The sequence below is a fragment of the Carassius gibelio genome, chromosome A17 (assembly GCF_023724105.1).
Source record: "Carassius gibelio isolate Cgi1373 ecotype wild population from Czech Republic chromosome A17, carGib1.2-hapl.c, whole genome shotgun sequence".
Classification (NCBI taxonomy): Eukaryota; Metazoa; Chordata; class Actinopteri; order Cypriniformes; family Cyprinidae; genus Carassius; species Carassius gibelio.
In genome coordinates, this window is record NC_068387.1 from 9,042,884 (window position 1) to 9,187,062 (window position 144,179).

The window sequence follows — 144,179 nt, forward strand, 5'->3', positions numbered from 1 at the left end:
GAGGAGAGTAAGAGAAATGCTGGTGCATGTGGTAAATCACTTTTACAATGGGTTGCAGTCATGAGGACTAATGCATGTGCGACCCCTTCCCCATCCAAACTAATCTGAAACACTGCTTGAACAGGCTGGCAATAAATGCAATTTACTACTTTGTATACTGGGCCAAGTTGATGAACCAATATCACTTTAAATTCACAATAAGACTTGTCAACAGTCAACTGCCTAATTTAATTGGACCGACAAAACCCGCTCTTTCCAGAGACAGTATACAGGAACGAGTATATTATTGTAATAATGCTTGCTTATCTACAGCGTGCTCCTCTGTATGCTCGTGATAAGAGTTTTTATTGAGAGGGCATCAATAACGTCTTGTGTTCGGCTTTCAAAGAACAGCAAATAACCGACTTTATCTATTTATTAAAGCATTTAAGATGCTCAATAACAGACCGTTTTTGCATTCGGCTGCTGAGAAAGCACACACCAGGAAAAGTTTGGTGGATCCGCTTGGTGTTGAAGGATCTGTTGTTCAAAAATAATGGCAGGTTTTGAAACAAGCCTTTTAAAATTGCCACTGAGCTACAAGACATTTTATTTTGTAAATAAATAAATAATTAATTAATAAATAAATGTTACTGTTCCAAAAGTTTATTGAAAAGAAAACCAATAAGGGCAATCATACTTTAAGATGGCAGTTGTCATTTTAAAGCTAGATCATGTACAGGAGTTTGTTTCTTTAATCGGAACAGATAAAAAACAATAGCGCTACATCACTTGCTCCTGGTTCTTTTGCAGTGAATGGGTGCCATCAGAATGACAGTCAAAACAGCTGATGAAATCATCACAATACTTCTCAAGTAATCCACATGACTCCATACCATCAAATAATGTATTGTGAAGCAAAAAGCTGCCTGTTAGAAACAAATTAATCATTAGGACGTCTTAACTTTAAAGTAGCTTCTGGCCCTAATACCTATGGAAGTTCTAAGCGGCCATGCATTATAATTTTTTTTCCTTTTTGTTTTCTCGTTATAACGACTTAATTTTCTCATTATTTCGACATAATGAAAGTCGTTTTCTTGTTATAACGACTTAATTTTTCTCTAAGAAGTTACAAAACTGCGCCAGCAGGTGGCACTATAGACCTGAATATAACTGATGGGGTGTCGTACACTTTACTGTGCGCGCGGACCTTGCTTGTGATCGTTATAATTTGTGCAGTCTTGTTCATTACTGACATTTAATTAATTTATAAATGTTAAATGCTTGAATCAATATGATTATTTTGTGTATAAAGTTCTTGCTAGATGCATGAGTTTCACCAACGCGTTCTGTGTCATTAAAATAACTGCTTATCAAAACCAAGGTTGACGTCACTGTGTTCTGTTTGCACCTATATCTTTATTTATGCTTCTTTTAGCCACATGATTAGGCAGTTCATAAGCAGGGATGTTCTGTTTATCTACAGTAGGACGAGATTTAACAGTGTAGGCTATTTGTGATGTGCTTCTTTTCCTTATTATGAATATTTATTGTTAAACATATTGATGAGAAATATGATGTGTAGTGCATTGGCTAATTTAATTCAGTTTTGTTCTATAATGTTGAGCGCTCTTTTCAAACAGAAGCTTGTAACGCACATGATGACTACTAAAAATTACAAATTATATATAATTTTATTTCAAATAAAGGGAAAATTAAAAGTGAGTTTAATCCAAGCAGCTCTAAAAGATCTTAGAATAGTTGTGCATCATGAAGTGTTCGCAGTGTTGCCGTTTAAACAAGTTAATTACAAAAACAAAACATTTGGTGTACTGTCTCTGGAAAAATCAACAGTGATTGATCAGTCTTTATTTATGTACAGTATTGTAGACGTTATTACCTAGGCAAAGCAAAATTTGCTGCAATATAGGCTACTGTAAGAGTGCCTGGATGGTAGTCCATCAGATGCGTGTCAAAGTTGAGTTCGTTATGATAGCAACAGTAAAACTGTCATGTCGTTATAATGAGAAAATAAACTTTTGTTATGTCGAGTTAACAAGAAAATTAAGTTGTTACAACAAGAAAACAAACTTTCGTTATGTCGAGAAAATGAGAAAATTCAGTTGTTATAACGAGAAAACAAAAAGGAAAAAAAAAAAAAAAAAAACTAAACAACGCATGGCCGCTTAGAACTTCCATAAGTACCTGTCCATAATCCATAATAATGCTTCCTCCAGTGAAGTCCATCATCAATTCAAAATCACATCACATCGAAATCCACCGACATATCTGTTTAGAACTGGTTTCACTCACTCACTGTAAAAAATTATTGTGGGTCTTGTCATTTTCATTAAAGAAATTAAATTGATAATTAAAAATAATGTTATAAGTTTCCATTGCACAGTGCAATCGTTACCATTGTGCAGAAGAGTAGAGCTTGTGGTTATGGAAACTACTGCTCAAAGGCATTAAGCCTTGTTTAATGAGCAGTACTTTTTCTAGTGCTAGTGCAGTACTTTCCAGCATTTCTCAAGTAGTTTGCTACTTGAGCTGATTGGCTTTATAGAGTCTTGTATTGATGGACTGGAGTCTTGCTTGATCACTTGGATTATCAGCCTTTAAACTATTATCCCTTGAGCTGCCCCACCAAGAATTTTATTTATTTTTATTTTTTTTTACTTAACATACTTAAAACATTATCTCAGTATATTCATGAAAAAATAACAATAGCTGTGTCATATTCATAGATATATGAATGACCAGAAGTTAAAGGGGGGGGGGGGGGGGGGTGGGGGTGAAATGCTCGCTTTCACTCAATATCCTGTTAATCTTGAGTACATATAGAGTAGTACTGCATCCTTCATAAATCCAAAAAGTCTTTAGTTTTATTATATTCATAAGAGAAAGATAGTCTGTACCGATTTTTCCCAGAAAAACACGACCGGCTGGAGGCGTGACGTGTGGGAGGAGCTAAAGAATCACGCTTTTGCCTTGAGAGCGTTTGGAAGCTGTGACATTACCATGAGGGACAACCCATCATCCAAAACAAACCATGGCTTACAGTCAGATTCAGCCGTTTATTTATGATCCAGAATCAGATCCCGAGGCTGAAACTGAACGAGAGCAGCAGCAGCAACGACTCGCTCCGAGCGGGGCTCGAACCCGGGTCTCCGATGGGAGGGTGCGCACTAACAAGGAGGCAGAGATATTTGAAGCAGTTTTACTCACCGCCTGCGGTTCCAACACACGATCGTGACCCTTTTTCATTGGGACTGCATCATCCTTAAGAAATAAACAATACGCAAATCCTTCGTCAAACTGGGCCTTGTGAACAAGCATCTTCGAAATGCAGGGAACAAACAAAAACACTTGCACAACTCCGTTGATGCTCTGTAAAAATAAACTCCATCCACTGGTCCCTTAATGCTGTTTTTTTTTTTTTTTTGGTAATCTGTGCAGGGTTGTCTTGCCCTGGCAACCAAAAACACACTTCTTTTGTGACTTTTCGCGACGCGCTCTGATCAGTGAATCGCTCTGATCAGTGAAATGTCTGTGCTGCTCAGCCTCTCTATACAGGAGCGCGCTCTCTTCCGGCAGAAGTGCCTTAGGACCCATATAAGGAAATTCCGCTCCATCTAACGTCACACAGAGCCATACTTGAAAAAAAACTTTCCGAAACTTGTGACAAACCGGAAGGAGTATTTTGGGAACAAAAATACTCCTTCAAACATACAAGTTAATTTTTGAAACTTTGTCCATATTTAGCATGGGAATCCAACTCTTTAACAGTGTAAAAACTCAGTATGCATGAAATAGCATTTCACCCCCCCTTTAAATTTCTTAGCAAACAGTCCATTCTGACTGCATAAATGGATGATCTGAAAACAATAGATTATGTTTTCTACGTTTATCATGAAGTGACAAATCAACCTTTTTGGTTGAACACATTTTTTAAAAAAAATATTAAAAACATACTGAAGTTTTTTATGGCACCAAGTAACAATTTTATAAAATAAAGTTTCTTACAGTGAGAAAAAACAAACAAATAAATAAATAAATAAAAATGCTCACCCTGCAAATTTCACAAAGAAAAGTTCACATGGCAGGAGTAATTTCTTTGTTTCTGACATCCATGTTAGAAGAAGGGTTGTGACAAGTGCTGTTGATTGACACTCTGACAACTGGTGGATGTTTTATAACATACAGTACCTCGACCAAATGATAGAGATGGCTCAATCAGCTTGAGTTCAGTTAGGTAATTTTCACGAACCCAGCGCTGGGTTGTTTTAACCCAACCAGTTGGGTTGCCTTTTTTATGGTTTAAAATGACTATATTGCAGGGTTTAAAAAAACAGAGCGGGTGTTTTTTTTTATCACTGTATTTCAGAAGGAAAACTACTGTATTTAGAAAATGTTCGATATCATTTCGCATGTGCTTGATAAGGCAGCGTTTGTGAGCTCAGTACCGCTCTGCAGCCGTTACCGGAGAAACCTACCTCTCCCGCTCTTAGCCCCTCCTGCTGGCAGAAAATGAACTTGCGGAGTGCAGCCATGTGGGGAAACAATGCATTTCTACGTTAAAATTAACCCAAATTGAGCTAAATATTTAAACCTACAAATGTTGTTCATTTTAAATATCACTTTTACAAACAAATAATAATTACCAAAAGGAAAATATTTATTAAAAACAAGAGAAAAGTAAAAAAGTAACATGTTAGAAGAAATGCAGAAAAGGATGGCATTAACAGCTACAGAGTTCATAAACAAAGCATTGAACATTTGATGAATATAACTTAAGATCAAATTGGACTTTGTTCAATTGTATATATTGTATAAAAATATACAAAAACACATACAATAAATTTACAATTAGTTAGGTTTTTTTCCAACTATTCTGGCATGACAGTATACCAGCAGGAGACAACAGAAAAATTTATTTTCTAAAAATAACTTACATAAAATCTCAAAGGAATGATGCTCTCCCATGTCTCTTGCTTTTAACATCTACAAAAACATAAAACAAACATTATTTTACTCTTAGTAAAAAAACAACAACTGATAACATGAAATTATGAAGTTTACTTGCCTTATACGATCTTTCCCTCTCTTCAGAAGAAGCTGAGAAAACCACCTCCTCACACAAGCAGACTTGTGTGTCCTTAACTCCAGTTAGTTTGAGTTCTGCAAAGAAGGGGCATCAATGGTTTCAATAAAATATTAACATATACATACATACATATATAAAATCACACTGTTTTTGCATCAAAATGTGAAGTTAACAGGCAGGACACAACAGAAACATTAATTTTCTAAAAAAAAAAGTAATAATAATTTAACTTACATCAGTCTCAAAAGAATGAAGTTATCTTGTCTCTGGATTTCAACATCTAAAAAAAAAACACACACATTATTTTATTCTTAGTAAAAATAAAGATAACTTGATGTTATTCTGAAGTTTACTCTCCTTAAACCGTCTGTCCCTCTCTTCAGAAGAACACCTCCTCCTCATCCTCCTCCTCCTCACACAGTCTGTGACTCCTCACACAAACAGCTTCTGTGTCTTTAACTCTCAGCGCGAGGACAATGAAGACAGGAGCTGGACAAGTCTGAAATATTACATGTAAAACATACTTTTAACAGTTACCACTTCAACAGCCTCAAAATAATTATGCTAGTCTTTACTACACAATGCCGTTACCTTTAGGAGACAAACACACATTCAGTTTAACCGCGAAAAAAAAGACAAATTCACATGAGCGTAACCGTGACCATAACCGTCTGTTAACGCCTCAAAGAGAACAGATAATGTAAAATCTTATGTAAATATGACAAAATACATTCACAGACGTTATATTAAAAGTACATCCTCCGTTCAGTAACGTTACATGAGGCAGTTAAGACCTCCGTGTCCGAGGCGAAAACCGCGTCCGTTTTTTTTATATATATATATATAACGTTAAGCTCCTTTGTTTCCGCCTTTCATACAACCGGGTAAACAATAAAAGATAACTTTACATTTTGAATATTTAACGTTACTTACCATAGTCTTTCACTCGCTTCTCGCTTCTATCACGCTGAGAAAATGGCGGCTGCTCGCACTGGAGAGACGTACGATTTTGACGTGACGTGCATGCTCTCCTTCACGTCCGCGTCCTCAACCCACCCCGCTGGGTTAAAAAAGAGAGTTATTTTCAACCCAAACTTGGGTTAAAACATCCCAAAGTCCTATCCAACGGCCTCAACCCAGCAGTTGGGTTGAAAAAACAACCCAGCGTTTTTTAGAGTGTAGTGACTCAAAATGTGCTCAACCATTTTGTTCAGCAGGCCATTAAAATGATTTATTCTGATGGCACCCATTCACTGCAGAGGATCCATCGATGAGCAAGTGATGTAATGCCACATTTCTACAAATCTGTTCAGATGTGGAGATGGCCTGAGTGTGAGTAAATTTTTTCAGCAAATTTACATTTTGGGGTGAGCTATTCCTTTAAACAGTTGAACTATAGCTCTGACAAGTGGCTCATAAAAAAAAAAAAAAAAAAAAAAAAAAAACACAATCAGGCTATCTTATTTAAGCACCCTTAACTGCACTGAATGATGCACACCCGTCACAGCACAATTCAATTCAAGTTTATTTGTATAGCGCTTTTTACAATACAAATCGTTACAAAGCAACTTTACAGAAATGTACGTTTCTACAGTTTTAGTAGTAGCTTAGAATAAAAAATAATGCAAGACGTAGTCAGCCAGACGATGAACATTATTAACAGCAATTATTATATGATGCAGTCAAACTTAGCAACATTTGTTTGTTATGTTTGTTGATTCAGGGTTAGCATCATCTGAGGTCCTTTCTTTAAAAGTGTCAGAGTTTCCAAAAGAGCACTCTTGATTTCTGCAAGTTCTGCAAGTATCTGAACATTAAATTCACTGTCATTGTTTCTAGATGTTACTGCCTCCCTGTTTGATTCCTAGAAAGATAAAATAGTTGTTAGAACAATTTGTATGCAGTTATTAAAGGGGTAATTCACTGAAAAATGAAAATGTGATGAAAATGTACTCACCCTCAGGCCATCAAAGATTGATTGAGTTTTTAACAGATTTGGAGAAATTTAGCATTACATCACTTCGATTCTTGTATTATTCTTACCAACATACATACAGCTTTACACTTTACAAGACATTAATTGATGGCCTGGAATTGGTGGATTATTTGTGAATGTGATGTTTTTATCAGCTGTTTGGACTCTCCTTCTGACGGAACCCATTTACTACATAGAATCGGTGAGAATTGGTGAGCAAGTCATGTAATGCTAAATTTCCCCCAAACTGTTCTGATAAAGAAACAATCTCATGTACATCTTGGATGGCCTGAGGGTGAGTACAATTTCAGGAAATGTTCATTTTTGGGTGTAATATTCAATAAAAAATAAATGAAATGTTAATCCTTGCTTTTAATAAATATAAAACAATTAAAGAGTTAATTCTAGCAGAATTCCAGACAAAACAATACATTTAAATTTCAAAATACAGTTACAATTACAATTGCAATACAATTAGAGGGGGTAACAATACCGGCACACAAAAAATTGATGGCTCAGTCCATACCTCGATTTTGAAGTCATGCTTCGGTAGAGCAGGAGAAGAAAACTAAACAGAATTGCTTCTCTTTTTTAACAGTAGTTTACTGAACAAATTGTGTCTCTGTCTTTAAATTAATTCATATGTAGATCCAATGGGCCAGGGCTAGGCTGGGCAAGTTCGGTACGCCACGAGAGTCTCGTGGTTCATACCGTTGGTGGTGTATCATAGTTTTTCAGTTTGGTTTGAATATTATTACACCCCTAGTAACAATATACAGTTTACCATAGGCCTAATGCACATTTTAATTATAAGTATCTACAATTTGAAGCAAGAGATAAAGACTAAAAACATCACATATATGTCACTTTGTAGAAATAATCTTACTTTTTCTTGATTATACTGCTGTAGAAAAGATCTGGCTCTTATCCTGTTTATGTTCTTTGCAGCAACCTGTTTGTTGACAGACTGTAGAGAATTATAAAATTACAAATATAATCTTCAAATTATCTGCAAGTAGCAATCATCTGGGTAATGTACTGTATAGGGATGCATCGATACGATACTCAGGATCCATATCGGCTCCGATACTGGCATTTTCTGACAAAATCACTGCTATACAAATATATAGTCTAATCTGTTTGTTTTGCATGTTTCTCTGTGAATGAGCAGCATTGTCATGTACTAAATACACAAGTATGCGCCAGCGTGGCTAAAAGTGCCAGGTTTAACAGTGCCTGCTGTCTCACTATCTGAGGACGTGAACACAAACACTGAGAGCCTCACTGAGAGAACAATTAATAATAATTTCAGACTTTTATTTGAGAAACCCCTGTCAAAAACAAATACACTGACACTCAAAGCTCTTCAATACAACCCATCCAAATAAAAGTTTGCTTTTTAACTTGAAGAAATTGACAGAAATTACGATTGTACTATAATGTAGCCTACTTCTTAAATAATTATAAGAATAATTTACATAAACATTAAGGAATATAATTTTTGTCCCTCAATTTAATTTTGTAAATCTCTGTTTTGCAGCCCTTTGCAAAAAAATAAAAGAATACAGGTCTTTAAACATCAATTAGATTGTTTAATTTGTATGCATTTTCATTACCACCATTTTTTATAGTATATTTATATTAAGTAATATAAGTACAGAATCCAGAAAAATTAAGTCAAACCAGAATTTATGAATTTGTATGAATTATTAATGATAAATATAAGTTATTAAACTAATAAATAATCAATGGTAAATTTGTATTGTTTTTGAGTAATGACATTTTAATAAACACATGCTTTCAAACATTTGCTCATCCCCCCATCCAAAAACAAAATGTTTTAAATGTTTAATACGTATACTGTGAAACCGTATAACCATGGTATTTTCTCAGACGGTTATCATACTATGAAAATCTCATTCCATTACAAACCTTGTCTGAAATTACCACCACATACAAAAAATCCTAAATTACCTCATATTCCTCACTGCTGGAGCTCTCCGACAGTATTCGGCGGGATTTTTTGCGCTGCCCTCTCCCCAATTGTTCTCCATTTCCTTCAGGCCCCGTCCTGTTGATGACCGTATTTAGCTGCTTCAGCATTGCAGATCTAGTTCCTTAAATTATAAATAGTAATAATTATCAAAGTTTGCATCAATTTTTTCACAGAACTTATATATTAATACAAACACATAAAATTACTTACCAATGTTTAAAATTTTTGCAGGGCTTGACTCATCTTCGTATGAAACGTCACATATACAACCAATTTCACAGTGGCCATGTATCATTTTATTGGTTGGAAGCACATCCCATTTTGGGGGATCTTCGATCCATTGTATCAGCATGAACCTGATACATATATGTATGTATAAACTCTCACCCTCTTTATATAAACATGGAGAAAAAAATCCAATCAATTGAGGCATATTGGTGCCATCTGGTGAAAAGAAAATCATCTAAATAACAAGAAGCCTACTTATTTATTTGTTTATTTATTTGTTTAGAAATGTTCATATGCAGTGTCAGTTTTTACATCATGATTACAGTTAAAACATTTTGTAATAATTATAACATCAAAATTCAAAATGTAACAAAAATGAACAGGAATGCTTGATCAGAACTTGATTTATGTGGCTGATGATCTGATTTCTGAACCCACTGAGTCAGAGCCAGTTGCATTTAGTCAGTGTGTTTACAGTCGGTGTTTAAAATCTATGTGTATGTATTTAAAAATGCTTAAGTCAAAGGAAACTTTTAGTGTGTTGAGTTAAATCTTAGAATGTTTCAGCAAATGTTTTCCTAGTTTAAGTTGAGTGTTCCGGGTCAATTTAGAGTAAACAGTCTTAATCCTTTGCACACTTGATGTTTCAGAGTTCAGCCCCTTTAATAGCGGTGTGATTTTTCCCAAATGGATGATTCTGATACTTTAGGAAGTGCCACAAAAGTTACCAAACTGTGTACCAATTTGATGAAGTAAAAAGTGTAAAACTTTCTAAAACACAAAAATAACTAAACAGCTTCAGAGGGTTAAAGAAATGTTATGACTTTACCATATTACTTGAAAGCACTGTCACATGTTAAAATAGAACTTGATTACATTACTAGGTTTTTGGATCCAGAATCGAGTTGTCCTCTTCCAAAGACAAGTCGATGGCGAAGAAACAACACTCCTCATCACAGCTGGGAAGATGTTACCCATCAGAATGACTCCCTTGCAGACAGTGAGGAAAACGAGGAATTTTATGATTCTGTTGATGAAATGGACCATGTCGAATATGAGTGGAATGACACTCAGGGAGAAGTAGAATCTGCTATGGATGACACTGCTGACACAAACTGTGATTCTAATTCACAATTTGAAAAATTTGGGACACCTCTTTACACAGGATCAGAGATAACAATTGAACAGGCTGTACTTCTAATTTTGTCCTTTTCACTGAGGCACAGTTTAACAGCAAGTACTGTGGAAGACCTTTTAAAGCTCTTAAATGTCTTTCTCCCGAGTAGCAACACATTGCCACAGTCTCTCCACCTCTTCCGAAAACTATTCCATGATCCATCTGAGTCTCTAAATGTTCACCTTTTCTGCAAAGTTTGCCGGTCACATCTTTCAAAGAACAACATGCACTGTCCAGAGTGCAATGAGATAAATGACCAACAAAAGAATCTTGCAGAAGGCAATTTTTATATAAGTCTCTCTATTGAGGACCAGCTAAGAGACATTCTTCAAAAAGAAGAGTGTGTATTTCAGCCAGAAGAAAATGGAACAAATGATGTGAGAAAGGGTGAAATGTATCAAACGCTCCCTAATTTCACAGCTAATGACATATCACTACTATGGAACTGTGATGGCATTCCAATGTTTAAGTCTTCACCTTTCTCATTGTGGCCAATCAGATGTGTAATCAATGAACTCAACCCAAATGTTCGTTTCAAAAACATAATACTCGCAGGTGTCTGGTTTGGGAGTGGTAAACCTGAAATGTCCACCTATCTTAAGCAATTTGTGGATGACATTCTAAAAGTTAATTCACAAGGTCTGGAATGGAAGCACCCACATACGGAAAAAAATTGTGGTGTCTAAGGTTTTTCCTATCATATGCTCATGTGATGCAGTAGCCCGATGTGTTCTTCAAGGTATACATCAGTTCAATGGTGCATATGGATGTGGCCATTGTTTAAATGAAGGAAAAACAGTGCCAAAGGGAAAAGGATATGCCAGAGTCTATCCACCTACTGAGACACAAAAAAGAACCCATGCCCATGTTAATGAATGTGGGCAGATGGCCACTGAGAATGATGTTGACCATGTTTATGGTGTGAAGACAGTATCACCATTAGTCCTCCTGAATCCCTCGACTGGTTTTGACATTGTGGACAGCTTTCCAACTGACTACATGCACTGTGTTCTCTTGGGAGTGACCAAGCAATTCTTGGACTTGTGGTTCAATAGCAAGTACCATGACAGCCCTTGGTACATTGGTACATCACATAAGCATGTGGATCAAAGGCTGCTTACCATCAAACCTCCATCTGATATACCAAGAGTACCACGGACTGTGAAAGTAGCACAAAGGTGGAAGGCTGCAGAATGCCGAAGCTATTGTTCTACAGTGGACCTGTTCTGTACAAGATTCTTCCAACCAAATTTTTGAAACATTGGCTACTTCTAGTCTCTGCTATTTTTTGCTTTCTTAAAGACACAATCACAGAAAGTGACTTGGCAGCCGGAACATCCAAGATAACAAAGTTTGTGCAGGAGATACCAATGACATATGGCTTGTGCCAAATGTCCTTCAATGTCCATCAACTCACACACTTGCCCTTCTCTGTGAAGATGTTTGGACCTCTTTGGTGTACATCTGCATTTTCATTTGAGGGCCACAACCAAAAACTGAAGAGGTTGTGTCATGGAACAAATTACATTCCATCTCAAATTGCACGCCAGTTTAACATACTTCAGTCAATTCCTCAAATACTGAAACAAACTATGACTAACGCTGATGTCTCAAGTAGAGTGGACAAACTTGTCAATGACTGGCTAGGTGTTTATCCTCTTGTTGCTAAGGCACAGAAGCTGGAAGGTCTCGTTTTGTTGGGATGTTCTCGACAAAAAGTCCTAAATCACAAGGACAAGTTCTTAATGCTCCCAGTCTGTGATCTATCTGACAAAGATGAGTACTCGGCAGAGATATATAACAGAGCCATTGTAAATGGACAACTGTTAACTACAGAGAAATATGGAAAGGAGTACAAACACAACAGTTTTACTGTTCAACTAAGAAATGGTTGCATTGGAAAGATTGAATCAATTGTAAATATTATACATGATCACAAAAACAATCCACTGATCCAAGTTCAGCTTTTACAAACTGCACCTGCTGGTTTTGTGCCTGAAGGATCTCCTTCCCATATAAAAGAAGTGGTGCCAACTGCAACAGTCATGATTGTGAAACCTCTGGAAGTTGTCCGCAAGGTTGTGCACATAAGCTTAAAAAAAACATGCTATGTTGCATTACAACCAAACAACATAGAGCTTGACTGATATACAGTATAGGCCTAGCAAAGAGCTCAGCTGATGTTTGGATATTTTTATGTTACCTTAACTGCATAGTGTAACTGCAACTGCAAATTTCTTTTAAATTGCAGTTATATTCTATATGGATCTGTATAAATGTATATAATTTCTAAAGTGAGATGATTAAAAGAGCTAAGCTGATGTTTGGATATTTTTATGTTACCTTAACTGCATAGTGTTACTGCAACTGCAAATTTCTTTTAAATTGTATTTATATTCTATATGGATCTGTATAAATGTATATAATTTCTAAAGTGAGATGATTAAAATTATAATAATGTAAAAATGGTTACTTTATTGCAATTTATTGTTACCTAGAAAAACACCACAACTTATGCAAACATTTTATTGTCAGCATAGCATATCCCAGCTTTAGATAAAAAAAATAAACTGTGTCACGATGTGGTGTGAGAGAGAAGCACAAGGAAGAAGATAAATAGCAAGTCTTTAATAATCCACATCGAGGTAATTCACAACAAGAAGGTAGAAACACACTTATACATCAACGAGACTTGACAACGAAACACTAAACAGAATTTAATTTATAATACGAACGTTAATGAACATAATGACACAATTAACAGGAGACAGAAACTAGATCACACAAGGAACATGGGGAACAAAAACAGTTCTAGGGTGTGGCAGTATGATCAATTGTGTTAAATTTTACAATACAGATTTAGATGTTTACAGCATGATCTCTCTGTGCCTCTCTCTCTCTTTCTCTCTCTCTCTATCTCTCACACACACACACACACACACACACACACACACACACACACACACACACACACACACACACACACACACACAATGTTACTCTAAAAAGGTTACTCTAAAAAGTAATTCACTAAATAATTAATATAATTAAAAAAATATCACAGGACAAAGTAGAATTAAATTTTTTTAATTCACAATGTTTAGAAAGAATCCAGTAAGATGCTACAGGATAAAGTGAAAATCCATTAAAATAAATCTGAATATCCAATAGGATTCTAAGAATCCAGTAAGATCCTACAGGACAAAGTGAAAATCCATTAAAATAAATCTGAATATCCAATAGGATTCTAAGAATCCAATAAGATCCTACAGGATAAACTGAAATTCCAATAGGATTTTTTGACAAGGGCATGTCCTTGAATACCTGTATAGTTTTATAATCTATCTATGAATATGTTGTGATCTATGTTGTCGACCGCAGCACTAAGATCAAGTAAAACTAGCAATGAGATGCAGCCTGGATCCGACGCAAGAAGCAAGTCATTTGTAATTTTAAGTGCAGTTTCTGTGCTATGGTGGAGCCTGAAACCTGTCTGAAATTCTTCATACAGATCATTTTTTTTTACAGGAAGGAGCTCAGTTGAGCAGACACAACTTTTTCTAAAATTTTAGACATAAATGGAAGATTTAAAATAGGCCACACCTGATGAATTGCAGCGAGCAGCGCACACCGGATAAGCATCAACCGCGAGAGGGACTACACTAGCCACGAGAATGTGTGTGTGTGTGTGTGTGTGTGTGTGTGTGTGTGTGTGTGTGAGAGAGAGAGAGAGAGAGAGAGAGAGAGAGAGAGAGAGAGAGAGAGAGAGAGAGGTGGAGCTGTTCAAAGTAGTCTCCTCAACAGGCTCGTGTGAGTTCACTCCTAGACCTGCAGTGTAGACTAGACAAGGCGTGGACAGCTTATCCCGCAAGGATGTATGCTAGGAGCGCATGGATCACTTATGGATTGTATGGGGTTCTTGTGTGCTTTCACGAGTGCCAACATTTGGATGTATGATTTTATCCGCGGCAAATAATTTGGAACAGAAACCGGACGATCTAAATGAGTCAACAGTTGGATGTACCTAAGAGGAAACCTCTGGATAAAACCACGACACTGCTTTGGAATTAGAGAGAACCATCTGTACATGGCTCGGAACTCCAGAGTGCTGCGATGACTTCTGCATGTTTACTGTAAGCTGGGCGAGGAAATACATCCACAGCGGCACAATGGATTTACAAAACTCTAACGGGTCATCTGGGTCGGACAATCAGAAGCCCAGTCTGATTGACTTGGGGACGTTTTTCGTGGATGCTGACATCGTTTTTGGATTTACTAGCCATCTATTAAAGCGAAAAGCCAAGGTAAGCATTTGAGAACATACTAAAGACTACACAAGTTGACCAATTTAAAACTCATTAGACTCAACTTGGGTTGTTTCGCTTCCAAAAAAAAAAAAAAAAAAAAAAAAAAAAAAAAGGCTATGGTATTTTTGGGGTCAGCATATATGAATCCTAACATTTCATTGGTTATAACGTGTAGCGGTTTGTTCATTTCAGCACCACGAACAGCTCTCAATCATCAGTTGCGCTTTTAGCAACTTCCCTAAAAAAAACATCCAAAATACATTAAAGTAAAATACAGTTAAGTATATCAGATAAAAACTTTCATTTTGTACAACATTTTTCATCTGATAGTGAACTTTGTGCTCGATTAAAAGTTTTTCAGTGATCATAAGATTTCAGTAATTAAAAATGCACTACAATTTGAGGTTTTCCGATTAAAGCATGAAAATAAGAAAATAACACATCAGTCTGATGTTTTAACAAACCACTATTAAGAGGTTCACAAAAACAGACAATAATGTTCATTCGCCCAAGTTAAACTGTCCGTTACTGATGGTTATTATTAACAGTTACAGTTTTTATTTTCTTTTTTCTTTTTATTTATGTATGTATATATATATATATCCACCAACACAAACACAAACTATTTAGAGATGAGTAATTATTATTTTTTTAACATTCCCACAATTTATTGCAAACCGAGAGGTGAGTAGATGCAGTTAAGTTAAAAACCAGAGGGTGGCGCTAGAGTATTAAAGCAAAAGACTCCAACAGACCCGTAATCTCACAGTCGACACAAGTGAACTGTAACATAAAAGATGACGTAATTTATATCGGAAGGATTATTTATTTATTTATTTATTTATCAATTTATTTTCAGACATACATATTTGTAAGTTGAGTGTACGGGATGTTACCTACAATAATACAAATTAATAATAATAATAATAATAATAATAATAATAATAATAATAATAAACAACAACAACAACAACAACAAAAACATTACGAACAGTTGTATATCAGACATGCAGTCATGAAGTTAAACAATTTGAAAGTTTTATTAGTTCACGAGTTTGTTTTTTAAGGCACACCCCTTAGGAAACACAGAATTAAGCATTGAATTCGTTGAATTAATTGAAATCAACTTTATTTTCACTTTCTGTTTGTGCAAAAGCAGTCAAATCTCTCTGAAACAGCATAACAGTGTCTGAACAGCTACTGAATGCTCAGCTCCACCCATTCAACCAAGTGACTGAGAAGCGCACATTGACAGCAGTCAAACACTCCCGCGTACGCGCGTCGTCATGGAACTAAAGCAAAGCAAAACTTCACGGGAATTGACTTATGCTTTTACCTTTGCGCTTCCACTGACTGTCCATGAACTGTGTTCCTAATTAATGCCTGTATACAAATATAAACGCAATAAACTGCGCTAGATGTCCGCGTTTTGATTATTTATACCGAGATGATGGATTTAACACAGGGGAATGCGCAAGGAGAGTTCAAGATCAGCCGGTCAAATGTAAGTCCTTTAATAAACATCTGACGCTGAGAAGTTACAGTCTATTGGAATTCCCAAGCTGGCTGTTTGTGCAGTGTTGTTGAGTAATTTGCAACACGTTTAGCAAGTTTAATCACACTTTAAAAAACTAAAGTTGCACAATTGTTATTAATATAATAAACAATTAGTAATATGCAGTTGACTGTAATCTGTATGTTCTACATTCGTAATTAGCCATTTTTGACAGATGTTGAATATATGGCGTCTTTCTGCATCTTGATTTTGTTGCCTTTCATAAAGGTGGAAGGCTGTTCGAGTGGAGAGTCCTTAACCTCTCTTGAGCTGAGCCCGAGGAAGAGATTGTCAGCGGAGGAGGAAAGGTGTGCCAGCAGACCCCCACCTGAAGGCGCAGGAGCTGTGAGCGTCTCTGAATCCGACTGGGATGAGACTAAGCCAGATCTGTGCAAGCAATGTCAAATGACTATAGCTGAACTGAGGAGACAAGCCCTCTCTCTGTCTGACCCTGCTTCCTTTAAGGTCAGTGAGTGAGAAACATCATTTCAGTGCCTTGCAAAACAAACAATCACATTCAAGACAGGGGAGATCAGTTGACTTGCTGTTTGTAGCATTTTTATTACTTATATAGACTTATAATTATATCTTTCAAGGAACTGTTTGATTCATGCAGCATTTGCATGACTAAGAACCTTTTGTTAGTTTCAAGAAGCACTTGACTTTCACTTGAGCCTCAAAGCTCTAGAAGTTCACCTTGTTTCATTCTGTCACTTTGTTGTTTTTAAAGCATTGTGAATGCTTCACATAAATCAGATGTATTGCATTGGATGCCTCTTAAAGGCCATATTGTGTTAAAATCTCATTATTTGATGAAATGTTGACTCAAACAAGCAAGGTTTATGACTCCCTTATCAGAAAACTGATATCCTATCCGATATTCCTAATCGTTTTTACTATATCAGCACAAAGAGCAAATATTTCAATTACCTCTTTTTCAAACAATTGGCTTTGTTGCACTTTAGAATGATCAGTAATGCATTGAAATCATATTAAGTCTGAAATGCACATAGGCTTGGATAAAATTGTGAGCATGGCTTCAGCAAAAATGCTGTTTGAAATGCTCATTGCTGGATGTTTGATGTGTGGTCAAAAAATGTATGAAACCTCATCATGCCTTGAGTGGGATGGTTGGAGTGAGATATGAGCTCAGCTGTGTGGCACAATGTTCTCCTATGCTTGCCAGTGCAGAAAGTGCCTGGTTATGATGTACAGATAGCAATCTTGATGAAAAACGAACTATTAAATTAGCACCAAATTTATTAAAACAAAGTCTTACCTGAAACAGAAATTAATATGGAATTCTTATCAACAGTGAGGTTACATTTCTAGTGTAGATTTTTACTTTTATAATAAAAGTGTTGATGTTATTACTCATAAATAGTGTCACTTAATTTTGAATTGAATTGCTTGAATGAACGATTCAATGGCTCACTCATACAATCAGCCGTTTTTGTATTTCTTAATTAGATAGATAGATGATAGATAGATAGATAGATAGATAGATAGACAGACAGATAGATAGATAGATAGATAGATAGATAGATAGATAGACAGACAGACAGACAGACAGACAGACAGACAGACAGACAGACAGACAGACAGACAGACAGATAGATAGATAGATAGATAGATAGATAGATAGATAGATAGATAGATAGATAGATAGATAGATAGATAGAACCTTAATACCAGTATTCAAAAGTCTGGCTCTGCAGTTCTACTTGAGTGGCACAAAAAATATTGAAACCATTCAGATCGCCAACCGTTTTGATGAATGCTGGTAAACTGAAGCTACAAAACCACTTGCCATTGTTTGTTTGGAGTGTTGAAAATCTATCTGCTCATTCCTAAAGCCAATCATTTTTTTCCCTTCCGTTTCTACAGTTATCAACAGTTTTTCTTACTTTCACACACTGTATTTACTCAGTACACGAGAGTTTGTGGACAAGAGAGAAGGCTATTGGAAGTGGCCCATTGTTTTGGGAAACAATGCTTATCTCCCCCCTTGTTCATCGACATTGGGGGGAGAAAACAGTTCAGCTGACTCTCTGCGCAGTCTGTTGTGGAAGTGCAGACCCAGTTGACCTTCATCATGCATTCAAAGTGTTCCTGTATACTCCTCACCAAATTCCCACCACATTTAAATATAGGCTGTCGACTTTTTATTGTTGTCTGACTTGCTGCTTGGGTTAGCCTCAGGTTTTCCCCCTCCCTTCGCCCTCTTTTGTGGATGTGTTTCAAGAGATATCTCATGCTTAGGTAGGATTACAAGCCCTCCGGTTTGCTTTGAACCCCCACCCCAAGTTCTCTTCTCTCCAGGTTACCTCAGGGAATAAAGAGAGGGTTTTATGTGTTGGTGTGCATTGATGATAGTGGATGCGTATGACCTCTTCCACCCTAAGATGTGTTATTTAGTTTGTACTTCCAGAGCTTGCTAATGTACTCACTCATTCTCATCAGCGATGGTTATCTGAACTCATGGCAAGTTTGGCTGCCTCGCTCACTCTGTCTGTTTGGCCTGTGTGGTCTGCTCCATGTGTCAGGGATAAAGCCATGGGGTCAAGTCAGGGAGGTTACGCCTCTATCGGCCCCTTTGCTGATGACTCTGGAAGCATTTGCCATGGGAGTCCTGGTTTCCCTGCAGTTGGGAAAATAAAATATGCTTTGTCCAGCTAGAGATGTGTGGTAGATACCTGACCTGAACTTAGAGTCTCAAGCGATATGATTCTAGATGAGAAGCTACAGAGAGTTACTGCTTCTACTAAAGTATGGGTGGCCTGTAGGATTAAATTGGCCGGGTTTTCATTATTCTTGATTTTCAAATGAGATTCACACCTTCTTTCAGTTTGCTGGTAAATCTGGGAACTGCAGCACTCAATAAGTTTCAGATATCAGGCTGCCCTAATGGCCCAGCTGCACTTCACTGGTTCATACTAGAGCTCATTTATCCTCACCAGCTTGTGTTAGCAATGAGCACTGGCCCCTTAGTCAATTATTTATGTGTAATTGCCCATGGTGGTGGTAGGGTTATGGTATGGGCAGGTGTATGTTATGGACAATGAACACAGGTGCATTTTATTGATGCTATTTTTAATGCACAGAGATAATGTGGCCTTTTATTGTGGCCAGCCTAAGGCACACCTGTGCAATAATCATGCTGTCTAATCAGCATCTTGATATGCCACACCTGTGAGGTGGATGGATTATCTCGGCAAAGGAGAAGTGCTTACTAACACAGATTTAGACAGATTTGTGAACAATATTTGAGAGAAATAGGCCTTTTGTGTACATAGAAAAACAAAATTGATCTTTGAGTTCAGCTCATGAAAAATAGGGGCATAAAACAAAAGTGTTGCATTTATAATTTTGTTCACTGTAGATAAAACCTATTTAATAATTCCAAAACATCAAATTGATTTGATGGCACAAGCTTCCTCGATTTTGGGAAATCAAATTAATATTTTATCATTGAAAGTGCTCAGTCCAGCAACATGTACCTTCCAAAGGGTGTTCTGTGAAAGGTTTAGGTTAATATGCAAATTTTGGGTCGATATGTGAAATGTATAAATAACAATTTAATCTAAATTTGATATGTATGTAACATCAAGAGTGATGCAATTAATTATAATGTGATTTTAATTAGGGCTGCACGATGTGTCGTTTAAGCGTCTCAGCTGCGTGGCGTGTCTGTTTTTAATTCGGCTCCCATGTTAACAGGTTAGAGCTTGTAAGACTGCCTGCGTGAGACGCTATTCCTCATTGGAATGTTCTAAAATCTTAACATTTGTTTAGAACTGGGTTTCTTCCAGGAAATGTGCGGTCAGTATCACAGCCCAGCGTTAGACAGGACGTTTCTTTGCAGTTTTCTGCCAATCACATGCTCGCAGGTGGCAATTAGTCTTTCTTCATGCCCCACAGCTTTAATGGCTTCACTCTTTTTCACCAGGTTTGCTTTCAGCCTGCACCATCCTTTGTTTTATTATTTATTACCAGTGATTCCCTCGGCTGATATCAGTGAGCAATGGTCTCTTCTCTTCAAACAATAAAGAAGCTCTCCCCTCAGTAGTTCATTCACTTCAATGTCAGGGCACTTAACACCTGAACAATGCCTGAGGATGGAATGCCTGGATGCCAAACACGGGACATTGGACAGAGACTTTCATTGCCTACAGTGACTGGCATTTAACTAGTCTCAAAGCTCCATCACATATTAACAATTTTAAAATGGCCAGCATTAACCCTAAATCTTATGATAAGTATGAATCTGTGATGTCTAACGTCAACCTCTTTCACTCCACCGGCTGTCTGCTTCAATTGCAAGACCACTCAACAAAATTTTAGGCCATTTGCACCTGGTTTAATACAATCAAGTGGTTTGGACAGTAGCATTCCTAATCCCATTATTGTGATGAAGGACTACACAGCCTATGGTATCACATTTAATAAGACGAATATGCGCTTGGGGGCGGCCGTTATTTCATCTCCATTGTCCAAAGAGAGGCACTGAAATGGCTGTCATCAATTATAATAGCCACTACAGTTCTAAGGTTCTATAAGCTCTCTGTTGTGACGTAAGAAGTTTAAAAGTCCATTCACTGGGCAGGTTGAAAACACCTGCATCCCCCAATCCATCAAACGCTGGGTGAAACTTTAGATGATGGTTGAAATGAGAATACGTAGCTCTCCTTTGCTGTCAGTCATTTCCCTGAACTCTCTTGTGACCAGACCACCTGAAAACCCATGGATAATCTAAAGCAGGATCATCTTAAGCAAAGCTAGATGGATTTGCAGTTTGCCATTTTCATTTTAAGCACTTAACCCCTGCAGCCATTGTGAAAGGTCATTGAGGTAGGCTGCTATGGGATAGGAATCATAACCAAGGATGAGAATGGGTGGACCTCGCCTGATTGGACTAAAGTACATTGTCTTGGTCAATATAGATGGCAATTATTCGGTGGCCGATTGCTTCATTCAATTGATAGTTGCATAAGCCACTTAGGTGTTATTTTGTGGGCCAGGGCTCAAAAGAAGTATTACGAAAAAAGGTTTAGACATGCTTGAAAGGATGCAACATTTTAAAACTATTAAAGTTTAAAAATAAACATTCCAAAAGGGGGTTTTCATAGAAATGGCCTAGAAGAACCATTTTGGGTTCCTCAAAGAATCTTTCAGTGAACAGTTCTTAAAAGAAGAAGAAGAAGAAAAAAAAAAACATTTTCTCTTAGTGTGGAGAACATTTGAATAATCTTGAGAAGCTTTTTCCACTATAAAGAACCTTTTGAGCAGTGGAAAGGTTCTGTGGATGTTAAAGAGTTTTCAATGGTACCATAGATGCCAAAACATTCATGTAACTTCTCTTTTGAGTCAAATGCATTATGCTGTTATGAGCAGTTTTTAAAAGGACCTTTTTTTCTTAGATTGAAGAACATTTTTTAGTATTTTTCAATTTTTTTCTTTTTAAATGTACTCACTTCATTGAGTAAAGTGCATCAATAAGTCTCATGCTGTCATTTGCAGTTCCTAAATAATAATTTATTCTCAGATCATTTTAATAATCTGAAGAACCTTTTGTGCATTGGCAAGGTTTCATGGACGTTAAGTGTTCTTCATGGAATCATCAATTGGAAAGAATGTTTATTTTAAAGAATGTATCGTCTCTTTACAGAGAGATATGCCTCTGTATGCCTCACACTGTTGTGAGCTCATCTGAATTTTCAGGTTACTTTAAATGTGACTGCATGCCCAAAGGCACTGTTCAGATGTTTATTCTGAGGACAATTATTTCCTCACACCCCTATTAGAGAAAACTCACGAGTTCTCACGAGAAGCAAGGCTGGTTGAAGTGGAGTTGAAGGCCTACTGGAAGTCCTGGTTCAACTTGCTTGCTCCATTTGTTCACTCTCAACCCCTGCAGGGGAGGTTTGCCTAGCACATGCCACAGCAGTTACCATAAATCACTCAAGATTTATTTGAGTGATTCACCTTTAATAGTTTCTCATTCACTTCTGCTCCTGTGTCCTTTTCTTGTACTTTCGCATGCTTAGAGTTTACAAGAAATCCAAAGCCATTGATCAAAACATAGCAACAGGAGAATTGTGACGAAACATGGGGGCGGATGGCATTTGTCGAACATTTTTACGTCAACTCACCTGATTCCTTGAATTGTCTGCATTTCAGTAAACGTTAAATATTTTAATTCATTGAAATTGTAAACTTTTATAATGTTTTAATAAAACGAAAGTTGCATTGGATGTAAATAAGCTTTTTAATTATGTATACATGTATATATCACATAGTAATTCTTACAAATATTATAAATTCATAATTCATAAATGGTGTCATTTGCTATTTCCTGCATGCTTCTGCGATGACTATGGTCACACCGGTTAACATGGCAGACTTTCCCCCCAATATATAATAAGCAGTGAAACAGTTTTATTGAAATAAACATTTAGTAAGAATTTAAATTTTTTTTTTTTTATAGCCTAAAAATATAGAGGATAATGATATAATTCAAAACATTTACCCCATCCAGAAATACCTTGATAGCATGATTTTGTTAACCAGTAGCCTTTTAATTCCAAACGTCAAGTGTGAATAATATTTAACAGTGTGTGCCCGGAAGCGGCTGCCCTGGGTTCACTCACCTCACAGAGGTTCAGATCTCCAAATTGGGAGACTGACATTTTATGCATGCTGCTTTTGTTTTCCTCTTAACCTTTTAACCCGACCATTGCCATATGAGAACCAGAATATAAACCAAATGAGATGATGGGTTGAGAAAGCCAAGTACTGCATTGTGTTATTGATGTTTCCTCCGGTGATCCCTGCTATCTGATTCTCAATCAGTGAGTGTTTAAACTCATTGTTTGCTTCCAGGCTGTTTCACTGTTACGCTATGTGCTCAGCTGATATGACTATGATAAGATCTTCCTAAATTGTTTTATTCTCACTCTCAGGCTTTTGATGTTGAAACAAAGCATTTGTTTTGCATTTGTCTTTCTAAAGGGCTTGTATTGATGCTTGCTGATATACATAGACGTCGTGAAGTATTTTTAAAGAACTTGCATATTGAGACTTTGAACTATTTACTGTTTTATGTAGATATAACATAGTTCAGTAGTAAATAAACTTGTCCAAAAAATGTCCATTTGCTTTATAGATGAACCTTTCTTTCTTTCTTTCTTCTTTCTTTTTTTTAGCTGATATTAGTTGTTTTACCTTTTGACCATCAAATCAGTTTCTCAAATGCATCTATTGACTTTTATGTTCTATAGGAGGTTAAATAAATGGATTTTGAATTTGAAACAGTAGAGAGTAATATAGCTACAGTGGCCCAAAACACAAACTTAAACACACACTTAAAAAAAAAATACAATTATGCATATTTAAAGCAATTTACAGTACTAACATTGTTTAGCCATTTTTACAAAGATGTCTAGCAAAATAGTATTTTTTAGATTTTATTTTATTTTTTTTATTTTAGTTTTTTTAAACTTTTATTAGACGTTTATTTTTTATGTTTTTTTTTTATAATTACCTTTTTATTATTTATAAACTTTAACCTGTTAACTGTCACTCACATTTTTGAAGATAGAGATGAATGTGCATGATACAAAACCTACATTTTTATAATTCATGACTGAAAACATTTTGTAACATGATTTTGATGCACCATTTACATGGTAATGTAATGTCTGATTTTAAAATGGGTTTTGAAGGATGAATTTTGAGATTTTATGTTTTCAAGTGATATATAACTTCTGATGATTTCTAAAATGTGATCGAGAAAAAGGCAACGAGGAAGTCTTTTTTTTTAAACAAAGGTCAAAGCTCCTTTTGTAATGTAGATTTCTGAGGGTGCACTCTTGTCATAAATTCATCTATTACTTTTCCTGCATAATTTTTAACAAAAAATATTGGTAAAATATATATTTGGGAGTCTTAGACCTTTCCAACGATATATAGTTTGTCAAGATTAGATTAGACTTGATTGTAATATAGTATAGTCAACGTAGGCGTCCCGTATACAGGACGGGGTGACATTTAACAGGTTAATGTAAAATATTTAGCTTGAAATGCTTGCTATTTTAAAAATAAATAAATACCACTTGGTTTGATATTTGCATATTACAATTTATATATTCAAATAAATATATATATATAAGGTTCTGATTCTTAAGTCCATTTTAGCTAGATCCCAGTTATCACAAAAAACAAAACAAAAAGTTGATGAGTACCTACAGTAATTTAGCATTTATTAGCATTATATGATAAATGGAGGCTTCTTGCAAGGATCTTCTAATCACTTTTTCGTGGGCTTGTAAAATCATGGCATCTGGCTTCTTCTCACATTTTGCACAAACAGACCTTTCTGACAAAGAGCAGATAAGAATCACTTCTGTTTTCTGGATGTGGTATCTGTTCTTTTATCTAAAGTGAGTTTCTTTTATGTGATGGACATGTAAAACTGATCATTTGTAAGATAATTTGTCACATGGTTGAAGATCACAGTTTATCGTAATGCCTTATTATGAATAATGGCCTAATGTTCTTTGAAGTTTGATTAGAGCAGATGACGGTAGGAGAAATGAACCACTCACAAATCTTTGAGTGCTGTCAGAGTGCCAGAACTTTGACTTTATTTGGTTTTTCCCCTAGGAGGCAAGGGTTGTTCACAGTTCATAGACCGGCAAAGAGTTTCCTTAATCAGTTCCTGCTATTTATATATATATATATATATATATTTTTATATTCTGAAAATATCTAGATTTAACGATGTAGTCAAGAATCTTTAACTTGGACTTTAATTTGGTTTAAGTATCATTTACCATAAAACATGCCAGTCAACACATAATTAAAAAGGGCTAAACTGGAGTTGAGACACTGTTTATAAAGTACTCATATTACTAGCAAACAGTAGCTATCTTGCAATTTTCCATCACAAAACACTAAGAATCACAATCAGGGTAGTATTAAACTTGAATAGACACAAAATACAACTTAAAAAAACTAACAGAACACCCTCATTTATATGTGTAGTATATTGCGCTATAAAAAGACCTAAAATGTTGAATAATATTAAATTAAATACTTCATTTACATAAACTGTCTGAATAAGGGCTGCACGATATTGGAAAAAAAACTCACATGGCAATATTTATTTTTTTCTGTGATATGAAAAAAAAAAAAAATCACCAGATTACTCGAATAGCTATATTTGATAATAATAATAATAATAATAATAATAATAATAATAATAATAATGATGACCAACAAATAACAAGCAAAGATAAATATAAAAATGATAACAATGAAATAAATAGTGCTTTTTATTTTTCAGGTAAGTCTGACAGTATTCACTATTCTGATCAGAAATTGAATAATCCAATGTAAAACAACACTGCATATTCTTCAATGTATAAATTAAATCGAATAAATCATTGTTAAAGCTACAAAGGTGATTTTTTGTTGTTGTTGTTGTTTGATTTACACTCATGACATTTAAAGAAACAGAAACATTAAAATGTTGTGAACCAATATACTGTTACACACTGGTTTTCTTTCTCAATTTAATGTGATGAAAGTCGAGTCGAAGTCGACTAGTCGCTGATGATGTCATTAATGAACAAATAAATCATGGAGCTGTGACAGCACATTAGATTAGAATGATGATTAACTTACCTACCTGTACAATAAGCTGTTTAAAATGCACATTCACACTTTCAATTTCAAGCATCCAGTAATATAATCTCACATGTCTGGTGGATCTCTTTTAAAGCATGCAATTATTTGTCATTTTGTCAAGTGTTTGGAAACGGAGCGCAAATATAGAAGTCCTTCAAAGATTTCTTATCCTGTTGTGCCCTATATATCATGCAGCCATAGTCTGAATGATTCGATTCAGACTATGGCTGTGAGTCAGAAGCGTCAGACCGTCCTTGCAAAGTTGGAACTGCCCCACTGTAGAAACAGACACCTGCTACTCTCACAGGAAACAGTCCTCATCCTCTGCAAAATGATCTGGACACATTTGAATATTTGGCTTGAACTGTTCTGGAACAGTGTTGAACCACTGATTTCTAGTTGTTTCCTCTTTTGGAAGGCCAAACGTCTCAGGTTACGAATGTAACCATGGTTCCCTGAGAGGGAACGAGACACTGCGTCCTCTGAAGGGACACTATGGGGAACACCTCGTCGTGACCCGTGTCTGAAGCATACTTTGAAAAACGCCAACGTGTTGGCCAGCGACAGCCTCTGACGTCGCTACCCGGCGCGACTATAAATACGCGCCTGTAGGACCCGTCACTTATCTTCTTCGTGGCAGGGAGCTAGAGGACGCAGTGTCTCAGGGAACCATGGTTACATTCGTAACCTGAGACGTTCCCTGTCAAGGGAACTTCGAACTGCGTCCTCTGAAGGGACACTATGGGGAACAGTATACTCACACCGCCATGCTGAGGGGAGTGCAGGCCAGAATCATGGCAAATGCTAAGTACCAACTCTACCATTTCACCGGGAGTCGCCCCTGGGACGGTTCAACGGCTGTCCATGACATTATCCCTTATGGCCAAAAGCCTAAGCTACATACCCAACTTACCTGAAGGGCCTCGGCCCGGGGTAGAGCTGAAGGCTTGGAATCACGAAAGATTCCTTTAAAGGGATACGGCTAAGAACCTAGCACTGTTTATTACCAAGTCCTGCCTGTCACAAAGGAGGGGCTCTCGTGCACTCTGATAGAGCAGCTCGTTGATGGAATGGCCCGGGAGCAGAGCAATTGGAGGACGGAACGTACAGATGAAGCCTCGGCCACGCCTGTACCATGGCGTCCAGCCCCAATGGAGCTGGATGAGTCAGAGGAAGCCAGAGGGGATAGTGCGACGCTCTCTTGAGCCGCAAAACCGATCCACCCAGGTCTGGCCAACCTCTCTAACTCTGCTCCAACACCTTGGTGCGAAGGTGCCATTCCCCGAGTCTCAGCCCCTGCCTCAGCAGGATGTCTGCTCTCACAGTGCGTCTCAAAACAGTATGTAGTACTGGAGCGCTCTGATGAAAAAAAAAAAACGAGAATTCAGTCTCCCATGAGAGGAGCCTTCTGTCTTCGATCCTCAGATCGAGATGGGCCAGGACCCCTTTGTTGTTCGGGCTCTGTTGCTGCGTATGATTTACCATTTAAGCGGGATGTATCCTGGAAGGGCTTAGATGGCAAAGAGGGAGATTTTAGGGAGGATGTTCCCCCCTGAGAGATAGCTAGCCAGCATCTCTTCTACAGGGGGCACCCTCTCATAGCCGTTCTCGTGCATGCCATCGATATCAGCATAACTCGTATGCTGAAACCGATGGATGCGAGAGAAAAACGGCTTCTTCCATTCCTTTCCGACTTCTGCATGTAAGTCAGGCAAGAATGGGAGGCTCACCTGGGCTGGCGGGCTATGGTCATATAAATAACGCTCATCGAGGCTACCTCGCGACGTTGCCTTTCTTGCACGCTTCCATGGCAAGTTTATTTTTATTTATTTATTTATTTTTGCCGCGTTTATTTATATAACCTTTAACAGCTCCCCATACGCAGAGCAGGAGAAATGAGCGGCTCAGCCTCAGCTTCTTCGCCACTCTCAAATATCTCCTGCTCTTTCTGGGTAGAACCCAGCAGAGCACTAACTTCAGTGTCAGAAAGGGTTAATGACAACGCATCTTCCTCCCGAAGTTCGCTCTCGTTTGCTGCCGGACAGTGTGAGAGGAAAAGTCCCTCTCTACACTTCTCAGCGAGATCCACCTGTGATCCCCATGAGCTCATTCTCCTCCGTGCCTTGGCAACGGCGGGTCCTGAGCCGCGAGATCCAGATGACAAACGAGAGCGGAGCTTTTTCACAGAAAAACGCTCACAGTGCGCGCAGATTGCCCCCTCAAGGACATCGCACGCGTGCTCTTCGCCCAAACAAGAGACACAAAGACTGTGTGTGTCATCAGGTGTCAAATAACACTGACATGGATGCACACACTGTTTAAACGCCTTGCTAGTGGATGCCATGATAACAATAATAGATCGCTCTTACCGTTTCTCAGATGCACGCTTCAAACAAAACAGTCAATGAAGACGAAGAAGATAAGTGACGGGTCCTACGGGCGCGTATTTATAGTCGCGCCGGTAGCGACGTCAGAGGCTGTCGCTGGCCAACACGTTGGCGTTTTTCAAAGTATGCTTCAGACATGGGTCACGACGAGGTGTTCCCCATAGTGTCCCTTCAGAGAACGCAGTTTGAAGTTCCCTTGACAAGTCCTTCAAAGATTTCTTATCCTGTTGTGCCCTATATATCATGCAGCCATAGTCCAATTGATTCAATTCACTGTCTAATTGAACTGTTTCAGGAGAGCATGTTTGATTAATCAGCTAACTAAAAAAAAAAAAAAAAGATGTAACATTTTGATACGCTTAACCACTGCTTGTTAGAAAAAATATAGCTTGTTATATGAAAACTTGGAAGAAATTTAATTTTTTTATGATGTCAGTGCCATATTATACCGCTGGCTGGCCTGTAATTGCCTCTCTCTAGTGTTCTGTATAACCCAGTCTGTTACCATGGCCTTGCTAATGATGTTTCAACAAAAGCAGCTCTGTATTAGCCCATCTGTTACCATAGCACTGTTTATGTTGTCAAAATGGTAGCGTCCTTCTCCTAGCCTGAAGGCTTTTATGATGTCAGATTGGAGAGCTTGTGTTTTATCCTTACAGTGTCAGCTATTTTACCTCACACCTCCCTTTATGAGCCCTGCTGCTGTCTTTCCCACAGACATCAACTCCTCGACAGATCTCTGTGTAAAATTTTGTCACTTTTGGACACCTAAACAGCACAGTCGGGAGTTTCACACAGGACAGTGAAGTCGCAGCCTTAAAGCAGTAACATTTATAAAGTTGTGTGTTATCCCTGTGGTCCTTCCATTAAAGTAAGAGTTCAACTATCATTGACGCAGTACTTTCCCACACTTTCTGAGCCAGCAACTGTTGATAGAGTTGTTTGTCTTTCACTCTTTCATGTTCCTTGGAAGTGCAATTAGTCAACTTTTTTTATTTTTATTAAAGAGTTTTTAGAATAAGAGTAGATAATGTGTTGGCTATAAGAGTGTGAAATTTATGGTTGTGCACTATTCAGAATTGATATTGAATTTCATTTAGAATTTAAATTCAGGCAACAAAAAGGAAGTATAATTACTGTAAAGTCAACTGAAATTCATATAACTGTATTTATTTATTTAAAACGCAGTGTTCAAGATATACTTTAAAAATTGACTTGACTTAAAGCTTTGTTTAAAAGTCTTTTCAGAGCCTTTAAGTTTAAATTATGGACAAAGAGGATACTAGACAGACAAACAGAAAGACGGACAGGGGACGGATGTACAGACAGACAGACAGAAAGATACAATACAATACAATTTTATTGATATAGCACACACAGTTTAAATACAACTGGAGTTGACCAAAGTGAAGTGAAGTGACATTCAGCCAAGTATGGTGACTCATACTCAGAATTCATGCTCAGCATTTAACCCACACACACACACAGAGAGAGCATGGGGCAGCCATTTATGCTGTGGCGCCCAGGAAGCAATTGGGGGTTAGATGCCTTGCTCAAGGGCACCTAAGTCGTGGTATTGCCAGCCCAAGATTCAAACCCATAACCCTAGGTTTAGGAGTCAAACTCTCTAACCACTAGGCCACAACTTCCCCTGCTTTACAACACTTTACGAACAATAGAAAAATAAAACAGTTGTAAAACAAAATAACACATTAAATATACATAGAATATACACAAGCTGTAGAAATGTGTGGCGTTCCAGAGAACAAAGTCAAAGACAGGTTGTCATGGAATATCTAACACCAATGAAAATAAATAGGTCTTTAGAGTGGATTTAGAAATAGACAAAGTAGAGGCAGTTCTGATGTGAGAGGGGAGACTATTCCAAAATTTTGTGCTGACAAGAGAAAAGGCATGGTCACTTCTCATTTTTAGCCTTGTCTTAGGAACATGCAACAAGTCAGAATACATAGATCTGAGCGATCTCGGCAAAGTATGAGGCTGTAACAACTTGGTTAAGAACAATGGGGCCAGATTGTGAAGACATTTAAAACAAGCGTAAATATAAAAATAAAAAAGTACAATTTTAAAATCAATTCTGTACTTTACTGCAAGCTTATGAAGTAATATTAAAACTGGTGTAAAAGTTATATATTTGCACTTTCCAGTAAGAAGTCAAGCTGCTGCATTCAGGACTAACTGCAGACGATAAACTACAGGACTGAGGAACACCAGCATACAGAGAATTACAGTAGTCAAGCCTGGGTGTAACAAATGTGTGTATTGCTATTTAAAGCTTCTTTAATGAAATAAATGACTTCCCTTTGGAGAGAAGCCGGATATAATAAAAACAGGACTTAACAACTGTACTCATCTGCTTGTCAAATTTAATGTTGTCAAACCAAACACTCAAGTTTCTAACACAGGTAGTACTGTATGGTGACAGAGATGCAGTTTCAAAGTCGTGTACACTTTGATCATTGGTAACAAACACAAATTAATTCAGTATTGCTCTCATTGAGGCACAAAAAATTAGTTACAAGCCAAACTCCCAGATCCTTCAGACAATCCTAAATTGGCTTAATGGCATGCTTGTTACCACGCTTTAAGGGGATGTAAATTTGGGTGTCATCTGGATATAGATGGAAAGAGAACCCATGCTTTCCCTAAAGGAGCATATAAAGTAAGAACAGTACCGGACCAAGAATCCAAGAAGATAGATGGATGGATGGATGGATTGATGTACAGAACAATTGATGGATTGGTAGATAGAACGATGGATGGACGGATGGATGGATGGATGTACAGAAAAACTGATGGATTGGTGGATAGAACGATGAATGGATGGATGTACAGAATAACCAGTGGTGGACGAAGTACACAAATCAAGTACTTGAGTAAAAGTACAGATACATATGGTAAAATATTACTCCAGTAAAAGTAAAAGTACTCCTTTTTCAATTTTACTCAAGTGAAAGTACAAAAGTACTCAATTTTTTATGTACTTAAGTAAAAAAGTACTGCAAGATAGATGTTTGTAATTTTACATAGGCTACTTAATTTAATTTTATATTAGCACATTTTTTTATAATCCTACTGCTCAAAATACCTGGGATTTTTTCCAAAATAACCACTATATGGAGTCAAAATATATTTTTGTTGTTGATATGGACTACGCTGATGAGAGTCATGCTCACTGTGAAGCTTACACTGTGATGTACCTGAGAGAAAACAGAGATGACCATTTTCACCAGTAAGAAAAAAGTATTTTAAAGTTAGTTGTTTTACAGAACATCAAAGTTACAGTACAGACCAAAAGTTTGGAAAACTCATACAAAGAGTTTTCTTTATTTTCATGAATATGAAAATTGTAGAGTCACACTGAAGGCATCAAGGGCTATCTGACCAAGAAGGAGAGTGTTGGGGTGCTGCGCCAGATGACCTGGCCTCCACAGTCACCGGACCTGAACCCAATCGAGATGGTTTAGGGGTGAGCTGGACCACAGACAGAAGGCAAAAGAACCAACAAGTGCTACGCATCTCTCGGGGAACTCCTTCAAGACTGTTGGAAGACCATTTCAGGTGACTACCTCTTGAAGCTCATCAAGAGAATGCCAAGAGTGTGCAAAGCAGTAATCAAAGCAAAAGGTGGCTACCTTGAAGAACCTAGAATATGACATATTTTCAGTTGTTTCACACTTTTTTGTTATGTATATAATTCCATATATAATTCCACATGTGTTAATTCATAGTTTTGATGCCTTCAGTGTGAATCTACAATTTTAATAGTCATGAAAATAAAGAAAACTCTTTGAATGAGAAGGTGTGTCCAAACTCTTGGTCTGTACTGTATATATGACATGATAATAAGGCCTGAAGTTAGGAAGAACATTTTAAGGAAAAAAAAAAAAAAAAAATCATAATGATTTTTTCCTTCTCAAATCTTGTCAGTGGTTTAAAAACACCCCTGGCCAAACGGGGTGCATCTCTTCCCACTTTGATAATTACTGTAGTTACCATGTTCTGAACACCACATCCTTTCTTTTCTAACCAGATGTAATCTATCTATCTATCTATCTAATATAGATATATATATATATAGATAGATAGATAGATAGATAGATAGATAGATAGATTACATCTGGTTAGAAAAGAAAGGATGTGATGTGATGTGATATATATGTATGTATGTATGTATTATATATATATATATATATATATATATATATATATATATATATATATATATATATATATATATATATATATATATATATATATATATATATATATATTAGTGCTGTCAATCGATTAAAAAAAATTAACTAATTAATCGCACAATTTTTTAAAATTAAAAGACTGAAACTTTTTGGATATGTAAATGTAAAATGTAAATAATTAATGTAAACTCAAGACAAAGAAACTATTTAAATTCAAAATATGATTGTTTATTGGAATTTTTGTTTAACTTGTAACACAGATTTTCTCATGTACCTACAACATACCTGCAATAAACCATCAATATCCTCCAAATTAACTGTTGGCTTGAAAGCCATATTTATTACAGAAATAAAAACACAGGCATGTAAGTATCATTTGAATTTCAAAACAATCAATGCCAATAAAAAACAAAAATGATTTCCATGTTGAATTCTAAGTGGACTGCAAAAAAATTCCAAAGTATAGTCATTGCCAGTGCTTTAAGTGGGCCAGTATGCACAGGTACTCAGTACTGCCACTTCCAAATATAGCTCTTGAGCGTACCGCCACCTCTCTTTGCGCCCAGAACGTGCTTGTAGCGTACCGGTACGCTCATTTGGACATCTGTTTTAATAGAGGTTTTAATCTTTTACCTGCACTGCCGATTTTCAGAGCGCCCTTCACAATGCAAGCTTCCTAATTCATCCCACCCAGAGCAGAAACTACATTACCCATTCACCCTTAAGTTATACAAGTGAATAGCGCATGTGTCGCTTTTCCCACTGTTAAGTGTCAACAACTCAACGTGGCCGGAGAAGGTGTGTGAAACTCGTTGTGAGTTATACTAAAGCAAAATCTTGAGTATTTATTGTCTGATAAACATTACAAACTGTCTGCGGAGGTTGAGTCGTCCTGCAGCCCCCGCTGGCTGCTCATTGGCTGCAGCATCTTTTTTCTAAGTTCTAAAAAAATACCGTAGACGGAAAGGCACAAATTTAGATATTCATTTATCTAATTAATCTATAGCCTATGCGCAAGTTGCTGCAGCTGAGGAGGACAGTGATGCACGCGTACAGGAGTGATTGACAGTTCGGGGCACTGTGTACAAAAAATACTCCGCTACACAATTATTTCGTTATTTTCGCTTAAGCTTATTAACGTTAGCGTTACAGAAAGGTCTGATTTACGCACTGTTACAGTCATTGTTTTTTTTTTTTTTTTAAACAATGATATTTGAGTTCATGATTTTAATGTTGCTGTTTCTTGTGGCAGACTAAATGAAGAGTAATGTTTCTTGTGGCAGACTGAAGAGTAATCCGGCAGAGTTTTATACTGAAACTTTCCGTCTAAAAGTCCTTCCTTGATCTTATCCATATTTCTTTGCACGTTGAACACACATAGGCCACAACTGGAAATAAAAAAAACTGCAACCGCGTTAATTGCGTTATTTTTTTTTTAACGCGTTAAATATTTCAAATTAATCGAATGCGTTAACGCGCTAATTTTGACAGCACTAATATATATATATATATGTGTGTGTGTGTGTGTGTGTATGTGTATATATATATATATATATATATATATATATATTTATATATATATATATATATATATATATATATATGGCTGAATAAAAATATTTGGACATTTATAAAAATTACATAAACTTAGCACCAACAAGCTTGTTAGCTAGACAGTTAGCATCAGCTAACAATATTTACTTATTTACTTATTTTCAGTACGATGAACATTCATGTCTATCTACTCGTCTAGTTAATCCAAACAATAGCTATACATATGTATAACGTTACTGTCGATAAACAATATAAAAACAGACGTTACATAGGACATTTTAATAAAACTGTTAACATTACGGCAGCGGTGAATAAATATGATTTTCAGTTACAATAATTAATCCAAAATTTTGACATAACTTACTTTTAGCAACATCAGACGCACGCGCGCTCACAAGATCTCCCGGTTCTTACTTCTGTAGACTCGCACTAAACGGTTGATTTGAATCAGTGAGTGGTCGACTCCAGAACAGCTGCAATCGGATCATTCTAATTCGTAAACGAATCGTTTGGTGCGATTCGCGATCCGATTTAAAAGTTTCTTTTGAAAAGACTCAGTTCGTTCATGATGAATCAGACACCGCTTCTGAGTGTTGGAGCAGGTGATATAGGGAGTAACGATATGTTTTATGAAATGTAGTGAAGTAAAAAGTACGATTTTATGCTTTGGAATGTAGTGAAGTAAAAGTAAAAGTTGCTCAAAATAAAACTACTCCAGTAAAGTACAGATACTTGAAAAATGTACTTAAGTACAGTAACGAAGTAAAGCTACTCCGTTACTGTCCACCACTGAGAATAACTGATGGATTTGGTGAATAGATTTAGTAGTACTTATAAAGGACATTTCAATGCCTTATTCCCCAATACCATGTGTTACATCTATTAATCCTATCCCATACCTAAACTTAAAAAGGGGTCAGATGGTGTTGCTAAAAATAACATTATTTGGTGTATTTGGTGTAATGCAATGTGTTTACACAGTTTAAAGTAAAGGAAAAACATAATTTTCCACATAATGTGCAATATTGTTGCTCCTCTATGTCCCGCCTTTCTGAAATGCATAGATTTTTACAAAGCTCATCGTTTCTGAAAAGCGAGGTGTATGCTGATTGGCCAGCTATCCAATGCGTTGTGATTGGCCAAATGCCTCAAGCATGTGACGGAAATGTTAAGCCCCTTAACATTGTGATGCCATGTGTCCCGGTACTACAAGACAAAACCAGTAAAACCCATTACAAATGAGGCATTTGTTGCTTCCAGTAGGGACATAATTACTGATAATAATGAATTATACTGTCTTTACGCGCTGTTGCGTATCACGCTGCATAAACATAAAACCATGTCTGAATTTGTGATCGGGGGAAACGACAAACAACAAGCGCTATTCTACACTTTTAAAACTAACGTTTGAATCATCAGTGACAAATTATTTAAATATGAAAACGTACTTACAGACTGTGAGTCAGAAGGGCCAGACCGTCCTTGCAAAGTTGGAACTGCCCCACTGTAGAAACAGACACCTGCTACTCTCACAGGAAAGAGTCCTCATCCTCTGCAAAATGCTCTGCACACATCTGAATATTTGGCTTGAACTGTTCAGGAATAGAGTTGAACCACTGATTGCTAGTTGTTTCCTCTTTTGGAGGCCAAACAAAATAGTTTTGCTTTCACAATGAAACACACAGCATCTCCACAACATGGGCGCGACAGCAACGACAATACTACAGTGAAAAAAGTTTTTGTGGGGTGTATGAGAGAGTGTATGTATGAACTGCCGTGCTGCATGATTCTTAATTAACTCTTGAACAATGGACCAGTGAAGATCAGAGAGGCAAGCGAGGGGTTTGTTGTGTCTCTTCGTGAGGAGCTTCCTGAACACATGAAAGGAGCACACAGTGCCCCAAAAAACATGCGTGGAGAGAGGAGGAACTCCTGTCAACACCAAACGATGGCCACCCGACCATGCAGACAGCAGAATACATTCATTAGGATACTTTAAGTACACAATCACACTGCAAAAGCATGTATGCATTGTTCGATTTTCTTTCTTTTGTTTTGTTTACGTCCTGTGTCTGTGTGTCTGGTTTTATTATCGAGGGTGGGGTTGTCGGGAAAGCAACATTTCAGTAGTTTACACTATTACCAGCTAAATTTCATGAATTTCTATATAAATGATAGTTTATGTTGTTATGTAGTCTTAGAATTTATATGATAATTAACACTATTCCATTTAAGATAAATGATAAAAACATAAAGGTTAAAATACATATATAAAAAAAAATAATAAAAATATTGCATATAGCAATAGCATTTTAAAATAAATAGATAAAAAATAGACATAAACAAAATAAATTACAAGCAATAATAAAAAAAAACACACATGAAAAAATAAATAAATACCACCCCATCCCCCCCACCCCTTATTCAACATTGTATAGTAGCTTGTTTTTTGTTTTGTTAAGCTTGTTGAAAAATATGTGAGGGGAGGAAAAATATTGCAATATTCTTGCTTTCACTCTCAAAATTTCTATGTAAACTAGTGGTGGAATTAATTTGAAATGGGAGGAAAAATTAATGGATGGATAAACGGATGGACTGACGGACAGACATCGCATCCCAGCCAATGAACCTTTATCTGATCCACATTCTTTGATTAACAGTTGAAGTGATATGACCATGCCAAAGTGATGTAGAATAAATAACATGTAGCGTGTCCTGCCATGGGTCACACCCTTCACATTCCTATTTTTTGAACTGTGAAAACAAGAGTAGGATTTCAGCCAATGCACATCTACAGTATACAGCAATTTCCCATTTGCTCATTTCCTGTTTGACAGGAAGCAGAGGAAGATAGCTTGCTCGTACAAACAGCGAGAGCTATGGACTGCTGGGTAGCACAGCCAGCTGTCCTCAGGTAGTTGCATGCAGGCATTGACTGACCGCTTACACCCTGTTAATGAGATTGCCCTGCCACGTGTGTTTAGGAAAGGAAGCTTTCGTTAGGAATGCTGTTAATCACTTCTGAAGTGGTGGCCAAAATTCACAGGATGCTCTTTTTGACCCGCAGACAATACAACACTTTTGAAAGCACTGGCTTCTTTTGTTTTTTCCATCAGATTCCATCCATCACTGCAATCAATCTTTCTGTGGACAGGGAAGTCATCTCCTCTGTTCACACCTAGCTTCCGCCAGTGCGAGCTGAGTCGAGATGTTACAATGGACCAAATTAGTTCATGCCTAATTCCTCTGTTTCACCTCGGCCGTCGTCTAAATGCTAATTTTAGTTAATCTTTAAAACACTAAATGTAAATATTACATTTAATCTCAATAAAATCTCAGTTTTTCAAATTGTACAATTTTATGTTGTGATGCTTGAGTTCACATGTATTTTAAACAACTAGTTTAGTGTAGTTTAGTTATTTTATTTTATTAACACACACACACACATGCACACACACACACACACACACAACTCCTTCTCAGATTGCAGCCCGGATACATTGACAGGCAGCCAGATTGCCACGGTACCATTATGCATTGCCTCAAATAGCTAATTAGGAAATTCAGTGATTATTAACCTTGGCACTAGACTGCAATCCACTTATTTCTTCGTTGTAGCCTGGAGTTGGTTTACTCTAAATGCTACTTTTATTTTGACTGTAGAGAGAAAGCAATTGCACGCAGTCAAAAGCACACAAAAGCCCTCTGTTTTAGATTCTTGGAAAGTATCATGCTTTGACGTACTGTATTACAGTACTACCTATCTTCTTAGCTATTTGACCTTCTTTTTACTCTGTCTTTTACAGTTTTTGCCCATTGCTTGAACACTATAGATCCATGCTTAGACTAAAGTAACACAACTTGAAGCTTTTGTTACCATACCTCAAACACATGTTCCCTTACCTTAAACACAAGTGCTGCTTTGCACTCTAGTTGCAATTCTGCAACACTTACTCCTTTATGCGACATACTTGGTCCTGCATACTACACTCTATTTCATACATAAGACACTTCATTCAAAAATGAAATCTCAGAGTGCCATTTGGAAAACACATCAGGTAATTGCTACCACTCAAATACACAACTGAAGGCACTTAATTGCAAAACTGAACACCTATCAGCCAGCTACAAAAAGCCCTTAGTTTAGCCATTTCAAGAACTTTGCAAGCATGGATGGAGGGAGAGCAAGAGGAAGAGCAGGAAGAGGAAGAGCAGGAAGTGGAAGAGGAGGAGGAGGAGGAGGAAGAGGAAGAAGAAGAGCAGGAAGAGGAAGAGGAGGAGGAAGAGGAAGAGCGGGACGTGGAAGAGGAGGAGGAGGAGGAGGAAGAGGAGGAGGAGGAATATATATATATATATATATATATATATATATATATATATATATATATATATATTTTTTTTTTTGCTTCATCTGAATTCATGTTACTGCAATGTACAGTGCTATGTACAATATTGAGCAAGCCTTTTTGCTTTTTTGGTTGATTGAAAATGTGCCTCCTGAAAATATGCCTTCTGAATAAACAGTGAAATTCAAAGACTGCAGTGTTTTATATAAAGTAGACTAGTGTGTTCCCATTGATCTGAAAGTGTATGCATATGATGCAAGTATGTGTCATTTTGTCATCAGAGTTACATTTTGACAAAGGAATGTAAGGTTTTGATAGCAGAGTTTAGGTTTTGATAGTAGAGCTTCAATTTGACACAGATGTGAATGGTATATTTCCCAGTGTTGTGTCATGTTTACTTGTGTGTAGAGTTTTGGCACAATGAGCAAAGTTTTGCAAAATGTGTTCAAGCAACGGGCAAAAACTGTAAAATATTTCAACGCTGCATTATTTTAGTTCTTCTTCTTCTTTTTCTTCTTTCATCATATAATTATTTTATCCAAACCAGTTTTACTACTCAGTGCCCTCAGAGCAACTTGGAATTAGGTGTCTTGCTCAAGAGTGCTGTGGTTTAACCGTCCCTTCTGAAGTTTAAACCAGCAACCTTTGATTTACCAGGCTGGATCTCCAGGGTGTAGTAACACATAATGTACCTTCAGATTTTACAATAATGACTAATATTCTGTACATTATTCTGAATATGTCAAGGCTAATGAACAAATAAATAATGGATATGAAATCTGGATGTATTTTTTACGTGAGAAGAAGTTTGATCATTATGATCCGGATTTATTGTAAATCAATTCTGTAGCAGTAACTCAGAGAGGATGTGGCATGTGTGTGGTTATTTTGTGAGTGGTGAAGGTGAGGGGTCAAAGCTCAGTGCCCCTGAATGCTTAACTCTGTTGTAGCTCCACTGCACTCTAACCCTGACCTTCAGGAGCGGCACAATTAGCTGACCTTTGACATCGCATCCTAGCCAATGAACCTTTAGGCTTCGGGAACATGCTTACACATCCTTTGTCCTGCATTTGTGTGTGTACATCTTAATAAAGTTGCTCAAACAAATAAAGACGATACTCTGTCATCAGTGTCTGACTTGGTTTTTGTTTTCTGCATCCACAATGCAATGCAATGCAATGCAATGCAATAAAATAAAATAAAATATAATAAAATAAAATAAATGATAAGTTCCTAATAACACTGTTGTCTTTAATGCTAAAAAAATAAAGTATTTTAATTTTGACATATTCAAAATATTACTACTTTAATTTGTAGGACTATATTCTACTGACTCAATTCACATAAAATGCTTATTATGAGGTTATTCTTAAAATATTACATCTTTATTATCAAAATAAATATATAAAAAAGTGGGCTGGAAAAGGAGCTAGAAAGTGACTACATAATACTTATAACTATTTCATTTAGACAAATCAAGACAATGTTGCACTTTATGTACTGAATCTACATAATTCTAAATTCCAAATACCGGGAGCTGGACCACACTGGATGAGGTTTAGAATCGCACAAGAAGTGCTCAATGAAACTCCCTCGTCTGGATAGAGAGAGTCCATCATCCCGCTCAACCCTGCTTTAACTGAGTGAATGTGTCAGGCCTTTAAAAATAATGTAATGAACGCTCAAAATAATGGGCTCTCATTCATATGCAAATCATTGTGGATTCAGTCCTGGCCTTTCTTGCTCCCTCGTTGCACACTGATGCTTGAGACATCACTGTGGAGATATTCTCTGCACGCTTTCATGTTTTAATTGCCTTGATGGACAGAGGACCAACGGGCAGTATGAATCCATCAATGTTTTCTGTAAGTGCAGGAGAGATGCATTTAAGTTGGTGTAGTGCTTCTAGGCAATGAAAAATTGAACATATTTTGAATGGAGTTCAGGGAGAGAGCTTAAATCATGATGGAGAGGTTAGTTTTTAGCTTTTTTTCTTGTTTCCCTCAAAAGAGACATTTTAGCTATGATGAACAACAGTTATAATATTGGTTCAGTACAAACAACCTAAAGAACCAAGGTAATCTCTCTTTTTCCATCCGTCTCATCTTCACAATGGCTGCCTCTCTTTCAATTCATTCCATTATAAGTCAGGGCCTCCCTCACCTCACCATCCCACCATCAATGGGTAGCAGATAGATTTTGCCTTTTCAGTGTTCGCATCAAGGCCATTTGTAGTCCTCCCCATTTTTACCATCATACAAGATGTATAAAATGCCTATTGTTACAATTTTTGAAAAGCAAAGATTTCAAAAAAGGAAGAAAATGAAAGGCAGTAAGCATTTTTAGAGTCATTAACGGGGTTCATTTGTGTTCTTTCTTATGTCTGCTCCAGACGGAGAAGGGTCTGGGAATCCTCTCTCTATCTCTCTGTCTATCTTTATTCGCTGTGTCTAGACGTCTCTATTCATCCAAAGAAAACATTCAAACCTGCCAATCTCCGAGAGTCTGGAATGGCTGTCTTGATGTGTGTCCAAACATCTGCACAAAAAGGCTTATTAAAATCTGATGTCTGTTGGATTATTTAATTGACTTTTTGGACACATATTTAACAGATATAATTGTATTTCTTTAGCAGAACAGCCACACAGTCTTTTTAATTGTTAAATGTACCTAGATTACTTATTTTACAGTGAGTCTAGAAAATAATCACCCCTTTTAAATTGTGCACATTTTGTTGACAGAATCACTGAGTTGGATAAAGGATCACCATTATTTGCAGAACTGCTCAAGTTCAGTTAAATGTGCTGGTGACTGTCTGTTGTCAGTCCACAGATTTTCGATGGGGTTTAAGTCTGGGCTATGATTAGGACATGCAAGGAAATTCACCCTTTTCAATCACTGTTTGCTCAGATTTGCTGTGTGCTTTCAGTCATTGTCAGGTTGGAAGGTAACTTTCTTCTAATTGACAGAGGGCAGCAGATTGTCCTCTAGAATTTGATGGTATTTTATCCCATACATTTTTCCTTCTATCCTGACAAGTGCTCCAGTCCCTGCTGCAGAGAAAAACCCCATAACAGGATATTAGCACCACCATGCTTTACTGTAGGAATGCAGTTATTTGGATGATGATGTTCCACTATGTTGGACTTCCACAAGATATATCGTTTGGTGTTGAGGCCAAATAATTCAATTTTAGTCTCATCTGCCTAAGAATCTTCAAAGTGTGATTTGGCAAAGCTCAGCCATGATTGCATATGACCTTTCTTGAAGAGTGGCTTTCTTCTTCCACTTCTTAATAATAGACTTTATTGTGTTTCTAGGCATTGATAACGCCTTCAAAATGTTTTGGTATCCACTTTAACCCAGATATCTCATAGTTGATTGTTTGCTTCAGTTTTACTACCAATGACTGAGATGCTTCAGGAAAGCTCTTTTCACGTTGAGCACAGCTGATCACAGTTGAAAGTCAGTTGTCCTGTGAATTATGTAGTAGCCACATCACCTAATCACATTCCACTCCAAAGTTTACAAACTCTGAGTGAACGAAGACATCAGCCTCTTGTGTGAATTACTCTGCCTAATTATGCTGATGTGCTGCTTTAGATTTATCTTTGGAGATTGAGTTCCTGGGAAGAGTGCTTTAGAGTGAGCAATCTCATCAGCTCCCGTGCTGCTGGTTGCAGACGAGTGGAGCTCATTCAAATTACTGACGCTTGTGTTTGTGTGTTTACCTCTTCCTGTTTGCATTTATCATTAGGTAATTAACTTCTTCTCTTGCCCACACAGACTGGTGTTTGTTAGAGCTGAGAGAGCAGGTCTCTGTTGAAAGCAGATGGCTCTGGGAGGGTTTACAGGAAGTCGTGAGGAGGCTTAAAGCTGTAGAAAAGTTCATGAAAGTTGGATAGAAGCTCTGTTCATAGTGCATTGTTTGTGGATTGAGATGTATAACCTATATATAAAATTTTAGTACTTGTGTGCAAAGGAAGTTTCAAAAGCAATTTGTACACAAATGAATCCAGATTAGCTAAACTAATGGAGCGTGTGATTGGAGTAATACGTAGTGATCAGTTTTCATACTCGACTAGTTGGTAGGTTGTTTGAAAGACTAAGTGACTGGTGTTAAGAAAGCCCTGTATATTTAAGCCTATTGGAAAATGCACTGGTAGTCTTTATGCCAGGACATTATCCATTCATTTTACAGACATTTTTGTTAACACAACACAATGCAGTGCAAAATTAAAAATACAGAAAACATTTTTTTTTTTTTTTCAAATTAATAAAGTACGTTGGGCCTCATTCTTATGTAGTTTTAATGGAAAACAACATTTTTAACTCATAAAATGTTAGTAAATTTTATGAACAGTTACTAAGAAACAGCAAGTAACAGTTTGAATTAAACGTTAAAAAGTAAAACATTGAAATAGTGTTTTGTTGTAAAAATGTACACCAATAATCTTTGTTTTAACTTCAAAAATCATTACAGTGTATACTTCAGTTTTTACGCATATGCTAGGTGTGATGCACATAATTTAGCATAATTAATTCATAATCATCAGCACGGTCAACATGTTTTTTATTTTATTTTATAAAACCACATTTAGTTGTGATTTAAACAGATTGTAGTTTTGCATTTAAAAACAGCAGTTTAAAAAAATTAAAAAACAAAAACAAACAAGAAGCATGTTTTTTTTTTTTTTTTATCTTGAACTACTTGTAACATGAACACAGCTTTTTTAGAATGGCATATACCATTTAAAAGCCGCAAACCACAAGAGTGAAGGTCCAACACATATCTAGCACATTACATAGAAAAACTATGGAAATGCAGCTCAGTGGAGTGTGAAAACACTTTCTGTGTGAATGGCTCCCTACTATAATCTGTAATGCTCAGAATTACATTTTTGCCGATTATTAGTTGATCCACAAGGTGGCCACACTGGCCCAGCCTGTTTTTCATTGTCATTTCCACCTTGATTACCTTATTACAGTTTTTTTCAATCGCTTACAAGCGCTTAACCATACTTCAGATACTTTTTCTAAACTCTTAACACAGACTCACACCTACAAAACACAATTGGCCAAATGGATAATTTTCTTCTCAAAAACACATTTTGTTAAATATATACTAAATCTTCATTTCAAAATAGAACGCATCTTTCTCTGCACACACCAACTTTACCAAAACACTGGAAATCTGACTCAAAATTAAATTATTCTGTCAAAGAATAACACTTGTTTTCACCTCAAAAGGTACATGCAGTCAATCAAAGTACACCAGGTTACAAAATACTGGCTATTGTTGACATTACAAAAACTGCATAGACTTTTCAGTCACAGTTTTACAGGTATTTGCATGCAAAACATGCAATTCCATGTTTTACACTAAATTTCTTGGTTAGGAACTGTATGTCCAAATGTACAGTAATGTTCACATTCAAAAGCATTCCAGTAAAAAGCTATTTTTTCCTTTACTGTTGCATGATTCAACAGGAGGTACAGTAGAAACACGGTATGATACAACAGAAAAGGTTTGACAGTATTGCTTACAGTGAACAAAATATCCATGAAACACATAAGAGCATTCTGAACAAAAAAACAACAACAGCAAAAAGCCCAGAATAAAAAAAGGGGGGGGGGGGGGGGTAAAATAAAAACAATCTCTCACTGCTCCTCTCACTGCTCCTGCTCCTCTCACTGCTCCTGCTCCTCTCATTGCTCCTCTCACTGCTCCTCTCACTGCTCCTGCTCCTCTCACTGCTCCTGCTCCTCTCATTGCTCCTCTCACTGCTCCTCTCACTGCTCCTCTCACTGCTCCTGCTCCTCTCACTGCTCCTGCTCCTCTCATTGCTCCTCTCACTGCTCCTCTCACTGCTCCTGCTCCTCTCACTGCTCCTGCTCCTCTCATTGCTCCTCTCACTGCTCCTCTCACTGCTCCTGCTCCTCTCACTGCATCTCTCACTGCTCCTCCTCCTCTCACTGCTCCTCTCACTGCTCCTCTTACTGCTCCTCTCACTGCTCCTGCTCCTCTCACTGCTGCTCTCACTGCTCCTCTCACTGCTCCTCTCACTGCTCCTGCTCCTCTCACTGCTCCTGCTCCTCTCATTGCTCCTCTCACTGCTCCTCTCACTGCTCCTCTCACTGCTCCTGCTCCTCTCACTGCTCCTGCTCCTCTCATTGCTCCTCTCACTGCTCCTCTCACTGCTCCTGCTCCTCTCACTGCTCCTGCTCCTCTCATTGCTCCTCTCACTGCTCCTCTCACTGCTCCTGCTCCTCTCACTGCATCTCTCACTGCTCCTCCTCCTCTCACTGCTCCTCTCACTGCTCCTCTTACTGCTCCTCTCACTGCTCCTGCTCCTCTCACTGCTGCTCTCACTGCTCCTCTTACTGCTCCTCTCACTGCTCCTCTCACTGCTCCTCTCACTGCTCCTGCTCCTCTCATTGCATCTCTCACTGCTCCTATTTCTCTCACTGCTCCTCTCACTGCTCCTGCTCCTCTCATTGCATCTCTCACTGCTCCTATTCCTCTCACTGCTCCTCTCACTGCTCCAGCTCCTCTCACTGCTCCGGCTCTTCTCCCTGGGCCCCTTGCTCTTACTCTTCCTCGTCCATACATTACAGTGTTTGTCTTTTTCTGTTTCTGTTTCCAAAAATATCACTCTTCAAAGTCCTCCTTTTATTGTATAAGTGACAATGTAATAGAAAAAAATAACCCCTGCCATTGAGTCTAAGCCAGATTGGAATCAGTTGTGGTTGGCCCAATTTACACAACATAAATCAGCTAAGATATATTGTTTTTGAACTGATATCATTGCAGAAGCAGAGGTTTTTATACTGTATCTAAGGTTTGGAACATTGTTTTTGCTATTGTGGGATGTTGTGTGTTAACATTTGTAAATACTACAAAAACGATCCGTAATTTTGTTGGGAGGTATAGCTTGTCTGTTCAGAAAATGTAAGCATTGTGGAAATGTGTTCAATGACTCCATATTGTGTGAAAACGACATGGAATGTGTGAATGGTATGGCCACAATAGACAGATGCTGTGCTAATTGTGTTTAGAGTTTTGAAAATGTGACAACTGCTTGGACAAATGCTTGTTAGCGACTGAAAAAAACTGTAATAGTCAAGATCACCCACAATTCCTTCTTTGTTCTTCATCTATCTACAGGCTTCTAAACAGAGTGAAGAGTTAATGTATTATAGTTTTTTTCCCCCATAAACTAAGCTAAATAGATAAAAAAATTATCACGAGCAGTCTGGAGAGTTTCCAGACAGTCTCAGTAAATCAACTATTTTAATTAGTTGCGCAAAGTAAGCCGGTAAGCATGTATGAATATGCATGCGTGCAAGTCTCCAGTGCAGCTTAGGGCCGAGTTGTTAGTTTAACTAAGTTTGACTGCTTTATTAGCCACAGGTCCCATAAAAGTTCAGCTGAATCATATGCAACCACTCTCAAGTTACCAAGTTATGAATTCTGCTCCAACACCAATGGCGAGATGAAAAAAAAAAAAAAAAGGGTAACGGAAACAGACTTTCATAGACTGCACAAAAGCTCACATGGTTTTGGAGCAGAGCTGAAGTTAAGCACACAGACAAGTGTTTATAGTTTTTCTTGCAGCAATGAACCACAATTTAAGCTTATAGAAGCTTTGGAAATAGTAGTCTGTGGTTACTGCAGACACAATTCTGATTGCCTGCCCGTGCAAGGTCTGACGGGTCACTGACAGCTGGAGTGATCCATGAGGAGAGAGAATGGGAGGGTGACAGACAGAAGGGAAACATTATTGTGGGTTATCCAAACAGTTTGTGTGAAAACTGGTTTCTTTTTCAAGCCCCGGTGAGCAGGAAAAGCCATTTAAGTGTCCTACCAACGAGAGCGATCTGTGATGGATAGGTGATTGAGACATACCTGAATTCTTTTTGCATGGACCCTGGAGTTTTGAGAGGGTCATGTCTATATACAACAGCAAAAATAAAGTAAATCGACCGTAAAGTACATCTGCAAGGTGAACTAAAAATTGTTCTAGACTTGATCTAATTGATTTTTGAGACAGTGTTTGCTTGTCAGTAATCCACATGACTATAAATACATTTCTTAGAAAACCAAATGTTTGATTAACTTTATATTTCTAATCATATATATTTTTTTCTCTGCAGATTCATTTAAGCTGATTCTGTGAAAACAGGCCAGTGTTTTGATCTTTTGCTGCATGAATATTCATGCATGTCAGATTTTATTTCATTTTAAATATTTAATTGATGAATAGATTTTTGCATTGTGGTTAATATGATTATGTCATTTTCTGCATATTTTAGTTTTAATCAGAAAACCAGAACTGAAAGCGAAGTGCCTGAGCCTGTAAAATTTACTGTTAAAACAGCAAACAAATAAACAAATGACTTGTAATATTAATTCAACTTAATATTATAATATTTATGTATATATTATATCAGAAAAAAAAAATGAAAGTGCAGAATTATTTGTGAATTATGAAACTACATTTGTATAAGAAACTGGTCAATTATAGTTTAGCGGTCACTTCACAAAAATATCTGACAGCAGAATGCTGAGATTGGCCAATTACAATAAAGTATTCGAGAGAGCCATGTAATAAGGAGTTGTATCATACATGTGCAGAATATGAGAAATAGTGCCACAGACAGAGGATGTAATCAATCACACAGTAATGAGAGAGCACCAACTGTGGCCTGTCAAGACAGTCACCCAACAGACGGACAAACATCTGTGTTTCTAATGACCCTCTGTCACATTCTCCTGTGGTGTGAGTGTGCGTGATCATCTTACTGCAGTAAGCATGTGTTACTAGGAGCTGAGCTTTGCTGGTTTTCACTGATTTCACTCGTTTCGTTTTCTTTTCACAGAGATGTACAACTCCATTTTTTATGATAGTCTTTTTTAATTAAAGTCACAGTTTATTCTATTATAATTGGAAGTTTGGATTAGATAGGGAACACATATGCATTATTAACTAAGTGTTGTCCCTCTCTAGACTGCTAATTTGCTGCATATTGATAGTAATGTTTAGGTATTGGGGTGGGGTTAAATGGTCTTGAATATGGTCATGCAGAGTAAGGCATTAATATGTGCTTTATACTGTCAATATATCGGACGATATTTGTCATTTTTCAAACATCGGCATCGGCCTATACGTTTTTCTGCTTGGGCGATGTGTTCGAGGTGGGACTTTTATTTTGAGTGCACACAGTACTCACACTCTCTCTCTTGTTTGTCGTTGTCGTTAACAGTTCTGTCTAATATTGATAGAAGTCTGTCTAATAATCACTGACACGTGCAAGTGGAGAGGCTTTCAGGATGAGGGCATCTGTCTGTGGAAATTGAATGCTTTAAACTTTAAACTCGTGATTTTAAATTATGCTGCACTTTATGCATTTGCCCTCTGTCATATCCATGTCCTTTTCACTGTGTGCTGTATGTAAAATGAGGGTTACCCTGGCTTTATTTAAAAAATATGAATCCCTAATGCACAAAAACTTCCCATAATACTGAGTGCACTGTTGGTTACATTGTTTACTTTTTTATATTATAATTTGATTAAATATTTATTTATTTATTTGTGAAGAATACTTTCATCTAAAGTATAAGTATTTTTCTTTTACACATCTATTTTTAAATACATTGGCAAATTATTTCAAATTTCTTAAATATTAATAATAATAATAATTAAAAAATCATATCGGCTATCGGCCCCCAGCTTTCCAAGATATCGGCATTGGCTGTCAAAAAACACATATCAGTCAATCACTACTTTATACTAATAAACAGAAATCAGCCTTTACCGTTTGTTTTTTTCTTCTTAATAGTAGTCAAGGAAAGCCAAACCCCATATGCTTTTATTACACACAGATATGGATGCAGGTGTGCATGCACACACACCTGCCGTCGTCTTATATGCTCCTGCTCCTGTAATTACACCCACAGAGGCTCAGAGGTTCTCACAGCTCCTGCTTTATAGCCTGCATTATGATCCTGCTCAGGAGTTCCTTCTGGGCTGCAGTGCTGTTGGGTAGATTGACCATGGCATATGTGTGTGTGTGTGTGTGTGTGTTTGTAGAGGTCCACGGGGATTAGCATTGGATGTGGTCTTTAGCTTTTTAGAGTATAGTAAATGTAATCTGTATTAATGGCCTGCTGTGAGAAGACCCAGCACTCACCTTTTCACTACAGGGTGTGTAGCAACAGCTGTTCCTGGGACTTTCACGCAACCCGTCTCCACCTCAGAGAAGCTCCTCCCTCAATACATGCAGCAAAACTGCCAAATCATCTTTAGCAGTTGCTCGAACCTCATATATATATATATATATATATATATATATATATATATATATATATATATATATATATATATATATATATATATACACACATGATGACAAATGTGAACCAGGTAACCTTACAATTTTGCTATTAGTAGAGACGCTGCTGCTGCTGAACACTGTTGAAAGATGAACAGACAATAATTCACACCTGCTTAATCTCTCTCTCTCTCTCTCTTTCTCTCTATCTAATAACTTCATTATTAACTGCAGTAGTGTAGTATCAATGGCTCAAGCCTCCATTGCTAGTTTTCAAAATTATGTTTTGGAATTAGCTCACATGAGCATTTTAACGCTGTGATCATGGCCGCATCACCACCTCGGGTGTGCATTATTTTATAATAATCCAATGGCCCGTTATTTCTTACATTTCCCATTTTGTGTCAACACAAGATTTTTGGAAAAAAAAAGCAGCTTTGTCATAATTAAAGCAGAACTGCATGAATAAATATCCTAGCCCATGGGGGCCTTTGATTATTGTTTTGGACAATAGGGAAGACCTTCGAGTTAAATACTCACTGCTTTAAGGTGAACATTTTGTTCTCAGAACCTTGGAAATTCTTCTGGAAATTCATAGAAAGATTGTATTCTCAGCTTTGAAGTATTGAATGGACTGTAGGCGACTTTTCCTCACAGCCTTGTTTTTGGTCTTGTTGAATTAAATATGATTTAAAATAAAATAATCATAGATAAAGTTTTTTTTTTTTTAAATCTCATTTATTTTCTCTTGTATTATTCTTTTTTTCACTTTCTCTTTGTCAGTTGTATCTCCTGCATTTCTTTTTCTTTCTCTCTTTTTTCTATCTCTGTAAGTCCTCCCCCTCCCTCATATTCTCTGTCCTTTCCCCACACCCATATCTCATCATCATTAGTTTTAGAGACAGTCAGACTAGCGGGCTGAGGGCTCACATGTAGTCATTTATCCTTCTGTTCCCTTTCTTTTCTTTGGTGCATCACTAATCAGCAGATAGGCTCCTGCATTCATCCCCAGAGCTTCATAAAAACCCAGAGCTGCTTGCCAATAAAGTCACACAATGGCCAACTACAAGCCCCAAGGCCAGGGGTCTAACCCTCATCTTACCCCATATCCTGTCTCTCTCGCTCATTCTCTCACATTTTCTTCTCATTTTTTTTTTTTTTTTTTTTTTATAATTCTCTATCTGGCATTGGTGTATGGATAGTACCATCCTAATGGTGGTTCATTTTACTGAACCACAACAAGTACATGTATGTTTACAATTCAATGTGAAATCAGAATTCACCCTGTTTACAATTTTATCCCGTTTCTTATCTTGTTGTTCATGATTCTGTGCATGTTGTTTCAAAGATTATTACTTTTTTTTTTTTTCTTTTTTTTTTTTTTTCAGCAGCATTTGTTAACTTGTTCCATCTCTGAAAATACTTTTTCTAACTTTAATTTTGACATGATACATTTTCAGTGTCCAAACAGTTACAGATGGATAAAATCAAGTCACAACCTTCACCTTTCTTCCACTGAAATCTCTTTATTAGATAACATCTGATAAGATGTTGGTTTAAAATCAGATAAAATTAGACCAACCAAAAAATTTAACCCTCACCAAGGATGCATTTATTTATTAAAAAATATAGTAAAAACAGTAATATTTGTATGTGTGTGTAAGCAATGTTTTTATTGTCATATTTTACTTTAATAAAATATAGTAATTGTAATTTATTATATTGTATTTCATTACTCTAGTCTTCAATCACATGATCCTTCAGAAATCATTATTTTTATCAATGTTAAAAACAGTCTGAAAACAGTCCCTTAAAAAAATAAAATAAAAAAAATAACTCATTAAATTGTCATGAAAACATCTGCAGAATGTTGCCCTAACCATCTGACAGGGAACATTTTAAACATAAATGAAATATGACCACATTCAGTATTCAAAAAAATTCCATTTGAAAACATACCTCATCTCAGCACAACTTATGATGTTCCTTCACAGTTTATTTGAGTGTGTTAATGTTCTTTTTCCCCAGTTTGCACTATTCAGCTATTTATCTGAATGATCATCTTTAAATATTCAAGCCCTTTTGTATAGTCCCACACAGAATATGAACAATAATTTGACTCCAGTGCACCTGAGTTGAGAAGTTTAAAGCCAGGTCACAAATCACAAACATATCTGCCAGTATTCTTGATGACTGTCTATCATAGGAGACCCCATATTTTATCAAACAAAGGAGCTGTGGGATGATTTTTGCTGTAATATCGAAGTCTGGCTTAATTGAGTCGCTTGAATAGACCTAAGAGTGTTTTGTGTATTAATTATTGTGTTAAATCCACATAAATGTCCTTATTTTACATCTCCTAGTGGATGATTTATGTGCCGTGGCTGTGCCTTTGGGCTCTCACTCATCCAGTTTACTGCTGTGACTCTGAGAAAAACAGGTACCATAAACATTAATGCTGCCCTGTGCTCCAGTCAGAATCTAACCTCCCTAATACTGATCTAGAATGAGAGATATGTCTCTCAAAAGACCAGAAGTCTGTGGATATCAGAGAGAAATTACAGCATTGTTTTGCTTCAAAAAATAACATTCTGCTGTCATTTACTCACTCTCATGTCTATCCAAAACTGTATGGCAGGTGTGAAGGCTTATGGCAGGCTTGTGTGAAGACTTCCTCTAAAATCCATACAAGCTCTTTTTAATTTAATTCCTATTAATTCCATTTGTTTGCCGGCTGGTGGCAATAATCCTTTATGTTCAGTAGTATTATCATGATAAGTGAGCCTTTATTGTTGCAAGTTACCTGCTCCAAGCACTTCATTGTGTGTGAGTGTAAGACATAAGCCCCTGTCCATCAAGGAGACTGGCATCATGTCCTTGGCACTGAATGGGAGATGATTATTTTCATGCTGGGTCTCTTGTCATATCACTCCCTGCTGGGAGTCTTATCAAATGTAAATACACACTGCAATGTGCTTCATGCCCGGGCACAGCTGTTGTTTTCTTTACACCCTATCGCCCCGCCACCCATCCCTTCCCCACAGCTCAATCCTTCCACCCACAAAACTCTCACTTTTCAGCTCTGCTTAGTTTGAAATATTATAATTAAGACGATGCTCCTGGGAAAACTAGGCAAATCTTGTCTAAATGTCTGTAGGCTATGGGGTTTTTTTTAATGAGTAAAACACATCCAAATACACATTTTCTGCATATCTGTAAATGGCCTGCTATGAAAATGCTGGTTATTGTGATACGGACAATGATTTTTTAAAATATTTTTTTATTATTATTATCTACTTCACAAGTCTTTATTTTATTCCAGAAGCACAGATAAATCTGAAAATAAGAAAAAAATATATTTATATTTTTTATATAATTGTGTTCTTTATATTCTTTCACAAAATCTAGAATTTGTTTTATGTATAAATATATGTAGCTGTAAATATACACACCAACTTTATATTTATTGTATATAATGTTGTTACTAACAGTAATAATAATAATGCATTTATACTCTTATACTCTTATAATCAGCACTATTTAAAAATAATCAGATATTTATATTTCTATTATTTTCAAATTACATAGTTTATGGCTTTAAAATATATATATAGAAGTGACATAAAACATGATTGTTTTTGTAAATAATAATAATAATAATAATATGGATTATTCATATTATTGTTTAAAACAATATTGAACATTTTAATAAAATCTAATTTGAGAGATTTAGCTTTGAATTCTTATTTTAACGGGGTCATCGGGTGCTACATGCACTTTTACAGGTTGTTTGAACTGTAATGTGTATTGGCAGTGTGTTTACACAGCCACCCTATAATGGTAAAAATCCACCCATTGTGCACCCAATCTCAGATGCCCATTTTTGTGACATCACTCAGACAGGCCCCTCCCATGATATATTGATTGACAGTGGCGTTTCAGCACAGACTGGACTGGTGTCTTAGCTTATCAGTCCACCACTGTTTCACCGCCAGAGCAGATGTAGACAAGAATGTCTCCTAAGTGATTGAGGTGTTCTGTTGTTGGATGTAATAATGAACACAGCAATCATCATTTACTCCCGACATCTGATCCGCTGAAGACGCAGTGAAATACATTTGTTTTTGAAGGGAATGCGCCCCCAATCTACCTAAATGTATTTGTTCACACAAATCATGTGTGATCCAGCTTCACCAACAGAAGAAGTGAGTGCTTTTTAATGAATCTTTACAAATCGCCTTTCCTAATAATGAGCTAGTAAACAAGTTTCATGAGGAATGCGGCAAAATGAAACCCAGAGAGCAGCTCGGAAGAGAAGAGAGGGGTGGGATCAGTAGAGCTCATTAACATTTAAAGGAAAAATGCTACAAAACTGCTTGCTCTGAAAAGAGCTGTTTTTGACAGTGTAAAGGCTTTTTTTTTATTACCATTGAGGAATTTCCTACCGAACTATGTTAGAGACTTTTTATTAAGACCCTAAATAATCATATCAACGGGCATCCGATGACCCCTGTAAACTTTAGAAACCAAACCAACATCAAAAAACAAAACCAAGCAAGCATGTTTTTTGTTGTCTCTTGCTTTCTGTAGGATCCTGGATTTGCTTCCTTTTTCATTGATCAGCTGCAAGTGCCTGATTGGTCGCTGAAAGGTGTTCATGAAGGAACGAGGTGTCAGGCGTGTGGAACACCTGCACAGCGGCTAAAACAACAGTTACTTCAGACTCTCCAAGAACTGTACCCTGCTTCTGACATGCTGTCCCTACCTCCCAATACCTTCCCTGGGCACCCCACTAGGCTGACGACTCACAGCGTGGTCACTCTTTCCTCCAAGCCTACCAAATCGAGGATACCTAACCCAGCGCACAGGCTAGGCTGCTCTCAGAGCCCGTCTTCCAGCGTTGGGGCACTGAAACCCAGTGTGCAGGTGCCCACGGGAGGAAGACCTCTGACTGGAACCATCAACTCAGTCACCATTCAAGCCCAGCAGTACTTGGAGGGCATGTGGAGCATCTCACGCATCAATAACTTCCTGCCTCAGCCAAACCCGGTATGCAACCTTCCATTTCTCTTCAGCTACCAGATCTTTTGTTTATGTATTCACTGAACATAGTTGTAATCAGTTGATCTGATGTAAAAGTTCAAACATACTATTAGAAACTGCTAAAGAAAACCAATTCTCACTGTATTTAGAATTTAGAAGTGACCATTTTTATTCTCTGCAAAGTCTTCATTGTCCTCAGCAGGAGCTTTTACTCCTGCTTTTGCTAGTTTTTTTTTTTTTTTTTTTGATATAATTCGACATCTTTCCAAGTCAAGAGAGCTGCTTTTGGTGCCATCCAATGGTTGAGAGGTATGGAAAAGTTCACTTTGAAGGGCTTTTGAAGCATGATTATTTACCAGCATAGACATCTTCTGATGATTGGTTCAGTTATTTGAGCTTACGGCTGTCTGAATGAATCGCAGCTGAAAACACTTGAATAATTGAATCACATGCCCTCAGTTATACATAGAGAGCATGTTTGAAACATAATGCACTGACACAGTGTGTTAACAATTTATGTTGTCTCATTTACACATTTGTACATCTGTAGAAATGTTACGTAATGTCAGTGCACCTGTTGATTTAGTGGTTTGAGTGAATGATTGTGTATCACTTGAGCCCCTTTCGGGGCACGTCGGACCCACAGTATTTCCGGAACATTGCCAGGTCGCCTCCTGTGTGAAAGCAACCACGTCCCGGGATTGATTACCGCATTGAACCCGGGTCAGGGACCTAGTAACATTGCGGGGTTTCGACCCAGGACGAGCGCTGTGTGAACAAAAGCCAGATCTAATTCCGTGTCGACTCTTTTACCGGCTGTTTTGAAGGAAGATCAACGTTCGCAACGAAAACATATGTGCAAACTGTAATGAAGCAGAGATCAGTTAGTTCCTCACTTTCCACACTGACGCAGAGATCGTTTGCTTGCTTCAGTGAAAGTATAACGTGCCTAGCGTTTTAGACTCGTACACGCTGATGTCACGTGTTGTTACGGGATCTTCAAGGGTTGTGTGTGAAAGCACGCACATATACTGGGTCATCACTGGCAGTGTGAAAGTGCAAAATCTAGCGACCCAGGAACAATTGCAGGAACACTTTACATGTGTATTTGCCGGAATGGCAGTGTGAAAGGGGCTTTGGTGTTTCAGTTACACCCTGCAATAAGGTTTACATTGAGGCAGTATATACAGCCTACCATTCACACTAGTTTACTAGTGTCTAAACAAAACTCACCAACTCAGGTAGTCAGCTGAACTATACCAGTCTGTCTGTCTTTCATAGCTGAGTATTTGTTGTATCAGAGTGGTGTCTAATTGTAACACATATATTTTATATCAATTGTTGCTTTTAGAAACTTTCGCAGTTGCCTCTGAGACTTTTTGTTCCTGCTAACTGTTAACACTTTTGAAGACAGGAGTTAATAATAGCCTGTGCATTTGCTATTTGAGTTAATGTCAACAGGTGCTTTTATTCCAGCGAGCGAGCAGACACTGAAGCTTTTAGCAATCAGTATTTGTTTATGCACAAAGCAAAAAGCCTGATGGGCCACTACATCTTAAAAAAACAACAGAAGCTGTCTGCTTTACGCAAACACACAACTCGCACATGTAGGCTGTGCATGACAGTAATAGCTCTGAGCTCTGTGCTTTTCCCTTGTTCAAAGACATGCCTTGTATAAATTTGGAAAGGCTCCTTACTTTCATTAGATTGGAGGGATGACAATAACACATGCAGTGCACTGGGACTTCAGCAGAGCCTTGAGCAAAGAGCTTTAACTCATCTAATTTCTGTGGAGAGAAAAGAAAAGCAGCAGGGGAAAAGAGGAGGAGACAAAGCCATTGAGATGGACTGAGTCTGACAGGAAGCCTTTGGAGGGGCCTTATGCTCTGTGAAGTAGATTGTGACTGTGCTACCTGGTAAAGGCACGTCACTACTTTTGAAGCAGGTGAGAGTTCCTGGAAAGCAAGAAGGGAAATATCAAATGGCAAGAAGCACTTTGATGCAAAGTTCAGGAGATTCACTATCAACACAAGATTGACAGCTGTCAAGTTTAGATTCAAACAAATTCTTTTGAACATGTACTATATGGTAACACAATTGCATTCCTTTTAAGTCTCTTGGATTGTCCATGGTAATGAATTATTACAATATTCAAGCCCCATGGTATTACCATTTGATATTATCGATTTGCTGCATTCATGACTTAGACACACACACACAAACAAGTATTTGTATTTTTATTTGATTGATGCGTTTCACACACCCATTTACAATTGCTGCCAATTCTGTCACTGAATCTCTATTGCAAAAGGTCACATTTTTAAACCTCATAGCCACATTTCCAACTTGCAGGCTGTTCCAAAACTCTTAATATATATATATTATGCTTATTAGACTATTTGGTGAAACACTTTTTACTATAATTTGATTAGTAGCACCTTTAAAAAGAGGAAGAAAAACCATATTGAGAGCATGTTACTGTCAAGTTTATTGCTCTTTACTCGAGGTGGCAGATAAAATTATTAGAGCATAGCGGGATGGGATTTTCCATGTGGGTTTCATATAGGCTGGAATGACGTACTGGCCTACTGGGAGCCCAAAACCAGGAATCTTTAAGCAGCATGAATAGACTGTGATCTGCTTTCTCTGAGCCAGAATAAGAATGAAGTCAGAGAAATAAATTATGCTGCTCCTTTTCAGAAAAGAAAAGGAAAGACACAGACATTCAGAAGGAGATGTGAATAGTTGGATTTTCTGGACTCTGATGTAGAGATGAGGCTGTAGATGGTGCAGGGTGCAGCATAAAGAGAATTCCTGATTTTATCAAATGCTGGGAGCTCTCTGCAGCTATACTTTAATGACCTGACCTGGGGATACAGCATGGGCACCTCATGCTCTGTGTCTGACACTCATGAAAACAGCTTGACTGGAGGGCTTAAGTCCTCAAAAACCTATCGTGGGTTTTCTGACAGCTGCTTCAGTGTGCGTGTGTGTGTGTACGTGTGAATGTGTGTCTAATGTCTGTTTGTGCATCCCACTTTCAGTCTTTTTTTTTTACTGCGTAGCCCCTTTAAACTTCCTGTCGATGTGAAATGTGACACCCGTTCCTTCTTTATGTGGGGATTACCATTATGTCCAGATAGACACCATTCGCTGTCAGTGTGGCGCTGTTTTGATTTATCACGACTCATCTGAAACCGCATTGCCATACAATGCGAAATGACTGTCATGTCACGGATCCAGCATCCAGCATGGCGTTTTTTTGCATTGATGGATGCATGAGTGCTAAGTTCATCTGAGCCCTTTCTGACTTCTCATGGGCTTAAAAACCTGGACTCTGGAATAGTGTTTTAATCTAAGCTGTAAAAAAAAGCTCACATAAAAAGTGGCACGGACATCTATTGTTTATGTATAGCCATTCCCCCCAAAAAAAGTCATGTCTGCATGCATAATTTGTACCTGACATACATAATAGTTATTGATTTCAACCATACACAGAAAGCAATTATAGACATAAACAATCCTGGAGCATCTGAATAAACAGACAAAAATACTCACTTTGTTCAGAATCCTCCAACCCTCAAATCAGTTGAAGCTTATGTAACAGTTATTACATAAGTGTCGCAGTTCAAAAATGTGCAAACTTGAAATACAATGGATGCCACTTGTCGTACGCTGACTCGTGAGTAATCCTTTCATGTGTTTGTGATATATGGAGCTCATATGTCATCCAAGGTATATAAATAGTTCTCCTGTCAGAGCTCTGTTGACGCATCATGCACTGGATGGCCTATGCTTCATGAAAATATTGTTAATGATGTTATTTCAGTTGCCAGACATGAATCCAGAGCAAACACAAATCCAGCCATTATGCACAACCACCGCAACACAAATGGCATGCCACACTAAAGCCGTGGTTGTCTATTGCTCAATATGTTGTCAGTGACTACCTTTTAAGATATTCTCTAGGAAATTGCCCAACCTTACCTGAAGCCTTTTAGCACACTGCCTTCATTTAAAACAAGCACTTGACAGATCATATTGATTGCGGGTTTAAGCTACTTAGTTACTCACAGGCCTCAGAGACAAAGAGTGACTCTGGAGAAATAATGAAAACGTCTGTGAATGAATGGGCTCCAGTCAAAGAATATTTAACAACTACAAACCAATGTTCCAGATGTTTTATTTGATTAAAAACTCTGTTCCTTATCAGCGAAAAAGCAATTCCTCACAGACTTCATGCAAGGATTGTGTGATAGCATTTCAAACATCACAAGAGTCAATTCATAGTATTCCTTCACTGAGCTTTTGTGGGAACACCACTGGAAACACCGACAGAAGACTAGTTTATGATCTGTTTACTTTCTCGAGAGTAGCATAAGACTGGCCTGTATTGCCTCAAATCATGGTGAACCAATTTCTGTATTGACAACCTCTGCATCGTGCTATGGTTCTGGATAAGGAATTCAAATTTCTTGTTAATCAGTTTAATCTCTACCCATTTAAACTGTATTCATACCTTCGGTATAGGAAGGATGTTCCTCCGTCATGGCTAATTATGTACTTTATGATAAATGCATGAGAGTAATTGTTACCTTCTCCTTTTTATATGTGACCTTTGAATCATAATTCCTAAGGGAGCTGCCTCTTGCTCTGTGTAAGGAAATGTTCTCTCAATTTCTTCAAGAAAATCGATTTTTTTGTGACCTAGACGTATGATTCATGGAACTATGTAAGAGGGTAGTTTAATGTCACATTATTAAGTTAGTAAGTGTGAATTACCTGTCACGCTTCTTCCTGCCACAGACACAAGGCCTCGTAGGTCAAGCAGAGCAGAGTGAATGGCATTCAGACACCACGGTCTCCAGAGTGCCCCGGACTCCCTCCAGACAGAGAAGTCCGGTTCAGTTTGACCAGGATGTGCCTCCTTCCTCTGACCACCCCACTTCAGCAGCAGCATCCTTTTTCATCAGGTAAGAAGACAGGTTTAACATAGATCACTTAATACTCTCAAACATCCTTATGCAGCAAAGCATGGTTACTATCTAGATACATCTGGGTCTTTCTTTACCTTGAGAACTGAATGTCAAGGTTACAGATTTTGGACGTGGTGTAATGTGGTATATTAATATAGGATGGCATGGCAAAGTGGAAGGGTTGTTTTCTTGAGCATAACCTTGTGTTGCTCCAGATTGTCCCTGTAATAAGTGTTCTTAGAGTTGCATGTCTGCTACATCACTGTTTCTATTAAATTATTGCATGGTTTTAGGAACATACATGCTTGTGTTTTATCAGACAGTGTATTAGTTTCTCATTTCCTCTGGTATGTGGAGAAGGGTGGTGACAGGAATGTTTTTGGAATGGTCCTGGAAAACACATTTGACAAATTTGTCAAGCCAAGCGACAACTTGAGACATTACAGAGTGATCAGGGGCCTCTCCCTTTGAGGAGAATGACGGCAGCTAAGTTTTTAGATCTGCTTGGGGGTGTTGCCACCTGCCCAAGCACTTCCAGGTCATTCTGAGACAACAGACAGAAGTGACCCCATGTAGGACAAGGTTAATTTTTGTGGCCTGATTTATAATTGCGCGTCTGTTTTCTTTGGAGGTGATCTAAAAAATAAAGCGGATAAACAGGGAGGCTGCTATGCCATAGAAAGAGAATGACGAGGAAGAGAGAGAGAAAATAGATTTGTTTTCATCTCTTAATTTAAACTTCTGGGTGGAAAAACAGAAGAAGTAGGAAGTTATGCTGGGCGCCACCTCTTGTTTCATCCCAAATTCTAGTGCCTGCCAGGAGTTTTGTTTTTATGATTTGAAATGAGATCTGTTTTCATTCTGGACACCCTTGCATTCTTGGAATACTGGTTCAAAGTGTAGGACATGTGTGACTGTTTGTTACTAACATCCACTAATATGTGTAGCTGACATTTAAATTAGCAATCGAATTCTGAGAAATGTAAGATTTTCAGGGATAAGCATACTGTATTTAAAATTCCACTTACACATGCGTGAGTAATAGGGATTCTCAGTATGGCGCCTGCTGTGTGATATTCCTTAAAGAGACTTTGACTAGATGCAGTCTAGATATGCATTAGTGTTAGTTTTGCACAAGTCGTACATGTTGGATTAACGATAAACTGCATGTTTAAGCAGTGAAACAGGTATAAACTATACATTGGTGTTTAATTAAAATCAAGACCATAAAACTCTAAAAACATATCTTGTTCCACCTAGCAACTAATTTAAGACCTCCAGACACCTTGCCCCTCACAGATGTAGAAACGCCAGTGCTTTCAGGCATGTCAAAAAAATAATGAAGGGCATCCTCTAAAGGAGTCATTATCAAACTTCTACATTTGAATCAAAGGCTGGTAGAGAACATCCAGACCTGCAGTTATTCCGCTAGTGTGCATTGGGCTTTTAACCAGCTTGTAGAACAAGCAGGAGGTAGGATCCTCTCTTGTAAGTGAAATGTTAATTAGATTGCAATTAGGGTTGCACATTGGAGGGGAGGGTGATGAGGGACAAGGTCAATCTGTTTCCAGTCATCCCTTTAGAGTTTTTAAGATCTTTGATTTCAAATAGCATTTTTCAGAACAGCCCTTGTCAGAATCTATCCCGGTCCATCTCTGATTTTGTTTCAACAATGTGTCTTGGATGCAATTTTTTTAAACCCAGCTTTTATTAATTCTGTCAGGTGTTACCTAATTCAGTCAATGCAAAATGTTACCTTGCATTTGCTAACAGTATCAGCATTTCACCTTTCATCCCCCAAATATGCATCATGTTATTACCATATAATGGACACTACCATAATGGTACCATAGTACTTTTGAAGTCTGGTTTAAGTACCTTGGTCTATGAATAAGTGTTACCATAGTCCTTTTGTAAGGTATCTTTGTCTCCCATAAGGTGATTTAACTTTATTTTATTCAGCTTTTACTGTATAAATATTTGCGGGCATCTAGCGAGAAAATAGAGTAGGGGATGACGGATAGATTCAGAGCTGAGAAGGTTGACTTTTCCCTAACCCCCATTTTCGGCATATGCTCCAGAGTGACGGAGCATATGATTAGTGTATTTACATTCTAGCTGGCTCCTGTAATGAATACAGACACAGGGTCCAAAGAGCTTCCCAGAGCTATAGGATGTGCTGTCACACTCAACAGCCTGGTGTGCTTTGCTATTCCACCTCGGTGCTCCGCAAGATGAAATGGTTCAAAACAAACCTGAACTGTGCATCATGTTCAGGGTCATGTGAGTGAATCATCTGAGCCTTTGCTAGGAGGGAGTTGGGGTAGGACTGATTCAAAGTATAGTTCTGTTTTAGACGGCCACATGCACTATTGACTCCGAAGGGATGAGAGAAAGAGAAAGAAAATGAGGTTGAGATATTTGTCTAGAGATCAGAGCGACTGTCCATGAGGGTAAAAAAATAAAAATAAATAAAAATGTTTGTGCAATGAATGGTAAAAAAATAGGGTCGTTTGTGGGTTTGGGTTTCATACGTTTGGAAAAGTGGCAAATACTAGACGTTCACAATAGGTTTGGGCTAGTGGACGTATTTGTGGGTTTTTGAAGAACTAGTTACGTGGGGAATATATGTGTATTTATACATACATACACATAAGTAAATGTTAATGGAAACAAAATCGTTTTAATTTCATTAATTTAATGAGTTTTACAAGCTATCGCTTACTTATTCATACTTAGTGAGTGGTGCGTTACAATTGTTAAAAATTGTTAAAAGCGATGTTGTCTACATGTGATGCTTGTCCACATGGTGTAGACATTGTGTGAAGTTTAAAGTTACATTAACAAAGTTATTTATTTTAGCTGCCACAATTCATTAGCTGACCGCCCATTCCAAGACTTCAAGGTGTGTAAATGGAGGGAGTGTGCTTGTATGCACATGCATGCAGGTCAGCATTGAGAGGCACAGCTGTTTGGCAGTATGCTGACTTGCAGTGGCATAGAGCACAACACATGGTGGAATTTTATTTTATGACCTAGCACTCACTTTCAGTTGCTTGTCCAGGTGAGCTTGAACAGTAATGACTATGATTGGAGTAAACATTCCACCGTAATTACATGTACAACAATCCAGACTGCCACCAGACGAGTTGAACAGCCAAAGTGCTTTGTTGCATTGGTCTTAGGGAGTAACCATAGAAACAAAGGGAATTAATTCATGCCATGTATATTCTGTGCCTTGAATAAACATAATTGCCAACTGAAGATGAAGTGGGGAGGTGAGGCGTTAGTTCACATGAACTGCAAATAATACATTCATTCTTTTGCCACGTCTGAACTTCCTCGGTGCTAATTCACATTGAGTGCAATTGTTCTAACTAGGATAGATTGCATGTTTTAACATTTCAAAAGTATTTATTATTTATTTACAGGATTCCTGAAGTATACCGATATTCTTTACATCTTATTACCAAGTTGTTTACAAACAGAGTACAAAATAGTTGTATGTTAAATGTTTATAATCTGCTAATACCTACTGATAAAGAGGCATTCTTTAGTTAGAATTAGCATTAACATTACAGTTTGTCCTCTACTTTAAAGGGATCGGTCACCCAAAAATGAAAATTTGCAGTTAATTTACTCATCCTCAGGCTATTCGAGATATAAGTGACTTTTTTTTTCAGAAGAGCAGTAAAGATTTTCAGTCTTTGTGATTCATAAAATGCAAGTCCATGGCTAAAAATTATATATAGGCACCACAGATTTAATACTGATGGCTCTTGACAATAAATTGAAGTCTTATGAAGTGAAATTATCAGTCTAAGCAAGAAACTGAACATTAACTTTATTACCTGTAATCTATATAGCCAGCGGTAAAAAGTCCTAAACATGTTCATGGGAGTCTGGAGTGCAAGCTTCCTGCCTCATAATGCCGTATGCCTGAGAGCAAACGCTTACGTGAGCTGACACTGGGTTTGTTTTGCAACAGAGAGTATACCTGTGTTGTACCGGACATCAAAAAATATTTGTGCTTATCCTGGATGCCTTAACCCTTATATGAGTAAGATTACACTCCCATATGCAATCTCAGGAGAGCCAGAGCTCATGCTCCAAAATCAAGTGAAAATGCTCAGGGCCATTTGCCTGAGGCTGTTTTTATGTCTCTGTCCCTGGAATTCAAATCGATTCATCTTCTTTGACCATACAGATACTGATTCTCCTGTTGTCTCTGCTGCTAAAGTACAATAATAAGTGTTCCTTTGAAAATTTTCACTCTTTGCATCACCAAACAACATGCTACTAAACTACCTACAGAGCCAATGAGCATGATGATTCTCTCCTAAGTTTAGTGAAACACAGCAGGTCACATGATTTCGGAAAGGTGAAATACATTGACAGTGCAACCTGCACAATATGAAATAAAAAATTAAGCGATTAAATGGCAAAAATGGCACCAAACTACTGAATGCCTCCCATTTAGCCTGTATTTCGATTTGTTTTGCATGCGTATACTTAACAAAGACTACAAAGCTTTCAGGTAACCTTTACATGCATAAGTTAGCAGATATTTAACAATTCTTCCTCTTGTAATGAAAGGTCAGTTGATGCATTTGGGTGCTTACCCCTTCATGACTAGCATTGCACCTAATTCTTGAGTTCTCACAGTGTGCTTCAATTTAAAGTCAATTAGGTACATAAATGCATCCGTTTCATCTCATTGTTTGGAAGATTTCCTTCCTTTTACCACTGTAGTGGGCCAATAATGATAAAGCATCCCAAGATTTGTAAACAGTGGGATGCCATTCACCTCTCCACACTCATGCTGTGTCAATGCTAATGTGGACAGTGGTCTTCTAAAGGGTGGGACAAGGGGGTGGGACTCTAATGGAGCCGATGGGATGGTGACATGGGGGATGGTTGACTGCGGAGTGGAGAGGTGAGTGAATGAGAAGAGAGGGGCTGTTGAGAGTTCTTGAACATAGTCACAACAGCACTGAGCTAAGCTGATAATGTCGGCTCCGTAGGCCACCCATCACAGCGAGGATTACAGCGAGAAAGATATCCCGAAACAGAGCCGTGGCAGAGAGATGGAGAGATAAAGTACAAAGGAAAAGAGCAGTGGAAAAAGAAACAGGCAAATGATCCATGTGGATGGCTGCTTTTTGAGTGACAGCACTAATCCCTGACAGGGACAAATTGGGAAAACAGATTAATTCTGAGTGGTCGGGGACCTGGAGCAGAGCCGGGCCCTGCTGCACAGCTGTGTGACGGGAGCCAGGACACTGGAGCGCTCCAGTCAAGGCTGATAGTGCTGAACTCAACAATGTGCAGTTGCTTTGAAGACACTGATTCAGTGAGCTGGTAGGCAGTGAGGTGAATCCACACGGATGGTGGGCCGACTCGGACTAATGCACCACACCGACACTCGCAGCTGGAGGGAGAGAAAATCATGGACTGTGGAGGAAAATGAGTGGAGAGGCAGAATGAAACTGAAGTAAGTCACCAAGATAGAGAAACTTGTGTTTTGAGATTAAAAGTTAGGACTTTGCAGGACGTTTGACAAGGTTTTTATTTTTATTTATTATTATTATTTTTTTTTATGACTGAGTTGGAGCAGTTTGCAAAGCATGACTCATGTATATGGTAGATTTTATTTTTATTTTTAACATTCTGTTTAATTTATTTGAAAAGTGTTAAAATTCACTATTAAAGATTTTTTAAAAAAACACTTGCAACACCTTTGAGTGATCAATCAAATGAATAGCTTTTAAACAGGTGTATTGAATCAATAAATTTGCAGTTTCTCAAATAAACCAGGCTTTCTAGAGATTACTCAGGTGAAAAACTCTCTCAAATGAATTTGGTTTTGCGGATGCTTCTCTATGAGTGGTGTATTCTATGTATTTTGACAACATTTCAAGTTTCTTTCTCAATCATTTGGTCCTAATTTATCTCATTGATCGTTGACTTTAGCTGTAGTAGGATCTGTTTTGTTGACAGTTCTGTGCTGAGATGTGTCTTGTTGTTTACTGTGTATTTACTCTGGCTGAACCTCCAGCTGGTGGTCCCCAGTCCTAAGCACGCGGTCAAGCTTGAGTTTGCCTGTAAGTGTGTGTGTGTGTTTGTGTAATGGTCACGAAGCAGCTGAGGCTGGTACTTGAGAAGTTGAGGTTGGGAAAGAGGGGGCCACTCAGGACAGAATGTCCAGGTGTGAAGAGCCTGCGGTGGGAAGTGATGTTCTGCTGTGTGATTTTGGGTGGTGAGGGTGGATGATGGAGGTATTGATAGATCGATCACTCTAAGCCAGCGGCCCCAGGGATCTGCTCAAGCCAAGCCCACTTCCTGTCCTCAGGGGGTTTGGACTTAAGTATTGATGTGTCCAAGTGGACTGATTCGGGAACACTCTCGGGTTTTCTGTATATAGCTTGTTTATACCATTATCTAATTCTTTTTGTATATAATTCACGTTTTCTCTTCTTAATCGATTGTATTTAGTGTTCTTGTAAGTGAATCTCACAAGAATATTTCACCCCAAAATCAAACGAGAAAAACAAGAAAATTATCTTTAAAAGCATTAATAATATATATTAACAAATCAGCACATTACTGTAAAATGATTTCTGAATGATTATGTGACAATGAAGACCGGAGGAATGATGCTGAAAATTCATCTTTGCATGACAGGAATAAACCACATTTTAAAAGAAAACAATTATTTCAAATTATAATAATATAGTTTACTGTATTTTTGATCAAATGAATACAGTCTTGGTGAGCATAAGAGACTTATTTAAAAAATAACATTGCCAATCTGGAACAAAATATAGTTGAAATATGATATTACAATACAATTGTACAAATGTGGTTTGTTATACTGTACACTCTGTTTCTTCTGTCTTGTCTTCAACCCCACACTTATGCCACAACTCAAAATCACTCCTCTGTGCAATGTCTCCCACTCACTCTCCATTATTCCCCACATCATCCTGCTTTTTACACCACCCAGTTTGTATGAATAACCCCTATTTTGTGTGTCTCTCAGCCCAAACAGTTCTCACCGGGGTGATTATCACCTTTGAGAAAACACGAAGGACACTAAAGCTTCTTTGTTTTGTCTGAAAGGAGGCATACTCACCTTTGAAGCACTTGTGAAACAAATGTACTGTCAGTGTTTTAGCATCACAATGGATTCTCCTCGAATATGTCACAGACTTGAAGCTTCTTGCATTTGTTCTACACAAACAGCAATTCATATATAGAAAATAGACTACCAGATAACTAAACCTGTGAAGAATGTTTCCTCATCAAAACCTCACCAGCATCTTGAACAGCTTTTTGCACATCTGTGTTTCTCAGAAGGAAATGCTGTCACATGATACAACAGCATTCAAACCTCAGTTGACTGGCCAATGGCAAGACATCTGGACCTCATTTACACCTGGTATAGACATCTGTCTCAGAAGACTGTTGATCAAAAATCTCAGTAAATACATTAAAAAAACAAAAATTTTTCCAAACTTTTGATCCAATTTGGACACAGTCATGCATAATTTAGCATTTGTTCTGCAGTTGTGACGTTCAGTGATTTAACATTTCACACTGCGGTCTGCATCCTTGGACATTTTCAAAAGTACTTAAAAGGAACCGTTATACTTCGTTTCACTTTATTGAAACAGTCAGGATGAATTAATACCAAATGTAAAAGAGCTCAAATTAAATGTGAAGTACAGAACGCAAGATACAGAACAAACATGGCCTTTTCAGTGACAATTATGCAAAGCAGGCATGGTATAGCACACACCTAAACCTTTTTTCCTTGATAAACAGGGACATATACAGCAAACAGTTGGTGTTTTTCATTCTTACAGCTGGGGGTCTGTGACAGCTCAGGGAAAAGCTTGAAAACTGCTGCGTCAGGAAGACTAGCCAGCCCACTTGCATACAGTCACCACAGGAAGAGCAGAAGGCATCAGTAAGTCCCTAGACCGCAAGGATCTGCTGATTCATGTGTATGGACTCAATAGACATGGGGCTGTAGAAGAGCTGATGTTTGCTGCAACACTATAGAGGAAAAAAATGCTGTCAAATTCCAAGTGCCATTTGGTCTAGGGGTTCTCTGTGTCAGTCAGAAAAAAGTGATTGTTTACAGGCCTTAGGGAAGTATTTTTTTTAACCATCACCAACTTTTTTGTAGTCTCGAAGCTTTTTTTTCTCGAGAATGCTGATTAAAACAAACCCAAAATAGCAATTGAAACACATTTTACAAGAGAAAACGGTAAATAAGGAAGAAGAGGGAATCGGCGGCTCTTCTAAGGAGGTCTCCGGTTTGCCCGTATTTGTGAAATACAGATCGGATCAACCAAGGTTATTAATTGTGTTACCAGACTTGAGTGGAATACGCATTTAAAGGTTTATTACCTATTGTCTTTTCAGACCGCAGATGTGGTTGAAGTTGAAAATTCCCATGAGGTCATCCAGCTCGAATATCCTCTGTCGTGGCTGGAGAGAACAAAAGCAGCAGCTCTCAATCCCATCACGATCCACCCGGTTACTCTTTAAACCTGAGCAGAAGAAAAAAAATCGGAAAACAGCTTTGTGTCTAATTAGTGTTCAACCTTCCCCTGATTTCCCAGCCCAAAACCACCCTAGTGTACAGTTCATACTGATTCATGTTGCATGTTTTACCGTAACTACCGAAAAATTCTAGACTACTTAATGTGATCCCTATTGCTTGTCATTACCAATACACTCTACTGATTATACACATACTACTGATTAAATTAATTGTCAAAGGAGGAGTTTCTTTAGCCTTAATCTCTCAACCGTCACTTAAGGATATCTATAATACTTGCAGAATATGTAAGCATTCATGTGATATGAATCTCTTGAGCAGTTGCCCAGGTGGTGAAGGAAATTGAAATATGTCATCTCTACTCATGGTTGCTTAGTTTTGCTTCCAGGTTGTTTGCTAATGCTTTTTGCTGTCCCATAATAGCGCTTTAGTAACAATTCGGTCCATCTGTGGATTTGAGTTGAATCTTGTGTTTTAATCAAACTGTTCAGTGTTCGTTCATGTTATCTTACAGTTGATTCAACGGACGGACTAAATGTTCAGAAAGCTGGTCTCTAAAAGTCGTTAATTTTCGTTATGGAAGAAAAAAGTTGTTCATTAAATATTAATGTTTATTTTAAATGATGTAAAACTGTTTTCATGGAACATTAGGGAAGTTTTGCTGCCAGACTGTCTGCTAATGCTTTTTGCTGCCCTCGATAGTGTTTCATGGAAAATTAAGTACATCTGTTGAATAGAGTTGAATCTTATATTTTATAAGCGAACTATTTATTGTTAGCTTATAGCATGATATCTTAGACTCGATTCAACAGGTACGTTAGCATCTGACTACTGGGGCTAGCCATGCTAACTAGCCACACGTTGACTCCTTGATGTACGTAAAGCTCATAAAATGTTTAGCTAAATGGTCTGTAAAACTAATCTCAGTAGTTTGACGTTTCTCAGTTTTGGTTAATTGAATATTAATGTTTATTTTATAGGATTTGAAATTGATTTCACAGCACATTAAGGCAGTGAAGGTTTATGGTAAAGTGGGGGGTGGGGTAGAAACGAGAGACAGAGCTAGAGTTTATCTGCTGTTTTTATTTGTTGAAAGCTACTCTGCATGCAGATTCTCTGAAATGGAGTGGATTGCAGCGTATAATCAGTTCATGACCCAGCATGTAAGAGACCCTGTTGCAGAGAGCTGAGAATCCCATTAGCGCTATCTCACTCTCTCATTCTCTATTTCAGTATTAAGTTGCTATACCCAAACCCTGAATTCTTGCAGTATCACCAGAGGGCGCTTGTAAAAGCTTATGCATACGGCTGTTATTAATGGACATACTTTGGGTTATTGCTATAACCTATGGGTTTCTTAATGGCATGATTCTTGGTATTTGTCCATAGCAAGACTATATAAGCTTTGAGAATGTGTCACATTGTATGGATTGATAGCATTCCTGCCGTGTAAGGACACATCTATGCACACTGCAGTGGCAATGATTATATTGCGGTGTGAAGGTCACCACTGAATGTAATAATCTCCTCATTCACTGGTGGCTATATGTAGTCAGCTGAAGATGTTATTAGTCTGATGAACCCAGTAACTGTGATCTGTCACATCCCGCATGGTTAAGGGAAGCATCCATCTTTCTGTCTATGAAAATGCGATCATTAGTCAATAAAGACCATTGACATATTTAATGCATTTTGGGTGCGAGGTAACTGGCATAGATGGATGTTCCCTTGATTTTGAATAGGGTTATTATTAACATAACATAATTATTTCTGTCTCTCTATGTATATTACCATTAATGTGTTTTTGAGTTTGACAATTATAACGGTTTCTTTCTCTTCAGTGTCATTTCTAAAAGTTGATCAAAACCTTTTTTTGAGCTGCACTGCACACAGAAGTCCCATTTAACACCCCGACTTATGGCTTAATTATTTATAAATCAAACCCAAATGGGCTTTTAACAACATTTAAATAATGTGCATTCTTTATATGGAGAAATTTAATTTTCATCAAAGCACAACAATAACAAAAACCATAATTCATAGAAATGTTCATGCAAACACCAGTGGTAGACAGCGGCAACAACATGTCCATAAAACATTTATTTATTTTAATATATTAGAATGGGCAATTTTCATGTTTATAAACTTGAATAAATATAAATATTTTATTTGGCCGTCAACCCTAATTTCCTCTTGCTTCCATATTATCAAAATAAGCAAATGAATACCAAAAGGCAACCTTCATCCCCCCGACCCTCTTCCAGGCACATCTGTTTTTCCTCAGTCCTCCACCCTTTCCCTGGTTACTTTCTTTTTCTCCTTCCCCTTGTCATCTCCCACCCTGTTGTTCAGGCCGCCCCTGATTAATCACGCACAAATATTCCCAGCAGCCACTGGGTTTGTTTGTTGTGTTAGCCTCAGAGTGAAAGAGTGCAAATATAGAGGCGTTATGTGTCCTCCCTGCCAGACAGTGATTAATGAATGAGTGCTGAGGTGAGATTTATGTGCATTTATATGCAATTAGTTTTAGGTCTTTAAAGGCTGAAACTTCATAATTGTGTAAACATAGTTCAAGGTCCTGGTCAAGAGCGTGTCAGGCGTCTGATTGGACCTTGCGGAGTCAGCTAGTTTAACTGACTCCTTCCTAACTTGGGTTGCACTTTTTGTAGCATGTGGAGACATAATTATCCTGTTCCACACAATTGTCCTGTAATTAAATTCCTTTTCCTAAACACCCTTTTAGTGAAACCCGATGCTGTGGGTTGCCTACCTGTAGAACAAATCCCAGTGGTGCAGAAGAGGTAGAGAGATGTATCATGGATGAGATGAAAGTAGATGATAATCTTTGTAAACAGGGAGAGGGAGTGTGCAAGAGAGATGTGTTTTAGTTATCTGTCAGTTTTCTGCTGAAATGGAATTGATTTTCCCTGAATGTTAGCTTGCTGTGCTTTAAACAATCTCTGGGAGAGCAACCACTCTACACTTCACATGAATAAAAGGTGAACATCTTCAAAAATTAAATAAATAAAATATGACAACCCCATTACTATCTTCATTTTGTGGCTTTCTAGAGCCTTACCCCAGGGGCTCGGGTTTGAACGCTGCAACTCATTAAAGAACAAAAAACCCTGGCCATGTTTATGGCTTTTGTTCTGCCTCCCCACCGTGGCTAAGCCACAACAAGCCAAGCCTGGATTAGCTGCACATCCTGTCTCTTCATAGATGCTTTTGAGGGGTAATTTAGGAACAGCAAAAAAGACAACAATGCTTCTCTCGTTTACCGACTTGCCCCCTCTTGAAAATGCTTTAACAGCCTTTTTCATGCACTGTAAACAAATCATGCTCTCTTTTCTGTGCTGTTGGTATTATTGGAGGTGGTAGGCTTAACATTGTGGACATGTCTGGTGATACTTTAATATTGATTTTATTGTTTTATGAGCCACAAAACTAGCACAGCAAGCAGGAAACTGAAGCTTTAGTACCTGCTGAATTCAACTGTTAAGCTGGGGTGACCAATCTTGGTTGTGAAGAGCCAATGTTCTGCAGAGTAAAATTCCAGCCAGTTCCAATACACTTTCCTGGACACTTTCCTGGAAGTTTTCTAGAAAGTATGAAGACCTTGGAGCTAAACTCTGCATGACAGGTCTCCAGGAACAGATTTGGACACCCCTGCTCTAAAGGCTCAGGTTGTACTTGACTCTCATGCACAGTTAAATCTGCAAGCCTTTGAAAGTATTCCCTTTTGGCCATGAGTATAGAAGGACACATTTTGAAGTATATTATATTTATGCATTTAGCAGACGCTGTTATCCAAAGCGACTTACATTGCATTCAGGCTATCAATTTTTCCTAACATGTGTTCCCTGGTATTCAAACCCCCAACCTTGCACTTGCTAGTGCAATACTCTACCACTTGAGCTACAGGACCACTAAGTAGTGGATTTTTGTTGCTTAATCACACATGCGCTGCATCTGCAAATATCAGCAGACAGTACTAATATGAAAATTTTGCTATGTCCTGCACAGTGTTGGTCTAATCCTAATTAAACACACCTGAAGTTTTTTCAGTTCCTTAAGTAAAGTGAAAGTGACATAAACCCAAGTATGGTGACCCATACTCAGAATTTTTGCTCTGCATTTAACCCATTCGAAGTGCACGCACACACACACACACACACACACAGCAGCGAACAAACACACACCATGAGCACACACCCACATTTATGCTGCAGCGCCCAGTAGTCATGCACGGGTCGTCTCATATTGGGGCGGGTAAAGAAATTGTCACTTTATTTTGTGGGGAGGGATTGGGCAGGTCATTAAAAACGATGTTAATGTGTCATGAAATTTCTTATATCTGCAGACGATGTACGTCTGTTTGTGGATGGAGACTTTACCGTCTACATGTGATAATCCTCATTTGTGCACGCTTGAGTGTGCCGGGCTTTCAAACTACTTGGAACAGATTTTTATGCTTTTAAAAGCAATTTTAACAAGTCACTTTGTTACTTTGTATAAAGTAGATAAATGGAATAACATAAAAAAAATATAAACATAGTCTAGAATCATAGCATTTCCCAGTGCAGTTATTCTTAGGGATTTTCTTGGTCTTTTTTCTTTTTAATTAGAATATTTTAGATTCAGACTGCTTAATTTATTTGGGTCTGGCTGGGGATTTCCACCCTGGGCTCATCGAGGGAACAAGTAAATCTCTAGCTGAGCCCGGCCTGACTCGAGCGATCATTTTTCAATGTGCTACTCTCAGGCTCAGAATGATTTACTTCTATTCAGACAGCCGCAGACTGGCTCCCAGCCGAAATACAAAGACCAGACTGATCACTCAAGCACTCTCGTTATCTACCTTTGAGAAGACATACTGTCTCTCACTTTCTGAATGTGTTCTGTCTCTCTTCACTCTCTGGAGGTCTTTACCCTCTTTCTTTTTTTAATTTCCATTTCATTTTCAGATTTTGGGCTCTCTGGTTTGTCACCTCTGTGTCTCATACTCAACCTCGCCCTCCCTTCCTCTCTCCTTTTGTCTCTCCATATATTTCCATCCCTCGCTCTCCACACATTTGATGCAATTTTATGCTTTTTATTCTCCTTCTACCTTGTCCTTTGTCCCTGCTTTTCTTGAATTTTCACACTCCGTGTTCTTTTTTATGCATCGTTAGATCTTTCATTGTTGAGTTGGTTATTAGCATTATTATTTTAATATTCTTGGCACATGTGATGGATATATTAGAAGCTGTTTTTTTGTTGTTGTTGTTTTTTTGTTGTTGTTGTTTTTTTTTTACAAATCAGTATCTATGGGTAACATTTTATCATGCTGTCAGTTACCACAGATAATAATTTCTATATATATTTTTTTAGTTTTAAATGTATTTCATAACTGTGACCAGGCCAGTTTTTATAGCATATATTAATTAAGGAACTCTTTAAATGTATTTCATAACTGTGACCAGGCCAGTTTTTATAGCATATATTAATTAAGGAACTCTACAGCATATCTGATATCATATATACAATTTTAATATGCAATATGCAGTAGCCCATCACTTTACACAGCTCAATGACTTATGGTTATTATGAGCTATACTAAATTATGATTCGGCTATATTTTCCAGTAGTAGCTCAATGAACAGCCAAAGCTGCCCTGTGGTGATTTCTGTATTGACATAATGCTCCAATTTTACAGATATCACACAGTGCGCTCTCATGTACACTCTGTTTTAATGAGGGATAATGTTACTGGGTGACTGACGCCTCAGGTCAGAAGTGCTCGAAGGAAGTGTTTAGTAATGGAGGTTGAGAGCAGCCCCCCCTTCCTGCTGCTTACAACAAAAGAATATCTGTACTGTCCATCTAATTATTCCAGTGAATGCGATTTCGTTTATTCTTTTATTACTTTTTTACTTAGTACCTGTAGATGGAGATTTTTTGCTTTGCACTTGTGATCAAACCCATTATACCACTAAAGTATATTGTGAGAATGTTTGTCGCAAAAAATATAAAGAATAATATTCAAGTGGTTGACAATTTCAGTCAAAGTGCAGCTGTGGACCAACATCACTTTTAAAACTTTCTCACATACTCTTTCTGGATTTTATTCTGTCACAACACTTCCGTGGGAAAGAAACTTAAGGCTCCTGGTTACTGTACAGCCAACTCCATATGTCTTTGGTTATTTAAAGAAATCCTGTCTCACATGTCTTATGTTGCATCTATGGTTCTTATTAACTTAAACTCTGCAGACCCGGTACCGGGTCCGAAAATAGCATGCCACATGTTTGTGTCTCATTTGCATATCCTTCCTTATATGGCATTTGCCCAAAAATGGGTTCATTTGAAAGCTTAGAGTGTTTTCTTTACAAAGAATACCATTAATTGGGGTTTTATGATACATAAAGTAGTCAAATTAAGCTAAGAAATATATTTCCCCCCCCCATAAATTTCCATCTAACGATTGCGAATACGTTTTCGTAAGAATGTGTATTTAAAATATTTTTCACAAAACAGTCAAGTCATATATCACAAGAAAGCTCTCATTCTCAGGAATCTGATGATGTAGATCATTTTATTGTGTGACAATCACAGATCGAATGATCTTCAACAGAATCGCGATGTAAAATTTCTCACCTTATTATTTATACATTTTGCACCGCTTCAGTCAGCCGCAAACAGCCACGCATACCTATATACTCGATATAATCTTTTAGATTAGAATCTCTTCTTTCAAACAAGACCATTTTTACGTTTCTGCGTGCTTCCATTGCTGAGATATAAAGCGTTTTGTACAAGTGCGCAAAAGCGCTCCAATGGCTGTTTTATTGAAAAGATCTTCAAGTCATATAGACGGGTCTAAATGCCTTTCTTCTGGTATAGACGTCTGTTTTCTTTTGTGAAGCGCTATTTGTCATGATAGGTGCCATTCACAAGTCGTTCTCTCCAATCGAAGCTGTGATTCAGCACCGCGGGGGTGCTGGAACTGGACAGCGACTGCCCACTCCTTTTCCGCTTGTGGAGACGCAATGATGTCTGGGAAACTGAGTCTTTGGCTGCTTCTAAACAAAGGACACGCGAGGAAAAAACTACTAATGGCCGACGCTCTGGATTTATAATGCATAATATTCATAAAACAAGTTACGGGTGGCCAACTTCGCCGTGGAGAGGTCAGGACGCGCATCTGGTAAGCCTATACGCGTGCTACTCGCTTTCATACATTTGATTCTTTATTCTGAGGCTTGGAAGCTTCGCTAGCAATAAGCTAATATGTTTATTTTCATAACTGTGCAGTGTTCGACCGCATCTCAGTGAATGTACAGTAATCCGTACAGTACTGGGGGAATAAACATAAATTAGTTTGTTGACGCTCCGAAGTTCGCGCAAAAGCTTCGGGGAGCTTGTTTACACTGTATAGAAACCGAAACCAAAATACACGCTGATAAAAAATCAAAATATGAAATATGAAAGAGACCGGCAAGGTCTCTCAATCTCTACACGATGCAGAATAGACATAAATGAAACGATATGAATCTGGAGATTGTGGATTCTATTTTAGATTGTGATAGACCAGATATTTTTTATAATTTTATGCATGCTGCTATCGTGTAATATGACTTTATTCTCTTTCAGAAAACCCACACACAAAAAAAGCACATTGTATTGAGATGGTTCATCATATGTGAAACAACATAAATAATACTATTTGTCACAAACAGCAGCTTTTTATGTAACTTCTGAGTGTTTTCTGTCAAATAATATACAGAGATCACATTATTCCATACTGCAAGTGTGCAAAAGATGACTTCATACTTATTTAGACAAAAATTTTATACAAAAATGGTATTATTCCTTCCTTCAGTTGGAATAGAATAACTTTTGCATAGATTAGGATAGAAAGAAATTTCTGTTTTCCTCTAATAGCAGACAGTTGGAAGAATCACAAGCAATTGGTCTGAAGTTGCCAGCCCCTTCAATGCCTGAGTTATACCATTTCAAACTTCAGTTTACACAAATAAAATAAAAAAGCGCCTTGTTTTTTTCCCTATTTATTATAACACAGACAGCATATATTGTCATTTTTATCAATTTCAACAGTGTTTTATGTAATTTCAAAGGGTTTCCTTTGAAATTATACCAAACTTTCTGAGCTTACACTGTAGCATTAGTATAGGGAAGCATTCAAAATTAGGTAGGAAAATGAAAAACGGAAATCCCCAAAATAGCATTTGTGCTTTTAATGCTATAGGAGAAATTTTCAAACAGAAGCCAAGTATTAGGTAAATGTTAAAGATACTATGAGAGGAATAGAAAGTAGGCTACTGTAGTCTACTTTTAACAGGACAGTACACTTTAAAACTTTAATTGCATGGAAAAGAGCAGCTTGAACATTCTGATAAACTGTTTTTTCTTCTTTATATATAATTTTAGGATAATTACTACTTGAAAACTCAAAATACACACAGCATACATAAAAAATATGTTAATGTACTGCAACATGTTGCAATAGCTTGATGAATCTTGTTGGACACTGAAAGCTCTCTCTGTGACGTATTGGTTTCTACTCTCAGCCTTTTGACCTGACTACTAAATCTCATTTCAGGCCATCGATTGTGGATAAAAGAGTATGACATCATCTTTTGATGTTATAATGCCTCAATCACTGGAAGATTTTAATCCTTGACTGGCACATTCATTACTTTAGTAAGTGACTAAGAATTAACATACCTTCATTGGTATGAGAGACTGATTATGACCTGTTCTACTGAATATTGTTTCATCTACATTAATCCCAGAGCATTTAATGCCATACTTTTAGATTCGTTTGTAATTTGATAATTCATAGCATCCATAAAAGGATATAAAAAATAAATAAACACACACACACCCACACATTTGTTTGTTGTAAACAACCTGTTGATTTTGTGGTGATTGATAATAGTTGGGGATACAGGTATGGAAACGTTAGGAATGTAGTCTGATAAAACTCTCTGTGATCCATAGTGTCTGGAGCTTTACTCACCTTTGTCAAGAGAAAGAATAAATACCTTGTTACCATAAAAGAAATGTCAAGGATGGTAAATAGGGCCAACATGGCAATTAGGCTATCTGGACGAAGAGAAAGAAATCCTTAGAACGGGCTAATGGGTCTATAGGCTAATGACTCAGTCGGCTTGAGGAATTCCTCTTTTTAATTTGACAAAAGCTGAAAGGCAGAGAAGGCTGCCTGCAAAGATTATTGACAACAAGCCAAATGGTTTGGCTCTCAAAACAGTAGATAAGCAAGCCAGGCATAATATGTGCTTTGGTTCACACATCCACACACTCTCAAAATCTTCCTCAGCCCCCAACTCAATGCACACACACACACACACACACACACACTAAAATCCATTCTGTTTTCAACAAAAGTTCAGAGCACCTTATCTTATCTTTAGTCTCTCACAAACATTCTCACCCCTTTTCTCTCTTTCTCTGACTCACTCCACAGCTCCACAGCTCAAATTAGCAGTTTAGGGAATAGATCTCTCTCACATAAAGAGCATAGACTTGTTCCAGCTGCTGCTATCCCCCCCTTGCCCTAACCCACAGGCCAAGGGCATCTCTAAGCACTGTTTGTGTCTGGAATATGAAGTTAAAGTGCTGGTCACCCATAGATGTTTGATTTTCTCTACACCTAAACACATCCTACGCTACGCCACACCTAGCATATGCTGTGTGCTTTTTTCACATTTGCAATAATTAATAGCCTTATCCCACCCATCATCGCAATTATGTTTGTCACAATGCAAACACTTAATGAGATTTTCAGCACACATGGAGACACAGGTGCAGGATGTGAACAAACACACTTCCTCGCGCCCTGTATTTTTATTTGGCTTAGCAACCATAGCATTGCACTAAAAACCACTCAGAGCACCTTAGCATCTGCATAGTGTCACTAAACACACACACACACACACACACATAGACAAACAGACAGGCATGCAGTACATACTAAGTAAATCTGTTTGAAGTCTGGGGTAGAATATAAAAGAGACCTCTCACACATGAAGAATTCATGCAATAAGGGGGAACGTGTGTGTGTGTGTGAGGATGAGAGAGAGCGAGAGTGAGAGAGCAAGCGAGAGAGTGAGTGTTCGCAAAGCTCTGATTCCTTTTCTGGCCGTGGGGAGTGGAAAGGGGCTGGACTGTGTAAAGAAAGAGAGAGGGAGGAATCGTGTGCATGTGTTTGAGAGCGGGGCAGCTGCCAGCACTCCTCCGGCAGCAAGAGGCGAATCCTGACTGCTGGATTCCAGCCCATCTCCTCCGCAAAAGAGGGATAAGAAGAGGGGTAGATGACAAATAGGACCAGGATGCCTGACACAAGAAATGGACTAACTGACACTGCTCCAGGGAGAGAGAGCATTAAAAGCAGAGAGAAGTACTAATGTGGCTCGGTGCTCGCTGAATGGTGCAAAGGGGAATAAAATGACATGAATGCGAAGAAGAAAAAGTTCTGGAGATAATGTAATGTGCAGATGTTTGTGCATTAAGAATGGGCAGTGATCACCAGAGAACCACTTGCAATGACTTTTTAAGTAGTCTGTTTTTTTATTGCTCTTTTTTAAAGTCAAAACGTGGGTATGGATACACAGACAGTTCCGGTTTTTTGCATCTCCCCCTGCATCATTCTTGCTATGAGTTGTGAATACATTAGATGATGGATTGGAAAGAAGTGTGAGTACTTTTAAAGGTTTTTCTCTCTCTGTGTGTGTATGTGTGCAGTGGGTTTTGACTCATAGATGTCAGTTGCAACATACCCGTCTTAACGCCAGGAATTCTTTCTCCGTCCTCTGAGCTCACCTGCCAAACTCTACAAAGGCTGCTGTCTGATTGTTTATACATAACTAGGATATGGATTGCTCCTTGACCGTGGAACATGTCAAAGCATGTTTGTTTAGCGTAGCGTGCGCCTGCTGCAGTGAGTTTGAGCAGGTGGACAAGTAAAAAGTGCAAGCACATGGACGTGTGATTTATGCTCTCCATTCATGAACTGAGCCAGTTTTCTTTAGGAAATCTAAAACCCTTCCAACTTATTATTACTTCCCCATAGATTGAATATACAATAACAAAATATTCATTGTTCATTTACAAAAAAATGAACTTTTCATTCATTCATTCATTCATTCATTTAAACATTTCTGGTCAACCTGATTATAAATGTCGACTTCAAAATGTTTAAACCTAAATACATATATTTTCTTACATATTTTCATATTACATTTTTTTTTTTGTCATAAGAAAATTTTATTTAATTTATTCATGCATTTATACCCTTTTTTTTTTTTTTTACATTCTCAAAGATAATTTTACAAGAGAAACGCGTTACATCATCACACAAAAACTGTTGCTTTCTGTTTGTTTTTTGTTTTTTAATTTCTCTGTCTTTTACTCATAATGCTTTATGAATGCAGTGCTCACACATTTCTTCAATCTTCTTCGTCTGTTTGCACACATGCAGGCACACACACTTGCATCCTCTTGTGGGGCGTTGATTCCCCGGGGAGGGGCCGCTCCTGTATTCCTCCTGGATGTTATAATTATTTCATCAGCTAGCAGTGTGCTCTCTGAGTGTACTCTTGGGGTGATGCGGATAGCTGTAAGGGGCTAGAGAAAATAGGGGTGGGGTGGAGAAAATGGAGGGAGAGTAAAAAGGACGAGAGGGGTTGTCACTTCTAGAGATTTGGACTGATGCAGAGAGGGGTAAAAAAAGTATGTAGAAGTGCCAGACATACAGGGGAACACACACATGAATATCCCAAGGGCTGGTGCTTACACTAATGATCAGGGATCATGTGTCTCAGAGAAAAAAAAAAAAAAAAGACAAGAAAGACATTTATTGTCACAAGCACATTCTATAATGCCCAGCTTTGGCTCTATTTTGTTCTCTTCTACTTTCCTAATCTCCTGGCTTATTTTTTTATTTTATTCGATTTGATCTTACCACAGGTTGCACAAACATAATTAGCACACAAATGTCCCATAATTTTTGTAATTGTAAATCCATCACGTTTGCATTGTAGGAGTAACTGAGAGCATAGTTTTATGGTAAACCTTAAAAAAAAAAAATAAAAAAAAAATAAATCAACGTGACACTTATTTTTTTCGTATATTTTAAATGAATTAAATTAATAATTTGTAGTAAGTATTCATAAAAAAAAAGAAAAAAAAAGAAAAAGAAAACTGATATAGCATCTAATAGTCATGTGGTGTGAGCATTGTGTACAAACATGCTAAAAAAAAAAAAAACATTAGTTCATTAGTTTACATTAGTTCAGGGTAGCTCTGGTTGTAAAACGATGAATATTGTGACTTTTCAAAATCACACTTATCTTCATTAATTTTTCATTTTTTTTTTGCTTAAAAAATAATAATTAAAATAGCACATTACATAAAAAACATGAAAAAACATAACATTTCTGAAAATAATGATTAAGATGTGTACACTCACGTGCACATGAATATATTTATTATGTATACTGAATATGTAAGAAACTTACCTTTTACTCCATACTCCATACCTAAAATTTTTGTAGAGTCAGTAAGTTTAAATTATATCTAAAAAATAGTGTAACGTTTTTCAGAACCTTATCTAACCAATATACTAAGAGTGCATGTTCACCTGATGTGTTATTCTTGTCTTCTTTTAAAAAATGCTCTCTGTAAGGGATGAAAAAGGAAGAGCGGGATAGCAATTACGTAAGAGATCCAATGTGCTACTGGGTGCTCTTTGGATTAAGGTATTCTTCAGAGTGTGATTTTCGGTGTACTTCACTTTTGATTATTACTGCATTCAGTGTGATCACAGTCAGATTTCATTAAAGACTGCTGTGGTGTGGACAGCTGTTACACTTCAGCCCAAGAGAACAGCCTTAATACACCTCTTAATGTGAGCTAAGCCCCAAAACGTCACTTGATCTCTCTAACTCTCAATCTTTTAGTTTCCCTCACTTGCACTTATTCGTTCCTCTCACACTGGTTTTACTCATAGGTTTATTCAATCACAAGAATAGTTGAAAAGTTCAGCTTGTTGGGAAGTTAAAGGTTTTGTTGCTTGTTACTCTTATTGCTCTACTATTTCTGGGGTCCAGGAGTGATATCTCACATAGATTTTTTTAAGATTAATTTCCAGATTGTAACTGGGTCACTGTAAAGCCAAATTTAGCAATTGGTCAATGTTAGGGCTAACCACAGGGCTGACTCCATTAGACTCCATTTTTCATTTTTAGAGGACATTTTTCAAGGTTTTCTGAGCACAGTGTGCCTATTTAGTTGTGAAATAAAGAGGGGAAGGCTGTCTGTGGAGAAGGACGGAGTTGGTCTTTGTTTACTTTGGTAATGCGATAGGGGGCTTTTGACCTTTCAGGTCTAATTTTATAGCATTGAGTTTTAAATGTCAAGCTCTACCGTAAAATCAATCAGGAAAAGACCAAAGATCTTTTCCGGATGTCTGAGTGACAAAAGAATAGTCTTGAAACATGTAGGGTTCATTGGAAAATCACTTCGCTATGGTGACAAAGAGATTTGGCTTGATTTTAATGGAACCCCCATTGACAGAGCAATTGGATTTGGAAGATTTTGGTCGACTGCTTACATATGTGTATGTGTGTTATAGCTGAAGTTTAAATGTTCCAAAATGTTGTTTTTCATGACGGTTTTCCAACCTTTGCCCAGCACATTAAAACTGAACACACAGTTGTTGCTACTGTGTCTTTAAGACTAATATATGTTAATGTCCTCTGTTGTGATTGGATAACCTGAATAGGTATTGTTTTTGCAAAGGTGGTCATATGTTGTCGCGGTTCTGGTTCTGGTTCTGGCATGAATTGAATGACAATCTGTTTCTCAAACCAAAAAATAATGCACAAACCTAAAAAAAAAAAAAAGAAAAGTTATCACGTTCATTTGACTCAATATTATAAGCTCTGTGTTATTTATTTATTTTCTTTTTTTGTCTATTATCTCAGGGCTGCTCAGAAGCTGAATCTATCATCCAAAAGAAAGAAGCAACAGCCGCCTCTGGTATACCCCCAGGAGCCCTACATCTACCCTACTAACTTTAGTGCTGTCCTCCAGTGTTCACCTCCACCTGCTCCACCATGTCTGCTCAGGGCGGGGACAAAGGCCAAGGAGAACCCTGGCATGGGCAAGGTCAGACACCCAGCACACCACATCAGAGCAGTATGACAAACACTTTCTTCTTTTAACTGCAACACTTAGGTTGTTGATTGGGAATTCTCACCATTAGTCTTTTACAGAATGTTTGAAATACCCAGATTACAATTGTGGCCAAGTGTAGCTAATTGTTCAGAATTTACACACCACCCCTCCTCATTGTCCAGAGGGTTTGTCTTTAGCACCATATTATAGTATATTATAGTGATGGAGAGGATTTGTTCCAGATTAGATGCCACCTGCTCCGAGAGATGATTGTACAACATCATGCCAAAAGCTGTAGCCCACTGAAATGATTGATAAGTACCCACTGAGAATGGAATCATTACATCCCAGCCTCAGTAATGAGCTTCCTCTTTCTACTACTACAAACACGCAACTGAAGCTGCCTGAATGCATTCCAGTTCTTGGCAGCTTTTGGGAGATCTATAAAAAGCTACATGCATTAGAATAATGGCCTAGTCATCTGTAACCATTTTATGTGCACAATGTCCAAATTGTCCAGAAGGATGTCAAACATGTTCTGTAATTCCAGCAGCTGGCACACTCCAAAAACAACATCAAAGTGGATCTTATGACTCTTGCACTATATTCCAAGTCTTCAGAAGCCATGCAATAGAACTGTGTGAAGAACAAGCTGAAAATTAGCTGAAAATAGCTTTAATGGAGCTCTGAAATCCCATTCACATGCCATTAATGATGTCAATTTGGTGCCATTGGTTCTCACATGTCTCATGACCAGTTGTGGCATGCAAGTTTGAATGGGTGCAAATGTGATTGAGTGAATGATGTATGTGATGATTATTATTTTTTTTGTTAAAATGACTAAAGCCCCCAAAATTCAGCAAAATGTTGTGCATTAATACACCTCAAAGTGCTGTAAAATGACTACAGCCAACTGTGATAGGAAGTCGCTCTCCATACCTGCAGGCAGCAGTAGTCTATATTCATCATTCATTAGGAGAACCCAGATGAGCTATGGACGCATATATACAAACCATAAATAAAGCAACACTTTGCTCACCATTTTTACACCAATCTCGCTCATCAAAGACAGATTTCGAAATGAAATCTCATGAAAATCATGGGATGAAGATGAAAAATAGATGTCCTATTGATTTTGTTTACTAGTTTTTTTTAGTTCACTAAGCAAATCAGCCAATCAGACTGATCTCCCTCACTAACAGGCTCCAACAATGATTTAACATGCTTAATCAGTTACAAAGCTGCTGATGGCGCTCCAACTAAAGCAAGACACACCACAAAAACTACAGTTTGTACTTAGACTAAATATTTTTGTCAGTTCCTCACACAAATCTATTGTATATGACTCAAAACTTACAATTATTACAGAGCACAAGTTGTTGGTAGATTCTGACACATCAAGATAATAACTGTTTGGAGTGCCTCAGAAACTTGTGGGATCTCATTTCTAGACCAGAGTTTAGGAGGTGTGAAGCCAGCAGCCGTGCTAGGGGGATCAAACTCTCCTTGCATATCAAATTGCCAACAAATGTAAAACTCAACAGTTCAACCCAAGCCCACATTTCTGTGGTGTGTGGGTGGCTGGTCCCATTCAGCGGCCAGTCATATATGGAAGCTTATTTCCACTGTCACGGCCGGCGTAATTCATTCACCACGTGCACATGTCCATCAGTGTAATCGGCCCCTGTGGAGCTGTGAGGGGGAGTTCACGTCGGCCGCCGCTGTGGCGCAGGCATGCCGCTTGGCTCCGGGTGCCTAGAAGAGGATCAGCAGTGCAGACCTTGTTTCATAGCTCTGGAGCCGAATGTTGTAATTATATCTTTGCTACAAATCAGCCGTGGAATACTGTGGCTTTGTGCAGCTCTGAATGCTGTATTAAGGGCATGAGGTTCTCTTACAGTAGTTTGTTTTGCTTTAGAGTATTTGCTGCAAATGGTTTTAGAAGTGCACCGTGACACAACCGTGACAATGTGTTGTATTACCAGTAGTTAATGGTAGTTAGTGGCTGTTATTATTATTATTATTATTATTATTATTATTATTATTGCCTATTGCCTATTAATTTATTTTAACAAATACAGTAAAATTGCAAGTCATACGGACAATGATTCAAATACACCTCTTCTATGATTAAAAAATATATTAATGATTATCCATGATTGATTTCTGAATTAAAATTCACTGCAGGTTAATAAAACTGGTCCTAGTAATAATTTATCAATTATTAATACATTGTTCACTCACATGGTTACACAGAGTGTAAGGAAAATATGTAATTACTTTTTCATTCATGATTATGCCACATTTTACATTTGTAAATTTGGCAGATGCTTTTATTGAAATAATTTTACGATTTTTGACCTAACCCTAACTGTATGAAACCAACATAAATACACAGATTACATACTAAGAATTTGGCATGTGTTTAAAGTAGTTTTTTCTTTGGTAATCATGGATTTTTCATTGACATTGACTTATCAATCACTTTATGTGACCTACAGGGGCAATGGAATTCTCTGCTTCGACTTATATTTTAATAGCATCGTTTTCTTTTTGTTCCAGGTCAAAGTTATGATGCGTATCTGTCCATCTCTGGGGGTTGTGGATTCATCGGAGTCCTTGTCCTTCCTGAAGGTGGACACTCGTAAGAAACAGCTGACCCTCTGTGATCCCTCTCTCAACATACAGCCCACCTCAGTACATAGACGAGCAGTGCTTCCCGTCCCAAAGATGTTTGCCTTCGACGCTGTTTTTTCCCAAGATGCCTCTCAAGTAAGTTGTGAAGATCTTATCATTTTGTTGCCTTTTGCTTTTGAGTTTTGAAATGAAAATATTTTGTTAGTGTCAAGAAGATATTTGAGAAGCACACATTCTTTGCAGGGCAAGGAGCTTAATGTAAAAAGCCCTGTTTTGGGATACCATCTTTCTTCAAAGTATGAGCCCAACAGCTGTTTCTTTAAGTATAGAAAATAGTTTGAATTCCAGACACGCATATCTAGCAGCTTATTCACAGTTCATTATCTGTCCTCCAAACTGCAGTGGCATCCATCTTGAGATAAGTGGCTAACAAATGGACACAAATAGAGAAGAGGAACTTTAGGAGACACACGAGCTTGAAGATGATTAAGTGTGAACAATTTAGAATATTTCAATTTAAAGTTGTAATCTTAAAGTACTGAAGCCAGATATTGTACGTCTGCTTCAAAATAGTCATAAGCAAAGACAGACAGGGACATTGTGGTGTCTTTTAAATTTTTTAAGCCCAAAGTATACTTCAGTTTTGACAGTTTTGATCTATGGAGCTTATCGTTTAGGAGTTCCTTTACTCATGACCAGCAGAAGGCTTTGAGGTCTCGGTTCTCAATCCCAGTGAAGTCATGTAACTGTAAATCCTCCAAATCTACTACGTTTTTGATTTAGTGAGACTGCTGGGATATAATCACTGAGGTTTTTTTTTTTTTTTTTTGTGTAAGAATGTGTGTGTATGTTATGATGTATGGAAGGAAATTGCAGCAAATTGTCTCCAGGGACTGGGGCTAGTGGAACAGATTGTAGTGTTACGGCCGTACAGTGCAGCCGGTGTAAAGCACCCCATATCTGATAAATCTGTGATGAGAATCTGCCTTGTTGGAGCTTTTTGTAGTTTTTTTTTTGCTAGTGAATAAATCAATTATCTCCGGATCAAAGAAAAGATTAGCTACTTTCTACTGTGCCAAAAAAAGGTTTGGTTACGTTTCACAGCACAACTGAATGTTAAAAACCATCAGAACATAGTACAATATTGTACATGTTTTAAAATGATATTGGATGTCTACATGGATTTTGCTTTTATTTATGTGTGTATGTATATATGATGCATGTGTTAACTTATTATAATGTCAGGTATGTTTTGAGTGTTTAATTGTTTTGCACAGGCTGAAGTTTGCTCAGGGACAGTGGCTGAAGTTATTCAATCAGTTGTCAACGGAGCAGATGGGTGTATTTTCTGCTTTGGTCATGTCAATGTTGGTAAGTTATCCCAAAATTCTCTTTAGTTCATTAAATATGACACCCACTGATCTTGTTTCACAGTTTGCAAGACATTTTGATGTCTAATATCAAAACCAAAATTACAAAAAAAGGTGCTTTTGCTTTTCAGAATGGGCATGAGTGGGGCATTTAATTGTGTGCGTGTGTGTGTGTGAGAGAGAGAGAGACTAGTGGCTAGTGATTGTAATTAAAAGCTGGCTAATTGACTCTCACATTAGACTGCATCAGAGTTCTGCACTATTGCCAATTATGCTTGTTAGATGTTGTGATGGTTTCCTGCATCATTTACTACATGCAGTCTAAGTGTTTAAGCATTATGTATGTCTCTTTTAAAGCCAGACTATCCATATGTTACAGTATTCATCTCTAGTTGTCTGTTTTATTATTTATTTATTTTTGTTTAAATGATGCTCTTAACCATGGCATTTCTTTAACTTCTGTAATGTAACATATAAAAATATACATTTCAATAGAAATAATGTAGGGATTTACTTGTAAATGAGATATAATTTTATTGTGAACATAAACACATTCCACATATGAATTATTTACTTTTTAACATATCCAATTATTTATTATTTTACCCTTCCACACAATGTTAAAAAATCTACTTTCACGGAATAGAAAGGTCATTACTTTGTGATGAAAAAAAAGGAAGTTATTATTTTATAATAAATAATACAATTGTCATATTCACAATTGGTGTAAGATTTGTAAAGGACGTGCGTCAGGACTGTGTTCCATAAACGTTGTCATTTGAACCATGTTGGTTATAACTGTCATTAATGACGTCAAGCGGTGGTGGAGTTATAACTTCAGCTAATTATTCAGTTTGAGATCAAACTGATTTCAGATTATTGAAGTAAATAATTAATATGGCACATGGGGACTGATTTGTTATTTCTTTTCTCCATTATTCTGTGGGTTTCCTTTCATCACTCTGGGTTTCCCCTGTGATACTAGAGCAAGAGCCCACATGCACACTTTTCACAAATGGCGCGTTAACTCTCTTAAAATACTTAAAAAGGAGGAATGAAATTATACTACATGTTAGCATTGTATGTTCAAGTGTGTGATCTATTGTCCACATATTATTAAGAAACCATGTTTCTAACCTCAGGTCGAGTGCTGTAGTTGAGACTTTTCAACAACTTTGAAACTATTGATTCTGAAAAGACATCGATGTAGTCTTGCAGCAGAAGGTCCGGACTCCATTGCAGTTTTCATTGGCAAGGGCCACCTAATAGACTGTCTGACAGACATGTAAAGCAATCAATCATCAATAATCTATGCTGTGAACTTCAAATACTTTTGAAAATCCTGCATTTATTTGATCCTGATAAGCAATCATTGCTACAGTCTTAAACATGACGGTTCCTTCATCAATGAGGGATTTGGTGTTTGGCGTTTTGTTTCCAGATGGAAACTCCCGAAGTGTTTCCCATTTTGCATCCCTTACGCATCAAACCCTAAGCCTCTGGTCCTTGGACATGACATCTAAAGCTGAGACTAGTAACGATGGAAATAGCGACCATAGTTGGCTAACTTTTGGGAAACACACCCTGGTTCTATCGCGTTTTATATCAACTCTTTCCAGACAAATTACTGAAATCAGAGACACATGGTAATAATCAAATGCTTGACCTACTTTTTTAGCGTTCGTCTCCCGGCTCGTTCTCTTGTTCCCTGCTACTTTTACCACACCCCTTGCCACAGCTTTTGAAAGGGTACAGTAAAAACTGAAAAAAAAGAAGAAAAAAAAAAAGAAATCTGAATTAATACTGAGTCAGAGATGCTATCCAAGTACAAATAATGTTTTATGATTGGTGGTTTAATATCATCCAAGAACCATATCTCATCAAATCAGCTGTAGAAATACCAGTACTTGAAATGCTTTCTCCTCAAGTGCTTATCATCATCATCACCTTGCCAGAATCAACAGCTTTCTCTCTTTCTTTCATCAGGCAAGACATACACCATGATTGGCTCAGACAGCTCTATGCAGAGCCTTGGCATTGCACCCTGTGCCATCTCCTGGCTGTTTAAGCTCATTGATGAGCGCAAGGAGAAGACTGGCACACGCTTCTCGGTACGGGTGTCTGCCGTGGAAATCTACGGCAAGGACGAGAGCCTGCATGACCTGCTTTCTGATGTGCCTACAGGAAGTCTGCAGGACGGCCAGTCGCCTGGTGTCTACTTGCGCGAGGACCCCATCTGTGGCACACAGGTCAGTAAGACCACAACTAGACGTCAACTTTAGCTTGTTTTTCCTGATGAAGCTTATTTGTCATGTAGTAACAAAGTGTGCAACATATGTCCTGAAAATGAAAGCTAAAACATTTTGTTCACTCCCCTGGATTATAGGTCATAAACCCTGCCCCCTCCATGTAAACAAATGGGACATGAGCCAAACAAATAAACCAAATTAAACGTTTTTCCCAAATAATTTTCCGTCCTTTTAGGTATTTATCACACTGATGTATGTTCAATTTTGTAGTAAATTTGATTTTGTTTTGTTATTTGATGTTATAAAAATGGGCTATGAAATCATGAAGATACACCATCCATCTTATGCAACAGTTTATGGTAGTAGCATACACTTTAAAAGGGGAAATGAACAGTTGCTGCTAAAGGCTGACTGATAAAAAAAAAATTAAAAAAATCAGAGATTGAATTTATATCATTGTAATTATTTAAAAAAAAATTATATTGTAAATTTTTGTTTGTAGAATATTTCAGTCTACATAGATAATTATGATACATCCTTGATGAAAAAAAAAGATTAATTTGTCAAAATGTTGTGCTTTTGTGCAAATTGTACAATATAAATATATTTTAATGTCATATAATATAAAAACGTAAAACCCAATATATATTCAACATGCTAGTTTGGGGTAATATTAAGCAAATATGCAATTGAATTAACATTTAATATATTTCTACTTTAAGATAGTAAAGAGTTGGAGAGAGGCAGGGGAATGGGTTCAAAACTCAGTATCTAGAAAGTGAAAGTGACGTGACATTCAGCCAAGTATGGTGACCCATTCTCAGAATTCATGCTCTGCATTTATCCCATCCAAAGTGCACACACACAGCAGTGAACACACACACACACACCCAGAGCAGTGGGCAGCCATTTATGCTGCAGTGCCTAGGGAGCAGTTGGTGGTTCGGTGCCTTGCTCAAGGGCACCTTAGTCATGGTATTGCCGGCCCGAGACTCAGAAAGCCTCTGTTTTCACAGTCCACACTAACGCCGTCTCAGTGTGGACGGAAGGCCAAAAGGGAGAGAAAAATATACGTTTCAAACGAAAACGTATTAGTGTGGACATGGCCTTAGGGTTAGGAGTCAAACTCTCTTACCACTAAGCCACGACTTCATGAAATGCTTAGGTCATGCCTCTGTTGATCATTGTATCATACTTGTTATCAGTTAAGTAGTGTTTACACAGAATACTTTTAGATGAACTTAATCACTCAATCTCAAATTAAAGGCCAGATGTTGTGGTGGTTCTTTTTACTCAGTGCACCATCAGGATCCCTATGGGTGAGCTCCTATGATGTTTCCCCCTCCCCCTTATGTTCTACTGGAAGGGGGTAAATATCAGGAGGGGATAGGTAGAGTTTGGGGGTAGGTAGAGGGTAGTTGAAAGCACTGCCAGGTGTTGGCATCAGATGTTGTTTTTTGGGGGGATCCATATGAAGCAGCACATCAAAGACTGGCTAGAGGTCTGTGAACTTCAAATCTGGGGATTGGGTTTACGCACATTACTACTTCCCAGCATTCTCTACTTACTTTAGTTTTAGAGTGTCTCGCTAGCCACAGGAGGTTGGCAAACAATAGGAAAGTGGCCACTATTGTTCTTTTGATGGCTGCTTTTTGAAGAATACAAACTGATTAAGTCAGTAAGCATATCAGGAATATCAATGAAAAACATTCAGGGAACTGATCCATTACATTCAGCCTAATTGCTTGTTTCCTTGAAGAAGACAATAAATGTGGCCAGTGGATGTTTAATTCCCTTCGTTTCATCAGGCTTTCTGCAGTAGCATATATTCTGCCCTCTTGCCCACTTTTTCCACCACTCACTCTCATCAGTAATCCTGCCCCCTCTATTTCTTTCCCTTATTGCCCCAAAGATTTGATTTAATTCTCTAGAACTGTGTAAAGAGGCTCAGTTATCTTGATATTCTGCGTTACCACCAACTGGGCATAAGCCTACATGGTTTATGTTTTAAGTCATATTAAATAATATTTTTGACTTGAATAACATCTATGTTATACTCATAGACATCTATGAGTATGACTATAATATTTATTTTTAAATTATATGATAGTTCATAGTTTTTATTTCTAAAAATAAATAAATAAATGACAGTATTTTACAGAAAAATTCTCATGATTACCAAAATGACCAAAACTAAAATTTTCACACACGCATCCATGTTTTGTTTCACTTGTCAATATAAGCCAGAATAAATCCCACTCTTACACACAAACAACCCACCCACCTAAAAATCCTCTCCCTGTTGTAGCTCCAGAACCAGAGCGAATTAAGGGCTCCCACTGCAGAGAAGGCCGCCCTTTTTCTTGATGCCGCCATTACAGCACGTAGCACAAACCGGCCAGATTCAGATGAGGAAGACCGCCGCAACTCCCACATGCTGTTCACCTTACACATCTACCAGTACCGCATGGATAAGAGTGGCAAGGGTGGAAGTAAGTCTTGTGTTTGCTCTGTGTGAAATTAAACTGCTGTATTGTTGAAGGCTCTGTGTGTGCTGAATCGATTATACTAAGTCTAGTCTAAATCCTTCTCCTCCTCCTAATTTTCTCAGTAAAAGGAAAAATTCATCTTATGCTTATTAATCTAATTGCTGTGATATTACAGGCCAAATCAGAGAGTTAGCAGAATCCCTTCAATTTGCCTCTCGCTCCAGCATGGTAGGATGGAAATCAATCATGTCTGCTTTGACCACTTCATTAAACTTTAATGGGAATTTTAACAGATAGTAAGAATTCATGAGCAGCTAACAGCTCTAATCATAGTATAGAGGTACATGTCACTGTGCCATCATGGTGCAAATTTGCTTAGGTCAATACATTTAAATTAGGGCTGTGCGATATGGACAAAAAACTATCGCGATTTCTTTGATCAGTTTTGCTATTTCGATTTTAATAATGATTTTGAATCACACAGACATGTTTTACAGTCATAAATGCATTCAGCATGAATTTGAAACATATTTCCAAGAGAAAAACAATTAGAGCTTTATCAAAAAAATCATAACATGTCTCTAAAACAGACATAAGTCAAAATAATCACTAAGTAAAGGTGTGACAAAATGTCTAGACATATGACAATAAATAAATAAATAAATCCTGTGTCCAGGGATGTTTTTTTTCTTTTTCCTATTGTAGCGGTGCCTCAGGTGTTGAAATATATTTGTTGTGCCAGGTTTACACGTAGTGCATATACAGTATGTGTATGTGGTGCAAAAGCAGCAGCGAGAGTGCATTATTGTAATGCGAAAGTACTGTAGATAGTAAATATTTTCACACCTTTCTATTTCTAACCTTTTCTGTTCACATCTTTCGCATATTTTCAGCAGTATGAACGCTCTGATTGATTAATATTGGCTCTGAAAAAAATACGCATCACAGACAGAGTGTGTGAACCTAGAGTTACGTAAGCATATGCCCAGTCTGTTCTGTTCTTGTTATCCATTTAGGCATGCTGCACCTTCCTCTTTATATGCTTACACCACCAAGGCTGACGTTGTTCTGACGAGCTTGGTGGGAAGCAGCTGCTCCACCCTCTGCTTTGTCCATTATCCCTGTTAATTCAGCCCCACAATATAAGAATAGTCTGAACCTGTGGGGCAGTTGTGCCCCAATGGTTAGTCAGTCATACTTGTAACCCAAAGGTTAGAGTCTCTGGTCCGGCAGGAATGGTTGGTGGGTGAGAATGAATAACCATTGCTCTCTTCCACCCTCAATACCACGACTGAGGTGAGACCCTTGAGCAAAGCACCGAACCCCCAACTGCTCCCCAGGTGCTGCAGCACATGGATGCCCACTGCTCTGGGTGTGTGTTCACTACTGTACGTGTGCACTTGGATGGGTCAAATTTCAAATATGGGTCACCATACTTGGCCAGATATCACTTCACTCACTTCACTTTTTATTAGAGGGATTATATAATTAGTCATATAATGAAATATAATCTGAATAGGTATTATTCTATTACCTCGACACCTCAGTGTGGAGTTCGAGAAAAACAGAAGGCTCCGGCATGGAGGTTGTGATCTAACCCGCAGGATCTGTTGTGTGGAGGGTAAAGGAGGAACTCAAGTGCAGACAGGATGTACTAAACACAGGATTTATTAACAAAAAAAGGGGGAAAACAAAACCCATGAGGGGGAAAACAATGACTCTAAACACTAGAACACTACTACAAATAAACAATAACAGGTCTCACAACGTCTTCTTCCAAGAGCAACACCGAGTAACAATATTTCACAGGGACATGTAGAAACACATCTCACAATGTGGAAACAATCACAATGAGGAACAATGAACCGACAAAAGACAGAGCACACTAGGGGAAATAAATAGGAGAACTAATCAAGACACGACAGGTGGCACAGGTAAGGCAATCACGACAACTAGGATAACAAGGGTGGGAGGGTGGGGCAGGAGTCTTAGGAGGAGTCCGGGCAGGAGGGGTCCGGGCAGGTCTGGGTGGTCTAGGGTGGGGAGTGGTCTCAGGACAAATGACAACATCAGGGGACATGACAGGAGAAATCACAGGGCACTGGACAACATCTACTGGACACACGGCAACATCTACTGGACACAGGGCAACATCTTCCGGACACGGGGCAACATCTTCTGGACACGGGGCAACATCAACAGGACACTCGACAACCATCAGTGGAGACAGAAACTGGGTCTGGAACCGCGCTAACTGCGGCTGGCTCGGGATCTCTGGGGACAGGGTCTGGGGACAAGACAGGACTGGTAGGGACTTCAAGGATCTGAATAAGACGAGACAAATAATCAGACAGCAATAACAACAGGCATCTCCTTATGAGCCGAGACAGACTGTAACAATGCTTCTGCTGCAGAGTCAGCCGCAGCTCTCTCCACCCTCACGACTGCGGACTTGGATACAGTTCTCTTAGTCGCCGGTTCGGGGTCAAGGGTCACTGCTGCTGGCTCGGGGACGCCAGCGCTCACCGCTGCTGGCTCGGGGACGCCAACGCTCACCGCTGCTGGCTCGGGCACGCCAGCGCTCACCGCTGCTGGCTCGGGCGGCATGGCCGACTCAGGAGGAGACAGAGACGCAGGATCGGAAGACCCCTTCTTCCTCTTCCTCCTAGGTCGCGGTGCAGAGGTCACAGCTGGGTCTGAGACAGGTTGAGGAAGTTCGGTCTCTGGCAGGGCTGACTCTGTCGCTGAGGCCTCCGAAGCAGACTCCCACGAGAACCGTCTCCCTCGCTTCTTGGGGAGACTGATGGGTGTGGGAGGCACCTCAGGATTCGGGGAGGGATCTGCCTGTTCCCCCAGTGTTGTAACGGCCAGGAGATGACCCTCTGGGATCACTGGCAGCTGTGTAGATGGTGGGGACCTCTGCAGCTCCTCCTGGGAGAAACTCTCCCACAGCCGGGCATAGTTTTGAAGAACGCACTCACCCTCAGACGAGTATGGGAGGGCGACCCTCTTCTTGTCGGTGGGGGAAGACATCCAGCACTGCCGGCGGAACTCCAATTGATGTTGTAGATTGGAGGACTTCCTGTCTGCTGAGTTCTTGGTTGGTCGGTTCATTCTGAGCACACTAGGGGAAATAAATAGGAGAACTAATCAAGACACGACAGGTGGCACAGGTAAGGCAATCACGACAACTAGGATAACAAGAAGGGTGGGGCAAGGGAACGAGACAACACAAGCACATGGCCCAAAGACAAGGCCAAGTGCTTGTACACAAAACACGGGTCTGTCATGATCCTACCTCAAGACTAGAGGAAAGTCAGGACATGAAGGCAGAATCATAACAGGATCACACCAAATTTATTATTTTGTCAAATGTCCTGCTTCTCGACTGGCCAATCCATTTTCAACTTGGCTACAGCACAAGTGACAACCTTCACAAGCTCCTATGCAAGGAACTGTGGCGGCTAGTCCCTTTCTCCATCACATAATGGATCCCTCCACTAAATCCACTTGCGATCCCAAGCTCCCTTGAGAGATGAACGTGCATGCTCCGCTCCCAAAACAGATGATACAAAGATTGTCTTTATCCCCACCCGTAAAATTACAGTGGCAGGGAGAAATACACAATCTATAATGCTGTCCGTTTTTACACTTTGACATTATCACTGTTTTACTAACATCGATATACCGGCTGACTGAATGATTGTGAAACACACATACATACACCACAACATGCTAGCACGCGCTGTGCCGGGTGCACTTTTAAGCTTCCTGGATTCTCATGTCACCGTGCTCACATTTCTGGCTTCTCCATTGAAATGATTTCACACATGAAAGTGGAAGTGAAAGTGAAAGTGACATGACATTCATGTAAGTATAGTGACCCATACTCAGAATTTGTTCTCTGCATTTAACCAATCCAAAGTGCACACACACAGAGCAGTGAACACACACACACACACACTGTGAACACACACCCCGAGCATGCTTCAGAACATGTTCACACATTTCTAAAGTTTTCTGAAAACAGCTCGAGTTCCCTGAGGGGGGACCCCCAAAGCCACTGGAAGGCAAGCCTGCAACCTTTAGCCAAAAAAGGATAATGGCTAATGCTAACACTTCTGCTTTGGCAGGACACAGGGAAGGAGACCAGGACACAGGGAAGGAGACCAGAGGTAGTTTTGTTTTAATGTATGTAAATGGAGTATATTCTTCACTACACTGAATAAACAGCTTTTTATGAGGATACAGATTATCATTTAATGAATTGACAGCATATTAGCCAATATTCAACATGTTTTACATTAAACAATATTTTTGGATTTAACTATTTTTAGTTTACACAGAATAAAATGTTGTTTTATTATAGAAGTCACTGACTTTTTGCTTCAGGTGGGTTTCATCTTATGGCACTTCTCATTCATTCCTATTTTATCTGTAAATGGAGATTGAGTGTTGCACAACTCCTACTGAAATTCAGTGATGTCAAAGCTATAATGTGATCACGTGATCCAAGTTGACCGTTACACTTTTCCCAATAGTAAGAAATCCAGTCCCTCTCATCTCCCAATAGCAAGACAGTCTCTGGAACTGCACTGGCAGTGTCTCCAACTTCTGTCAGGACCACTATCATCAAAGATGACTCACAATAAGCATATAATTTGGATTGGCTGTGTGGTTATGTTCTGGGCAAGAACTTCCTGCAAATCCATGCACCCTAGCATGGATAAGAGCAGGGAGAGCAGCGATAACCCCCCAGAGTAAACAGAACAGAACCAACATAAATTAATTGCAGATATCATTAAAGTTCAATAATTTAATATACACATTAAGATGGCTCTTATTCAAAGGGGAATCAGTCTTATTCAAAGGGGAATCAGAGGGCTGAATCCTGACTGACAGAGGAGGAGTTGGGGATGGAGGAGGGAATTAGCCTTTGAGCAATGCGAAAAATGCTGATAATACTGAGGAACCTTATATATGTGTTGTATTCCCATAGGTAGATGGGGATCAGCTGATGCGAGCTTGACTAACGTGACCTGCCAGAACTAACGCTTAAGGCTGATATATACTTCTGCGTCATCCGCACTCCCTTACACCATAGCTTGATGTGCACCTCTCCAAAAATCTAACAGCGCGTCAATTCTAAAACGATAGTCTTACCACTTATTATATTACATAGCATTATACATCAGTAGTTGTCCGCGACAAATAATGTAGATATGCCATCATACAAGTCCTTGTGGAGAAAGAATGCCATCTTCTCCTGTTCCGTTGTTTTCTCCTCTTGAAGTTTTAAATAATGATTTGATATTTATTTGCCGCCGTCTGGAACTGCAGGTTATACCAGGAACATCCCCGGGAACACTGTGTACTGTGTACATGTGTACTGCACATCAACACGGAAAACGACACAGAAATATAAATGAAGACTGACGCCTAGCCTATGGCGTAGCTCTGACACAGAAGTATAAATCAGCATTTACGCTTGATTTTCAGTGATACCCGTAATGAGTGGGGTTGACAGTTAATTTTTATCTAATATACTGATGAAATATTACCCTCTTAAGTGCTTTTTATTACAATATGTGCTTTATTATTTAGAATCATTTATTTTGTTTGGTCAAGTATGCTTTGTCTGCAACCATAAGACTATGTAATTCAGTTTTATATATCAAAATATTCATAAACGCTATTGTGTTTCCATGATTCTGTTATTATTAACAAGCACAAAATATGAATGTTAATAAATGTGAATTGCCAAATCAAAGCTGAGCTGGTGCCAATTTAACTGAAATTTGTGAAAGGACAGTCTGTTTGCACTGGTTGTGGTGTAGGACCCCAGGGATCACATCTCATTTTCTCTTCTTTCCCCTCTATCAGTGTCTGGTGGTAGAAGCAGATTACATCTGATTGACTTAGGAAGCTGTGAGAAGGTGCTTTGTAAGAGCAGGGACGCAGGAGGAGGTCTGTGTCTGTCTCTGGCTGCATTAGGAAATGTGATACTGGCTTTGGCCAATGGAGCTAAACATGTTCCATACAGGTAAGAAAATGTAAATCTTTGCCACAAGACAATAAGAAATCAAAATGAGTCATGTTGCTATAAATGTGTAGATACTGTTCTAAAGTATTTGGTATACAAATTTCTATTCAAACAGCATAGCTAGCATAAATAGAATTATATGATAATTCTGAATATATTCCTGAAGTCTTATGAGTTTCCACTGAAGATGTTATCCTGAAGCATTTGAGCGCATAAACAAAGATATCGTGTCAAACATGTTTATTGTTTGACTAATGCACTGCTGTTTATTTGTATTTTGCTGGCCTCATAGATCATGCAACTCTTTTTTTTTTTTTTTTTAAGTGGGTCTTGTCAGGTCACACAATGCCTTATTTCTCACCTTTCTAAAACATTTGCATATTTTATAGAAATGCAATATAGACATATTTGTAGCTTTTTGTGATTAATATCATAGCAGGAATGTATAGTGAACCTTTCGATGTTTCTGCACTTTTAGAGAACAGTTACTTGTACAGTACTTGTGTAAACAGCTGACTTTCTGCTGACAATCTATCAACCTGTGTTTATGCTATAACAATAAAAAAAAATGTTTTTCCAGGGATAGCAAGCTCACAATGTTACTGCAAGATTCTTTGGGCAACATCAACTGTAGGACAACCATGATTGCCCACATCTCTGACTCCCCTGCCAATTATGCAGAATCGCTTACCACCATTCAGATGGCCTCCCGAATCCATTGTATGAGGAAAAAGAAATCAAAGGTGACTTTTTTAACTGACTATAATTTAGGAATTTTTATGATAATTGCATGGTGTACTTTGAGGATCAATACTGATTTTAATATTTTGATAAATGTTCAATAGTTATAGTTGAAAAAAAAAAAAAAAACTTAATTAAAATCAACAGTTACAGTAAGATTGTAATTGACATAACTTTTATTGACATAGGAAAAATTGGTAACACGTTCTATGAAGCCCATATTTATAATAAATTATATGGATATTCTTAAGGCATTGTAATGAATACATAATGCATCATTTAAAATAAATCCTTAATAATATGTTTTATCATCTTATGAAAATTCATAAGACAGTGTTAATGTATCATAATATTGACTTATATGTGGTTATATGATTATTTATAACACAGTAGTCCAATGGATTAGATTAGATTAGATTAGATTACATTACATTACATTAGATAACATTACATTACATTATATTACAAGGCAATTTGTTGCCTTGTACCTACATGTGCAGTGACAATAAAGTTGAATCTAATCTAATCTAAAAATGTAGTTGCAAAGTTGCTTATAGTCCATAGACTAGGGGGACCATCAAAATAAAATGCAACCTAACATATAAACATTGAATTTTTTTTTTTCAGTTTAAATTATTCACTGACATTAAAAATAATATTAGCCTCACAGTGAATGCTCAAATAACACTCATAATGTTGTTAGATACTGTGCAGATCTTTTATTATGTTATATAAGGTCTTTTATAATGCATTAAGAATACCCTCATAATGTATCATAAATATGGGCTTAATAGAGGGAGTTACCAAAAAATGTACTTGATGTATTGCCCTTGGGTAGTGCTGCATCAGATAAATGGTTTTGAAAACCAGTTATATTCATAGTGTTGTCTTGGTATTGTATAAAGGCCTTGATATATAGAGGCCTTGTTATTTCAAACAAAATCAGGCCGAAACGAAGTTCATTTTGAGTTTGTTTCGTTAGTTCGACAGTTCAAACATGATACTTCACTGTAAAACCCGACAAGTTAACTTAACTCAAACCGTTTGAGTAAACAGATTGCCTTGACTGTAATACCTGACAAGTAAACTAAACTCAAACGGTTTGAGTAAACAGATATCCTTAAGTTATGTTAACTCAAACCGTTTGAGGAAACCGATTGCCTTAAAACATTTAAGTTGAAAAAACTAACAGTTATGAGTACTCTGAACTTAATTCAGTTGAGTTCACTGAAAGAAGATATACATTGGAATTAAGTGATTAAGTGATTAATTGAGCTTTAGTGATGAACACCTGCTGTTAACAAACATAATTACTGAAGAAAAGAGAGAAAGGAACAACAGCTGACTTCAGACACAGCTTCACTCAAACCTGACAAGTTATGTTAACTCAAACCATTTGAGGAAACTGATTGCCTTAAACCATTTAAGTTGAAAAAAACTAACAGTTACGAGTACTCTGAACTTAATTCAGTTGAGTTCACTGAAAGAAGATATATATTGCAATTAAGTAATTAAGTGATTAACTGAGTGATAATTGTGAATTAGTGATGAACAGCTGCTGTTAACAAACAGAATCACTGAAGAAAAGAGAAACACAAGAACTACTACAACTGACTTCAGACACAGACTTAGATGAAATCAACTGAAATAAAATACATGAAATCTCTCAAGATCTGATTAAACAACCCCACAAACAGCATCACCAGCTCCACTTATTAATAACCAGACTGACTTTATTTCTGTCAGACGTCTACAGAAGATCTTATTGAGAATGAACTAAGGTTTAGATGTTGATTTATTGTTTCATTTGAAGTAACCATGTTAGAGATCAGTGTTTGCTTTAGTTGGGCTCTTGACCCTTGATTTCTGTCTTAGTCTTTTCTCTGGCTGTTATAACCATGTGTTTCTAAAACACATTTATTATATCTCAAAAGCCCAGAAGAAATGCCATCAGGTGTTAACCTGTATCTAGGTGCAGATTGTTATAGTTTATATAGGTGATGATAATTGTTTATTATTATTCACAAATATTGATCTGTACGGAGTCTAGTCTCTGATGAAACAAATGTGTAATTAATAGAAGTGGACCTAATAAAAATGACACTAAGAGCCAGTGATTCTGTGATAATCAGTTAATATAAAAATGACTTTCTAAACATTTTGTACACATACATTTGTTTTCTATGCGAGTTACTGGTCAAACACAGACATCAATAATCAGAATATGAACCTCTACAATGGTGACAAAAAAACATGCTGCAATGCATGCTGGGTACTATTGTAGTAAAAAACTCATCCATGGCTCCCAGCATGCTCTGCAGCATTTTTTTTTTTATTTTATGGTCACCATTGTTGAGGTTCATATTCTGATTATTGATGTCTGTGTGTGACTAACTGACACCATAGAAGTCTAAACTGGTTGGGAAGTCTTTGTATTAACTGATTATTGCAGAAGCACTGGCTCTTAGAATCACTTTTACTATAATCGATCAAATTACACAACACATATTTCATCAGAGATTAGACTCCTAGCAGTTCAATAATTGATGATCACCAATATGAAATATAACAACCTACACCTAGATACAGGTTAACACCTGATGGCATTTCTTCTGGCCTTTTGAGTTACAACAAATGTGTTTTAGAAACACATGGTTATAACAGCCAGAGAAAAGACTAAGACAGAAGTCAAGGGTCAAGAGCCCAACTAAAGCAAACACTGATCTCTAACATGGTTACTTCAAATGAAACAATAAATCAACATCTAAACCTTAGTTCATTCTCAATAAGATCTTCTGTAGACGTCTGACAGAAATAAAGTCAGTCTGGTTATTAATAAGTGGAGCTGCTGATGCTGTTTGTGGGGTTGTTTAATCAGATCTTGAGAGATTTCATGTATTTTATTTCAGTTGATTTCATCTAAGGCTGTGTCCGAAGTCAGTTGTAGTAGTTCTTGTGTTTCTCTTTTCTTCAGTGATTCTGTTTGTTAACAGCAGCTGTTCATCACTAATTCTCAATCAGCACTTAGTTAATCACTTAATTACTTGAATGCAAAGTTTTAAAACTTACAGGGTTTAAATCAAGGCAATCTGTTTACTCAAACGGTTTGAGTTAAGTTAACTTGTCGGGTTTTACAGTGTTGACCTGAACTGAACTGCTGCTAATCATTTTTCTTTTGTCTATAATATTTTGAGCATTGGGGCCCTTCACACACCTAGATTGCCTACACTTCTCCATTTCATCATTGTTGTGTTTAGAGGATACACGTGAGAATCCCAACACATGTTTACATTAATCTACACCCCACCTCCAGCAGCGCAGGGGTGTTGGAACATTCGGAATCAGTATACCATCGCTCAGCCTTTTTGAACTTCTATTTGCCCCCAAACAAAGAATGAAAACAAACTTCATTTGAAGTATACCAGGGCCTTAACACTTGCCTTCAGAATTCAGTCAATGCATGACCTAATTAGACATTAAATGTGTTCATACTTTAGTATATATTAAAACTAATACCACACCAGACTTACAAAGTATTTGTAAATGATATTTTGGCATTGTTTTTGTCAAGTATGCCTCTAGTTCCTCTGGAGGGGAGAGTTCCTGTGATGAGGGAAGGATCCGCCGACCACCACATTTGCGGCCATTCCATCCTCGCACTGTGGCCCTTGACCCAGATCTACCATCATTCCTCAGTGATCCTGACTATTCTTCAAGTAGTGAGCAATCATGTGACACTGTAATTTATGTTGGCCCTGGTGGTGCTGCCATCTCTGATCGAGAGCTCAGCGACAACGAAGGACCCCCAACCTTTGTTCCCATTATCCCCTCTCTTAACCGTAAGCAACGAGGGAAAGAAGGGCCAGTTGACCATGATCATTTCAAATGTAACACCTTTGCTGAGCTTCAAGAGCGATTAGAATGTATTGATGGTAGTGAGGAACCTAAAGACTTTGTTGGAGAATCTGGAGGAAATTCTGCAAGCCCTAAAATGGACCATGATGCAACCAAGTTGAAAGAAGGCTCTGGTTGCATTTCAGTTTCTCCCAAAACTCCTATCAAAGCATTCTTATCAACACAGGACAGCAGTTCCAAAAACTCAATTTCTGTAGCCAGTAAACTGCCTAGCAGTCCAAAACACAAATCCAAATTAGAACATTCCAAGTTGCAAAGTGCCACATCAGATGAAGAACTCAGAGACAAATATGAAAGTTTATGTAGGACAAGTGCAGATGGTGAAAAGGTCCAAATGTCAGACAATGGAAAACTCTTATGCACTCCAGGCAAACAAAGTAAAACAATACTATCCCAAAACTTGGAACCTGTATTTAGGGAAAAGTGTTTTTACAGTAAAAAGATTCCCAAGCCTGCTCCCCCACCACCACAACAAGAAGACTATGTCAGGGTCAGTAGTGAAAATGAAGAAAAGTCTGCCATGAGGATACCGCCAGTTGGGATGAGTCATCAAAAAAGAGATGATTCAAATGAGAACTCACCGCTAAAAGTCCATCACCTTAATCCCAGAACTTCTGGGGAAATGAGGTCAAGTCTAAGGGAAAGGTGCATGGAGAAGGACATATTGAGGACAACTGTAACCTTTAAACAGCCAGTGGAGCTAAATGGTGAGGACGAGCTTGTGTTCACGCTTGTGGAAGAGTTATCAATTGGCAACATTGTGGACAATGGAAGACCCTCCAGTATTGTGAGTTTCGATAGTGATTGCTCACTACAGGCCCTTGCCTCAGGATCACGACCAGTAAGCATAATTAGTAGTATAAATGATGAATTTGATGCCTATACATGCAGTGTTGGTACCTCAGAGGCAAACATTAAAATGGTGACACCATTACATGAGAAAGCATGTACTTCACTTGGTAGCCAGGGTTCTTCTATCACTTCATGGCTTAGTGAAGTAAGTGTCTGTAATCTGGAGAATGAAGATGACAAAACAGTAGATGTCTTTCTCCCTCAAGGTACTCATACTGTCCCAGATAGCAGTTTCTACCTTGATTCTCTTAGGATGTTCAAAAGCAACCCTCAAAAGGAACTTAAGAACTCAATGAATGATAGTGGCTGTAGCTTTTCAGATTTAGACAACGACAGTGTTATATCAGGCAAACTCTCTCTTAGCAAGTGCCCATCCTCTCCAGAGGCCCCAAAACTGTCTGCCAAAAGTTTGCCAAAACTGGCAAAGGCAAATACCATTCATTTATATGATCCTCATTCTTTTCAAGATTCTCAAATTGTCCAGTGTAGTCTTTCCAGGAAATTAAAACCTACCTCACCCACAGCCCAGAGTAGCAGTATTAGTGCAAGCAGCTCCAGTAGCAACTGGAGACGTGAGACACCAAGGCAAGACTGCCGAATAGACGGCTCATTGGAGTTGTCTATAACTTCTAATTCAGGTTCTTCATGCAGACTGGCTAAAAATGGAATGAGTGGAATTCCTGCAAGAAAAACAGTCACAAGCAGCAACAGTGTACCTCAAATGCCCAAAACACTAGGGTCAAACCAATCCCAAAGGGTGGTAGATGGATGTGAAAAATCCAGCAACAAAAAGAAATTGGAGTCCCCGAGCAAGATGCCACAGCTCAGACGAGGTGCAACAACACTTGGGACAGTTCCAGTCATACATACGTCCATTAATGTTAAGCTTGCTCAAGATATTGGTTCTTTGACAGGAAGTTTAAAGATTTCCTCTTCAGGAAAAAGTGGAAAATCAAGCAAGCATGAGGAGAGTATGTCAAAACCTGGCAATGTATCTCCACCTCCTCCTCCAGTACGCAAATCTAGTTTGGATCAAAAGAATCAAATCCTGTTTCCCTCAAGTGCCTTAAAGTGTGCTTATGAGGCTGGAAAGTCTTTTGCACCAAGGGCTACAGGTTTAGAGGATGATATTGACCTTCGCTCTAGGGGTGATTCAAATAGTTTAAGAATATCTAACTTAAAGTCAGAGCATAGTTTGATAAAAGCAACCTCTAGTATAAAAGCCAGAGGAACTAGAGGTGATACAGGACAGCTTTATGGGAGCCAGATATCTCTAGAAAGATGTGACAGTTTGTCATCTTTGGGGTCGAAACCTGCTCTTAGTCGTGAAAACAGTGGTGCTAGTCTCAACAGCAAATCAAGCAAGTCTGTCGATAGGTTTGGATCTGCTGTTGCCACCTCTTCTCCAATTGCTACCTCTCAACCTTCTTGTATAACCCCAGTAGCCACTGTAAAGTGTGGGATTGTTAAAAGCAGCCTTAACACAAGACAATTACCTGTTAATGCAAACAAAGCTTGTACATTATCTGCTAGCAACTCCAAAGCCCTGAGCTCATCCACTAAGTCTCTTGTGGCACCAGCAACAAGGAATGCCAACCTTCCACCTTCAGGAAAGACGGCATTACCTCGAGCAACAGTAGGGGGCAATGGTAAACCCACCAGAGGAACAATAATGGGTACCAAGCAAGCAATACGGGCAGCAAACAGTCGCGTTAGTGAGTTGGCCTTGGCCAATCCTTCTGGAAAACATACAAGGATCTCAGGTGATTCAGACAGTGGCAATGACAGTGGAGTGAACCTTAATGATGACAAGCATACCCCAATCCCCATTCTTCCATCACCATATAGTAAGATCACAGCCCCCAGAAGACCTCAGCGCTACAGTAGTGGGCATGGAAGTGATAACAGTAGTGTCCTAAGTGGGGAGTTGCCTCCTGCCATGGGACGAACTGCACTCTTCTACCACAGTGGAGGAAGCAGTGGATATGAAAGCATGATCCGTGACAGTGAAGCTACTGGTAGTGCTTCTTCAGCCCATGAATCCATGAGTGAGAGTGGGATGTCCTCCTCTGGTCACACAAGGAACTCCAAAGCACCCAAGAAGAGGTCAAATGGTGAGTAGCATCTCTTGTTGTCTATGAAGACTAGAAGTTTTTCATAGTCATATTGCTATTAAAATTTTGCAGATTTGGCCCTTAAGGATGGGTCATGTTGACACTGAAGACCAGATGGAACACAGCTTCTCTCTCTCTCTCTCTCTCTCTCTCTCTCTTTAGCACATACAATGCTAATACTATGCATCTGCACATCGCATGCAATTTAGTCAAGGGGTTTTGATATGAATCTCCATCCAGTCTACGTCCACATACACATACAAAATAATTATATTCTTCAATATATTATTGCTTGCTCGCTATTTCTTTAACCATCCATCTTTTCTTTTATTTATCTAACTTGGTTTAGCCATTTGTCAATGTCCTATTAACTTTTCTATCTCACATATTTTCTTTGTCTCTCTGTGGACCAGGCCTCCAGAGGCGTCGTCTCATCCCAGCTCCCTTACCAGACACCTCCTCTTTGGGGAAGTCTGGGACAACAGGCCAGTGGGTGGACCTTCCCCCTATGTCGGGGCCACTGAAAGAGCCTTTTGAGATCAAAGTGTATGAAATCGATGATGTGGAAAGGCTTCAACGACGAAGACAAGAAAAGATAGAAGAGGTTAATATGGGTTGTCTGGGTATTGTTTGGAAAATAAGATACAGTTCAGTACATAAATTTTAACCTTAGGCCAAGTTTACACAACAACGATGTAGTCAAAAATTGAAAAGTTTTTCCCTTGCATTTTTAAAAAAAAATTCACTTATACATGACAACGTTTTCAAAATGTTTTGTGTTTACACATATTCGCGAAAACGGGCAAAGAAGTGACGGTTATATGTTGCATATGATACGGCTCTGTTGTTGGTTTTAAAAATGGTGAAGTAAATCACACTTTGCTGAAGAAGTGTTAGAAAACTCTTGAGCAGCAACAACAGTACCATGTACTCTGCCATAAAAAGTTTCTATCTGAAAGTGTTGTCATGTAAATGACCCCATAGTCCTTTCTCATGGGAATGTAATTTTTTTAGATGGTTATGCATCTGACATAGAAAAGTTGCAATATATGATGAATAATACATAGTTAAAAACTGTTTATAACTATATTTGCACAGTGCACAACTGAGATGTCAGAGAACAATTTTGTCCATAACTAGCTTCCCAAAGATTTGCTTTGATCTAAGATGAATTAGATTTTTGTATGTAAAGAGATATATTATTAGTTCAGAAATATGGAATACGTATCATATTCCAACTCTAGACACTGAATGAAGGTTTTGGTCCTTTGCTTCTTTTTAAAAAGTATTAAGATAATGTACAGCTTAGGGCCTTAACCTGCTAGTAAAAGGGGAGGGGAAAAATGGTTGGTTCTTTGGAAAAAAACAGTTAACATTTGAAACACTGGAGTGCTGGAAACCAGTTAACTATCTGGAAATAGTTGGTTTTGGCAGAAGCAAGCAAGCAAGAAAGGGTGTTACACTGCAGGAGTAAAATGATGCAGTTAAAATAATGTTATCTTTTCTATCTGTTCTCGCATAAATATAAGGAGATAATCTTCAGTTAGTCTGTCATTGTTTTTGAGACCAATTGGCATTGCAATGGACAAGATTTACCTTGAAGCATGTGCCTTCCATAGCATTAGTGCAAAGTGTGTCTCTCCAGGCATGGGGTATTATAATATTATTGGATAATAGAAGTGCATGTATGTTGTATATCCTCACATCTTAGTATAGCTTCTGACATTATTTTCCTCTTTGCTCCAACAGTCAGTTCAGGATGTTGAGAAGGTATGTTGATTAACTGGCATGGATGTAGCTTGACTGTATAAATGAATCAGACTGTAACGCAATAATTATTCCATTAAAATGCCTGAAAAATATCATTGTATTATTATAATTCTGTAACCCATGCTTCCTTTGTGCAGAAAATTTCACAGTCAGGGAAATATTGGAGAAATTTTATTGAACCAGCTCTGTACCACAGTATTTTCTTTTAGTCAATCTAGTCAAGCCCCAAATGTATCTGTAAAATGGAACTGTCATTTTAACCATTATGTCCATCTTCTGTCCACAGGGCCTGATGTATTTTAACATTCATTTGAAGGTCCTTGAGAAACGGCAGCAGCAAATCACAGATCTCAGAGCAAAGCATAAGACTCTGAAAGAAGAGCTGGAGGACACAAAGTCTAGATTAATGATGGATCCCAGCAAGTGGATTGGAGAGTGTAAGTGTTATTATTATTGCTTCTTGTAGACAAAGATGAGATTTAATGCTAAATACTTTCAGTCCATTTCTTTTTGTTTTGCAGTTGAGGTGGATCAGGATTTGGATCAGGAGTCGCAAGAGTACTTGGAAACATTGGAGCAGGCTACGGCTGAACTGGAATACTACGTCAACCTATGCAAGTCCCGCGTCATGATGGTGACCTGCTTTGACATCCGAGTATCATCTGACATGCAGGAAGGACCGCGAGAGGTGGAGGTTTAAGAACAGAATTTGGTGATCGATGGACACTGACAAAGAGATAAAGGAAGAAAAGGATGTCTGAATAGGAAAGACAATGAAATGTAGCGGCCGGTCTGGTGATTTTGAGGAAACACAAATGGATCAATGGATGATCTTTATAAAAGGATGGAACGCTGAATTCTGCATGAAGTACAAACTTATCTTGAGGAGAAGAGAAAACTGTTCTGGTTATATGCAGTGCCTCACAATAAACATGGAATAGACTTACTCAATTGGAAATCCAACAAGCTTTTATGCGTTAGACGCATTTCCTTACACAAGGAAAGAGAAGAATCATTCTCACTTACCGAAGAGTTATTATACCACACCACAAAGTGCCTTTTTTCATATGACTGTTTTGTACATTTGTTGTCAATCATTATTTTTTCTACTGGTGCTAGTGCTTTGAACAGCATACCCAAGCCAAACCATATTTTTTGTTATTGTATTGCATTGCAAAGTGTATTTATATAATCAGTGTGTGAAATATCATTCTGGGTGCAAAAGGAGAGCAATAAAGCTGTCTTTCCATGCTTTGCCTTTGCCTCCTGAACTATCACCTTTGTCAGCATATTGGTATTAAATCTTTTTGAGCATTTGTAGGTTTCTGTCTGAGTTTTTTTCCCCCTACTTTTCAAATCAAGTATCTGTCTTTTTAAGGACCACAGCATCACTCAGCAAAGTACAAAACCTTGACTTTTCTAAACCGGACTGAAATGGATGCATATCCAGAGAATCATATAGTTTATTTTCTAATTGGTACTATGTTTTCTCAACCATGTTGAATGTACGTTAAACGTTTGAATGAACAACAGAAAAATGCCCAAGAATGTAAAATCTCAAGTATTGTTATTGGTTTTGATCGCATCAATACATGCAAATCAGTGTCATTGTTATGCTCACGATGGATGCGTGTTGCTAGAGAGGTGTGATCTATTAAAATGCAGATTGCCCTCTTGTTCTTGTTAACTTTACATAGATGTTTTGGCGAAGGTCATTCACCAGTTTAACATAGCTCATCCTTTCTCTGTGGGCACAGAGTGTATGCTGCATTATTAAAAGAGCTGTGGGTGTGATTGAAGAGGGGTGAGGTGACATTTGTGGGGTACAGGACTCTTTTCCATACCCATACAGACAACAGCATCTTAAAAGTAACCATAAAAATATCTGATGACATTTTAAGCACTGTGGCCTGCTCAGTGGCATATTTGGTGATGTTAATACACACTTTTTATAGACTAAGGGAACATTGATTCTGTCATTAAAATCTTGACAGTCAATGTACCCAAACATTACTGCCCAGTCCACCATTGATTACAGGTTTTATTAACTACACTGTGGATGAATATCCAAGCCTTATTCCTATGCATCCATGCAATCGTTATCTTGAAAACAATTCAGTGTTTTAACATGTAGCTGTTATTTGTCTGTCAAAGGCTGTGAATGAACTTTAGATCTCATTCAACATTGACGTTAAGAAACACAAAACCTTTTCGTGAATTTATTTACCTTTATAAACACTCTCAGGCCCTTTTTCAAGATGCTGCATGAGATTAGTATTTTTTTTTCATCTTTGAATTTTGAAATGATTATGCTGACATTCGCTATACTTTAAGAACATGGATTTAACTGACAACAAACTGATTTTTTTTCTTTATTATTATTATTATTATTATTATTTAAGTATTATTATTATTATTTTATGAATGCTGACAATGTATGTTTTATCATGTTTCATACCAATTCATATTTTCTAAATGTTTTGTTTTTGTAAAGAATTTTCTGTCCCTCTGTATAAATGTATTATATGGCAGCTTGGGATAACACTGTTTTTCTTGTGAATAAAAATGTCTTTCTTATTTGTTTTAGTCTGTCTATTTATTTTCTACATATTATATTTAGTATATAATATTTAATGTATATGTATTTCATTATTCAGATGTGTGTTTAATAAGTTTATTTTTTTATTTTATTTTTTCTAAAATATTTTTTTTCAAATTCTAGGGTGTTGTGGGTTAGCATTACCATTAAAGGCTAAGTTCACTTTCAAATAGAAATGTCCTGATAATTTACTCATCCCCATGTCATCCAATATGTTTACATTCTTACATTCTTAAGTCAAAAAGGTTTTTGTTTATTCTCCTTTTAGTGGACTTCAACGGCTACCAAACAGTTGGAGGTCAAAATTAAAATTTAAGTGCAGCTTCAAAGGGCTCCACACAATACCAGATGAGAAATAGGGCTCTTATCTAGTAAAACGATCAATAATAAAAAAAAAAGTATATCCTTTATAAACACAAATGCTCAAGCTTGCACTGCTCTGTTAAGCATGTCCATGACTTGCCGTTATAAGTAATCACATTGAAAAGGTCACACATGGCATACGCGGAAGTACCGACTCAGTGTTGCAAAGAATAAGTCAAACATAAAAAAATAAAAAAATTGGAATTAGCATTTTTGTAACCGGTGTTTGACTTGGTCTTTGCATGTTCGACTTGTAAACAATGAGTTTTCAGCGTGATTATGCATTACGTGAAGTCATGGATGCGCATCGCAGAGCAGTGCAAGGTTGAGCATTTGTGTTTATAAAGTACATCTTTTTTTTTTTTTTTTTTTGCTAGATAAGACCCTTATTTGTCGTCTGGTATCGTGTAGAGCCCTGAGAAGCTGCACTTACACTGTAAATTTGACATTCAACAGTTTGGTAGCTATTGAAGTACACTATAAGGAGAATAATCCTGGAATGTTTTCATCAAAAACCTTCATTTCTAAACATCTTGAATGACATGGGCTTGAGTAAATTATCAGGATTTTTATTTTATTTTAAAGTGAACTAATCCTTTAATAATTAGAAAATATGCAAACATCAGTTATATTAATATGAAAATTATATATGATAATATTAATTTAATTTAAAATATTGTTAAAAAGATTTGATTGCAGTCTTATTTGCTTAGCTATCAGGTTTTTAATCTCGCCAGTAATTGGACAAAATATTGTGTCTCTTTGCAAAACAGCAGGACTGCCACACTTTCTAAAACAGCTAGTGCAGATTTTGGTGTCTGAATATGTTTGATCATCATGTCAGCAGAGCATCCCTCACTGTTTTGTTTGTAAATAAAGAACACATGTTATTTTCCATGTTTAAATCATGAAATGAAATGTCAAGGACATGGCTAAAAAAGTGATCATAAACTTTAGTTTATAATATATCTGTCAGAACTTGTTTAGTTCCATTGTTAACTACTGTGCCTTATTAAATCGTAAATATTTTGTCTGTTGAAGTATTAATACACACAGTTAAAATTTCATCCAATGCCAAACTTCCAATAAAACACAGCCAAATTCTAGTTTATAAATAATAATTCTAGTTTAGTTTATCCATCTTGGTAAACAGAGCAAAAGATATATAAAGAATGAAAGATATGTCAGCAATCCACAGGTGTTGCAGAGAAAAATAGAAGGCGATGAGCTGTGTCGGCAAACCAGCTCATCACAGATTCACACGAAAACCCATGCACATGCATTCAACGCGGCCCTGTCATCTCGTCATCTTGTTGTGTTGCCACCTGCTCTGATTTTCACACACAAATAGTCTGTTCGATTGGGCATACACACAAACCCCCACACACACTTGAGCACACGTGCACAAATGCACACAAATGCAAAATGCACAGCTCACGTTTTGCAATTTATCAACCTAACAAGATAACACTTTGGCTTTCTTCTACAAAGAGGTTGCATGGTTCAGGTATTTGTCAGTGCACACTACACATCGAAAACATCATTTAAAATAAAATGCAGGTCTTTGACCAAGCTGCACAGCATGCTAACACTAGCTGGTTACATTGTACATATGTTGACATCTCCCTGGCCCTATAATTCCCTCAGCCTTTCTGTCTTCATTCCAGTGAAAAGAGCAATAATGATTTGGCTATTGCGTTGCAACAGCTGGTCACTGTATTGCTAATCAAATCTCAAGCCTTTAGCCTAGAGGACCCTGGGAGCTTTTTGACAGCAGGAAAGAGTGCCAAATCACTCCAATGACAATGATTAAAATGTACAGACAATCTATTTTGGGAAACTGTTTTGTATTTCTGTGTCATTTATTGCTGGTATAAGCATCATAACTGGGAGTGACAATAAGACTACATAGGTTCTAGGCATATTATCACATACTTTGATACTTTACAGCATATGTGCTTTAATTGAGTAAACTTGTTTTAGAAGTAAAATGGCTTTAGTTAAGAAGGTTTAGAACAGTGGTTAGCAACAGGTAAGCATAATTACTTATTGTAATTATTACAATAAAATTGAAAAAAAAAAAATTAGAAGCGAATTGAAATTATACACCTTTATTTTTCATAAAATATTGATAGAGGAAATAAAACATTGTTCATTAAGAGCATGACTCAAAAATAAATGGGCTTATTCAAGTTGTCATTTATTTTTTAGGTATTTTTTATGACCATATCTCCTACATATGTGTGTTTTAGCAAGGTGGTGTTGCAAGTTGGGAAATGAAGATATCCTTACTTGTCACATTTCAACTGAATCTCATTCATTTGGAACTACATGCCAACTAACTTTAATTAGCATATTAGTAGATTATTAGGTTACAGTTAGGGTTATGGTTAGTAGAATAAGTTGGCATGTTTGTGAAAAAGTTATTTATAGTGAGTAGAATGTCTAGGGACAATGAAAATAAATTGTTAACTTTCAGTTAACAGACAGTCTACTGATACGCTAATGTCTGCCCTATATCTGGCTGGCGTTTCTGTAGAGTGTTGTCAGATGTTGCTCGTCCAGTCTTACTCTCTGTCAGTCCTCCTAGTTCCTAAGCCTTACTTCACCTGGTTGCTTTTGTCTCTGACTCCTGCATAGTTTGGACTGGTCAGATTTATTTCTCTGCCTCAGCTGGAGACTCTGCACTTTCTACAGTTCTTCTTCTGTTGCCCCATGTTGGGGTTGTCTAAAAATTACTATCTATATTCACTCATATTAGATATTGTGTTTCTGTTTCAAGACAAAAGGTAGTTGCAAAGTTACTTATAGTCAGTAGAATGGCTAAAGTGAAACTGTCAAAAATGATGTATCAAAATAAAGTGTTGCCTTATAATATTGGCTTATGTTAAATGTACAGCTCTGCAACACTCTTAAAAATAAAGGTGCTTCAAATGCGATGCTATAGAAGAACCATTTTTGGTTCCACAAAGAACCATTCAGTAAAAGGTTCTTTAAAGAACCATCTCTTTCTTACCATTTTATAATCTGTATAATCCTCTTTAGCCGCAAAGAACCTTTTGTGAAACAGAAAGGTTCTTGAGAGGTTAAAGGTTCTTAATGGAACCATTTAGACAAAAAGGTTCATTTCTATTGCATCATGAAGCACCTTTATTTTTAAGAGTGTATAGCATTTGTGTGCTGTTAGGAATGTAGGGATACAAAATCTTAAAAGTAACAGGCACTCAGGAAAAGACAGAGATATACTGTAGATATATGCTGAAAAACTGTGTCTACAAACCTCCACAGGGTGCACGCATACATACTCTCATAGACGTACACAAAACTACCTTAGTGTGTATGGAAACAAAATATTTCCTTGTTTTTTATAGCATTTTTTTGCAGGGTATGATAGCATCCTCAAGATAGCAGAAATCGTATTTGTCACATTCATGTCATATTTCCTGATGAGTTTATGTCTATTCATGCTCATCCATTATTAACTTGTGCAGTCAACTACTCTGGAGTGTGTGTCTCTGTGCCTAAGCTCTCACTAAGGGATCTCAGTTTTTAGAAAGAGCCCCAGCTCCTGTACTCTACCCATCAGAAGTGGACCTGTTACCGCAGAGACATTCTAAAGCTGTTTTAGGGAGATGTGCTACACTGCTGAGTCTATGGTTTCAAAGGGCCATTTTGACCTTGATGCTGAAATGAGAACCTCTGGATGCTCCTGCAGAGGTCAGAACGTGACAGCAATGTGATGAGGAGTGCAGGGAAAAGTCAGGCGAAACCCCAGCAGTCCAAAAGCAATCCAACATATATTCATGAGTTTGAATTCTGGAATAAATCAGGAATATACAAGGAAAATAACAACTAAATATTTCTCAAAAACCACTATTTCTTAACAAACCTTCCCAGAATATATATCTAGCTCAGTCATAAAACTCCTTTGCTTTCAACATTTACAGTAAATAGTCTAGTATAGAGTTTGCTGTAAGCTGGTCCTAAAGTGCAAATATCAAAATCAGCTGGGGGTCGCAGATCCTTTTCTTATTTAGCACCCAAACTCTGGAATCACTGGAATCAATCTACCTATTGTTGTCAGGGAGGCAGACACACTCTCTCAGTTTAAATCTAGATTAAAGACCAAGATGGTCACTGTAGCCACCCAGATCCAGGCCATATTCAGTCCAGATGGTGGGTCAGCACATAAAGACAACCTCTATAGCCCTGATTGTCAGCAGATACCATGTCAAGATCCCCTGTGAAGACCTAATCACTTTGACGACCATTGGCACAAGACTTCGGGAACCAGAGGAGTCCTCTGCATCCGTGTTGCAGCCTGGAATCAAACCATGTCATCCTGGTTTCATCCTGTCAGAGGAGAACTGCCGACACCCCTCATTCCCTGACAAACTGTTTTCCTGTTTGACACTGGAAAGCTGCTTTGACACAACCAGTATTGTATAATGCGCTATACAAATAAAGGTGACTTGACTTGCAAACCTCTGAAACCCTCCGCTTCCCCCAGCTCCACCTGTATAGATCTGCCATTTTACTGCTTACCCTAGTGAAAAATAAACACACTAAAATGTTTTTGAAATACATTTATTTCATGCTAAGTATACTACAAATACATTTACATATTTATATAATGAATACAATTAACCTGAATTTGTACTTTTAATGTACTGTATTGGTAAAGTCGTCTAAACTGGAACAATTAATTTTGTACTTAATGCGCTTTAATTGTGCAGAAGTATTGCTGTCTATCTAAAGATATACTGACATATAATGTGCTAAAGTGGAACTATTGCAAATATACTTCAGGTACACTTTCAAATATATTGCATTTAAAGACTAATATTATTCAAATATTATCATCAATCCTCATCAATAGTGACATTAAAACACATTGTAAGCCTAATATTAAGCAATGTGCATTGTGAACAAGTAGTACACCAAATAAAGTTTCATTATATTTTTTTATATCATTAAGTCTCAAGTGATATGTCAGTAAATAGGTTAGCAGATCTGAACTAAACTTAGTATAAAATAAATGTATTTTATATACATATTACTTTTTTACTAAGGTACTTTGCTCATAAACTGAAGTCTACTTACACTCTACAAATGCAGCAGCATATTTGACATGCTCACAGCAGCATGTCTGTTTGTCTTCTGGTAGTAGCAAGTCCACACTTTCTCAGTAGCAGCTTGCATAGCATATCTAGTTCAAAAGACCAAATATGTATCATTCATGATTGAAATATAAAGATGGCAAAACTTAAATTTTAAAGCCTTAATATAACATTTCAGGTTACTGAACAATGTAATGAATAATTATGTTATATTCTAGAATATTTTATAATAATAATAATAATAATAATAATAATAATAATAATAATAATAATAATAATAATAATAAATGTTTTACCCTAAATAATTTTATTAGACAATAATTTACTTCCAAATTACATTGACTCTTGTCTCTTATCACCACATGCAATTTTTTTGAATATTATAACAGAGTGATTCTTGTCTTTTGTTAGCAAATGGATATTTTTTTATGTTATTACAGAGGAGAATTGTATAATTCAATAGTATTTCTAAGTCTAGAATTTTAAATAAATGAGACTTAATTCAAGTCAGATCCTAACACAAATCTGTTGTATGACTTAGTGTGGTGTGAAGTACACATTTAGTATGAACCACTTTTGTCTTTTATGGTAAATGATACCAGAATGCTTAAAAAAAAAAATAAAGACTGTTATTGTAAATTATGAAGTGTCGTCGCCAAGCAGGAAACATTATTGGTGCTCCCACCAATTATTGAGCGCAAAGATCAAGAGAAAATGATTGTTAGATTTACTTCCTCTTGTCATTTCTAATGAGTAAAGCCTTCAGCAACTTAATGACACAGGGTCTCTGAGTTGTTCACTTCCATAAAAACCCACAGCTGATTTGTGAGGGAACTGAACAATTCCTTATATTGCTTAGGAAGATCAAGGAAAACATTATCATGCCCCCTATAATTTATTTTGGTTTACACCTGACATGATAGGTTCATGGTTTAATTTAGCCAGAGCATTACTTACATTTCCATACTAAAAGTTCTATTCTACACCTTGACTTTTTATGCTGCTTTTTGTTTATTGATTCGAGTAGATTGAAAAGGATTCAAAGTTATTAAATACAATTGCAAAGTTCTACAACAAACTGCATTTATTTTATTTTATTTTATTTTAATTCATTTGTTTGTTTGTTTGTTTGTTTTTTAGCTAAAAACATGCAAACAGAAATAAGGTTACATTTTATTTTAAGGTGTCCTTAATACAGTGTATTAGTATTGAGTAATAGCGATTACAATATGTAATTACCATCTGTCATTACTTTACGAAGTACCAAGGACACTGTAAAATAGTGTTACAACAAAACACATCTTTTTGTACCATTACCAGTTTCCAAAGTAAAATAAAATAAAATAAAATCAAAAGTCATGAATGTTTTATTATTATTATCATTATTATTATATGCAGACCTAAACTTTTTTTTATTTTTATTTTTCAGCCGTTGATAATGTGGGATTGTTTGTCCCACCCATTGTCTCTGCAAGTTGAAAAATTAAAAGAGAATTTATGAGTGGCCTCCAGTCAAGGGGTACAGCAGTCTGCCCAAGCTTTGTTAGAGAAGCAGCAAGAGTAGGGATTTACAGCTTTGCAATCAGGCAGAGTTCACATTCTGAAGCAAGGGCCTGCTCTTTTACGACGAGCAATAAACTCAGCCAAATGCTGCCACTTACTCTAAGTAATTAGAACAAGCTGGTTCAGAAAGAGACCTTTAACAACCCAAGTGTGTGGGTTAGATTTAGTGCTCGCACATGCCTCACCCTGTCTAGGGTTGCTTCAGGGATGCTGTAACTATTGACACACCCTAACTAACACACATATCACTATCCAGCGGGTCAGTTCTACACACTGCTTTAAGCTGAGACTTCCCATGCGACTATGAATTGGTGCTGTCTTATGCTGGAAAACTGGAGGCTATAAAGGCTTTCCAGTGCAAAAAAGAGCTCAGATTGGCAAACATTAATTTGCAAAGTATGTTTATCAAATCAAAGTAGTAGTTGAAGTGTTAATGGAAAAGTTCTCATAAAAATAAAAGTGCTATCATCATCCATCATCCATTCTTTCTTTCTTTCTTTCTTTCTTTCTTTCTTTCTTTCTTTCTTTCTTTCTTTCTTTCTTTCTTTCTTTCTTTCTTTCAGAAAATCTCATGATCTACTAATTCCCATACGTGACCCTGGATCACAAAACCAGTCTTTAGTGTCAATTTTTCAAAATTGAGATTTATATGTACATCAACCTGAAAGCGAAATAAATAAGTTTTCCATTGATGTATGGTTTAAAGGGGGGGGGGGTGCATACTTCATGCATACTGAGTTTTTTATTTCATGCATACTGAGTTTTTTACACTGTTAAAGAGTTGGATTCCCATGCTAAACATGGACAAAGTTCCAAAAATTAAGTTGTAGGTTTGAAGGAGTATTTCTGTTCCAAAAATAGTACTTCCGGTTTGTCACAAGTTTCGGAAAGTTTTTTTCGAGTATGGCTCTGTGTGACGTTAGATGGAGCGGAATTTCCTTATATGGGTCCTGAGGCACTTCTGCCGAAAGAGCGCACGCTCCAGTATAGCACAGCACTGTGAGAGCACAACAGACTTCACTGATCAGAGCGAGAGCGTCGCGAAAAGTCACAAAAGGAGTGTGTTTTTGGTTGCCAGGGCAAGACAACCCTGAACAGATTACCAAAAAAACAGCATTAAGGGACCAGTGGATGGAGTTTATTTTTACAGAGCATCAACGGAGTTGTGCAAGTGTTTGTGTTTGTTCCCCTGCATTTCGAAGATTCGGATTTGCACATCGTTTATTTCTTAAGGATAATGCAGTCCCGACGAAAAAGGGTCACGATCGTGTGTTGGAACCACATGTGGTGAGTAAAACTGCTTCAAATATCTCTGTGTTATTAACTTAGCTATCGGCGCATAAGCACGTCAAGTAAACAACATGTGATGTTGTCATCAAACTGCACGTTCCACATGTACAGCTTAAAAAAAAAAAAAAAAAGACGACAAAGAAAGTGGAACTTAGTCATTTTCCAAAACCGCTAAGCAAATATATACAGTTTCAGTACGTTATACCACATAGAGACTGATTGCTGATGCTGCTCTTGTTCAATTTCAGCCTCTGGATCTGATTCTGGATCATAAATATACGCTGAATCTGACTGTTAGCCGTGGTTTGTTTTGGTTGGTTTTGTCCTCACAGTGTCACAGCTTCCAGACGTGCTCAACACAAAAGCCTACTCGCGCTCGTGATTCTTTAGCTCCGCCCACACGCCACGCCTCCAGCTGGTCGTGTTTTTCCGTGAAAAATCGGTACAGACTATCTTTTTCTTATGAATATAATAAAACTAAAGACTTTTTGGAGTTATGAAGGATGCAGTACTACTCTATAGGTACTCAAGATTAACAGGAGATTGAGTGAAAACGAGCATTTCACCCCCCCCTTTAATGTATAAGACAATATTTGGCCGAGATACGACTATTTGAAAATATGGAATCTGAGGGTGCAAAAAAAAAAAAAAAAGGAAAGAAAAGAAAAAAGAGAAAATCACCCTCCAAGTTGTTCAAATCAGTGGTTTCCAATCTTTTTCAACTCGCGGCCCACACAACCAAACACATATGTTAAAATAAAAAGTTAATGTAAGTTATGAAGTGTCGTCACCAAGCAGGAAACATTATTGGTGCTCCCACCAATACTGAGTGCAAAGATCAAGAGAAAATGATTTGTTAGATTTACTTCCTCTTGTCATTTCTAATGAGTAAAACCCAACCAAACACATATGTTTGCGTGGCCCAATATAGTTTTTATTTTCTTCAGAAAAAGAACATTAACAATTATGCTAAACTGCTTAAAGTTTTTAGAAATTTATTATTTTCATAAGCCTTTTTTCTTCTTCTTATTATTATTATTTTACTTTATACCCCAACAAATTTTCATGCAGAAATAAAAAGCATGATCATCAAAAAAGAGGTGTATTTGATGAGTTGTAATGGTAGAAACAGATTAAAATGGCAAGCAATCCCTTTAAAGTTAGGTCATTATTAATACAATATTAGCATAAATGTGGCTATCAAGTGTGACATGTGCTTCGTATGGATGAATGAGGATGTCAGTTCAGTTGGCAAGCTAATGTTAACCCAGCCGCTACTCAGAACCTCTGCATAATAGAGATGTGTGGCAGACACAGGTCTGATCCAGACTGACAGCAGCCTGGCAGCAGCCAGGCCAAGGCTGCTATATCCTCTTTATTATCCTTTCTCTGCTCTCACCTCCAACCGAGCTACTGCATAGTAAAGCAGTATCACTGCTGGAGGAGTATTCAGAGAGAGGTGACCCTCAGATGGACCACTGAGAGAGAGGATTGTGCTAATTAGGCTCACACAAAGCCTTATAGCCAAACACACCTGAAGTGTCTTTATTGTGCTCCTCTTGTGTTTAGCATAAACATAAATTGGTTCTTGGTCAATAGTTTAGTACCTATTTCTGCTTATTTTTAATAAAATAATCTTATAATCAGAGATTGTAAGGATATATAAAAAGTATAATTTTGACCAACCAGAATACCACAGCGACCATACATTAACATGAAAATAAAATAAAATAAAATAAAATAAAACAATCTACAGAAAAATCAATGAAAAAAAAAAAAAAACTCTTGATTGGTTAAATCTATATATGGCTAACAGTTACAATATATCTAATGGGACAGTTTATGTAATTTTAAGGTATTATAGTTGTCAATTTGGAAGTTTTTGGAAGAGAAAAATATATATAATGTATTTTTTTATATATATTATATATACTGCTTCAGTGTTGTGTTGGGCACAACGTTTTTTGCTTGTGACACGATTTACAGGGTTCAAATCTGGTTTTGGGGCAGCTGTGGCCTAATGGTTAGAGAGTCAGATTTGTAAGCCGACGGTTGCAGGTTTGAGTCTCAGTGCCGGCAGGAGTTGTAGGTGGAGGGAGTGAATGAACACTGCTCTCTTCCACTCTCAGTACCCATGGAAGAACACTTAAGAAAACACTGCCATATGGGTTTAGAATGGCATAAAGGTTCGTAAATTCAGTTTAAGGTGAATTGATGCTTTTTAAACAATTTGCTCATATTCTGAATTTTAGATCATCAGCCATGACAAACATAGGATTTTGGTTGACGGACTTCAATATTTGTGCCACTTATGTCGTCCTAGACACTCACAAATCCCATATATGTTGTGAAATATGTAACCTTCACACTGCAGTTGTTGCACAACAGCTAGAGCTTTCTTCTGCAGCATTTTTCCTCCTTCAGATCGCACACATGACTGCACTATAATCAATGTTTGGAATGCAGTTGATCACAGCACTTGAGATTAGAATCAGACAACTGCATCTGGTTTGTTATGCAGAATGCAATGTTTGTAGGTTTGGTCATTTGGCAAACGTCAATTTCAAAGCTTGAGTGTCTTGTGGTGAAAGGAAACAAATTAGTATTAAATTGTTTGCATACAAGGAAAGAAGTTGACTGGAACAGCCAGCTGTGATGGCAGAAATCAGTGTGTATATGTCTTGCATTTTAATGTCTTCTAGCATGGCTATCAGTGCTGCTTTTCATAGTTTATGAAACATGCTTGATAAAATTACGTTCGGAAATTTCAGTTCAGTTCAGAACCAGAGTCTATGACTAAAAATCTCTCTGATTGTTTGCCATTGATATTGTTAAAATATAACTATGTATACATGTATAAACATGCATAACAATTTGTACCAAATATAAACATGAACAGTGCTGATTTATATATATATATATATATATATATATATATATATATATATATATATATATATATATATATATATATATATATATATATATATATATATACAGTGGGGCTCGAAAGTTTGGGCACCCCTTGCAGAATCTGTGAAAATATGAGTACTACTAAATGCATGTTATTTTTTATTTAGTACTGTCCTGAGTAAGATATTGTACATAAAAGATATTAACTTTTAGTCCACAAGACAAAAAAATTGCTGAAATTATTAAAATAACCCTACTCAAAAGTTTGGGAACCCTTGGTTCTTAATACTGTGTTCTGTTACCTGATGATCCTCGACTCTCTTTCTGTTTTGTGATGGTTGTGCATGAGTCCCTTGTTTGTTCTGAACAGTTAAACTGAGCAGCGTTCTTCAGAAAAATCTTTAAGCTCCTGCAGATTCTTCAGGATCTTTGCATATTTGAACCCTTTCCAGCAGGGACTTTATGATTCTGAGATACATATTTTCACACTAAGGACATTTGAGACACTCAAACACAATTATTTAAAAAGATTCAAACATTCACTGATGCTCCAGAAGGAAACAAGATGCATTAAGAGCTGGGGGGTGAAAACTTTTGGAATTTGAAGATCAAGGTAAACTGTACTTATTTGTGTCCCGGGAAACATACAAGTATCTTCTGCTGCTAACGAAGGGCAGAACTAAATGGAAAAAATATATATATTTCAACAAAATAAGACAAATTTGGCCATCTTCATCGTGTTCAAAAGTTTTCACCCCCCAGCTCTTAATGCATCTTGTTTGCTCGAGGATCATCAGTCGAGGATCATCAGGTGACCACACACAGTACTAAGAACCAAGGGTTCCCAAACTTTTGGGGGGGTTATTTTAATAATTTCAGCATTTTTTTTTTTTTTTTTTGTCTTGTGGACTAAATATTAATATCTTTTATGTACAATATCTTACTCAGGACTGTACTAAATAAAATATAACATGCATTTAGTATGATCTCTCTTATTTTTTTGAAAATTACTCATATTTTCACAGATTCTGCAAGGGGTGCCCAAACTTTCGAGCCCCACTGTGTATATATATATATATATATATATATATATATATATATATATATACACACACACACAAATGGGATAAACTAAAGTGTATAAACTTTAAATCCTTCTGTTAGGCTTCCACTTTGAATCATTGTCTTCATAGAACAATTTTCAAGATGCAAAACTAACAAGCAATTCAACTTTTCTCAATAGAAGAGTCATTATGAGTAAATAATAACATATTCATTGCTTTGATGTTTGCATAGAAGTCAAGAGAAAATGCTTTAAATGTAGGCTTCATCTCAGCAACAGGTTAACTGAATTCTCTTCCTCGCAGACTGCTCTCCATTATAGAAACATGATAAGAAGAATTGAATTCATGAGCTTCGCTTGTTCTTGGATGAAATGCACAAATTGAGTCTTTTTTCGTGTGCTCTTTGTGCCCTTCTTCTCACTGGAAGGCGTCTATTCCTGATTATGTTTCATTTGCAGGTGGACATTTGATTTGGCTGTGGCTTGATTGCTTCCTCTATCAGAGAATGCACAGATGGTCATAGTGTAATCTTCTTTAGCAAACAAATTGGCTGCCTGCACATAAAAAGGAAAAGAGAAAAGGAAGAGAATGTGCTTTGAACATCTATAGATGCAGCAGAGTCAACTTTATGACAGAAATGTTCACTTCTGAGAAGAGTTTGAACATTAAAATAGGCTACTACAAATGGAGTAAGGTAAAACTGGCCACACTTTCATTTCTCCCTCAAAACATCAACATTTTAAAAGTGTTTTTTTACATGTTTTTCAAAATTCTTCTAGACTTCCTCCATGAAATAAACTTCAGGGTCTATCTGCCTGTCTGTTATTTATTTATCTGCCTATAAGCATCATCTTAATTGAAAAGTGCTTTATTATTGTACAGATTTTTAAAATAGTTTATACCGTTGGATACTATATAGACCAAGTATATGGTTTTATGTTTGATCTTTCCAGAACATCTTATACTTCTATATTTACTTTCACAGGGTCCTACAGCATCAAAAGGTCGGAGGAAACTATCTGATATTCCGATTCTTCGTTTAAAAATCTTTACAAACTATCTTGATCTATAACGAGATGAGCGCTGCAGTTCAGAGTCCTGTCAGCCAGATTTAACGTACAGCACTTGAATTCCCCAGTTTCTCCTGAAATACATGAAAGTAAGTGGCTGTTGAACTGGACGAAGAATAGAGTAAACTTTATTGTTCTGCTATGTGTGTCTGATATATGAATAAAACACGCCTGCAAATTACATTTGATTAGATAGTTTTTGCTGCTTCCAATGACATCAGTGTGTATTTTACAAACTACCAATGTATTGTTTTACTAGTGATTATGTATATTTAAATGTATGAAACCTAAAATAAACATTATGTGGTTGAAAACACTGCATATTAATTGTGATATATGACAAGCGCTGAGCGCGTCCGTCTCCGTCTCTGGCTCAGAGCCAATGCGCGAAAGCTGTTTGAATCTGGCAGTTCTGTGACGTCACTGAACATTCTAAATAATAATTGTTTAAATATATCTGCCGAAATTCGGACTGCCAACCAATCAGCAAACAGCAGCTGACTTTGACCCCACCAGTCTATGATATAAAGAGATAATTTTTGTTTGCACATTGCTAGCTAGAAATATGTCGCAGAGCTCCTTTCTTATTTTTATTTTATTTTTTTAGCAAAAAACCTCGGCTTGATGGACCTGATGAGGATGTTTCTCCCTCCCCGGGCCCAACATCAACAGACTGTGTTGCCAGATTGGAAATGTCCAAGTATTGTACCAGAAGTTCAAAATTTTCGTATTTGGAAGAAAATTATTACATTTGACAATTTAACTACAGTTTGACACTACCTGCAAATTACCTCTAGGAGTATGGTTGGACGGAAGCAGTGCGACCAAAATACTATCCCATAATTTTGCACAGTAATCTGACAATAAATGTGGCACACCCTTATTTTCATATGCACACCCAGAGTCTCTTTTCTGGCTACACTACTGGGAGGAATAGTTGTGAATGTCCTCACCCAGTAGCACAGATCACATGCTAAAGTGCTGGAACCTATAGAAGTCAAACTGACAGCTGGAGATGTCAGTGAATATAGGGTAGCCAGCACATGTCATGAACTGTAGGCAGTGAATTATCATTTGGATTTGGATGTTTCTTAAAATGGTATGCAAAAAGTTTGTATCTATGTATGCAAAAGGCTTTTGACTCTCAGCCTTATATTTTTAGAAATGTATAATACATTAGGCCTAACTTTCTTCTTTTAGAATAGTCCAACCGAAGTTATATTAAAAATTGTCCTTGCTCTTCCAAGCCTTTCAATTGGTGTAAGCGGGTGTATGTTGTCAACAGTTCAGAAGATGTGAAATAAAGTGTGCACATCTGTTATAAAATGTCCCTCACACAGCTCCAGTGGGTAAATAAAGGCCCCCTGTAGCGAATCCCTTCCTTTTCTTTTTATATCCAGATTTCGTAATAAACTGTTTTTTTTTTCAGTATTTCCCTGTATACTGTTTTTATTTTACAGTCAGTGCTTTAAGTGGGCCGGTACGCACCAGTACTCAGTACCGCCACTTCCAAATATAGCTCTTGAGCGTACCGCCACCTCTCCGTGCGCACAGAATGTGCTTTTAGCGTACCGGTACGCTCATTTGGACATCTGTTTTAATAGAGGTTTTAATCTTTTACCTGCACTGCCAATTTTCAGAGCGCCCTTCACAATGCCAGCTTCCTAATTCATCCCACCCAGAGCAGTAACTACATTACCCATTCACCCTTAAGTTATACAAGTGAATAGCACATGTGTCGCTTTTCCCACTGTTAAGTGTCTACAACTCAACCTGGCCGGAGAAGGTGTGTGAAACTCGTTATGAGTGTACACTCTGTTCGGTTAAAAACCAAATACAGTTAACAACGCGTAACTAATATGTTCTCTTAGCTTCAGACTCTGAATACTGAAAGAACAAGATCAGAATCAGATGATTCGCTGACTGACACCTCACCTAGTCTGAATGATATCATTGCAGGTCAGACTCAAGCTAATGAAGTAATGCAGCTCTTTCAGGTAGGGTGACCAGACGTCCCGAAAAATTCGGGACAGTCCCGAAATCTAAACTGTTGTCCCGACTCCCGAATCTGCCCCTAATTGTCCCTGAAAATTATACTAAAGCAAAATCTTGAGTATTTATTGTCTGATAAACATTAAAAACTGTCTGCGGAGGTTGAGTCGTCTTGCAGCCAGCCCCCGCCGGCTGCTCACTGGCTGCAGCATCTTTTTTCTAAGTTCAAAAAAAATACCGTAGGCAGCTAGGCACAAATTTAGATATTAATTTATCTAATTAATCTATAGCCTGATTTACGCACTGTTACAACAGTCATTTTTTTTTTTTTTTTTTTTTTTTTACAATGACATTTGAGTTCATGATTTTAATGTTGCTGTTTCTTGTGGCAGACTAAAGAGTAATGACAGACGGTTGATCTTTGAATAAAAATGTGTTTTGTTAAGGTTTGAAATTCATTATCTTTTATTTTATCTTTTACAGTAGTTTATTTCTGTTGTGGCAAATATGAAATTTGAGCAACATCAATTTATCAATGTCATGTGATACTTCAGAAATGATTCTAATATCCTGATTTGGTGCTCAAAATACATTATTATTATTATTATTATCAGTGCTGAAAACAATTGTGCAGCTTAAAAGCTATATGAAAAACAGCATTTATTTGATTCTTTATTTTATTTGTAACATTTTAAATATTTTCACTGCCATTATTGATCAGTTGAATTCATCCTTTCTCAATAAATTTCTCAAAACTGTTTTCAAAATAAATAAAATAAAATAAAATAAAATAAAATAAAATAAAATAAAATAAAATAAAATAAAATAAAATAAAAGTAAAAGTAAAAATTAAAATAAAAAAATCCAAACATTTGAGTGGTAGTGTCACGAAACAGGTAAAACTAAAAAAAAAAAAAAAAAAAAAGAAAATACACCTTATCATTGTTAAAAACTGGGTTGTTAATTTATGCACTAATTGTCTTAAACTAATTAGGGATCTCTGTTCAATGCTATGAACCTTTTAAACTTTGACAAATTCAAGTAAATTTGTGGAAAAATGAGAAAAAGAATCCCCATTGAAAAATAAACCTGTCGGATTGTTTTCCAAATGGCTTCATAAAAAACACGTAACTCGGCCTTCTCCCCAAAGATGTGCCTGTTATGTTTCATTATTTTTGTTGTGTTCATTTTTCCTCAAGTGCCTGAGATGAAATTGTTCTATTGATTTGTCTGGTGGAACAAATTATACTCTGTCTCTGGAGACAAGATAACCATTCATTTTGAACTGTCTAGTTTACCTCCCACCTCGCTGGGCTGTAGACAGACATATCTTCCATGGTTTAATTACCACTGGTTACCTGACTGTTGTTACAGCTGAACTCACACACATACTGCCCCTTTAATTAGGTGTCAGCTGTTTTAAGACTACAGCTCATTGATCAGGACATGATGGTTAATAAGAAGTGAAGTCCTGGTGTTTCTTTTATTGAAAGAAATGATACTGAACTGTGTCAGGAAGTGACATCATATAGGGAGGTAATCATATTGGGAGTAATCTGCTTTAACTTTATTAATTTTCCCTTTTTCATTCATGTTCATTCATTTCATTCACTCAACGCTGGTGACCATAAGAGAGTTACAGATAGAATAAAGTCACATAATTGTTTTTTGTCCGTTTTTCAAATCTCATAGCTAGCTAAATGAGAAGTACTTTATCACTATTCTTCATCAATAGACTTTAAAAACTGTGTACATCTTTACAAATTTGCATAAATCTGTTGTCTACCCTGACTAAGGTCATCATGATCTATTATGCATTATTAACGCAAAAGCAAAATTCAATAGTTGAAATAGTGTTGTGAAATGAAGAAGAAATGAAGTGTCGCCTTCATTTTCTGGCTGTGTTACATTCATTAGTGAGTCTTGTGTCGTGTGTCTCCATAATTCTGACTCGAGCACTTGGATAATCCTACATATGGACACCTGGTTGTGGGCTGGTGAACTGGCATTGTTGCTCTCCAGGATTGTGCCTGCAAGAGTTTTGGCAGAATCTCCATTCCCCTCCCCCTTCCTCTGTTCAGTCTCTCCTCACAGTTGTTCATGAATATGAATGAAGGTTGAGTCTTGCTAGAATCATTAATGTGCCACAAGTCCTCATAAATCACACCAATATAATACTCCAAATGCTTTGCTAGTAAAGGCTGATGATAACAGGACAGGGATAAAGTGAGACTTAGATGATAACTTGGCTACAGAAGGTTCTCTTATACTGTATTGCATTCAACATTCTTAAAAAAAAAAAAAAAAAAAAAAAACACTTTTGGTCATGGTGCCTAAAGTATTGGATCATGTATTGTTGTTTGGCACTTTATATTATTTATTTATTTATTCTGGGACAACATTCAGCGATTTTAACTGGAATCCAGGCAATACAAATCAGCAATTTTGTGTGAGGCAAAAGATTTCCCCATGCATATTCCAAATTTTTTAAACATAATATTAACATAATACTTTGCAAAAAATGATAAAATAAATACATTTTGCTAATGTGACCACACCTTAAGTTAGTTCTAATCAGTCTTTTTTCAATAATTGCTCAATAGTTTTGACAATTGTCAATCTCCGCAGATTGCATCATAAGTATAAATAGGCAGCAGATGCTCCACATATTCAGGTTTTCGTTGAGGAACTGAGCAGGTGACCCGGCTGCCTAGCGCTGGTACAACAGCAGTGGCGATGGGATGTGATGTCCCCATTCCCTCCTTCAGGGAACAAGGGCTACAATGTGTAACTGAGATGTTCCCTTTCAGTCAGTCACTTTTGACATCCCGTCGGTGGCCAATGAATTGGAATCCCTACCAAAGCATCATGGATGCAGCCACTTCCAGTGTCCCCAAAACAAGGCCAATCACTGTTGTCATAGCACTACCCTCTGAGTAATATTGGATAGCACTAGGAAAACGTACACATTCAACTTGGAACAGGAATGTTTGTGAAGTCCCATCCTTCCCAAAGGAGGTTCGAAAGCACTTACCGGTTCACGCAGATTTATCGAGTGAGGGCCTGGCGCAGGACATTTTGATAAGGATGATGGCACTATCCACTATCCAGTAGGCCATCCTCTGCTTAGAGATTGCATTCCTCAGCAGAACAAACACAGAGCTGTTCTGAGGTCCCGAAGCTTTGTGTCTGGTCCACATACTATCTTAAAGCGCTGACAGGACAAAGCAAAGCAAAGGCTGGGTTTGCATTGCCAAAGAGGCCGGTCTAGGATACAGGGACATTAAGGAACTGAAATCTGTCAGCGTCTCTCATGTCTGCCAGACACAGCAAGACATGGTGCTCCTGGACCACAAGCATGGACATCTCATGACCCAGAGAACTCACCATCACTCGATGTGCGTGGTCAGCTGCAGCTTGTAGTTCTTTCAAAACTTCCTGATCATGACCACACTTATGCAGGTCCTTCAGTGCCTGATACTGGTGGAACAGCAGTGATGCTATGATGTGTAAGGTGGAAGCAGCCTTTCCACAGGCCGCATAACCACTGCCATTCAGACCAGACGAAGTGCTTACAGGCTCGGGAGGGAAGGATTGGTTTGCCCCGCCAGGTGGAAGCGGTACCAGGACCAAGCAGTACACAACTGCGTTGCTACCAATGGCTCCACCAGGGGGATCTCTGTATACCCTTTGGCTGCTCCACCATCAAGGGTGGTGAGGGAAGAGGAACTATCAGACCGGTTTCTGGCAGTAAAAGATGACATCCATGACCTGGTGAGCTCCTTAGGCACCTCCAGGAAGAATGGCACCGGAGTGGGTCCAACCCCAGCGTGGTCCACCCCGAGAACCCAGTCATCCAACCTAGTGGAGGTTTCCACTTGAGTCCTACCCTCTCGGCTGCCCAGAAAAGCATAGCTGTCCTCTATGGATCTTGCTACCATCCCGGAGGGTGGCAGTGCAGCTGAATCTTCCTCTCCAAAGAGCTCCGGGTCACCCACCGATGCAGTGATCGACATTCAATCATTATGAGGATCCCCAAAGGATATGGCTGGTACGTTCATTGTAGAGGGCCCAGCACATTCCTGAGGGAGCTCAAACAGACTGTGGAGTGCTAGAGGGAGGGAAAGTCCCTGGGAGGTAGGCTCTTTGGAGGGGTTGCCGCCACTGTTATCCTCAAACCAGCACTTCTGTCAGGAAGAGAACTAGATAGCAGTAGAGGCACCGGAGCTCCACCCCTTTTAAGGTAATGGAGTTTGGTCCGCAACTCCAAGATGGTCATCTTCCTGAAATGAGAACATGATCATCCACGAACGCCACTTTAGCATTCTTAATTCCCAGGCACATGAGGAAGCGATTGTGAACATCACCCGGGACCAGGTAATGACCACATCCAGAAATGCACATGTGAAATGCCATATTTACAAAGACATTCACCCATGAATTATCTTTTTCGTTGTGCTGAAGCACAAAAAGGATATGTCCATCACAACACTACAGGGGGTAGTGCAGTCTGTAGTTTGCACCCACTCAATGAAGGTAGACCAACCCACTATAGCGCCGTACCACCCACACTAAGAAGCTCTTTTGAGCGATCTGACTTATCAACACATGAAGTTCTCAGTTGGAGCAGAATGATCACACACTTGGTTCCGAAGTGATAAGCTGAATGCGTTGTGCATCTGCTGCTTTATTTATACTGACGCTGCAATCAGTGGCTGCTGGATGCAATCACTGCATGCCTATATGCATTGGCTCGTTTAGTTTACACTCGAAGTAGATTGTTCCCTCTATCAAGATTCCCAATTTATGACATCGAATGTTGTGTTATATTTTTATACCTCAGTAGTGGATGACAAATTAAAAATTGATGCTTACTGGAGCACCTTAGTGGCCTTGGTTAATTACATCATGAATTGTTTCTTCTAAGATTGTCAAGATTGAGATATTTAAAAGACAATTTCTCAGATTTAGGGCAGTCGTTCTGGGTTGCTCACCAGACATTTTCTATAAATATGGATGTACCTTGAGCTCAAGTTTATTACGGTTGCTTAGGCTTTAAGACAAGAGCAGTAGCTATCGGGTGTCTTAACTAGGGTCCCCAAATCTTTAGTCTTTTAAAGGCTAAATTTACAAAGTACATCACATCCAAAAAAAGGCCAGAATGGGTATACAACAGGGAAGAGGGTGATGGTTGAAACAGAGTGCTTTCTGACAGTAGTTTTCAATTCTTGTGTTTGTCTGGGATGCCTCGCTTTGTTTGTGTTGTCTGACAGAGAATTATGTTTGTAATGATTCTCTTGTGATGGATGGTTTAGCCTCGTCTGCTAATCTCTTCACATTCAAATCAATCATTTTCATTCACAGTGTAATTCAATACTGGTGAACAACTATGTTTTGTTTAGAAGAATTATTTGTTAATGGATGAGATGTTAATTCAAGTTTGCCTTTTGCAGCTTTAAATTGGAAACGTATAATCTGTTTTCTGGATGGCCCATTTCTATACACCTGACAACACGATTCTAACATGAAAATGAGGTGAGCTGTATCTGTGATAAATTCATTTGGAGTAAGAAATGTATAAAGGCCTAATGTGTAATGACATATTACTAAGTTTCGTGATGAATTGTTTATCTTTTTAATTTAGTATTTCTTACATTGTAGACCACTGGGAATGGATGATGGTGTGCAGTTTCAGAAATTAATGGAACCATTTGTTGTGATAATTGTTGTGATAAATTGACATGACTCTAAATTTTGTATTTTGATTGGTCTAGATATCCAGAATTCCTCAACTGAAGCAGAGTTGTATAATAATAATGTGCAAATACTTGAATAGTTGTAAGATATTTATATATTTATACTTTACTCAATTATAAATATTATTGTTGACTTTTACTTCTATATTTTAAAGAGAAAAAAACATTTCTCCAGACCCTTTCATTCAGTGGTCTTAAATTCCTGGAGGGCCAAGAGCTCTGGAGAGTTCAGCTCCAACTAGCTCCAGCTCACACCTGCTTGGAAGTTTCTAGTATTTCTGAAGACCTTGATTAGCTGGTTCAGATGTGTTTGATTAGTGCCCGAACAAAACTTGCAGAGCTGTGGCACTCTAAATTGAAACCACTGCTTTAAATACATATGCAATCGCAATGAGGTCTGAAGGATTAATTTTGACAATTATGAATCTGAAACTAAATTTTTAGAAGTACACTAGACAACACGTAATGGATGTCCACGGATATATTCGAAAGAACTTGCGTTAATTGTAATGCGTTACCCCCAACACTGGTTATCTGTGATATGACTGTGACAACATTCCTGCCTTTCTAAAAAATGTATTTCTATTATTTATAGTAGCAGTAGTTTTAATATAAGTTACTTTAATACTTAGAAGTAAAGTTTTTTTTTTTTAAACTGCAGCTTTCACTCATACTTGAGACGATTTTTTATGAGGATTGAGTACTTTATCCATTATTGAAAACTAATTTTTTGAATAGTATAGCTAAGACATATAAAGTTATATCCAATTATACAACTTTATTACAATAACAACTTAAACCATAAAATGACTGTAAAAATGTTTACAACTAAAATATTAATAATACATTTGTGCTTTTTTTAAAGGTCCCGTTTTACGCGCTTTTTTGAAGCTTTGATTGTGTTTACAATGGGCAATATAACGTGTTCATGTTTCGCATGAAAAAAAACACAGTATTTTTCACACAATTCACCTATCTGTATTCACTGTCATAAAAACGGGCTGATGTCTTCCTTGTTCTATAAAGTCCCTCCTTCGGAAATACGTAATGAGTTCTGATTGCGCCAGCGGTTCCTGTGTTGTGATTCGACACCAGCTTACAACACGCTGCCCTCCTGGTAATGTGATTGGACCAGTTTTTGAGTAGTTTTGAGAAGCAAGTGGGCAGGAGCGTGTGCAGGAGATGTATTTATAGTCACAGGAGCATTTTTACTAACGAGATGCGCATGAAAATGGCATTCGTTTTTTTGCACAGCTCTAAAATTTAGTTAACAAAGTTAAACATCGTTGCCCAGCCCTTTGTGTAATAAGTTACAGAACCTGTTAAACGCACCAACTTGAATAATAAAATACACTTACCAGTTGTGGTCCATAAACAACACCTTCTCCAGACAAAGAGGGAACTGCTTCATCTTTCAAGAATAATCTTTGTGCGAATCCGGCATTAAACTGATTGAGACTGAGGAAGCTGTCCTCAGCAAAATGTGCTGCACATAGTTTTACATGTGGATTATAATTTTCCGGAAACGAGTCAAACATAAATTGTAACCATTGATCTCCAAGTACAGCTTCCCTGGGAAGCCCAAACAAAGATGATTGGACTCATGTGGGCGGAGGTTAGTCAAAAAACAGTTTTAGTGATGTCATTACTGCAGGAACTAGAGGGCTGTAGTCCAAACAGGTCGTTTTTTGTTGGCGAATTCTGTTAAATCAAATATCTCGCTTGGCATTGAACTTTGAGCTTTAGAATTTTACAGATATTATTTATACTCTAACAACAACATTACACACTAACTAAAGTTTAAAACATGGTATCACGAAGAAGGGGACCTTTAAATTGACAGTTTCAATATTTTTTTTTAACCATCCTCACCGTAATTCAATCTATTTTAAATCTATGTGAAAGACACACATGTGATGCTGAGGTTCTTGAGTGGAATATAGCTGCACTGTTTTGATGGATGAATGATGCTTTTGATTCTCTCATCATGTTCGATTTGTTTTTGATTTCCTTTGGGATGTAGCAGGCTGGCACATCACTCATTGAACTCTGTTTAAAAATACCATTGAATTGCTGTAAAGGATAGTGACTAACCCAATAAACAGCTTTAACAGCTTGGTTCTCCCACTTTAAGCAGAATGAGATTATGAAAGGCTGAACACTGGTATAAACCTGGTGATGTAATTACCTCTGCAGGTTGAGTGCTAATACAGTTATCAAGCATGCTGAATATTCTCTAATGTGATAAGGAACTGACCCCTTCCTCTGCACTGGATACTGCTTTAGTGTGAAAGTCCAGCACTGTCTGTTTGTCTTTCAGTTGACTTTGACAGGGGGACGATCTGCTTCTGACACTGACCTGGAGCAGTCATATCCGTTTATAGTCTGTTTCTCTTGAATACAAATAACCTGTTAAATGCTTTTTTAATTATATTTGTGAAAAGTTTTATATATTTCTTCATCTCAAACATGTTTAATTATCACGTCTCTGTGTATAGAATACAAAATGTTTCATTTTTATTTGTATTGTCTGTAATGTACACGACCTAGTATTAGATTTGTTTTTAAGGAGATGAAACATAACCTGGAGGAATGTGTCACATGAACCTTATAATCTGAAGGCATGTAAAATGGGTTCTCGTGGAGTGAAACTCTTGACTGCACGTTCTTTTTTTTTTTTTTATGTAGAAAATTATAATCAAATTTCCAATAGACCTACACCACACCCGAAGGGATTTTCCACAAGCATGTGCATTTGAGAGAGGGAGAGTAAGGAAAAATTTCATTATTTGCATGATCCGATGCCAGAAATGTTCCAGATAGGCTATAATTATAACTCAAGGTCATGAATTTAAAAACACGGCAGTGACAAAAGGCAACTGATGTCCTCACCAGGTCAGGTCAGTTTAAACTACACAGCGCAAATAATGCTAAGCATGAACATGCTTATAAAACCATAACTGGAGAGGATTATTGAGCCTGGATTTATAAAGTTTGCTCCATGTGTTGAGCAAACAGAAAAACAGAAGAAGAAAGAAGACAAAGACTTGAAAGTCATGAGAATGGAAGATGAGTAAGATGTTTAGTGACAAAAGCACACCACATTCAGTTATAGTTACACACTTGAAACACTTTAAATGAATAGCTGATGAGTAAATGACCACTATTTTCATTTTCGTTAAATTATTCGTTTTATTTAACAACTCAACCAGTTAAAGTACTTTATTTAACTGGTACTTTATTTAAGTATTTTATACCAAATGGAGTCCTTTCCGCTAATGGACAATGTATCATATTACTTTAAGTAAATAGTTTGCATCACAGGGGTGAAGCAGTTGGACTCACTGTCTGGATGTCCTGGGTTGTCTTGTCTGGTACAGTGCCTCACTGCCCACAGAGTTTCTGGCTCAGTTACAAAAGTGACCAACTCAACCTGTGACAGAATCAAACCAGAACAGCTTTTTGTTCTCTGTGTAACCCTTTGATCTTGCCCTAGCTGATTGAGATCAGAATGCTTTTCTGATCAGTAATCAGAGCTCAAATGTGAGTGTTAAGGTTTTTATATTGTTTTGACATTCTGCACTTCAGCAATACTGAATGGAAAAGACTTTCAACCATTTTCACTTCTTGTGGCTGTATCTACTGGCACTATGTATTCTTACTGGATATATTAGGGTGAATTAGACTAAACTGTGATAATCCTTTTGTGCTTTCAATTCTTGAAAGATTATTTTGAATCTATCTAGATTCTAGAATTTTCCAATCTCAATTACAAGACAACCAACCTAGAATATGGTAAGGCTTACATAGATTGTTATGCACATTATACAATAGCATTACTTTTAAATATAGATATATATATATATATATATATATATATATAAAAAAGTATAAAGTGATTCTTAAAATATTGAATAACATTTTATAATCTAAACTAGATAATATTAATCAAGTATAAAGACACCTTTTTTTTTTTTTTTTTTTGTGCATTGAAAAAGTTCCATGAATGTTAAAAGTTCTTCATGGAACCATAGATGCAAAAAAAAAAAAAAAAAAAAAAAAAAATTGTTGTTGGACCACACTAACTTTCACATTATGGATCAAAATAAATTAAATAAACTTTCTTACAGAAAGCATCTTTAAAGAGCATAAATGTTTATTTAAGTAGCTTATGTTAACCTTATATTGATATCAACTTTGCTGTCTTCATCTTTGGGGTCCCAGAGACCCCAACTATGTACATGTTCAGTAAATGGCCAAGCTTCAAATGTTGTTCTGTGATGGTAGCACATCAATAAAGCACAATCAGACCCTGCCAGATCAATAAAATCAATGCTCATCTCGGCCGGACATTAATTATCTAATAAATGGCATTTGGTGGCTCTCTACATGTGAGTCAATCAGTTTGAAGTGACAGTCTGTCCTCTAGATTCAAGCTGAGATGTACCCCAGTGTTAAATTACACAAAGGCTTTCCAATGCAGAACTAGCCCTTGAAAGAGTTTGCATTGTTTGATCAATGGGCTAAAGTGAAAGATCACATAAATATAAGTTCTGTTCCAAAATCTAATGCTTTGCTGTCTGTGCTCTACATAGGCATCTATCTTTTTGTTGGTCAGCACCTAACTAAGATAAATAACTTAGCATGTTGCTAAGTTAGCAATGTGGCACTTGAATAAGCAATAAAATGCACCTGACACACACAAGTATTTGGTGTAATAATGAGTTTGTACCTATCAATAGAACTATGCAGTCATGTCATGAATATGTAAGCCAGTTTATTAAAAAAAGTTTTAAAAATACATTTATAAAAACCAATAAAAATGTCTTGAAAATTAAAAAAATATATATATATATTTTTGAGTTTTAGAGTTAAAAACTAAACATCCCTGTCAAATCATTGTTGTATATTTTCATGTAGTAATACATGATTTTTTTTTTTTTTTTTACAATTAGAATGAATGTCATAAGTACTTATTTGTCTGGAGACAATAACAAACAATTTTGTCTGCAGATTCCGGAGTAAAAAGGGAGTGCCAAAGCCTTATTTACACTCTGATGTGTCAGCACTTCCTCACACCGGATCCAATATTGTCTCTCCAACTTAATTACTCATGCTGCCACTCAATAGTCTTCACATGATAGACATAGACTTAATCTCTGACTGTCAGAAATTAAATTACCGCTGATTCCCTGTGTAAAAGGCTGCACATATAGCTGAGTCTTGTGTTCTTTTGTTTGTTGGAGCATATTTACTCAAACATTCCCACCATACTGGCACCCTATTCATGGGGAAGGATTCACTCCTTAGACTCCTCCATTGCCTTTCAGTTTTCTGATTGATGGATGACATCATTTGTCACACCATGACCAAACTATTCATCACAACCATTTAAATAATGTTTAAAAGGTACTTCCGTCATGTAAGTATTACGTTTGACAGTTGGAATCAGTCGATTAAATGCAGGGAAATTTGTTGTGACATGTTTGTAAGACACGCTAGAAGATTCTAAAATGACTGGAAGAATATACAGTGCTGGGTAACAACTGATTACATGTAATCTGGATTATGCTTTATATACACTCAGAAAATCTTTTTTTTCCACAAGTTTTGTGGACATTCACACAAATAGCAACCGCTAGTCAAGTGGCTTTAATTATACAGAAAATCTCAACATTTCAACATTGCATAAACTACTGCTGAACACTTTAATGATCATTTGAATAATCACCCAATTTATTATTCTACAATATATTACATGGATTCCAAAACCTTGTTGGTTGTTGAATCTTTGGCAACTAATATATTTATTTGAAGTACCCCCTGAGATTTTATGGTACTAATGTTCATGGCTCTCTGACCACATGACATGCAGATAAACAAATAAAATATTTCATATTTTTTTTACTAAGTTTTTACATTTTTAATTTTACATTTCTATAATTTGTTTATTTATTAGCTTTTCTTTAAATTCACAAACCCCCTGCAGTTCCTTCAGAAACGTTGATGTAATGCAAAGTTTAATGCACTTCACAACAAACAACAAACTGAATATATTTTCTTTCTCTTTGTATTTTTATATCAACATGGTAGAAGATTATCCTATTTAAATCAATGTGCTAAATAAATTAACTCTAAAGTCAGCTAAAAGTAATAAAAAAATTAGTCTAATTATATTAACTAAAATATGTAACATAATAGATTATGGTACTAAGTACTGTACATTGGATTATGATTTGTAAATCGACCCAGCACGGAGAATATATTTCTTCAGACTGATTGGGAAATTAACCTCTTCAATTTGGAAATCCTATGTTGGTAATTTTCAGTTAAAGACCAAATCTAAACACTTGCAGAATTCTCCATTGAGCAATTAACACTGGCCAAGACAAAAAAATGGCACTTTTTGTTTGACCTTTAGAGAAGCCTGGTGGCTGAGGAAGTGTGCAGAAAACTAAACCGACTTTATGATAATTACTATGGCCAGACTCAATTAATAATTTAGTGTTTAGAGGGGGAAAACATTAACCAAGAGCTTCCACCAAAACATTTGCACACATGTAGTGACAGCCCAACACCTGCTCACCTCCACCACCATTGAATTACCTAAAACAGAATTGTGTGTCTTTATCTACAAAAATACACTAGCAAATACACTTTAATTTCTTGTATACTGTGCTTAGTACTTCATATTTTATGCATGGAAAGCCCAGCTCATGCGCTATAGAACTGTGTTGCTCTACAATCAATATCACACTGTGTTGCAACAGGGCAACAGCTCCAAGGACCTAATCACCAACCCAAATATTCATTTTCTTTCTCTCTCTATGGTTCTGTTTGCATACATATTTATGTTATGTGTGTGTTATTATTATTAAGGGTGCTCCGATCACGATCGGCCGATCATTAATGTGCATCTCATCAGTAAAGCCGGTTTTCTAATCAGCGGTTAATTCCATCAGGTGCGTGATTTCACATAGAGCAGCTGTTACTACACAGAGCCGTTGTTAACTGAGAAAATGCGCCAAAAAACGCTGAAAATGAAGTGGATTTGCGCATCTTCTCTATTAACAACGGCTCTGTGTAGTAACAGCTGCTCTATGTGAAATCAAGCACCTGATGGAATTAACCGCTGATTAGAAAACCGGCTTTACTGACGAGATGCGCATAACGATCGGCCGATCGTGATCGGAGCACCCCTAATTATTATTATTTATTTTTTTACAATCCATGTCTTGCTGCAGTTCCGTGTAATGTATGAATTATTTCTGAGTGCTTACAGAATGCAGTAATTACTAGGGAGTGGCTGCTGATGTGTTGTGCATTATAAGCAGTTTTTTATTAATAAATTAAAGGACACTGGGGAGTTAGTTTTTTATGTGAGGGGTGGGAGTGCATTCATGGATTTCTATGTTTTACAGTCCGTCAAATACATCAGTATTTGCTTCTTAGGAATCAAGACTTAACATTATTTTAAAATAATACATGTTACATTCTATAAATGCCGTATACCATTTCTGCAATTAAAGGCAACAAAAAACAAGGTGGCAACAGCAGAATTATTACTCATGCTATCCATTTTGGTTTTGAAAAACTTACATAACTTATAATTGGTGTTGCCATAAAGTTAATAGTAATAACATATTTTCCCTGCACCTTAAATACTAGTGTACTCGAACATTTTTTAGGCATTTAATATTTTGTTTTTTATTCAAAGTAAAAATTTATTAATTGATTTGTTATTTTGTATTTGTGAATTAAGGTATTCAAATATCATTGCTGGAGGCTTCATTTCATGTTTATTATTATTATTATTATTATTATTATTATTATTATTATTATTATTATTATTATTATTATACAATTTTTTGTCTGCATATTGGTCACACTACACAACTTTAATATAGCAGACACATTTTTTTTTCACAATTTCGTTTTTGTTTTTTTTCATTCATTGAATCAAATCTGGACACCCTGATATACGAAGGTTGTGCCCTCCAAATAATAATAATAATAATAATAATAATAATAATAATAATAATAATAATAATAATAATAATACAAATATTAAAAACATGCTGTCCATAGAAAAAGTGTATTCAATTTTTTTTATGTAAGCTTTAGGCCTATATATATGTCGGAAGACCTTACATTCATCATCAGATTCAGGACCTAGGAAGCAGACACTAACTGACATGCACTTACTCTTATATTGCATCTCATATATTTTCGTAGTTTTTTTTCTTTTTTCTTTTTTTTCTCTCTTGTGCCAAAAAGGAAGTGGGGGGTTTTGCCCCCTTTTCATCTGAACCATCCCTCCTCTCTTGAATATCAATGACATCCTCTTTAAAAACATACATATTCTGTGGAATTTACCCTGTTCAGCATGCATAAAGAAAGGCCTGAGAAATAGATTTATAGATGTTCTTTTTCTCCTCCTCTGTGGTGGAAGGAGTGAATTTAATTTGAAATTAACACATGCAACATAAAAAAGGTGGAGAAATTATCTCACTCAAAAAGATCTCATATCAGAGAAACAATGGATAAATTAATTTCAAATGAAATATTAACTATGCATTCATTAATAACTCTAATGTTTCAATAGTTCAATAGCTATTTAGCACCATAAATATTAATATATTTCATAATAATAATTTGTAGTTGAAATCTCAACAAATGGCAGAAAACCCAACTTTACATTCTATTTGAGACAGTCATCTGCTTACCTACACATCAGATTAAGCCATTATATATATTAAGATGAATTTTATTGATAAATATATTTAATTCAATAAAAAAGTACTGAGTAGTACTGTACTGGCAGACAGATATTTAAACAAGAGATGGACGGCGCATCGGAGAATGCTCACATGTCACTGCGCTGCTTGTAGCGAGAGGAAATAAATAATGCTAGCATTGAACAGAGCTTGATCCAGGGTAGTACTACTGCAGCAGCGGAGAAATATAAGCCTAAGGTTATTGAGTGTTTGGTGAGTGATCTGGCCCCGGCAGATCAGGCTGCCATGGAAATTGAATTGTGCTTTGTACTTTGCCATCTCCAGCACCCATTGGTATACCAATTTATATATTTATACATTTTATATATGTATCTCCATCTGTCCGTCCGTCTTTCCGCTTTTTTGTACTTTATCATTTATTGAAAATAAACTGCAAAATCAGACTCATAAGAAATATATCTAAACATTTATAGAAACTAAACTGCAAAAGAGTCTAAGAAGTTATGACCATCCATCCATCTGTCCATCCAAAGGAGTCTGATGTACTAAGTAATGTTTACTCAAACTAAACAGCAAAACAGTATAATTATGACCGACTATCCATCCCTCCATCCATCTGTTCATCTATCCATCCAAAATAGTTTAAAGTGGTATCTAGGGTTTAATCAAACTAAACTTCAAAAAGAGTAAATTTATGACCAATCATCCATCCATCTTAATGCAAAGCGTTCAGAGGGAGGAAACGGTTAAATCACCTGTTTCTGTAACAAAAGTGTAAATTATCACCTATTTAAACAGAAAAAGTTAATGACTGAGTAACAGATATAGTGTTATGGAGAGGGCCAAAGGTGTTACCAGAGTTTAGGAGGAACAGCTGCCATCCTTCAAGCAGGCAAACGTTTCGGTAAAATCCCCATCTGTTAAAATGAGGGCCAGGAGTGTGTGAGTGTATTTCATCTAATTTTGGCCAAAGGCATGCATGGTTGGAGCAGAATTTGTGCATATGAATTTGTGTGTGAAAGATGAGCATGTGTTACTGAATTTTTGTTATAGTGACACCATTGTTTTGAGAAAGATTGATATTTTAACAAGTACAGCCTGTTATATTGTACTGCTCTATAGACGGCCCAACAATTTAATTTTAATTGTTTGGTATTTGAGAATTAACAAAACACAATCTATTTATCATATGCAATTCAGCACCATGAACCATTCATTATGGTGTTTGTTAAGGCCAAGGGGTCAAGATTTGAATGCTGGCAGAATGCAGGGCTATTTGCCCCTGCTGGTAAATGCTGTATTTACACCATCTAGTTTTAAAGCTTTGACAACCATTCGAATTAGCAGTATATTTACATATTATGTACTGTATACTAATTAATCATTTGGCATTTAAAGCTCAGGTGACTGGTTTGAAAAAAATTGAACGATAGAGGCCCATTTGGCTAAGGTATTAATAATTATTATTGCTCAATGGTTAGAAAATGGAACAAAACCTGAAAAGAGGAAGAATGTGCGCTCAAATATACAATAGTTGTTTTGTGTCAGATCAATATATATATATATATATATATATATATATATATATATATATATATATATATATATATATATATATATATATATATATATATATATATATATATATATATATATATATATGCTACAACAAATACTGGGAAAATAATACACTACTTTTTTAAACGCACCCATTGGACTCAGTGTGCAAGGTTTCTGACACAGCAGTCAGCTCATTTGATCACTTGGGTGAAGTGGTAAATTTGGACTTTGATGCTCCCTTCGACTTTATTCTTCCCCTTGCATGTTCAAAGACTTGTTAAAAGATATTGGAGAGACTCAGTATACACTGATAATCAATGAGAGCACAGATGTTGCTACGGTAAAGCAGCTGTGTGTAGTAGTGTGTTATTTCATTGTCTTAATGAACAAAATTATTTCAACATTTTTGGGATTAGTGTATATGCAGGGAGAGAAGACAGAAGCAATCGCGACAACACTGACAGAGTTTCTTGACAGTATCATCTTGATTTCAAGCAGATTCGGCTCCAGAATCAAATCACGCCATCATTCAGCCCATCTGTGATTCACAGAAGAGTTAGCCACAGTGTCCATGCTGAAAATTTACACTGGTGATCTCAGGGTTCTGGATGCACAGTATCAGGCAATCAGCTTCGTCGGCTCCAATCCTGAGAGGAGGTGCTGCAATGTGTTAGCACTCATGCATGTGTGTGTGTGTGTGTGTGTGTGTGTGTGTGTTTCCAGCAGTGAGGTTCTGGGGCAATGATGACACTGACTCCACATGGGAACCACTAACCATCATCATTTCTATCCTTCCCTGCATGTCCTCTTTGCTTCAAGGTCATTCACAATGACTTACGCATAAAAAAAAAATACAGACAGACAGTGTAACACACTATAAGGAAATACGTGTTCTCAAAATTGACTAGTTTTTTTTATTGTTTTTTGTCATCTTTGAGGCAGCATAAAATAGTCTGTTCATTATGAACTCTGATTCTTCCTGAAATGGTCTGTGTTGTGTACAGATCAGTGTCAGTCTCAATTCTGTTTGCTAAGAGGTTTCAAATCTCAGACCATTGAAAACTCATCTGAACACAACTTCAATGATGGTGATTGTAGTCTTGTCCTGCACCTCTTTCTTTCTCATTAACTTTCTCTGCTCACCTGGAGCCGTGTACCAGCGTCTGTCTGCTGATCTAAAATTCAGTCCCCAAGCTTTCATCAGTGGGCAGAAAGTGTGCAGTCAGTTAGTTAATTAAAATCTGGAAGCCATCAGGCATTGGCGGGCCTTGCATCCCACAGTTTAGGTACAGCGTAGTTAAGGTGTAAAAGGCCCTCAAGTGGGCAGCCTATCCAACATGGCTTAAGGTTCCTCATCTCTTTCCTTAGAAATGGTTTCAGTATGATAAGAGTGCATAACCATCAAACATGGGCAATTATTTCAAAAATAGACTGCTATGTGTTGGCAGAGCAGTATAGAGATATACTGGCACCACTGTGGTGTTTCTGGCAAGAGGGTGATATACTTGAATAAATTGGAAATAGAATAGGATTGGTAGCAACATCAAATCCCCATCAGATTACGAAGGGACGAAGAGAAACCACAGCAGCTGTGGCGAGCACATGCTTTTTGAGGATTCTCACACCATCGATTGTATATTAAAAAAAATATGTCCAGTTCCAGGAGAACAAGACAAAGTTGTAATTCAGTGCTGATGGAGAGAATAAATGGATCCAGATGGATCACTGTCTAACTGAATACGAACAAAAATGCCAAAACAACCAAATAGCGGGTTTTCATGGCAGCAGCACCTCTACATTTACATGAAATACATACATGTCAAATTTTAAATGAGTTTGTTGTCAAAAAGTTTGTTCTTAATGTGTTATGTTGGTTGTCTCTAGAAGAACACTCTTTGAACACAGTTTTGGGAATACATTTGTTTAGGAAAAGAGTTTTCTCAGTCTCTCACTGTCTATGGAAAATTTAAGTGACATTCATTCAAGTATGGTGACCCATACTCAGATTTCGTGCTCTGCATTTAACCCTTCCAAAGGGCATGCACACACACACAGACACACCCACTGTGAACACACACCCAGAGTAGTGGGCAACCTTTTATGCTGTGGCGCCCGGGGAGCAGTTGGGGGTTTGGTGCCTTGCACAAGGGCACCTAATCTGTGGTATTGTCAGCTTAAGATTTGAACCCACAACCCTAGGGTTAGGAGTCAATCTCTCTAACCACTAGGCCAGGCCATTGCTATTTTTTTTTTTTTTGAGAAATAACAAATAACAAGCATTTTAAATTGTACACACATTTCTGCTAATTTGAATTAGTTGTTTATGTATTTTAGGGCTGTCAAAGTGAATATGTTAACATCAGATAATAATTCAAAATAAACAGAATACATTTTATCACTTTTATCATGTGGAAAACAAGCTATTAATTGTGATTATTTTACTGAATGTTGTAAAGTGCACATGGTTGCATAGGATAAATTAAAGAATTAATAAATGTACGAACAAACAAACAGTGATCCTCTCTGAACTCATTTTTTAAGTTAATAATGTGGTTGTTCACGTTTATACATCTAATATTAATAATGTAATAATGTTTATTATTTCTTTTTATTTTATTTTATTTGTACAGTATGTGAGAATATATACTGTAGCTGTCTTGATATATTAGGAAGGAGTTCCCTTGCAAGGTAGTTGTACTTGTTATACATGTTCTGTTATTTGATTGTGATAAAAGTGACAGCTAAATGACAAATTAGCAAATAAATTGGTTTATGCATGTGCCTCGGCATGGTATTTTGCATTCATTCACTTCATTTGTTCACCTGGACAGCATTGCATGCTTGTCAAATCAAACATCTAAACGTCTCCAGCATGCATTTGGACATGGTAGTACTGCTAAACATCTTTCAAACATCGCAAAGCATTCTTGCAGATTTCTTCATCCCAGTCACTTTGGCTAAAATTAGTAAATATAATGTAAAGAAATTAATAAATAAATAAAAAGAAATGAATAAATAAAAGACAGGGTGAGTAGATATGGACATAATTCTAATTTTTGCATGAACTATGCCTTTAAAATACTTATTTGTAGAGGGCGAAAGAATCAATGTTTCATGGAGAAAAACAGAATATATTTTGAGGTGCTGCTTCTTGTGCGTTTGTGTGCGTGTGTGTTTGTCCCCTTTAGGTTGTTGTGTCTGTCTGTGTTGTATGTGCTCCACACACAGCACCCCGTCTCTCTGGCTGTGCTGAGAGGGATTTGGCTCACACGCTGCTCTGAAGAGAATCCGCTGTTCCCTCTGCAGGATACGTCTGTCAATGGGCAGAAGCGTTATTGCAGATTTGCCATGCAAGCTCACACCTCAGGTCTTGCTGCTCAGCTGTGCATTTGTTTTATATCAACTCCGCGTTGGTTGATTTTGCTTCAACTTGTTCATGTTTGCTCTTCAAGAATGTCTTTTTTTCAATCTCAGTAGTAAACACAGCTGGAGTGTGCTGCTGAAATGTACCCTGAATGCATTTCGAATGTGTCAGTGCATTCTGTACACAATAAGCCTCGTCTTACACTGGACTGTTAAAGATATCTCTGTGCATCTGTGACGAACCCTGGTGTATTGAGCTAATATTGATTCTGAGCCACAACTCTCACAGTGTCCTTTTTCAATACCTGCTGGGAGACATTTACATCCTGTCTGATTTCATCAAGTCTGAGACCCAGCACGCTCTGGTTAGCCACCAATGGGTCACCAGGATGGATGACTATACTTGCACAAGAGGACGCTGGGGAAACAAGGGTGTGTGATCATTGGTACATCACACTGATTAAAAGAGCACCTGCATATGAGAAGGGGTCCCCAGAAAGAGGAGAAAGGGCTTAGGGTGAGAGGCATCTGGCTTTTAATACAGGCAAACAGATGGACACTTGTGTGGGGGTCCTACAATGCTGACTTATAAAACATTTAGACTGCTTTCACCAGACAAATCTCATGGTTAATGGCCTCTGCAAAAATATATTATAGTAGACATTCTTTAAATGTAAATCAACTTTGTGGAAAACATTTTGTAGCTTATTTGTAGCATTTGTAGTATTTTTACCATTTGTAGCATAACCGAAAACTGACTCATAGTTCATTGAGGGCATCAGTTGTACTGATTGCTTTGAACAAATCACTAGCTGACTCCAAATGGCAAATGTTTGTAACAATTTTTTTATAAAACTACTTGTCAAAACAACAAACACAGAACAAGTTGTGTTGTTATATTATCGGGCAAATGGTTCTTAGGAACTGGTTCTTTACTAAAACTGAATATGTCTAAA

General features: G+C 37.4%; 1 protein-coding gene across 5 annotated transcripts; it reads left to right on the forward strand.

Moving 5' to 3' along the window:
• The first annotated feature begins 16,132 nt into the window (after positions 1–16,132).
• On the forward strand, positions 16,133–107,148 carry LOC127933432 (kinesin-like protein KIF26A). 5 transcript variants are annotated; one of them, XM_052530438.1, is made up of 16 exons: positions 16,133–16,273; positions 16,553–16,789; positions 53,447–53,905; positions 58,706–58,872; positions 81,460–81,643; positions 84,215–84,424; positions 85,567–85,660; positions 87,646–87,908; positions 90,217–90,400; positions 96,281–96,440; positions 97,021–97,183; positions 100,753–104,062; positions 104,476–104,666; positions 105,812–105,832; positions 106,119–106,269; positions 106,354–107,148. In XM_052530438.1, exons 1-16 carry the CDS (start codon positions 16,217–16,219, stop codon positions 106,530–106,532), a joined length of 6,030 nt encoding a protein of 2,009 aa, XP_052386398.1. In that variant the 5' UTR covers positions 16,133–16,216; the 3' UTR covers positions 106,533–107,148. The 5 variants fall into 5 exon arrangements, with proteins under 5 accessions (XP_052386398.1, XP_052386399.1, XP_052386400.1 ...); XM_052530439.1 differs by lacking the exon at positions 105,812–105,832; XM_052530440.1 differs by lacking the exons at positions 16,133–16,273; positions 16,553–16,789; positions 53,447–53,905; positions 58,706–58,872 and adding an exon at positions 63,797–64,369.
• The last annotated feature ends 37,031 nt before the right edge of the window (positions 107,149–144,179 follow it).

What these genes read in the sequence shown, in the direction of transcription:
- LOC127933432 (XM_052530438.1), top strand. Translation starts at nt 16,217, where the DNA reads ATGATGGATTTAACACAGGGGAATGCGCAAGGAGAGTTCAAGATCAGC. An exon ending in TCAAGATCAGCCGGTCAAAT is followed by an intron (nt 16,274 to 16,552) that starts GTAAGTCCTTTA and finishes CCTTTCATAAAG; the next exon opens with GTGGAAGGCTGTTCGAGTGG. An exon ending in CTGACCCTGCTTCCTTTAAG is followed by an intron (nt 16,790 to 53,446) that starts GTCAGTGAGTGA and finishes TGCTTTCTGTAG; the next exon opens with GATCCTGGATTTGCTTCCTT.